Raw genomic sequence first — 144,179 nt, forward strand, 5'->3', positions numbered from 1 at the left:
AGGTACAATGGTGAACATAATAGCTGTAGGCTAGAATCTTTGGCTATGAGTAGAAAGCAAAAGGTGGCATCACCTGCTCCTATTGCCTATCTACTTATATGGCACTTTGGCATGAACTTGTATATGTAGTAATTATTTGTGTTATTGCTCATGATTTGTGATATATATTGCTCCTTGATTTGTGAAAAGCTAGTAACGTGTGTTGCAGTTAGACCATGTTCTGAATTGGCTGAATTCTGAGCATTGTAATGTATGTACCAACTCCTGAAAAATAAACCTGATGGGCACCCAAAGATTGTAGGTTCGGGTGCCGGTTTTTGCCCAAAAAGCATTGTGGGTTCAAGTTTGGCTCAGGCTACTGGGTTTTGTGGCAGATAAATTTTTCCTCCACCCGATCCTGACCTAGCCCATTGCCACCTCTAGTTAGAACCACATCAATGCTCTCTTCTTATTCCTATAATCCTCCAATGAACGATTTCATTGCGAGCCCTAATTTTAATAAATAAGACAGAAATTAGAATCTTTATGGGAAATTAGGATCTAAGAGTATAACTTTTAGTATCCTTTGGGAAATTAGGATCTGTCATGATCCACATAATCCTTTATGTCACATTGTTATATTTGGAGTATAAGGTTGTTCCATACAAATCTCATATACTCGTAATGTCCCAAATAACACTTTTTATGTGCATAAGCAATTGAATTGCTTATATAGACTGGCCACTACCCATGGTAATGTCGACGTCATAAACCCTTTGCCATCACTCATCATTATATCCAGTCCCTTAAATTTATCAACTTCTCAAATTCCTCTCTTATTCACGCCAACCATACGAGTGTATATAGCATAGATATATATGTGAATCAACTCAAATCACCTCATAATACATACTCAAAAGTACCTATTGTTAGTGTGAATCATGTAGAGTGGATGTGACAAATTTTCATTAAGTGGTTCTAGAATAAAAGTGCTAATATGGAAATCCTAAATCCCTTTGCTTTCCTTTGTTCACATAGCACTAAGATCATATAGGTCTACTTTTATAAGTTTGAACCTGGATATATAGAGTGTATGATCTAAATCATATTTAATGGTGAATTATGTCAAAGTATTTTAGGCATATCAATGTATTCCACGCAATTAACTAGCAAAAGATATTTGCTATTGACTGATTATGCTGTAAGCATACGGGCATCACAATTGTATCTAAAGCAATAAGAATTACCGAAAATAAATCATCTCGCATGAATAAACATTTGATAGACATGAATATATAAAGCATGCAAACGATAGATTGAAATCCCAAACTTTAATGAATTACACTTAATGTAAAACATAGTGTCTTTAAGGTCTAATTTAAACCACACGCTGATAAGAGGCATATACCGATGCCATGACCTTGACATTATCTAATATGACTTATATAGACCATTTCTTAGATTCAAAATTGAACCCTAGAATATCTTCCACATGCATATTATTTGGTTTCTAATTGAAGTATGATATATGAGTTTTAGACACTTCTTTCTCTAACCTTATAATATTTAGAGATGTACGTATCCATAAGATACATGATCATATACCCTCATACTATGAATCTTTCCTTTGAATTTGTACATAACAAGATGTTGAATATCTCTTGTAGTTCCTTTCATAGATCACGAGATGTCTCCATCCCTAAGAATCCTTGTCGGATATCATTAAAATGATTCCTTGAGTATTTCTTGGCCAATGATTTTTCTTGAGGGAGTCATCATTGTAGGGATGTAGGGTATGAGACAAACAACTTGTCACTAAGTGTATTTAAACATTGCTTTTCCATATACAAACACTACTATAGAAACCCTCATATATGCCACCCCATCATTATCAGATCATTAAAAACCAGCAATGATACAACTATCACTACCGGTTCATAAAAAAATTAGTATCATTGTCGATTTTAGAAAAGAACCAGTATTAGTGCTGGTTTTTAATACCAACCGGCAGTGATTCCTTGACCAGACCCGGAATTTCAATTCGATCAAATTTGAGCTCACTCTCACGTCTGCTTAGGCTCGGGTCAGCCAATATTTTCTAAGAGCCCCATCTCTGCTCCACCCCCTCCACTCTCTCTCTCCACCTTATCTCTTCCCATTCCCTCCCTCTCTCAGATTGGATTGAGATCTAATGTGGCTAGCCGCCACCGTCCTCTGCCTTCTCCTCATCTCTCTTCCTCATCCCTAGGCGAAGAGGGAGGAGATGAGGCGGAGATGGGGTTGGACGGACAGAATAGCTCGCTGTAATGCTCACCGACGTGCCGCTCAGTGAGATCCACTGACGTGTCGCTCGCCGGTGGGTTCCCTTCTGTAGTCCTCAATGTGGCCCTCCGCGAGCTCGCTCACCTCAGCGCGCTCCATGACAGGTCCGACCACGCCTTTGTCCTCTACGGCGCGCACCTCGGCCTCCAAGGCGCTGACCACCTGCATTGGCAGAGCTAGGAGGAGCACCGCACCGATGCCCTCAACCATGCCGACTTCCCTCATGGGTCACCAGACTGGGAAGCATGGATGTCGACGGCCTTGTAGCTCGCACCTCACACCACCGTCAGCGCCACCATGGCGCTCATCGCCCTGTGCCAGATAAGCTACGTGGTTGATAAGGAGTTTAGTGAGGTCTTAGAGGTCCTAAACCCCTAAGCACGTGGTCCGGCACCGCTTCCACTGTAGCACCGTGACTCCAACGCAGCACAGTAGCTCCTCGACTTCTCTGACGCCTGGGTAGGAGTCAGCGATGCCTCCGACGCGGAGCTCATCGCTGACCACATGCTCTGGGCAGCTCTAGAGCCCAGCAGCAGGGGCTAGAGCACGGGCACGGCGCCGGCTTCCTCTCCGGTGGAGACGACGCCCGATGGCAGTGGCGGCAGGAGCATCGTATTGGCTTAGAATTGAGCCAAATTGTTAGGAACCGTCCAAATAATATTCTAATTAATCACCAGGAGGATCATTATTCATAATCACAACCTCGATGATTAACCAGAATATCATCCTGGTAGTCCCAGCACGTGTTTTGTGCCTAAGATCGAAACACGTGCCTTCCAACGTTTAGCATCACAACATAGCTTAAGAAAGACCAGACAATTAAAGTTATATTACAAGTTCTTAAGCATGCAACCATTTCCAACAATTTACAGCAAAAGGTAATAACATCTGTGCAGCGGAAACATAAACCTATACAACAAAAGAGAGTGGAGCCACATGCCCTTAGGCTCTACCTCAAAAGCACGACCTCCGAGGATAGGATGCACTACTCTTGCCCGCCACCCTGATCGGCAGACACGAAGTAGCCAAACACCAGCTGAGTACGAAGGTACTCACAAGACTTAAACCATAGAGAGCACATATATATAGCTCGACTCCAAGGATTATGCATTGAGCCATTAGCAAGGAAAAACCACATGGTTAAGTTAAACATAAACGGTAAGCAACCTGGACACATATATGCGAGCAACTAACTTAACCAACAACAACATAACTCTACCCTGCCATAACCAACTGAACATAAATAACTGGAACCATTATGAACATACATGTAACAAAGACCAACTCAACCATCTGGAACCATAAGAACATATGAGTAACAAAGACCAACTCAACCATCTCCCACATATACAACCATCAACCACAAGCGAAAACTCTACGACTGATGCAGATGGACAGAAGCATGCTCATGACCGAGAGCGCGGTATTTTAAAATATTTTTACACCCTGCAGGGGGATATTCCTGGACCCACACGACACGAGGATCATACAGCTTGTGCCACCCGCTAAAGTGCACACAAGGGGGTACTTGTGTCAACCTTTCCCAATAAGCTCCAATCATTTGAAACATGCATCGCTCGGCGTGACGGTACTAGAACTACTCCCAGAGCAAACTAGTACCACTACAAGCCCGCCCGCTCATACCGTCGATGTTCAGGCCCCAAATGACCACAGCTACAAAGGTATTCGTCTCGCCTTACCATTAGATCAGCATGTGGTGAGTACGGTACGTGCTAAAGCCGACTACACCGACGATCGGTGCTTAAACAACGCAAGCGGTCTACGGAGTCCGGTTTCCTCTTCCGACCTACCTAGGGGAACCCCACATCCGGGCAGGATAAACACCTCCTAGCACCGCTCACGTCTCGTCTCATACTCACCACTCATACAACCATCATCAACCCATATCCAATATTGTGATCATTACAAAAGTAAATAACGTCTATGCTCGTGAACAATAAAACAATTCACCGCTCAACTTCTACCGAATGACCTATGCATTGGTACGTATTTCAATTTAACTTGTAATCTAGACACCACCAACATACTCAAGGCGACAAGAAAAAGAGGAACAACAATTCAAGGTAGAAGTAATACATTCAACATAGGATCTACCCATTTGTACCCGATCTTGACTTGACACATACAAACATACATAAGCATAGTTCATAAATTTTAAACTTCATTCAATTGAACAAATGTGCAATATGCTTAGTTGCTTGCCTTGCTGCTCAGGTGACCGCCTATAATTACCCACGTAACACTCGCAGAAATCCAGAAGATTAGAGTCATCTTCAACCACGATCGTATCATGCTCCGGCTCCTTGTTCACTAAAGAAAAGCGCATGCAATGATGAAAATGAGTGAAATGCAATAATGCATGCTACAATATGCATATGATGAATTTTCATAAAATATGCCATATAAAGCATAAAAACATTTTTCTTAGTTAGAACAAGTCATAAGAAGACTAGCAAAATTGGTTTCGCTAATTTTGAACTTGTAAGGAATTAATGGTGAATTAATGAAGCCTCAAACTAATTAATTAATCCTAGAAATTTAATTAACTATTTAATGGTTGAGGACATTTTTAATAATTTTCTCGGATGAAACCAACAAAATTGGTTCATAATTTTTGGAGCTCGGATGAATTAACTATGAATTTTACAAACTATCAGCATAAAAGGAAAAAGTCTGATGAACAGTAAATCCAGATTATCCAGGTTGGGCCGGACACTCCGGGTTCCGGAGTCTCCAGGTGAAACCGACGGGTGGGGTCCTCTGTCATCTTCGGTTGGGACCGCCCGGATCCTCTGGGTTGCGACTCGAATACTCCGGGTTAGGACAGCTGTTTTGAGGGCAAAAATTGGCCGGTTTGATTTGGGAGCCTCTCCAAGCCAAAGGAGAATATGTTTGGGAGAGTTTATAGAGTCTAAAACACCCTCATCAACCTAGCAACTCAACTCCTAACTCAATTTTATCAAAATTCCTCAAATTGCTCCAAAACCTCAAAAACTCAAGAACTCCACTCTAACTCGAAATCGACCAACTAAACTTGAATTCACGCCATGGGAAGCCTAAGAGACTTACCCAAGATGATTATGGAGTTGGGTGACCGTCGGGTGATGAAGGAAATAGAGGAAATCGCTCAGAAGACGAAAAAATCCGGTGTTCCTCACATTTCAACCCTAAACACCAAAAGACACCAAAATCGGCTTGAATCCTTCGAGAGAAGGAAAATAGATTGGATGGATGGAAAGCTTGCGAGCTAGTGATCGTGTGGATACCACATACTCACCTCGAATCTTCTCCTAGGAGGCGGATTTGAGGGAGAAGGAGAGGAGCTTGAGAGAGAGAGGAAGAGGGAGCTCCCCTATTGTGCTGCTTGGGTGGGGCACGGGAGGAGTGAGGAGGAGAGAGAGAGAGCAGGTGGGGACTACCTCAAGGGAGTGAGTGAGGGGTGGTTGGCCCACATGTGGGCCCCACGTGCTAGAGAAATGAGGTATTTTCAATGTGATTTCTATTCTTTCTCTCCCAAATTTCTTTCTGTTATCCAAATGATTTTAAATGAATTGTTTTATAGTTACAAAACAAAAGCACACAAAATTAAATATAATGCTTAAGAAGCATATTTATGCTTAATTATGTAATTACGGATTTTGGGACGTGACACAAATCATTTTTTATTTTCTGGAAGGGGCAACACTACCGGCTTGGGAACTGGCAGCGTAGTCCTCCAACTATCACTGCCAGTTACCCACTATCAGCTCCAAAACCGACAGTGAAGATGGTTTTGGTGCCAGCAGTGAAGCATATTTCTGTAGTAGTTAAAGTTGCTAATCTTTAGTGTATTAAAGTAAAGCATTGTATAAGTCTCAACTAACATGTAGTAACATTGGGCACCGAGGTGCCGTAGAGTCATATCATAGTGGTAAATTAGATAGTAACATGAATTTCTACTATTTGAATACGCATAGAAAATAAATATTATACTTGATACATAGAAAAAATGCATGTAATTGAAAACATACTTTCAAAATTAAAACATATTTAAACATGTGGATTACGGTGTGTTTAAATCCATAAAACATTAATATTGTAATTCCCAGGAGCTCATTTGCAATTTAACATCCAAAATGACCTTTTTCTTAATTTCCAAGCATTTATATGTAAATTTCCAAAAACTAGGGGCTTTATTGCAAATATGTCATCTGGATTGGACTCCTACCCCCATGTAGATCCTTATTGGGCTAACTAGACCCACTTCGGCCTAGCAAGGCCCATGTGGGGGCTAAAGCAAAGAATAGAGGAGTGGCCCACCATGGCCTGCCAGGGGGTGACTGACCCAACCTGCTAGGGTTTCCCAAACTCTAGTTGCTAGCTCGGTGACGGTGGCTTCAGGGCATAACGGTGTGCCCACCTGCATGTGCTTGGTAGGAGAAATCAGGGCTCACCAGGTAGGCAGAGCCTAACAGTGGCAACATCCAATCAGCACCCTCGGCTGCGCCTAATGGTGGAGGCACGAGGCACAAATCAGCACGCCCCGGCCTCGGCATTGCTTGGAGGCAGTCACGCGAGGCACAATGGGGCTAGACCAACCTCGGTCTCCTTCAGCGACAGAAATGGAGCGATGTCGGCGCAACCAAGATCGTCCATCTGATTGCCGCCAAGGTGGCTTAGGGATGGAGGTTCAGCGTGCTGGTGCTCGCATGCTCACATGTTCCACCATGGTGGGCACGGTGCGCGATGGTGCAGCGCTGCCTGCCCACCTATCAGCTGTCAATTCGTCCCGCCAAGGTGGGTGCGGCGTGCCAGCATGGTAGCCTGGCCCTGCACGTCGTGCCCTAGGGCACATGCGGCGATGGTGCTCGGCCCACCAACCCATTTATCTCACCGGAGGCGAGACTATGACGACGCAACACAATGGCCTCTATGTTGGGGAATAGGTAGATTACGATAGCACAAAACAAAATTTCTACTAATTTCAACCAAGAAACCATACAAGTAGGGGATCATGAATCGTTACGACTAGACAGATAGCATAGTGGAAGAAGAATTGGAGGAGACCAATCCAATGTCGTCCGTGTTGATGTAGAGTAAGTAGTTGAACTCGGCAGGGCGATCGTCTCTTCCATGCGATCTTCTTCTTAAGTCGATGTAGACGATCGACTTCCTAGTCGGGTGTATTCTAACTTCCATGTCGGGAGTGATCGTCTGACTTCCGAGTTTAACATGATCGGGAGTCCAATCAGATGTAGTTTTGAGTTCCAGCCACCAAGCTTCATATTATAGCAGTGTCTCTACGGTATCCACATGTCCTAGGGTGGAACACCGTGCGCTGATTTGCTAGCATCGTACGCGACTAGGGTTTTTAAGAGGTTAGGTAGAGAGGCGTGGCTAGGGTTTGGAGTGACTGAACCATGTTTGCCATCTCCAGCGCCTCCCCTTATATAGAGTTCACTAATGAGCTTCCATGTTGGTGGCATATTAAGACTCTAATCCCTCATGGATTACAATCCAATCAAACCCACTAACGGATCCAATTCGTATATGTTATTCCAACCTATTAAGTGTGTGACCCGTTAGGTTTATGTATAAACGACACAACTCTGAAACCCTTTTTCTGAACTGAAATCAACAGCAGTTCCTAACAGGGTGTATTGACTCCCAAGTATACATAAAGATTATATCTGCTGAACCTTGATATACATATGCACTGATCCTTTTGCCTCACGATATAAGTCAAGCTCAAGGTGAGACACATGCCATGCTTATGCCACCATTCACTCAATTTTGTAGTGGATTACTAGACTTATGATTAACTCTTTAATCATATTGGCATGATTATGTACTTTTTAATCTAACCACATTGAGAGATCTAGAGATATCTCTCCTGTTATATAGGAGGGGCAAATTATATCTTAATCGCTCACACTCTAAGATATGTTTATGGCAAACCCAAAATCTACCTTTATAATTACCCATTTACTGGGCAGCATTTGGCAGCTCCAAAGTGTACCATTACACATTATGGGAATCAATGTCGATATTAGGTCTAAGGATCCTACAGGTACATCATTTGAGATTACTACTGATGACATATCATATAACAATTCCAGCAGTATATCAAGGTGAGTTTATCCAATACTATGTTCTCTAATATGTGTCCATATTATTAATTTGATATCTCTATATCCATGATCCGTGAAACATGATCATCAATCAATGCATGTGCTAGTATATGAATCATTATTGTCCCATACAATAATATAAGACTAGGGATCATTTAGAATAACATCACAATAAAATAAAGAGCGTCACAAATAAGTCACATACTTGCTAATCAATGTAAATGATAATTATTCAAGTGCATGTGCTAGTATATGAATCATTATTGTCCCATACAATAATATAAGACTAGGGATCATTTAGAATAACATCACAATAAAACAAAGAGTGTCACAAATAAGTTACATACTTGCTAATCAATATAAATGATAATTATTCAAGGAACTGAATAACACATTATTCAAAAGTACATAAACATAGATATGATACAACCATCTCTATGATTACCTCTAGAGCATATCACCAACACTCTCCTCTCATGCCCGCATCCGTTTAGTTGGTCACAATGGCGGAATGAGGCCTTGCCCACCTAGAGGCATTAGCGGCAGCTAGACCCATTGGCATCGCTACCTATCCGAAGGTATGGTCAGTGGCGCGACCGACCGTCGATGTGCCTGGATTCAATCTAGGGCGTGATCGATGGTGGTTGACGATGATACCCCGTGTAGTTATGTCGGCTAGGGGATGGCACGGCGAGGCGGCACACGGCTCGCCATCTAACGCACCAAGGCGCAAAGGTCGGTGACTTGCCTGGTGGCATGCGCTCGCTACGCCAAGGTGCAGGGCGATGCCTCCAGCCAGTACCATGCAAGCCTCACCATGACGAGGTTGCGACTGGGTGTCCTTAGGATGTGGAACAATCGATGTCATTCGTCAGCCTAAAACTTTAATTAAAACAAAAATTAGTACATAGGAACGTAACTGATTAGTGAGCACTCTCATGCTGATAATGTGTTGTAATATTTACATTGCCTCACACTAATCAAACAAAAATTTAAAGAAACAATACACAAAAGACATAAGGCAATCCACTTTATTGATAATTGTATGTACAACTTGGAAACCGTTTCTCTCCTTATATGGAGGAATGGTAAATTATTTTTACATGGATTAGCAATATATAACTAAAGCTCCTACCACTAATGGGTCAGAAGACTCATGCCTCCTATATACTTAGTTCATTATTCACGCATGTAGCTCATTAGATAGCCTATATTATAGCACAATCAAACTTGGGATAGCTAGCTGACTCAAATCAATCTCGATAATCCTAGCGTTTTTGGAAGAAAAAAATTCTATGCAACGATGCTACAGATGCCTTCTCATGCAGTACTTCATAAATAGCTGTCATTTGTCCCCAACATGAATCTTAAAGCGGAGGATATGATGCAAATGAAAAATTATCATACATACTCATTATTTAATATATATGACTAATATTTAATGAATTTCATATACTATTTTGAGATCCACATTATAGACATGCAGTGACCATCCAAACGGTGTTGTCGGAGAAAGCATCTTCAACACCTTGCATAAAACAATTTTCCTTTTTAGGGGGGCCCTGTGACTTATGCATGCTATGAATCCGTCCAAGTCGGCCTGCGGGCAACGGACGCCACTGCAGGCGGCCAACGCGCGCGGGCCGCCTGCCGCGTCGTGTGTGCCGCCGTGGCACCCCATGCGCCGCGCGCGCGAAACCTTGGCCCCGGTCAGGTCACCATCTTGATCGATCGGTTCGTACGTTTACCATTTTTTTCTCGGCCGCCGCGTCGCGCCGCTTCCAGCGCCCCAACCAAGCGACGACCGGCCATGGTCACTGCATCAATCTAGGTCCTCGATCCTGCTGCTGTTCGCATCCCAAGCATTCACATGGCACATGTGCCGACGGTCTCCTGCTGATCTCCTCCACGCCATCACGATCACATCGATCCCGATAGCACTAAGACAGTTCGTACACAGTGGCCATGACACGCCGTGTATAGAAACCTCCTCATCACTGTCCTGGACGGGATCAAAGCAAGACCTTTTCTCTCGCGAGATTAATCAAACCGTGAAATGAATGCATGCAGCTCTCGTGCTGTAGATAGATTCGTTCGTTGCATCATTTCATAGCTAGATACAGTGAACAGAAGAAAATGTAGTGGACAATCTAGCTGAGCATGCATGAGTCAGACGGGACGATCCACGAGGAAGACAAAGGGCGGTCGAGGTGACGCGATGGGGAAGCCCAGATCAATTGCAACGTAATAAGAGCGAGAAATCTAGCAGCCTTCTGTGGACACCATTGCATGGAATTAGAACAAGACGGCCACTGGCGATTGATGTTGAATTGGTGATGGTGAGGCCATCCATCAGCTCCCGGTCGAGCAGACTCTCTAGAGTCCAGACGACGTACTCCAGACCACGCACTATTATTTGAGCCTTGATCACAAGATTTTGTGTTCTTTTTCCTCGATGAGTTGGCCCATGTACCTGGACCTGATATCACGCACCACGCCCTTTATTTGTTTCGGAAAATTACATGATGGTGAAGACAAGGACGAACCTGCCGGCCTATAGCAGCCGTTCCATAATACTCAGACTATAGGTCTGTTTGTTTGACCTTCTGTTTTTTAGTTTTTTTAAAAGTTATGCTTTTGGTTTGTCTGAAAAGGTGTTTTTGAAATAGACTGTTGGCTTCTACAATAAATTTTTGATTTTTCAGCACATAGTTTCTCAGAAAAGCATATTTCAGCGAGCTTCTCAGTTTTAGTTTATTTTTCTCAGAAGCAGGTTTCTAGCTTCTCCAGAAGCCACTTCTCCATAACCCCGTTTGTTCTGGTTTCTGTCTTCTGCCGGTAGCAGAAGCAGAAGCAGAAGCAGTAAACAAACAGGGCCTATGTGCATACTTTTACGCTTAAGTTTGACGAACTGTTGCAAGAAGGCGGTTGTTTAAGTAGGTCGGGATACACTAGTATATATTTAGAAAATCAAGTTGAAATGTAACTTGTTATGTGTATGGTAAGTCGTTGATAATGTTGGATTTAAGAAGATTTTGCTTAGCATGAGTTTGTTTGTGCGTGATCTTTTTTATAGCTAACAAAAGTTGAAAAATATTAGAGTTTGTATCGTTATCTCGGTGTAGGAAGCTTATACTCACCGGATAGTCTGTTGTGATGATTTTTATCTCACCGGATAGTTTGGTGTGTGGCAGATGTGAGTAACAGAGCTTTTCAGTGCAGAGACAGAAAAATTCATTCACTAGAAGGTTTGGTGTGGGTGAGGGTGAGCACCGGACTAATTTTTTTCAGAGAGGAATGCAAACGGGATCCAGTGGACTTGTACTCACTAGATGGTACGGTGTTGCACTGGTGTGAATGTTGAACCATCCGGTGTTTATATTTTTGTTACGTCTGATCTTTTTTAACTTGATTTTGATTTCTACTAACAGATGATGATGTTATATGGTTCTAGAGATGCATGTTTGCTGATCTTATGGTGTGCAGGTGATGGATGCAACTTGGCGGTCGATGGCGGGTGATCGGAGCTAAATTGAGTGCTTGGTGCCAGACGATCAAGGAGGCCGGACAGAGTTAAGGATGATCCTAGCGGTACACGTGGAGGTGAAGGAAGGCAAAAGATGAAAGTTGATGAAGGCGGCATGTTGGTAAAATCAAACGAAGGGGATGCCGGTGCAAGTGACAAGGCGGCTCGAGGGATCGGAAGCTGGAGAGACTTGCTGGTGGTCAAGTTCACAAGACGGGGGACACGCGCCATCATCAGAGCGTTTTCTTTAGGTGGAAGCAAGTGTCAGCTAGTCACGCTTTGAGAAGCATACTAGGGTTTTGTAGTTTGGTATCAAAACAGTAGGAGGACTGGAGGTCTATATGGCATCATCATGAAGCTTGCGTCAAGGCGAAGCCAAGTCTTGAAGGCGTCACGGTCATCCGATGGATGGAGAAAAAAATAGACCAAAAGTACCCTCAGTAGTAGGTAGAAGTGTACTACAAGAGTGAGGTATTTTGAGAACAACCAAGGAAATTTAGGGGTCAAGTTTTCTAGGCTATAAATAGAGATGTATGGCTGGTTGAGAAGTCTCCCACTTGAGCCATCCATATGATAGTCTTGTGCTAGGGTTTTAGAGGAGATGGAGAGAAGTGCTTAGCCTATGTAATATATGAGAGATTTAAGTGATAAATCTTTGCAATCCGCCTAAAATTGGGCTAACCACTTTGAGTAATGAAGTTTAAGTTTTTGCGTATACTTAAATTCTCCTCCTTCTAGTTTCCTTCTATTCGTTTCGTTGTAAATTTGCAAGTTCTTGGTATTTTGTTATTGATTTTCATTTTTCTTTTTAAGCTGAAATTTCAACATCTTAAAAAGTTGTTTTTTTTATACTAGAGGCATATAATTCACAATCACATAATATGTGATGGGGTTTTGAATTTTCTTGCCTATAGACCATTATCTTGGAGAGTTTACTTGCCTAGTGATCTCATCTCTATTTCGTTCATCTTCAAAGTAACGAGCTTTTAGGCACAAAGACATATGGAATAATTTTGAATGGAACATATGATTCATATTCCATCTGTGGAGTCATATTATCTTGGAACTTTCCATCTTGCTTTATCTCTCTGAGTATTTTGCGTCCGCTCAAGGTTTGAGGTGCGTTGGGTGATTAATAAATAGTAGAAGGTTATCTATTTCGCAAGAAATTATTGAGGCGCCGATTCACCCCCTCTAGTGGTCACTTTCGGTCCTACAATTGGTATTAGAGCCAGTTTTATCACTTGTTGATCTTAACCGGCTTTGTGATCCATAGGCGATATAGAGAGAAGTGAGAAGATTCTGTTGTTTAATGGCCATGATTTCTCATACTAGAATGTGTGCATGGAGGCTTATCTATTAAGCCAAGGAAGTGCAATTTGGGAGGTAGTTGATTCAACTACGAGATCCCTGATGCTCGCACGACTCAGAATCAAATCGAATCATATGAGACCAACAACAAGAGTACAAATATTTTATTCACAAGCCTAAGTTGGAATGAGTTTGACAGGGTTGAACACCTTCGTACTGCCCGGGAGATCTAGACTACTCTAAGTGTCTTTCATGAAGACACTAATCAGATTAAGGCCATACACTAAAGCACATACAACCAAGAATATAAAATATTTGTGCAATGTCATGGAGAGTCTTTGGATGCCGTGTTTGCTCGCATTGATGAAATTTTAGCAATCTTCGATCAACTGGTGTTTTGCCCTATTTTGACCACGAGAGAGCGATCAAACTTCTTTATGCTCTAGATCGTAGCATATAGGAAGTGAAGATCCGGAGCATTGAAGAGTCATCAAGTTACAACACGTTAATGTGTGATGAACTCTTCAGTAAGCTCAAGTCCACCGAGATAGCCAAGGTGGCTTGGACTGATCTCGAAAACCCCATGTCTTAGAACATGGCATTGGTTTTTGGACCTGGCGGTGGCAACCAGTCTGGAATTGGTGTTTCTTGTGCTAACACTTTATCTAGTAGTTTTGCTTTATCTTCCTTGATCTCTATCATAGAGGAGCAGGTGGATGTGCTTGATAATTAGGATCTTGCACTGATCGTGAAGAAATTCACCTGCTTCTACAACAACCACCGAGACCAGACAAGGGGTAGTTCTCGTGCCTATTTTGAGTGTGGTGACAGTACCCACTTCAAGGCAAGCTGCCCTAAACTCAAGAAGAAGTAAGACCATGACCACGACTACGACAAGAAGAAAAACAAGAAGCCCTTTTTCAAGAAGAACCGCGACAAATGGCCAAGGCGGCTTCTATGGCGTTCGTGGTGGCTCTTAGCGAGATCGACACCTCTTTAAGCGAGGAGTATAGCTCGGAGGAGAATGAATCACAAATTAAGAGGAAGAAGAAAGTCAAGGACCTCACAGGCCTCTAATTCATGGCCGGTGACAACAACGACATCGACTCCGAGCTTGATCCCTCTGATGTATTACCTTCCTATGACCAGCTTTCCATCCAAATCAATACCTTGAATGATATTCTTGTTAGCCAAGATTGGTTACTTAAAAAAGTTGTGAGTTAGTTGAAGGATCTAGGCCTAAGTATGAGTCTGTTTGTTCTGAGATTGTATTGCTTAGGTCTAGGCGTGATGATGAGGAGTGAGAGAGTTGTTTGGTGGTTATGACAGAGCTTGCCGAGCTTCAGGTTTTGCATACTCAAGTTGTCAGTCGACCTAAAACTACTGAGAAGAAGTCTTTCGAGAAGGAGTCTCTGTCCACTCTCTTAGGTGCTTGCAAGAATTGCCTTTTGCTTGCAAAGGATGTTGAACTGAAAGCCAAGCACATTAAGGAATTGGAATCTAGATTGGAGAGTGATGTGAGTTTTTCGAAGGATGTGTAGCCAAATTATTCCACATGAACTATGTTTCAGGACGAACTCAGCTAGGTTAGAGGGCAAGTTGAGAAGATTTTGGTAAAGAATGAGTATCTTTTTTCTCTAGTGGAGAAATACTCAGAGGGTAAAAGCAAAATGAACTTGATTTTGGCCAAGACCAAGATGTGTGCCGATAAGGCAGGTTTGGCTCTTGGGTTGGGTTTTGAGAGGGTGGCTTATAATGGGGAGAGTAAGACTGTGTTCACCACACCTATTACCTAAAAGCTGAGAAGTCCAAAATCAATACCACCCCACAAACCATCAAGAAACCCATTCCACAACCCACAAAGAAGGAGCCCACATTACAACCCAAGAAAGCTCCACATCCCAAGATGAGAGAGCTTGTGAGAGAGCCCCAAGTAACCGACAGTTGAGTTCTCGAGAGACGCTACCACTGCATCTACTGTCAGAGAGAGAGAGTCATTTGGTTGGGTTTTGCTTTCCCTATAGGAGAGATGAACGACGTGAGTTTGAGTGGAGCACTCAGGATATGTACCGCCCCTCTGTTGGTATACATGAGCTTTTTCCTCGCTTTCACTTACGAGTCCCTAGCGCTTTTCAGTCTCTTCCTACAGGTGTTGCCCAGCGTGGATTCTACCATGACACATACGATTTTGGTTCACGTGTAAGAGGCTCTGAGTCGTAGCACTTTTGCAGACCATGCTCTCCTCGATGTGGCACTCGTCCCTAGCATGCTAGTGCTAGGATTGATTTACACGCACCCGCTTTTACTACCTCAGAGCGGATGAACCAGTACTAGATTCCTAAAAAGTTTACGACTAACTCTAATACTGAGCCATCCACTTACTACTCTTCTCGCATGTAGATGGTAGACGAAGGTCTAGAGAACAAGTGGCTTATTGACTCCGGTTGTTTGAGCCATATGACTAGAGATGCATCATGGTTCTCCAGCCTCATCCCGACGAAGTGGCATGAGTACATCACTTTCGGGGTTGATCGAAAAGGAATGGTGAAAGCCAAAGGTGTGATAAGGGTGAATGAGAGTTTTACTCTTAAGGATGTGGTTTTGGTGGAGCATCTAGGATACAATCTTCTCTCTATATCTCAGTTGCTGGATGAGGATTTGAAAGTGCGTTTCAAATGTAATACTTCTCGAGTTCTCGATTCTTTTGGCGCTTTGATTTGCAAGATTTCCAAAGTTATGAGAGTTTTTGGAGCTAATTTTTCTGAGTCTCTTGTTTCTTCTCATTGTTTGATCGCTCAACCTTCTTTTGAACTTTGGATGTGGCATAGGAAACTAGGGCACATGAGTTTTGATTTGCTTATTTGTTTGAGTGCCCTAGGCTTGATCCGAGGATTGCCCAAGCTCAAGTTTGAGAAGAATCTTGTTTGTGCTCCCTGTCGGTATGGTAAGATGGTTGCTACCTCCCACTCACCAGTCAATGTGGTGATGACTGAACGACCAGGAGAATGTTTCCATATAGAAACTGTTGGTCCTTCCCGGGTTTGTTCAGCGGATGGAAAGTGATATGTACTTGTCATTGTTGATGATTTCTCTCCCTACTCTTGGGTCTACTTTCTTGTGAGTAAGGATGAAGTGTTCTCACACTTTCGGAGCTTGGTTTTTAGATTGTTCAAGGAACTTCCTGGTGCATTGAAAGCAATTCGTGGTGATAATGGCACTGAGTTCAAGAACTATCTCTTTGATACTTTCTATTTTGAGCATGACATTGAGCATCAATTTTTTGCCCCATGCGTTCCTCAGCAGAATAATATGCTTGAGAGAAAAAATTGCATTTTGGTGGAGATTTCTAGGACGATGGTCGATGAGCATAGGATTCCTAGGAAGTTTTGGGCTGAGGCCATTAGCACAGCATGCTACATCTCCAATCGGGTTTTCTTGCACTCGATTTTTAATTTGACTTTATATGAGTTACGTTTTGGGAGGCAGTCGAAGGTCTCACACTTGAGAGTCTTTTGTTGTAGTTGCTTCATCCTAAAGCGTGACAATCTTGAGAAGTTCGAGTCGTGTTCTTTCGATGGTATTTTATTAGGGTATTCTCTTTATGGTCATTCTTACAAGGTCTTTAATCTTGACACTAATACCATCATAAAGTCATGTGATGTGACCTTTGATTAATCAATCCCTTGTGCTAGTGCTTCCTTTGAGTGTGCAGGTGACCATGAGATTGGTGAAATCATCTTCTTGAATGGTGACCTTCCAGCTCTTGGGGATGATGAGGATGATCCGCTATGTCGGGGGTAAATCCCTAACAGTGATTCTGGGGTATGCTGGACAATGGGCGCGTGGATGGTGTTTCAGGAATCGGATGTGTGTATGTGTTCGAAGAACTAGGGGACACAAGGAGTTATACAGGTTTGAGCCTACTGGAGGATAATAGCCATACGTCTTGTGCGTGTTATGAAGGATCTCAGTTGAATTATAGATGATGTCTTAGCCGGCCTCTCCCTTCTTCCTCTTCGTCCCCTTATATATGGCAGGGAGGAGAAGAACTTACATGTGAGTCCAAACAGAAGACATCTGCTCATCCTAATATCTAACCCAAACCATAATTATAGATGACCAGGCATGCCCACTTACTCTGAGGGTCCCATGCAACTTGTGTCGTGTGCAGCCGTGATGGCCTACAAAGTTCCGCCCGCAACAATTAATTCCACGGGACGAGATAAGGTCCTTTTGCGCCAACTCCATCCACTTGCCTAGTGGGCTGTCGATGGTGTCCCATCCATCGTGTGCCACTGTGCCGGCTAGAAAAGTTCTATCCCACCGCATTTAATGCTATGGTACTAGACAATGCATTTCTCCGCCGACCCCATCCACTTGCCTGGTCGGGCTGCCAACAACATGTCATCCGTCGTGCGCCACCGTGCTGGTCAGCAAAATTCTATCCCACATTATTTAATGCTACAGGACGGGACAATGCCCAACTGCGCCGTCCATGACTTCGTCCACTGATGTAGGCACCTGGGGAAAGAAACACTTGAGTGGTTTATTAGAAAATGCGCTTTGGACATGTTGCGTCAAATCTGGCCCTGCGACCAATGGGGCTGGTCGCGGGTATATGCGATGGTGTAGGGAGATTGGTCATGCGGGTGTCATACTAGTCGCTATGGCCGCACCCTGGTCGTGCGATCTACCAGACCTTATGTAGTATGCTCCTCTAGTTGCTAGGTCCCATGCGAAGTCTGTTTAGCTAGGATACCCCTTTACTTAATACACTGACAGTAGCCCCCAAGCCTCCCCATGATCGTGGTCTGACCTGGTCATGCCACTTGGGTCCTGGGCAAACGTAGTTCGCCCAAGGAGTGGTTGTTTATTCCCGAGGTTTGACTCCGAACTTCATGTCATGTGGGGAGGCTTAAGTATCCTGAGAGAGAGAGAGAGAAAAGGGGGGAGCGAGAGGGAGACATTGATTGCCGCTGGACCCAAAGGATTCTTGGTTCTATCAGCGCGCCCCCTCAGGCCTCGAGTGTTTTGAACGCCGCATTGGTTAGGGTGCCATTGTGGCTTTTTAAAAAGCAAGAGTTTGATGGCCTTCTGATCCATTCCCTTGCCTTTCGTCTCTATCCCGTTTCACACTCCGCTATGAAGGGTAGGCGGGCCCTTGGTCATGGCCCACTCCCTTCATTCATCGCCAGAGGGGCCGATGATCTTGGATGACACGGTGGAGGTGGAGTCACCTCCGCCTCCGGATCCGCCTGCCGAGACGCTTCCGGAGGCGGCTTTCATTGCAGAAGCGCTCGCAAGGTTGGGTCCAGTGCTTGCAAGACTGGAGCCGGCGACCATAAGGATTCCACTCTTCCAAGGTAAGTCACCTTCTGTTGGCCCTTCTTGCTCTCCTGCCTGGGTGGATCCCTTGGCCGAGGTCATCAATATCTGATGACGAGGAGGGGATCGATTGAGACCTTCTGGAGAAGGAGATCAATGAAGAGGAAGAGTTGGAGATGAAGAAGAAGAGAGGCCTTCAGAGCGCACTGGGGTCAGTCATCAGCTCCAGCAAGGCCTTTGCCTCGGCCTCCCTTCCTGTTCCTTATGCAGGTCGTTGCTTCATCCCTAGAGCAGTGAGCTGTCATTCCAGGGAGGAGTATAAGAGGTTTCTTGACTCGTTCAGAGGTAGGTAGAGGCAAGAGTCTGGCGGACTCTTTCTGTCAACCTCGCATAAGTTACTTGAGACATGGATGATAGGGCAAGCATGTATCAGGATAGTTGGTCCGATCGGATGTAACTAATCAGCTTGTAACCCTTCTATTTTATGAATGGAAAATGTTGAGGTTCCATAACTCCCTTCTTTGGCCCATCCTGTTTGCTAGTCAGATTCTTGGGGCATAGAACAGATCATAGCTCAACCAGCCCGTCGGTTGCGACCAGTGCTCGGCCCGAGTGAGGGTGTGTTGCCTTGTTGTTCGGTGGATCCCGTAATGGTCGTCGAGTGTGGTCGCATGTTGTGGTCGGAGCATTAACCTATCGGGAGCTCGTTGCTGGTCAGGGAGTCCTGCAAAACAGAGAGTTTGGTTTCTTTTATTTTTTTTAAATCTTAGAACTTACAGGTTGTATTCCACGCTCGTCCGAAAGGCCCTGCAAAAAGGAAAAACTGGCCCGTTTTTTAGCGACCCTACAAATAGAACTTGCGCAACAGAGCAATGTTCTAGGAGTTGTGTAATTCTCGACCATCCTCCATGGCTAACCTAATCGCACCAGGTCGGGTGACATCGACCACCTTGTAGGACCCATCCCACTTGGGGGAGAGCTTGTTTCGATCTGCCCTATTCTGAATTTGCCTAAGGATGAGGTCACCTACAACAAGTGTTCGTTCTCGCACCTTCCGGTCGTGGTAGCATCTAAGGCTCTACTGATATCGGGCGGCTCGAATTAGAGCACGATCGCGGAACTCTTCGATCAGGTTTATGTCAAACTATCATCGCGCCACCTAGTTGTTGTCCAAGTAGTTGCTGATTCAAGGCGACTAGAGTGCGATTTCTGAGGAGAGCATGGCCTCCGTGCCAAAGATCAAGAAGAAAGGGGTTTCAGTTGTAGTCCGGTTGGGGGTCGTCCGCAGTGACCAGAGTACTGTGGGGAGTTCGTCCACCCAATGCCTTGAATAGCTTTTAAGCTGGTCAAAGACCCGGGTTTTGATCCCTTGTAGTACCATCTCGTTTGCCCTCCGTTGCTTTGGGGGTGAGCCACAGACGCATAGCAAACAATGGTCCCGATTTCATCTCAGTAGTCTTGGAAGGCACTACTGGTGAATTGAGTTCCGTTATCCGTAATTATGTGGTTTGGACTGCCAAACCGCACTACTATCTCTTGTATGAACTTAATCGCTGCTGTGACGGTGATCTTCTTGACGGGTTCGGCCTCGATCCACTTAGTGAATTTGTCGATGGCCATGAACAGGAATTCAAAACCGCCTAGGGCTTTGAGGAATGATCCCACGATATCGAGCTCCCAAATAGCGAAAGGCCAAGAGAGTGGTATGATTTGCAGAGACTAGGCTGATAGGTTGGTATTTCGGCCATGGTATTAACACGACTCGCACTGTTTCACCAGCTTGCAGGTATCCTGGAGAGTAGTGGGCCAATAAAATCCTTGCCGGAACGCTTTTCCGACCAGGGTGTGGTACGAAGCGTGGCTACCATATATGCCTCCATGGGTATCAGAGAGCACTGTGCTCTCCTCTTTCTGAGTGATACATTTTAGTAAAAGGCCATTGCTCCCTTGGCGGTAGAGGCGTCCCTCTACCAAGGAGTATCTGCAAGCTTGCTGCGAGACCTTTTCTGCTAACGCATGATCGTCAGGGGCTGCCCGATTCTGAAGGTAGTCCGATATCTGATCCATCTAGCTCGTATCCAAAACAAGCAGGGCGACCACATGATGTCCGCCCGAGGTCGATGGCACCAAGGGAGGCGTTGCCTCTAAATGTGTTGCCTCGGGTGTTTTGTTTTCGAGCAGAGCATCCACTTCACCTTGGCTTGTGACCATGGTGGATGGTCGTGAGAGTCTTTCTTCAAAGATTCCGACCATGACAGGTTGACAAGAAGAACTTGACGGGCCCGCTCATCGGCTCGGAAGTTGTCCTTGCGAGGGATGTGCTTGACCTCAAAGCCGATGAAGCGTCACTCTAGTCTCCTCACTTCAGCGAGGTATGCCGCCATCATCAGGTCAAAGTACTAAAACTCCTTTTGCACATGGTTCATGACTAGAAGCAAGTCTCCTATCGCTAACAGTCGTTTAATCCTAAGTGTGGAGGCTACTCACATTTCGGACAAGAGACCCTCATATTCAGCAGTGTTATTAGTTGTGGGAAAATATAATTGAACTACGTACCTGAGGATGTTGCCGGTGGGTGAGGTCAGAACCACTCCTGCCCCGCCTCCCTTTGGTGTGAATGACCCATCAAAGTGCATGGTTCAGTGCTCGTCTGTCTCTGGTCGCTCTACCTGCTCGGACTCGAAGGACGACCACTCGGCTACAAAATCGGCCAGCACCTAGGACTTGATAGAAGTTACCGAGGGGGGGCGAACTGGTGATCGAATCCCTTGAGCTCTACTGCCTATTTTTCTGCTCTTCCTGTCGCATCTCTATTGTGGAGAATTTCCCTAATTGGGAACGAGGAAATCACCTTGATTTTGTGAGCCTGAAAGTAGTGTCTGAGCTTGCGAGAGACTATTAGGCTGGCGTATAGCAGTTTCTGAGCCTGTGGGTACCAAGCCTTCATGTCATGTTGGACCTCACAGATGTAATACACTGGTCGTTGGAGGCCATCCCTTTCGATGACCAGGACAGCACTTGCGACCTATGGTGTTGAGGCAACATAGAGCAAGAGCTCCTTGTCGGGCCGAGGCGCGGTTAGTATGGGAGGGGAGGAGAGGTACCTTTTGAGCTCTTGGAAAGCTACTTCTACCTCTGGCGTCCACTAGAAGTGGTAGTTTCTCTTCAGGAGTTTGAAAAGCGGCAGTCCCTTTTCTCTTAGCCTTGAGATTAATCTGCTCAGAGCATCAATGCACCCTATTAGCCTCTGAACCTCTTTTAACCTGGTTGGGGATCGCATCTGGTTGATAGCCTTGATCTTGTTAGGGTTTGCTTCTATCCCCACTGGGATATGAGGAATCCGAGCAACTTCCCTGACGGTACCCCAAATGTATAATTCTCCGGGTTCAGTTTTATGTGGTACTTTCAGAGATTGTCAAATGTTTTTGCAGATCCGCGATCAGGTCTATCTTGGTATTGCTTTTGATGACCACATTGTCTATGTATGCCTCGATGTTTCTTCTAAGTTGTGGTCAGAGAACGAGTTGAATACATCGCTGGTAAGTGGCACCGTCGCTTTTTAAACCAAAAGGCATTTTTATATAGAAAAAGACCTCAAAGGGTGTAACAAAAGCTATTTTTCCTCATCTTCCTTATACATACCAATTTGATGGTACCCTGATCGTGCATCAAAGAAACATAACAGATCGCTACTGGTAGTTGAGTCAACCAGGTGATCCATTCGGGAAAGTGGAAGAGACCTCTGCTCATCCTAATATCTAACCCAAACCATCATTACAGAGGACCAGGCATGCCCACTTGCTCTGAGGGTCCCATGCAACTTGTGTCGTGTGCCGCTGTGATGGCCTGCAAAGTTCTGCCCCGCAGCAATTAATGCTACAGGACGTGATAAGGTTCTTTTGCGCCGACTCCATCCACTTGCCTAGTTGGGCTGTCGATGGTGTCCCATCCGTCACACGCCATTGCTGAAGCTGAATATGTAGCTATTGCTTATAGATTTTGTAGATGGTTGCTACCTTGAGAGATTTTGGGTTGGATTTCAACAGTGTGTCACTTTTGTGTGACAACACTAGTGCTATCAGCTTAGCCAATAACCTAGTTCAGCATTCAAGAACCAAAGACATAGATGTGATATTCCATTTTCTGAGAGACCACAATAAGAAGGGAGACATTGGGGTGAGCAATATTGATATCTAACACCAGCTAACCGACATATTTACCAAGCCTCTAGATGCAACTAGATTTGCCTATTTGAGAGGAGAGCTTGAAGTGTGCCATCCCTATGGCATTGTGTGAGTGGGAGTTGCTCTTGTAAATATTCTTTCTTACTTTTTAGCATTCGCATTATATCTCGTCATATAAGATAATCATAGTAATTGAGCTTTGACTTGTATGTTTTCAGCATTTTCTTGTGCTAGACTTAAATTTGGACTAAGTTGAGTAGTTGTGTGACGCAATCTTTTAATATTAGGCTCTTCTTGATGCTTTGACATAAAACATCTCGAGCAAGCTAGCTTTTTCTAAGATGGCAATTTTATGAATCATGTAGGCTATGAAATGCTACTAGCTTGATCACCATGTTTTTAATTGCTTAAGCTTAGTCAATACTTGTGTTAAGACTAGTTTGATGAATATCTTGCTCTAGGACTTCTTGGTTCAAGACAGTGGATTGCGGAATATTGCACTATATTTTCTGTTTTTGTTAAATGTTTAGAGCATGATAGAACCTTGAGGGAATATGTGTTCCTTATATCGCAAAGGTACTATTTAACTTGATCTTGTGACCATCTTGATAACTTGTGCAAATTGAATAATCATGAAAAATCAAGTCTCTTGTGCTAAAATGTGATCCAATACAGTTGTCTTGAAATCTTAAGGTGTTTGTCATACCCAGTCGCGCGACACTTTGCTTGGACAAGAGGCAACTTGATGATAAATGGAGAATGAGAGAAAGTGTCTAAATGTTATTTCTTTTTAATCACTTGATCAATCTAAGTCTTGGTTTCATATGTGAGCGTTTGCAAAGCCCTATATCCTGAACACTTGTTTGCCTAGTTTGAGGTTGAAATTGGATAGTAATGCTTGTATTGCCTCGGCACGAGTGGATTCTTATGTGTGGCCACTTTGAACATGATTTGGCTATATGAACTTCAATGTGCCAACTAATTATTCGTGTTTAGCTTGTAAAGCTTTATGTACTTGTGTCACTGTCTCTTTTTGAACCTCTATACGATTATGAGCTCCACCTTCTACTTTTCGCAGCCATTTGACATTTCTTACTCTTGCAAATGCTTTGTGGTATAATTGTAAAAGCTTATTAGGATTGCATATTCATGCATTGTATAGTCCTTTTGACCTTGATGTTTGCATTGCTAATGGGGGAGAAATCATGAAAGCAAGTCTCAAATGGGAGAAAAGGTGAATCAACAAAAATCTTGCATAATGAATGAAAAACTTGCTAATAAAACATGTGCATTCATCAAGGGGAGAATAGGGTGAGCATCTTTTGTTTTTTTTTTTGTGTGTTTTTATTTGCTTTTTGGCTAGTCTCCTTTTTCTCTTTAAGCTTTTACAATCTTCTAATCCCAAGTGATATGTTCTTGCTCTTTCCTGAGTTTTTGTCACTTGGATGTGCTTCTTGTGATTTTTTCAATCCAAAATCTTTGTGCTTTGAGGGTTGTCAATGCACTCATCAAGAGGGAGATTGAGAAACCAAGTTGAAATGTGCCTTGATTTGCGTATGATTAGTCATTGACAACGTTGGATTTGAGATGATTTTGGTGGGCATAAGTTTGTTTGTGCATGATCTTGATTATAGCTAACCAAAGTTGAAAAGAATTAGAATTTGTATCGTTGTTTTGGTGCAGGAAGCTTATACTCACCGGATCGTCCGGTGTGAGGATTTTTTACCTCACCGGATAGTCTGGTGTGTGGAAGATGTGAACACCGGAGCTTTTTAGTGTAGAGGCAGAGAAAGTTCATTCATCGGAAGGTCTTGTGTGGGTGAGAGTGAGTACCGGACTAATTTTCCAAAGAGGAATGCAAACCGGGTTCCAGTAGAGTTGTACTCACCGGATGATCCAGTGTTCCACTGGTGTGAGTGCCGGACCATCCGGTGTTCACATTTTTGTTACGTTTGATCTTATTCAACTTGATTTTGATTTGGACTAACATGTGATGATATTATATGGTTTTGGAGATGCATGTTTGCTGGTCTCATGGTGTGCAGGTGATAGATGCAACTTAGCGGTCGACGCGAGTGATCGAGGCTAAGCTAGGTGCTTGGTGCCAGATGATCTAGGAGGTCGGGAGGAATCAAGGATGATCCTAGTGGTACACGTGGAGGTCAAGCAAGGCAAGAGATGAATGTTGATGAAGGCGACTTGTTGATAAAGTTAAGCGAAGGAGATACCGGTGCAAGTGACAAGGTGGCCCGAGAGATCGGGAGCGTGAGAGACTTGCTAGCGGCCAAGTTCACAAGACGGAGGACACGTGTCATCATCGGAGCGCTTGCTTCAGGTGGAAGCAAGTCATGAATGCGTCATGATCATCCGATGGATGAAGAAGAAAATGGACCAAAATACCTCCGGTGGTAGATAGGAGTGTACTAAAAGAGAGGAATATTTTGGGAACAGCTAAGGAAACTTAAGGGTCAAGTTTTCTAGGCTATAAATAAAGGGATATGGCTGGTTGGGAAGCCTCTAACTTGAGTTATCTATATGAAAGTCTTGTGATAGGGTTTTAGAGGAGATGGAGAGGAGTGCTTAGCCTATGTAATAGGTGAGAGTTTTGAGAGATAAATCTTTGGAATCTGACTAAAATAGGGCTAACCTATTTGGGTAATGAAGTTTAAGTTTTTGTATATTCTTGAATTCTTTTTCTTCTAATTTTCTTCTATTGGTTACCTTGCAAGTTTGTAAGTTCTTGGTGTTTTGTTATTGATTTTTGTTTTTCTTTTTAGCTGAAATTTCAACACCTTGGGATGTTATTTTTTATGGCATATAATTCACATACATATGCATATGTGATGAGGTCTTAAATTCTGTTGCCTCTAGATCATCATCTTGAAGAGTTTACTTCCCCAATGATCTCATCTCTATTTCGTTCATCTTCGAAGTTACAAGCTTTTAAGTACAAAGATACATAGAATAATTTTGAATAAAATCTATGGTTCATATTGCATCTGTGCAGTCATATTACCTTGAACTTTATATATTACTTTGTTTCTCTAAGTATTTTGTTTCTACTCAAGGTTTGAGATGCGGTGGATGATTAAAAATAAGAAAAAAAACATCTATTTCACATAAAATTATTAAAACACCTATTTATCTCCTCTGATCTTCACTTTTAATCCTACAATACTCCAGGTGACATCACATCCTGATGATGATCTAGAATTAAAGAGCAACTTCGTTGATCATTCGGTGGGTAACAACAACATCCTATCTATATTGAATGGTAGGGACACAGTGATTTTAGTATATTTCATGCATCCAAGCAGATGGGATAGGACCGTTTAGCTTTTGGCGTGTCTCTAGAAGCAAATCTATGATATTTATTTGCTGTCGCAAGATGTTGATGGGCATGCAGATGGAGATGCAAACATGATCGAGAAGCTAGCAAGGGGAAGAGACGGAGATTGATCCGACCCCCTGCTCTACGCCATATATATAAGAAATTCAGGCCTGAAAATGAAATCTACCATTAGCTAGTAAAATTAACACTTGGCATCATCTGTAAACGTCTTCTGCATCAGTGTCAATGACCCCACTGAAGAGAGATAAACAACGAATTGAGGTCATCTGGCTTATCGTGGAAGAAGAAGAAGAGATCGGTTGTGTTTTTATTAACTGATGATGCGAGCTTGAGCGGATTCCACGGCAAGCATTGCTAACTAATATTGGGAGCTGTATCAGATTAGATTTTTTGTGCTGTCTGGATTCGCACTCACATCACGCACTGCATTATAAGCATACCTGGACAACTCGGCCTAACGGACTGACCCAACATGGGCCTGGTTAGCCACGGTTCAGTTAAGGTACAATCTGTTAAATTCAATTAACTAAATAGTTCATATCGTTTTAGACTGCATGTTAAAGACGTGATTCACGACACGGTCCGTGAGCGACTGTGCCATGTCGAGTGGCAGGGCAATCGGAGTAGTGGCGCGGTGGGTGTGTGGCAGGGTGATGGCGGCAGGGTGGACAACGGGCTGGACTGTACCGGTATAATCCGTCTACCGTGTACCGATCCATTAAACACAATCTATTTAGACAGCTTTAATTATAAATAAGTGTATATATATACACACATGGACAAATTAAACAGCTGTGCTCCCATCCAAAGTGCCAAGACTTTGCGGTTTTTGGCAGTATATTTCATGGTACCTGTGTGAAATGATCAAATGAGCGTCCTGAATTGTCCGTCGTAGGGAAGGGTTGTTTCATTGTTCTGAAGAGTTCCTCCGAACTGGCTCATGGATTTCAATTTCGTATCACTTTTTTTCACAGCAAAAATATTAAAATTTATGAAATTTTGATTATTTTCGTTATCTGCTCTCTGGGTTCCGTATATCAGTAAAATAAAATTTTAGAAATAGATATTTTGTTGCCCTCCGTAAAATTTCAAAATTTTAATCCCTGATCACGCTACATAGTTTAATTTGCAGGTCCAAGTATCAAGTGAAAAATAAACGTCAGATATTAGTAGTATATTTGTGCACAAGCCTATCTCTTTGTCTTTGTCTTTGTAGGAATCAAGATCAGCAGGGAGATCCGGAATAATATCAGGAACCTGTGTGTGTTGCTGCTTTAGAGGTCAGGCATCCGCCTTTTGATGACTTTTCCTTCAAATTTTTCTCCGTGCGGCGCATGCATTTGTAGTTTGTTCGATTCGGCGGTGGTGGGCCCTTGCGTTCGCTCGTGTACCTTTTTTTAGGGAAACGACCCCGAAGGGTCTAGGGTGCTCCATTGATTTCTGGAATAGGTAACAGAGTTTACAACCCCTTTTACAGAAACACCCTTGAAGAAAAAGAAAATTACAAATACACCCTTCGGAGTTCCAGGAACTGTTTCCATCGGAGAAAATTACAAATACACGAAAATTACAAACATCGCCATATGCCGCTTAAGGGTGGCGTAGACCCAAAGATCGCCAGACAGCCATCGATAACTTTGTGAAAGAGGATGCCTCCTCTAACTTGACAGTAGGAATAGCAAGAACGCTAAAAACGCCGCCCAATTTGAGAGCTTCCACTGAGGAGGTTGAGGTAACCTTAGCCGGAGAAGATCACAGTCGGCGAGCTCAACACGCCGCATATAAGTAGGAGTCAAGAACTCCAAATTAGTGTCTTTTACTTAGATTAAGGGCTGCAACCGAAAGATCCAAAAATAAGAGCATGAAGAAAAGGAGGAGAGGATCTTGCACGTTGGGGAGAAATCCGACGGCGGAATCAAAATGCATCTTGCCTACCTCCTATAGGGAAAGTATATACACTAATAATTAACGGTACCAAAGAACAGACAATAAGAAACTAAAATTATGGGAAAAAAAAAACTAAACCTAATCTACTGCTGCATAAGAGATGGATCTCTCACTCAAACGGACGCTGGCAAGAAGCCGGAGAAGGAGGGGAGAGGCTGAATCTGACCTTACAGGAGAGCTTTGGTGGAGAATACTCAAGGGGGGAGAAAGATGAACAGTAGATAGCTCAGCGTTTGGTTTCTTTTGTTGGACAACTCTTCTCCTCGTGTACCTTTCAGGATGCATGCCAGCATGTGCTTTAGTTTCGGTTTCTTTTCTTTTTATTTTCTTTCCTTTTAGGACTGAACTAGCTACTTTAACTGCTGATGAAATGCTTCTAGAAGCAAACTGAGTCAGACATCGATGGGTACGGACCTTTTGCACCGGCTCTGACGAGACGTGGACGGAATAGTAAATAAGCACAGTTACGTGCAAAGCAAGTGATGGAGTCGATCGGACCCGTCAGTCCAAGGACCTGTTTGTTGTTTGATTTGTTGAGGGTTTTTTAAAATATGATTTTAAAAGCTACTATTAAAAAGCTGTTTTAAAAAAATAGTTTTTAATTGCTATTTAATATAGATGAAATGTATAATATATATACAATACCATTTAAAATATCATCCTTTAAAAATAAAAAAAACTTTAAATCTGCTTCTAGTTTCTAATAGTAAAGACAAAATTTACTTCTCATAGAACATTTCTAGATGCTGATTGATTGTTCCCTATTCTTATTCTACTTTGGAGGGATAAGATCCAAATCATCGATAATATTATTTAATAGATTAGTCAAATTAATTCGGCAACCGCCGGGTTTCGATTGCGTGGAGTGTAGTGGAGGAGAGCACGAGCCATCTTCAGCGGGTCCGCGTGCCAAAGGAGGAAAAGTACCCAAAAGATCAAAGCAATCCTAGTCGATCGTAGGCTCGCAGCCTCGTTTACGCAACGGACGCTGATGCATCTGTCAGCTTATACAGTCTCTGCTTGCGACAGTCATACCACCACCATATTCGTAGGACAAAGTATTCAGGACTTAAGAACATTAGAGAACTCATCAAGATTTTTTTAAGATTAAATCTAGATAGAATTTAATTATAATTTTTTTGATTAATTAAAGCAAAAGATGATATAGCTTATATAAAATTTTATGTTACCTTCTTTACTATGCACAATTAATTACTAAATATCTTTATTTTAAATAAATATTTGTATAATCGATTTTACTTATCATCAACAATCTTATAAACCTAAGAATAGCATTTGCAACTACTTTTTGAGACAAGTTTACTTGTATCAGTTGTGTTATATTTGAGTACGCACAGTTCTTTTTTTACTAGAGGTACATATGAGTACATTGTATTGCTAATGACTGATCAAGCGTGTAGTTAGCCTCTGATGTCAATTCGGTCCGGAAGCTAATCAGACAGGGTATGGCAATCGGAAGTTAACAAATACGATTATTTCCCCTGCTGACCAAGCAGCCCCGGCCTCGCGGGGCCCGGAGGTCAGCCGGTGTCCCTATCGTAACCTTATCGATAGCGAAGACTTTCCTAACACAGGCCAGCGTCCGCCTCGGCACCGGCCCCACCACGTCGTCGAGCCGCGCCGCGCGGCATGGTCTGCCTGGTGTCCCTTTCAGCCTTTCTCAGATCCGGACACAGGTTTATCCGGCAGTAACAGAAAATTCGTGATTATCATAAAAATCATTTAAAATTTGGTAGAAATTTGTTTAAAATTTATTCGATCAAATTTGAAAATTAAAGAAGAATCGACTGAATCGACATTTGGTAACCGATCGAATTGCACCCATAACCGAGTGAATTCACCGATTTATCGACCGGTTTTTCTGTATTTTCCGGATTCACTGTATTTCTCACTAATTCGTTTGGTTTTTCTAATTTATAGAGCGGTTTTCTCGATATTAAGTGAAGTTAAAAAAACCTAATAAATATGTTGCAACTAGATTAATTCATAACTAACACATCACACTTCCAAAATTAGTGAAGACAATTTTATTAGTTTACTTATACTATGCTTTATGTAGAAAAATAATTATAGATATGATAAAGTTAATTACAGTGATGTTTCTTAACATGTTCACTTCATACTTGTAAACTTTGTAAAAATTATGAAAAAATTAATAAAACTCTAAATTAAGTAAAATCAATTTTAAAGATCTTCTTAAGATACACCCTACACATGAAAAATATGTGATTACATGTTAAGCTTTTCCTTAAAATAAGTTAATAAATAAGCTGCATGCTTCAACTTTTTTCTTTTTTTTTCAAACTTCCTCCCTATAAAATATGATGCAAATATATTATTTTTGAAAGAAAAAAATCTAGTGAAGATATTAGAATTGTCTCTAGTTTTTTAGATTTTATTTATTTTTGATTTTTTTAATTCTAATTCGAAAACCATTTGTATTATGAAATTGGTGCGGATCAGTAAACTCGATAACCACGATAATCGCCTGATAACCCTCGTATTTTCGAACCTTGATTCAGACATGATCCACAAGGATGACAAAAGGCCATCGAGGCGATGCGATGTGGAAGCCCAGTTCAATTGCACTGTAAGAGCGATAAATCTATCACTATAATTTATCACAATATTTTATTTTATTTTTCTTTTGAGTAAATTTCACAAAATTAATAATATTTTGACAAAATTATCGCAAACCTATAGATTTAAATAATAATTTTACAAAACTACAAATTTAATACTAATTTTATCGCAAAACTACATATCTTTGGTAAAATTATCGTAAAACTACGTATTTAAGCAATATTTTCATAAAACTACATATTTAGCACCGATTTTAATGCAAAACTACATATACTAGAGGAGTTATTCGTAGCCCCGTTACCATAACGATCGGGCCCCGCTTACAATCTCATAGCAGTTGCTAGCTCATGAAACGGAGAGTCCGGGAGCTCATGAAACTACAAATACTTTGAAAAAATTATCACAAATTATAAAATTAGAGATTTAAACAATAGTTTCACAAAACTATTGCTTAAATCTGTAGTTTTATGATAATTTTATTAAAAAATATGTAGTTATGCGAAATTTACTCTTTTATTTTTATGTCGCTGTGTTTACCTTATATCATGAACATGCACATGGCCATTGTTTCAGAAAATTACATATATACTCTGCTCTGTAAAAAAATGTTGTTTTGGATATTGACATAATTGCCTGTACACTATTTTGATCACTAATTATTGGTACAAATTGTATAAAAAAATATAGCAAAAGTATAATATTTTGAAACTATTTTTCAAAACAAATCTTTTTATACTATTTTTAAAAGTTCAATTAAAATATTCAAAAATATATTAAATGTCAAGGTTTAAATACGTTAACTGCAAGTAACTCAATAGTATCAGACCGGAAGAAGGATATCTATATGGCGAAGACAAGAACAAACCGGCTGGCCTATAGCAGCCGTTCCATAATGCAAAGACTTTTGGCATACTTTTACATTCAAGTTTGACGAACCATGCAAGAAGGCGGTTGTTTATGTACTCTACCTGACATCATATCACCAGTAAAAGAACAATTTCGGTGATGATTCCGTGGGTAACAACAACCTGTATATATTTTAATGGTAGAGACACCATTGTTTAATGCATCGGAGCAGATGAGAATGTTTAGCTTTTGGCATGTCTCTAGAAGCCAATCTATGCATTCCGCTTATATACTTATTTGCAGCCGCGAGATGTGGATGGGCATGAAGATGGAGTGGCAAACACATTCGAGAAACTAGGTACAGAGGGACCGGTGTTGAAAAAAAGAGGGAAGAGACGAAAAGTGATCCGTTTTGCTCTATACCATATGTATAATACTACGTGAAATATATATAATTCAGGCTTGAAAACGAAATCTACTGTTAGCTAGTAAAATTAACACTTGGCATCATCTTTAAATATCTTGTGCATCATTTTCAATGACGCCACTGAAGAAAGGGGTAAACGAATTGAGGCTATTTGGCTTATCGTGAGAGAAGAAGACGATGACGGTTATATTTTTAAGGCACAGAGATAGCTGCCTGCTGCGATTACTGTGGTGTGCATTGTACAACGAACGGATCAGATCGACCGCTGCAGATCATAATATATCACAAACGTCTGATATTAGTATTTGTACACAAGCCTAGTCTCTTCGCAGGAATCTTGATCAGCAGAGATGTGGAATGTCGGAAACATGCGGGTGTGTGCTGTGTGCATCAATCCGCCTTGTGATAGAGTAGCTTCGCATCTCGAAATTTTTCTGTTTCTTTTTCTCAGTGTGGATTCTCTGCGTGCGTAGCGCACATGAGATAGATTCTCTCTTCCATGACGAACACGAAGCAAAAGGCATGTTGCTGAACATATTGAGATTAGTAATGTCCCGAGTTAGAGCCAGCTTAGGCACTGTTTGAGTACGCGCATTTGGTTGTGTGGTGTGTAAGTGAGTCTTCGCGTTGTACGGGGCTTCTCAATAAAAAAAGAGAAAAGAGTCAGCCTTTCTGGTTGCAGTGGAGTGGCTCATTTGTTTGGTTCGTCCGTGGTCCGGGCCAGAGGTGAAGCGAACAAGCATGCCCGGAGGTCAGCCGGTGTCCCTGTCCTAACCTCATCGATCGCCAAAACTTTTCTAACACCGGCCGGCCAGCGTCCGCCCCCGGCACGTCATCCACTACTTAATTGGAGTAGAACGCAACACACAGTTCCTGGACAAAACTGAGTGGCACAGAAAGTCTAACGTTCATGTCACTGTTTCAGAAAATTGTATTGTTAAGATCTGTCATCTGTATATTTAGACAAAGACAAGCCGACGAACGCCAGTTCAAGATGCTAGGCTTGCTGCTTGGTTGTTCAAGAGTAACCGCACTAGCAGCCCATGTTCTTTGCTGCGTTTGTTTGCTTGCCGTCGAGAGCGAGCCATTTCGGCTCACCCAGCTAAGCAGCGGTTTCTTGCTGCAGCAGGGGAAACAATTTCGGCAAAAAAACAGTTATAAACTAGGTTTATCGGGTCTATCAACAGACCTTGTAGAAAAAATTTATCATGTTTATTAGTGTTTTATTTAAAATTTATTTAAATTTTATCCGGTATATCCGATAAATTATATTTACTAGTGAGAAATTTACTGGTAAAAAAGACCCGAGCTAGCTTGCTTGTCTCTGTAAGCTGATACTTTTTTCTACTATTTCCAAATAACTATCCTTAGGGTGTCTACCTGATCCTATAGGCTTGAGACCAAGTTCTATAAATTGTGGAACCCGCACCTAGTGAAAAAAATCATGGAGTCGCCTCTATACTTAAGAAATCCGTTCCTATAGAATAAAAAGATCGAGTCTTGTCACTTTGCCCTTAAGGAGCTCGTGCATGATGCCGTCACCTCCTCCTCATCGGGAGGGCCGTCCTCGCCTCCTCCTCCACTTTGGCAGGGAGGGCGCCACCGTCGAGCTGCCTCCGCTCGCTCCCATCCACACGGCTGGTGCTGCTGCCGGCCAGCAGAGTGCCAAGCCATCGCCGAGCCACCTTTGCCCATTACTATTGGCGCGATTGGTGTTGCTGCCACCTAGTAGAGCCCCGATCCAGTGGAGGGAGACCTCAATCCAATAGAGGGGAGCTCGATCTGGTAGATGGGGAGCTCGATATGGTGGACAGGGTGTGGGCATGAGGGATGGGTGGTGGGTGGCATGCAAGAGGTCATGACTCGTGAAAAAAGGAACGCTTCAGGCGTGTGCGTTGGGAGAGACGGTTGGTGTTTGAATATTTTTAATCATATTATTTTATTGGCAAATTACAAAAATAATAGTAAATTTAATTTTTTTGAAAAAAAATACCTATCGGCACTCCGAGTGCCGACTTCTTATGTGGCTGTGGGCCCTGGGACTTATCGACACACGAAGTGCTGATAAGTGGTGGGCCTAGTTAAAGGGGTGTCACGTATGCTGTTTGTGGTGTGAAGGGACTTGTCGACACTTCGTATGCCGATATGTGACGCGTCATTACTAGTTGGCCCCCGGAATGCCGACTGGTGCCACTTTAGGTCTATCAACACACATAGTGCTGATAGACCTATTTATATTCTCCGACCGTTGATTCCTCTATCACGCATGACCATTGCAACAGAGAGATGCGGCGGGCCGACGGGCGGTGGCAGGCCGACGAGTAGCGGCATACTGGAGGGTGACGGCAGACCGGTGAGTAGCGACAGGGTGGCAAGCGACGACAGCTACACCGGTGAGTTTTCTAGAAATAGTTAGAAAATAGGAATAGTTAGGAAATTTTGAAATTAGGAAAAACAGCATGATATAAAATTAGGAAATAGTTAGAAAAATATTAGGTGATTTAGAAAACATAATAAATGAGTTACAAATTAGGAATAGTTTAAAATATTAGAAAAACAGTAGAGAATAGTTAGAAATATTATTAGTACTTAGAAAATAATAGAAAAATATTTAGAAAATATTAGAGAAATATAGAATAAAGTAGATAATTTAGAAAAATAAGTATATGAATTAGAATAGAGTAGGTATGGTTTGGAAATTAGCTATAGACAGAAAATATAGTATAGTTAGTTATGAAATGTAAAATAGTTGAAAAGTTGAAATATTTTAGTAATTTAGAGTTGAAATATGTTATTTAATGTTCTTCAAAATTTTAATATTATTCTACGTAGAATAGAGAAGTTAGCATAGAGTATACATAGTTCGCACAATCTAGAATAGTTTGAAGTCGAATTGTTATGAATATGTAGTACAAATATTTCATAGTTATAGGATATTTAGAATGGAAATATAGTATAATTTTTTGGCAGCATTACATTTAGATTGATATAGTCAAAAGAAAGAGTATAGTAGTGATGATATTAGATGGTTATGTAGAATACAAGTGTTGAGGTTGAATAGATATTGCATTCGTTGATGTTGTTGTTGATTACAATTAATTAACTTGCTGACGTATAGTATGGTGGTTGAATTAGGGATGTCGATCGTATTGGGGCTCAAAGTTTTTTATGGCCCTAGATATATCATGTATTGTGACTGTGGGGTGGATTTGAGTAACTTTTAGTATGTGGACACATAATTGAGTAGTCCGGGAGAGATGCGGCAGGCCCATGTGTTAGGTTGGTTGTATACTCTGCTGCAAATTACATAGAAGAGAAGAGCGAGAAGAGCTAGTCCCACATAGTTCATATTGTTTGTGCCGGAGGTTATCGGACGTCGTCGAGCCTTCCACACACACCAGGCCTTCGCTGTGCTCTCAGGCTACGGTGCCACGCTTCTACACGAACCAGCGTTGACCAGCCACCATCGTCGTGGTACATGCTGACTCTTGGTTTTCGCTCTGGTGGTACATTTCTAAGTTTGTCACTCGCAATTTGATTGCCCGAGCTTTGCACCTTATAGTTTAATTAAAATGTGATGCACGATATTTTTGACATGGTGGAACCATGCAACAGTTTCAGGCTCCTTCAACACTACGTCCGGATCAACACACTCCCTCCCAAACGACTGGTTCACCATCATGCCCGACGAGAAGGGCCCGTCACAGACAGTGGAGGCACCTCTATCGATGCAACCATCACAGCCCAACCCTCCGCGCAAGCCCTTGACGTACTCCATGGACGATGTGCGACACAGAGCAGCTGGTCGGCGTAGGCAGGTGGGCGTGCCCAATAAGCGTGCCTGTGGCCATGACAACACCCCTTGATTACACCATTAGACAGTAACTTGACATATTTATGTTATTTCTATCATGTGATTGTCATGTCATGTAGGATGTTTATGTCGGTACTATGTTATAAAGCATGTCTTTATTACCTATGTTCTCGTTCGATCCCAAAGTATAGCATCATGCAATCGTATCCGCTTTATGCCTTTACAGAAGTAGCCTTTTGTGACGTATCTTTTTTAGATGTAGACTTTTCAGATGTAGACTTTTCAGAAGTAGACTTTTCAAATGTAGCCTTTTCAAAAGTAAGCTTTTCAGATGTTGGCTTTTCAGAAATAGACTTTTCATAATTAGGTTATTCAGACGTAACCTTGCTAGGAGTAGCCTTTTTTGACTCTGTTTTCAAGCAAAATCTTCATGGACTCAGTCCATAAATCAACACTAGTTTTCTGTACAAATAGCATCCTAGGAGCCAACTTGTCCCAACAAACCAAAGCCTTCTCCTCTAACAAAAATGGCCTCTGATCCTCCCCCGAAGAAGTCAATGCCAGATCTTTTTCCTGTTGGTGTCGAAGTTCTGCTGTGCTGGTGTGGAGACCTATGTAGGGTTCGAAAGTCCAACGACTTCTCGGACACCTATGACAGGAAGTTCATTATGTGCTCCAACTATGAGTACGACCCATCGCAGGGCAACATCTATGGCGGCTATCGTAGTCAGGTACTCACATATTACAGAAATAAAACACAACTATCTGTCGTTTACCATTTATGAAATTTTTCTTATTTCCTAGTCTCCGTTGCCACTATACGACTTCATATAGTGGATCGATAATGAGCAGAGTAAAGCAGATGTGTTCCTCTTGTACACACAACACCCGGCGGCATGGAGACGATTCCATGAAATGGAAGCCGGTGAGATGAGAGAGGCGACCCGTAAACGCCTACAGGAGGAAGAGCATAAGAGGAGAGAGGAGCAAAGCCGCCTCAAAGCGGAGGCGCGTGAGGCGGATAGGAGTGGAAGCACGAGAGGCTGCGATGAAGGGAAAGTACACACGCTGCATTCAATAGAGTGTCAACAGTAATCGGCTAGTTTCAATTCCCTAAGACATGTTAGATTTAGAATCGGTATATGTCTAGTTTACTTTCTAAATTGTACCATACATGCCAATATTGTCGTTACTTTATGTGTGTGTCTTATTTACATTCTTTAAGGCATGCTAGGTTTGTCGTCGATACATGCCTATGATAGAGTAAAAAATGTACCGAACATGCCACCATCACTGTTATAGTAGTGTATGGCCTTTGGTGGTTTCCGCACTTCAACATTTCAATAATACAAGCAATATTGTTTAGTTCCGACATATGTACACTGACTTTTGCTCTACATGTGCCTTGTTAAATGATATTTCCCAAATTAGTAAATAATATTACTAAAAAATCAAAAAATTACTGAAAGGACGCCTGTCGGTACTCAGTTTGCTGACAGCCATATAGGCATTCCAAGTACCGACAAGTCGGTCAGCTCTCCCCTTGGTCGACAGCTATATCGATGTCTAATCGAAGGCCTGTCAGCACGAAAAGTGCCGATAGGCCTTTTAGGCACCACATGCATGTTGACAGGACCCTGGACCCACTGCCACATAGGGTACCGGCACACACTACGTGGAAAAAGTCATTAGTGACGGGTCTCGTACCCGTCACTCTTATTGCATTACTAACGATAGGTCATTAGTGACGGGTGATGACCTGCCACTAATGAGGTCATCAGTGAAGGGTCATAATCGTAACTCGTCACTAATGTTCAGCCATTAGCGACGGGTTGTAACCATGACCTATCACTATTGACTGAACATTAGTGACGAGTTGTAATCTTGATTCGTCACTAATGATCGATGAATATTTTTTGTATTATTTAGACACAGAAAAAGTAAAAAAATATATTTTTCACCCGAGCCATCCCAACATAGTCCATCCCATATGCATCACAAGACACATTTTTTCACATCGTTTTCAAGTATGCATTCCATGGGAATCAAACCCACGACCTCCTCCTCACGTGTGTAGCCACCTTACCATCTCTGCTATCACGTGGTTGTGATAGAAACAAGATATTTTATCCTTTTAACCTTCTTTGCCGAAGGTCATTAGTGACATGTCATAACCATGACCTATCATGAATGACTAATTTTGCCAAATTTCATCGAGGGTTATAATTTGATAGGTGACCCGAAGTGCATTCGGTAAAACGGGTATAACTTTTGCATACGGACTCCGATTTTGATGTTTTTTTTTACTTTACAGACATCTAAGAAAAGTTACATCCATTTCTCCCCCACTTCGTCGGGTTTGGAGAATTTTTCGAGGCCAAAAACTACTTTGAAGATTGAGTTCTCACCCCTAGAAGCTTCTGCACTATTTTCGGAACACGCGTTTGTGTCCATAGCTGTCACACTTTACATCAAACTTAAGTAGAAATATACAATAGTTCCTATTCTAGTGTTGCTAAGTTAAAAAAAAGAGAAAAATAAAATAAAAATAAAAAAATATTTGTGAATACCGTCGTTAGTAACTGGAGTTGGTCATTAGTGATAGATTACAAGTTGACCCGTCACTAATGACTGGTATAGGACGACTTATCACTAATGAATGGATCATTAGTGTTGGATCAAGTTGTGACTTGTCACTAACGACTGGTCTAGGACGACCCGTCACTGATGACCTTATCATTAGTGACGGGTCACAACTTGACTCGTCACTAATGACCGATCTAGGACGACCTATCACTAATGACCTAGTCATTAGTGACGGGTCACAACTTGACCCGTCACTATTATCATCAGATGACCTAGTCATCAGTGACGGGTTACAACTTGACCTGTCACTATTATCATCACTGACGGGTCATATTACGATCCGTCACTAATGACCACTCATTAGTTACTGATCTATGTCTGGTCCCGATCAGAAGGGACATTAGTGACGCGTCCTTATTAGACCTGTCACTAATAGGACATTAGTGATGCGTGTTGAGCAGCCGTCACTAATATGGTGTCTTCTTTGCTGGTTTCTTACATAGTGACGTGGAGTGCCAATATATCCCTAGTCAACCCTCCGTATACCGACAGGTACGTATTCTTACAACTTTTTGAATTTGGCTATTATTTTTACAATTTCTTTAATAAAAAAATATTATTACAAAAATTAATTGATGTTCTGTGTTTTTTAATTAACACATGGGCTCACCTCTTAGATCCAGCCAGGTTCTAAACATTTGGTGAGTTTGAACAAGAAAACATTAGTACATGCAGAGCCTATCTTAGGACCAATCTCGGTTCCATACATTGGAGATGCCCTTAGTATGAGCAAAGCTAGAATAGCTCTTGCCTTAGATCCAAACACACCCCAAAATCAGCAATGTTCCTTGGTTCCGGGAAGGGAAATTTTTATGGATATGTGCGCATGTCTTATCATGACCGTTCCTCACAGTCGGGCTCGTGAAGCTGGGCCTGAGGTTGCGATGAAGGGAAGTTGTCACGGCTCAGAGTTTCTAGAACATGTAATTAAGTGCTAATGGGCATCATTAGCATCATTTGTTTTGTTTTGAGCAGTGTAGACATGCAATGTGAAATTTAACCGAATTTGGTTAAACCAGGGTTAACTGATGCGTTGTGAAGCATCTCCTAAAACTTCTATAGAACCTAGGGCTGGTGATAATTTTAGAAATTAGTAGATGCCAGGAGGAGAATATAAATGAATTTTTCCAAATTTTTGGGGATTGTTTTCAAGGCGTAAAAATCAGCACAAGTTTGAAAAGCTTGCCTATTTGGAGAATTTTCATTTAAAATTGGTGCAGGCTTTCTGAGTCAAACAAGTTCAAATGGGTTCCTTATGAGTTTTAGTTTCCAGCAAAATTTGTTTTGCAAATTTTGGACTTTGGGAAGGTGTTCAAATGGATGGCTAAAGTGGTGGAGATATTTTTGCCTGGCGGTTACTGTTCATGCGGGACCCACTCGTCATCCTCCCTCCTCACTCAGCCGCGCTGCTTCCAGAGCGCGGCGCCGGCTTTGTTGACTTCCGCGGCCGGCAAACCCAGCACGCCGTCGAGTCACCGGCCGAGCCTTCGAGTGGAAGCGTCGTCGGCCTTAACCCCCCCCCCCCTGGACGCTCTCTCGTGGTGTCTCTCTTCTCTCTTCCTCACTTGCTCTCCCTGTCGCCCAGCACACCTCAGAGCAGAGCCACGTTGCGCCGCGCCGCCGGCCAAATCCGACGCGCCGTCGACGGTTTCCATCGAGCCCGAGCCCCGTGGAGCCGCAGGGAGGAGCGCCCCGAGCTCCTCCGCCGTTTCCCCTCTTTCCCCGGCCGTTTCCTGCGCAGATTGGAGCCGCCCGCGTCTTCTTCCCCAACGGTGGCAACCGGGCTCCGCCGTCTCCCGTCGCCCCGCTGTTCTACAGCCTCACCGGCCTAACCCACTGCACGGTGAGCTTCCCCATGCTCCTGTACGCCTTATGCGCGCGCCGTCTTCTCTCTGCCCGGTCGCCGGCACGGTGTTCCGCGGTGGTTGAATCACCGCCGCCTCCCCACGCACGCCGCCGGTCGGGCCGCCATCGAGCTCGTCGGTCGGGAAGCGCGCCGTTAGGTCTACGCGCTCACGTAGAACGTGTAGGTGTGCTCGGCCGGGCTTGTTGTGCCGCCGCCGTGCTAGTCTTGCCCCTCGCCACCGCTCGCCGTGCTCCGGCCGTCGCCGGCGTAGACGTGTGCCCCCGCCGTAACCACGTGCTCGCGCTAGTGCCGTTTTCACCCTCGGCTGGGACATCCAGGCCGCCGTTCGCCGCCGGCGACGTCGCTCGAGTTGCCGGCGCGCTGTATACTGGGCGCGGGTCGATTTTGACTCGGCTCAAAATGCGCCGGCCCCACTGTCAGTCACAGCGGCTGGCCGAACCCGAGTGGAGAATGGTTTTGGATATTTTAGTATTCGGAAAAATAGGAAAATGCGAAATTGGGTATTTGTTGAACTAATAAATCGGTTGAAGCTTTGTAAAATGCATAAGAAATGGAATGTGGCTCCAAATATTGTAAAGCAAATTTTGTTAACTTTATATGCTCATGCTCTACTTGTTAAAATTGTTAGTGACCATGAAATATATTCTGGAATTTCTTTAGTTAATGTAATGTGCTTAAAGCCCCATTAATTCATAACTAAATATTGGTGACTCCAAAATGGATGAAATCAATTCTATAAATCTTGTTAGTTTATTCCCTGTTAATAAAAATATGTACCTTCATTTTTAGCGTAGTTAGCATTCTAGATTGATTTAAGCCTTAGTTATGCGTTAATTAATCCGAGGATAATTGAATGGTTAACCCTAATCTCAATTAGGAAATCGTTAGTGCGTTAAACTCGTACCGCGGCGTTTTACACTGTTATCACAGACTATGAAACGTCATTCTTTGCATAACATTTATTGCATTGCACGCGTTATTCTCTCAGGGAACTTCGACCCGGCAAACGAGGCGAACGAGGCTGTCCCCGGAGGTTCCCGCAGTGGTGATCGTGACTCGGGTAGCTGTGAGCAGCAGCAGCTAGGGCAGCAAGGCAAGCATCATTCATATTGCACCGTGTCTACTTGAAAATTTAATATGTTATCTACGCTTATGTATACATTGCATGTGTCGGGTACCGAGTTGGGTAGAACCTATGCCGATGCATTATCCTATTTCGGTCACGTGTCATGTGTTGTTCCTAGGAGCCTAGTGGTGTCGTCGAGGTCTAATTATAGTTCGCTATGCTTAGTGGTACTTAGGCTTTCCGGTAGAAGTCGACGACGGCGTCCACCGTTGTCGCGAGCCTAGGGCTTATTACTTGTTCACACTTATAGTTGTGTTGATGATGAGTCGGTTTGGTGAGTGGTGAGTTGAGACGAGGTGTGGGCGGTGTTAGGGGTGTCATCTGCTCACGAGGAGTCCTCAGGCAGTTCGGGAAGGGAACCCGGACACCGTAGACCGCTTGCACCGGTTAAGCACCGACCGTCGGTGTAGTCGGCTTTAGCACTTACCTTACTCACCACATGCTGATATAATGGTAGGCGAGCTGATTACCTTCGCAGACGTGGTCATGTGGGCCTCGTCATAGACGGTGTGAGTCCGGTTTGAGTCCGGGCTTTTAGCGGTGTTAGTTTGCTCGGGGAGTAGTTCTAATACCGCCGTGCCGAGCTATGGTTGATCCACATGGTTGGGGCTGGTTGGGAAAGGTTGTCACGGGTACCCTATTGTGTGCATCTTAGCGGGTGGCACAAGCCGTATGGTCCCTGTGTCGTGTGGGTCCAGGAGTATCCCCTGCAGGGTGTATAATCAGTTCGAACTGCCGCGCTCTCGGTCATGAGCATCGCTATCGCTTATCTCCACCGAGCGACCATGTTTTGGTCGTAGAGTTTCGATGTGGGTTGTGGCATGGTTGGTTTGGGTGGTTTGGTCGGTATGTGGTCGGTGGTTTGGTGGTAATGGTTTACCTTTATACACTTGTTGTTTTCATATCTGTTGTGGTCAGTTAGTTGGCAGAGTTTGAGTGGGTGGCCGGTTAAGTCAGTTGCTTACACCTAGAGTCTAGGTTGCTTACCGCTTAATGAACTTAAACATGTCTTAATCCTTGCTACAGCTTTAAATGCATGATCCTTGGAGTCGAGAATATATATACTCATACTGTGTAAGACTTGCTAGTACCTTCGTACTAAGGGGTGCTGCCCTTAAGTTGTTTTCAGGTTCTCAGGTTGGCGAGGAAGAGGCGGTGTTCGGCTACTTTGTGCCTGCCGATCAGGGTGGCGGGCAGGAGTAGCACCTTCTACTCCGAACTCCGGCGCTTTTGGTATGGAGCCTAAGGGCATGCGGCTCCATACTCTTTTGTTGTATAGGTTTTTCTTCCGCTGCATAGTTGTTGTTGTTCCTCTTTTGTTGTAAATTGTGGAAGCAGTTGCATGTTTAATAATTGTAATCCAGTTTAATTATTTGCTCTCTATTAAACTGTGTTGTGATATTTGAGTTGGAAGGCATGTGTTCCGATCCTGGGCACAAAACACGTGCCGAGACTACCGGAATGGTATTCTGGTTAATCGTCGAGGTTGTGATCATGAATAATGATCCTCCTGATGATTAGTTAGAATACTATTTGGACGGTTCCTCACAGAAGTACACACGCTGCACTCAATAGAGTGTTAGCAGTAATCGGCTAGTTTCAATTCCCTAAGGTCTAATTGGCTAGTTTCAATTTTCTAAGGTATGTTAGGTTTAGAATCAGTATATGTCTAGGTTACTTTCTAAATTGTAACGTACATGTCAATATCATCGTTACTTTTTGTTTGTGTCTTATTTAAATTCCTTAAGGCATGCTAGATTTTTCGGCGATACATACGTATAATGGAGTGAAAAATGTACCGAACATGCCACCATTACTGTTACAATCGTGTATGGCTTATGGTGATTCCCGCACTTCAATATTTCAATAATACAAGCGGTATTATTTAGTTCCAACATATGTACATTGACTTTTGCTTTACATGTGGCTTGTTAAATGATTATTTCCAAATTAATAAATAATATTACTAAAAAAAACTAAAATGACACTTGTCAGTACTCAGTTTGCCAACAGCCCTATCGGCATTCCACGTATCGGCAAGCCGATCGGCTCTCCCCTTAATTGACAGCCATATCAGTGTCCAACTGGAGGTCTGTCAGCATGTAGAGTGCCGATAGGTCTTTTTAACACCACATGCGTGCCGATCGGACCCTAGATCCACTGTCACGTAGGGTGTCGACACGCAGAGTACCGACAGGTACGTATTCTTACAATTTTTTTGAATTTAACTATTATTTTTACAATTTTTAATAAAATAATATTATTAAAAAATTCATTGATGTTATGTGTTTTTTAATTAACACATGGGCCCACCTCTTAGATCCAGCCATGTTCTAAACATTTGGTGAGTTTGAACAAGAAAACATCAGTACATGTAGGCCAACCTCGGTTCCATACATTGGAGACCCCAAAATCAGCAATGTTCCTTGCTTCCAGGAAGGGAAATTTTCACGCATACGTACGCATGTCTTTATCGCGACTGTTTAGTTGCATTTCCCTTTGCTCCCGCTGCAATAATCTACGACATGATTCACGTCACAGCCTTGAATTGTCGATTGAAAATCTGACTGACTAGATGAGGTCCCTTTGGCCGCCGGTCCGCGTCCCCTGCCAGGGGGTTGAACCGATCCTCAAAGCGCACATTGTCCGCCCAATTCAAGCATGCAAATGCAATGGACTTTTCTTCTGTGGCTGTGGCTGTGCCTGTGGATCTCATATAATGCACCGCACTACACGGCCAAACTAAGCGACTTGTCCGATGAGTGTGCCAAGACATTTGCCAGCTGCAGTGCCGGACTGCCGGTAACGTACGTTCCTCAGTTGCTGGATTTTGTTAAATATCACCCTTGCGTTCTGACATCAGTGGTTTTCCTTTCGCGTGATGATGATTCCATGCATGGCAGAAATTAAACTTTTTTTGTTTGTTTGTTTTTGTAGTGGGCTCTGGTTAGGCTGTTTGTTGTTCGTGCTCTCTCTCTATATATATTCAGCATGTCTTCTCTTTGTTGCAGCTATGGTGCTTTATTCCATAGTTGCTCCCTCTGACAGACGCCATGCATAGCGAAACTTTTTGCTTTTTTGGACCTTCTCAGTGGCGCATGCATAATTAGTTAATTGTATATACCCCTTTGTTGGCCCATCACTGGTGTGTTTGTTTGCACCTGTAGCAATCAGGATGCTGCGTTGAAATGCTTCTAGAAGCAGAGCTAGATCGACATGGATGGATGGACCTTCTGCACCAGCTCAGACGTGGACGGACGAGTCAAGATCGAAGCAGCTACTCAAGCGCGGGGCCGCCAATCCCTGATCGCTTTGGCGTCGAGGCGGCGGTGTCTTGATTGCTTGTTCGGAGGGGAGAGCGCAAGCCGTGGCATCTCCCGTGTGCACGCCTGTGCATGGCCGGGGGACGTACGGCGCCGTTCCCTCGCCGGCGTTGCCGCCGGCTCGTCAGTCCGAGCAGCTGGCTCTGCTTCCTATAAGAGCGTGTATAATGGTACGTTTAGAGTAGATGCTTATAGAAAAAATGAGATTTTTTTTTTCATAATTGCACTGGCGCAAGTATGGATTTTAATTTTGTTTTATTTTTTTTCATTGGTGAAAAGATTGTAGTTTGGGAAATATCTCTAAAATTTTGGTCATCTTTTATTCTTTGTTCTGTTAGTCACATATGTTGGTGAAACAAAATTTTAAAATTAAATATTTCATTCCTCTTTAAAATTCTCAAAATTTTACTAAAAATTCTACGAAATTTTACTCCCTAAACATATGTACTTAGTTAGAGGGTAGGATGCTTATATAAAAACCATTACTTATATTAGTGTTAATAAGATAGTTAACTATATTGAAGTATTTGTATTCTTTGTCTATAATAAAAACTATAATTTTTATATACATATTTAATAATTTTTTCTTTAAACATCTGGCTATAAGTACTTAGTATTTTTTTACCCTAATGCCGTCCCGTCCAAACACATTTTTAGTTCGTAAGGACCCCGCGAAGAGAATGATCATATCTACCGTTTCTTTCAAAAAAAAAAAAGAAAACGAAAAAAAGAAAGGCACAAGGCAGCAAGCAACTTTGCACGCGAAGGCACGGACCTATCGAACCCGTCCTGTTCGTCAGATGAGAAACTGACGGCTCAGATCGCTCTCTGCAGCAACAAGGGAAGACGTACGGGCCAGCAAGGAAGCCGGCCTAGTCGCGGGGCCCAGCCGTCAGTCGGCGACTCTTGTCACGGCGACTTCTCAACCGATGGCCTGCGGGGCCCCACGTCGTCACATTCATTCGCGCCGGACGCGCTTGCATGTGGTGTGGGGCCCGGCGTTGCTAGTAGGGAAGGGCAATAATCCGCAAACCGAAAAAAGAAAACCAATTCAAATAACTGATTTTTGTGGTTTTTTTGGGTTTACGATTTCATGTTCGATTTCTAAAAAACGATACTAACTGAAAATTAACGTAAACTGAACAAATAGTAAAATGGATTATTCAGTTTGGTTTCGGTTTTTTTTGGTTTTCAGATTATTCATCCATCGCTAGAGGCCGTTGACCTTTTAGCTTGATTCACAATGAAGCCATCAATCTATGGACGCCGTTGCGTCCTGTCGCGGCTTGCGCCGGACATCAAGGCAACATTTTCTTAATAAACAAAGAAAAAGTTATTACTGTCTCTGCGAGGATTATGCACCGGAGGCGCTCACAGAATATGAAGCCTAGCTGTTCCGATATTTTCTAAGCCCAAGCTGCTTTTGGTGAAAATAATAATTCTATAAGTTAGTGAAACATGCGTGTGGAACACATAGACAAGCTGGTTCCAAAGCGGTAACAGTAGCCGATGAAGTGATGTGTAAGTGGGTAACACGCAAACAATCTGCTTTATTTATTAATCCCATTGCTAGCTGTTCTGGAAGCCCGTTGCCCTTTCTTCAACCCGCGGATTCTGTATCCTCTCGCGATGCAACCAGACGGAGACGCACGTACGGATGGATCGCCCAAGATCCATGGCGACGTCAAGATCACTGTGACGCGACGAATCCGGTGGGCGCCGCCCGGCTGACCCGCACGTCGGTGCAATGAATGGCGCGCCATCGATTCCGCGCGCGCTTCTCTCAGTTACCAAGCGGTGGGAACATGGCCATCAATATCTCTCTCTAATAATATAATATTTCTTTTCAAGATACAAAGAAAATACATCATATAATTCACATACACATATGTGTATTCATATATTATAAGAAATTGAAAGGCTTGGGACTTTCAGTACATTATCTTGTACAGTATCATTGAACGTGCAAGTGTGTATTTTATCCTAACTTAACCCGAGGTAACTTAACCCGAGTTTAACCTGAGTATGATTAAGTATCTGCATCTAGCGAAGCTCGAACGCAGTGAACATCATCGCACACTAGATGACTTATCAAACAAGCTACGGCTCGCTCTATAATAATACAATGCTTACTCCAGTGATGGCATAGGCCGGCCGGGGCCGATCGAGTCGACATTGGCTCCAAGTTCTCCGGTGGAAGAATATTAGTGTACCCGCGGGCATGGCAACCAGAATCGAGAAACGAATAGCTTCGTTCTCGTACCCTCGATGGCCATGCCGAGCAAAGAAGATATGCTTCTGCTGGTAGGCCCTCTGGAATGATGATTGATTTTGAGAAGGAAGCGTCAATAGCATGAAATGAAACGCTGGCACGTACTAGATAGAACCCAAGGACAAAGGCTTCTAGAAGCACGCACTCCCATCATCCCTGATCTGATGGCGACCGTTCTCCCTCCACCTCACTACTCCCCCCACCCCACATGAGCCGTCTGCCTGTCCCCTCGACGTCCTCGTCCGAATCCCATCTCATCACCGACCGGCCCCCAATTCTCCGAACGCTGATCGCGAAATTAAACGGATAACGCTGCCTGCGAGATACTATCAGACTAACCTGTTTGGATAGGTTTAAAAACGGTTTCTTTTTAAAAGAATTAGAAGTTATATAAATGGTTGATTTTTAACCTCGATTTTTAATGCCTTTTGATTGATTGAGAAAGCGATTGTGCTTAAAATTAACTAAAATGTGAGAAGATGAATTTTTATAGTTTTTGTGTGCTATGAAGTTAAAAGTTTATTGTAAAAAGATAACAACTAAAATTTAACAGCCATAATCGCTTACTCAACTAGCCAGAATCTACGAAGCCACAGCCTATCCTAAAGGAGTCTAAGGGTCTGTTTGGTAGAGCTTTTCTGATTTAAATTATCTAGAGGAAGTGATTATACGAGGAAAATGATTATGTGATTGGAAGTGATTCTTTAGTGATTTTTTAGAGTGAGTGATTATCTGAAGAAAGTGATTATGTGGCTGAAAGTGATTCTCTAGGGTAAATTTTATAGAGAAAGTAATTCTGTGTGAGATGTGAATCAGAAAAAGTTAAAATTTTTAGCTCACAATAACTATTTTATTTTAAAAAATTATTCCTATAAATTCCACTTAAAGAGCCAAAAATTGAAAACTGTTGTTTAGCATAGTTTCTTTTAACTCAACTCTCGAAGTTGCTTTAAAAGCTCTACCAAACAGACCATAGGTACTTTATTTGCTATTAGGATATAAATTGGTGAAGCTAAGAGTACCCACCGACCTCTTTAGTTTAATTAATTACACTAGTTTTTTAAAAATTTACTCAATTTAAGAAAATACTATTATTGATTAAACTAAAAATTATCGGTGGGTATTTAGGTTCACGAATTTACTCTGTACTTGCTATTACACCTGGGTATAAGTCCTTGACTAAAAAAACAAAAAGAAGAGCTGGGTGGCCTCATTTTTCCATGGAAAAACCGGCGCCGATGTTCTCTCGTCTGAAGCTAGCCAAGAGAGCAGCCAGCAAGCTGGGAAAAGGAAAATGTGCGTCTAGTCAAACCAGGGATAAGGATTTACTACTGCTGCTAGTGTGCTATGCTGCCCAGTCAGTATCTTGGGGATAAGATTAGTGATGCTGATGAATCTCTCGCAGTCGCAGCACCTTAAAGTGGCGCCGATGTTCTCTTTTGTCTGGAGCTGGCTAGCCAAGAGAGCAGCCAGCAAGTTGGGCAAAGGAAGATGTGCGTCTTGTCAAACCAGGGATAAGATTAAGTGAACTACGCTGCTCAGTCAGTATCTTGGGGATAAGGTCAAGTGATGCTGATGAATCTCTCGCAGTTTCAGTACCTTAGCTTCGGGATCGATCATAGCACTGGGAGTTGTAAAGATGTTCTAAGGAGTGAATTAGTATATTTAAAAATCTAAATTAAATTAGTTTTAAAAACTTTACGAGATAAAACTATATCAATTTATATCTAAATATGCTATATGTTTATCTAGTGTCTCTACTCTATCGTTTAAGAGAATTGTTACCTACTCTAGCAAAGTAAATTGCAAGAATGTAAACGTAAAAACGTAAATAAGGTAGAAAGACAAAATCAACACAAAATTTTTTTATCACGTGTTATCGATGACATAAATACCACTTTAGTCCATGTTGAAGCTCCACCAAGAATATGCTCTCGGTCGGTATCTGATCATGACTTTTGACGCACCAAACCACCAAGACAAGATCTCAAACCGGATGAGCCGTCAAGCCACAAAGATAAGGCCTCACCACTAGCCTCTCTTCCGGTCACTTGCTACCGTGATCACTTCGGAGCTTGAGCTACCAAGCAAGGATCTTCGTGTCCCCGTACACGTATCTTGCCGCCGCTCCATACCAAATCAGAGGGTCAACAAGCTTGAGCAACTCCGGCTCAAGTTGCTGACGAGTCACTAAGACTTCAAAGCACCGGCGTACCACTTGGTATAAGTTAGGATCACTCTTTGATCCACTCTCTAGGCAGCAATCACCTAGCAACACACTCTGTAGGCTTATAAGCACTAAGACTCACTAATCTTATGCTTAATTATTTTGGATGACCAATTTAAACATTTTAGGGGCTTGGATGTCTTTTCAAGTATATATGAGTTTCTCTAGACAGCAACACCCTCAAATGACTAAGTGGAGATAATATTTATAGTCTTAAAATCGCGCACTAGCCATTAACCTAATGGCTCAAAAAAGCTGTTAACACTGAATTGTCCGGTGACAACAGTTGTACAATCACCGGATAATTCAGTGAGTATATCATCAGAAAACTAGCCGTTGGATTCCACTCAAAGTCATTTTGAACACCGGACACTCCGGTGTATAAATCATCTTCATCACCGGACTATACGGTGAGTACATTTGAATTATCCGAGCCTCTGCAGCCTCTATGTGTAAATTTCTCATGTGTAATCCTCCGGTGTACACATTACCTATCACCGGACTATCCAGTGAGGTATTCTTCGATCTTCAACTTTTAGAAACATTTATGTAGGAAATACTCCAGTGTGAAGTATCCGGTGTGTACAACACAGGCACCAAACCTTCCGGTGAGTTGATCTTCATTCTTTTGTGCTTGGATTTTTCTCTATAAAAATTAGTCTGGTGTGATCCTTCGGTGATCACCGGACCATCTAGTGAAGACATTTGCATTATCTCCTTTGTCAACAATACTCTGCTGCTTTTACCCATTTGACACTAGACCACCTGGTGAGGTAAAGCTGCCTCTGAACACAAAGCTCCAGTGCGTACAATTTTTCCAGCATTGAACCATTCGGTGAGTATATTTTTCCTGTGACTTCTTCAATTCAACCAAACTTTTTTCTCGGCTATGGTGGTTTCTTGATGTATCGCATCAATGAGACCTACTAACATATATTCTTGACAAACATGTTAGTCCCAATAACTATGTTATCATTAATCACTAAAAACACAATCATAGCCTAATAGGGTCATTTTCGCTACAATCTATCCCTTTTTTGTGATTGATGACAACACAATCAAAATAAATAGCAAATAATAAATAATGCCAATTGTAAAGAGCACAAAACCTTATTATATTGCTTAGATGCATGTTCTTACTACTTAGTCCCCTTTTATTGTGGCTCATCCTTTCTTCATTCCGTTATCTTCCTTGATCGACTTATGTAATACTTTCTATATTGCATGCTTTTGATACCAAATGCAGATGAGTATCTTTATCAACTTTGACATCTTGTTTGTTCTCCACAAGGCATGTCTCTTACTTTGGTCGTCAAACTTCTTTCCTTTTGTCAACAATCTCAAAAAGAGCTATAAACACATGTTGAGCTCGAGGAAGAGCGTTATAGCACATGAGAGAGATCTTCATAAATCATTATCCAATAAAATGATACCAATCGAAAAAATATACTAATTGTAAGAGTAGGAGACGTTGATATTAATTGAAAAGGACAAACAATGATCATAATTTATGAAACTCATATAATATGATTAAACTCTCTCTATATGTGTGCATATATATGATAAAAGAGAGACATATGCACAACTAGATAACTATGTCAAGATAGAAGTTTAAGTCATATTATGCATGAAGATATCTTAAATGAACAAATAAATTGACAATGAAACCAAATGAAGCCTTGAAGTATTGCATGCCTTCGAGGACTTGTTGATTACTCCATAAAACTATAACAGATACAACTTGCAACACATGGTAGTCTTAAGATTACAACCTATAGGATATTCTCTCCCTAAATGTGTGCATATAAATATTAAATACTTGTGAGAGATATGCACTTGTTATTTATAATAATAGAGAATTTATCCTATAGATTAAACTTGTGGCACATAAAAGATATCAATTATAAAACTAGTGCCATGACAAAAACCTATCACTAATAAGCCATGTAGATTGCTCATGGGTTAGAAAGAAACACAAGAAGCCTACCATAAGATAAACCTACACTAGGTATTGCAATAAATTCAAATATGCATATGTAATATTAGACAAGGCAATGGTTCAAAAAGCATGTACAAAAATCTAGCTACCATTACCTCATTACCTTTAGATAAGGATTTGGATATATGATGATCATGATATTCATCAATACGCCTTATCTTGTATACTTGGTTTCTTTGCTTAACCCTTCACTTCATCTTGTGAGCCAAGTCTCCAAATCCCTGAGCTGATCCGTGTGCTTCAAGTCTTCTTTGTAACCCAAACTGATCGGAGCCCTTTTAATATTGGTGATGACTTACTTAGGCACCCAAATAGGTTGGTTCCACCCCCGCTTCTTTCTCCTAATCTTGTGTGCAATCACCTTATCATCGTTCTTCTTCTTGAGCTTGTAGTTGTTGCTCTTGGTCTTGATCTTGCAGTTGGGTTTGGTGTAGATGTTGAAGGTCTTATTGGAGATGTCCGTCTTCTTCTTCTTCTTCTTGATCTCCTTCTTGACTTACTTGCATTGGAAGGACTTGTAGCCTTCTTGATGGCACTTGAAGTATATTACGGTGGATCTCTCCGCAAGCTTATTCACTATAGTAGCACGATTATCTTGAGGAGGTTGGACATGTTCTTTGCCCTTTGATCCTGCCAAGTCCTTCTTGAGCCCTTCCACTTCTTACTTGAACTCATCATTTTCTTGCTTGAGCTCATCATTTTCTTATGCAATGAGTTCATTAGATGGTTCTACAAGAATATTCTCAACACATATCTCATTGCAAAGGTATAAACTAGATAAATCAATTAAATCAACATAAGAAGTGCAAGTATCTACCTTATGATTGAAATTAAATTGAGAGATAGATTGCATCAAAGGAACCTTAGGTTGAGATTCGATACACTCAAATTTTTCCTTAAGCTCTTCATGCCCTTGTTTAACAATTTGAATTTACTCAACAATTATTTATCATTGAAAATAAATGTAGCATAAATGTTATTAAGTGTATTGAATTTCTTAATTTCTTTAGATTGTTTCTTTAAGGTCATTTGTTTCTTATTGATCAAATCAAGAAGTTCTTATTAAGAGAGGGAATCCTCATCAGATTCATCATCACTTACATCGCTTTCTATATATTTGATCTTAAGGTACTTGCGTGATGACGACTTGCGTGATGACGACCTTGAGAAAGAGCTTCTCTTTAAGGAGTGGGTGGTGAAGCTCTCATCACTTGAACTTGAATCTTCGTTACCGCTCACCCATGTTCCTATGCTTGCGAATGTTTTGGCTCTTCCTTTGTCTCCTTCTTGATCTTAGTCTTCTTCTCCTTCTTGATATGATCAATAGTTTTGACCCAGTCTTTCATGAAGATTCGATGATCAATCTTGGTATTGATCTTTTTGATGTTTTTCTCCACTTGATAGATGAACTTGGTGACTTCGGGATCCATCTCTTCATCGCTTGATGTGCTTTGGCCATCATCTTCATTGCTTTCTTCATCTTCATCTTCATATCCATCATCTGCGCTTGAGCTTGACTCTTGCTCTTGCCTCCTCATCTTTACCTTCATGTGTTCATGATCATCTCATCGGCGGTGATCTTGTTGAGCACTTATCTTGGAGTCATCTTCTTGATGTCGTTATTGTCGTAGATGATGGAGACTATCAACTTGTACTTCAGAAAAAGAGCTTGAAGTATCTTCTCACCACTTGATCATTATCATCAATTTGCGTCAAACATAACCTATTGATCTTATTGACAAGAATATTCAAATATGAATACATGTCATTTGCATTTTCATGGGATAGTTGTTTGATGTTATTAAGCTTAGTCACAAGCACATGATATTTCTTATTGCACACATCTTTTGTGCCTTCATTTATTTGAATGAGACCAGTTCAAATATCATGTGCACTGGTGAGAGAATAAACACGATTAAATGCATCAACATTTAAATACGATAAAATGATACTCTTCGCCAATGCATCTAATTGCCTCTCCTTGTTGGTGATGTGAGATCTCATCCATTCCTCGGTGACCCTCCAAACATCTAAGTCTCAGGCTTGCAAATAACAAGATATTAGAATTTTTCAACGTGAGAAATTTGTGCCATCAAAAAGTGGAGCACTATAGGAATCCATCCCTACCCCGGACATCACAACTCTCTATGCGGTGAAGCCTACGCCGATCACAATGAGATTAGGGCTCAAATGACACTTGAATTGGCTAAACCTTGTGAAAGAGTGTATGGCTCTAAAACCAATTGTAGAGCTGGTGATAGCTCTAACTCTGATACCACTTGTAAGGATATAATTTCAAAAACATGGTATCAATTGAAATGAAAATACACGGATCACAATTCCTATGGTTCTTGATGTATTATATCCATGAGACCTAGGGATGGCAGTTGGCTCTATCGGGTTGGGTCCCCGTGGGTTTCAGACCCGATGGGGCTGGGTTTGGGTGAAAAAACGGCTCCACGAGGTTATCGGGTTGGGCCCCCGATCCGAACTGGGTTTAGATCTAGGTCTAATTTTCCACCCGCCCATCCAAAACCCGAGCCATTTCACCCACTTGTCCATCATCCACTCGTTCCTCTCCCTCATCTCTCATTCTCCCACTCGGTCCTTCCATCTCTCACTCCCTCATCACTTCTCATTCCCCCAAGCCATGACCCCCACTCCCTGGTCATCCCTACCCTCTGGCCGCCAACGTCAGCGTGCCACCAATCGCTGGTGCCCACTCCTGCTCCCTCCCGTCTCATGCTCCCGCCCCTCCAGTCTCCACATCCCCGCCTTCCCCACCATCGCCCCCCTTCATAGACCCACACTGCTGCCTATCCCACCCTCCACCGATGCAAGCTTGACGAGCAGCATGCGAAATCCGTGAGCCCCGAGCATGGATCCGCCCCCTCCGAGCCATGAGGAGCTCAGGGGTAGGTCGCACGATGCTCCATCGACCAAATCCTGCCATATCCTGTCAGATTTCACACACTTAAGGGCTGGATCCGTCGGCATCAAGCTTGCGGGGTGGCGCGGGTCGGCGCACAGGATGGCTGCAGACCACTCAGTGCGATGGCTACAAAGTGCGTGGCTGTGGGCTGGTGGAACGGCGTGACGATGCATGGGCCCAGGGTGCGATGAGTGGCTACGGGTGCACGGGATGGGGCACGATGGAGCGTGGGCAGGTGTTGACGGCTTAGGGCAACAACAAGCGTAGAGGAGGGAGGAAGCTGAAGCATAGGGCATTGACAGTGAGTGGCGCACTGGAGGGCGGCGGCGGCCACGATGACATGTGCAGGTAAGATCATCTATATTCTTATGTGATAATGAAAACGAGCGGTGCTCCATGTTTGATGGAAGTTCTTGTTGATTGTGATCCCGAGCAAAGCTCGGTTTTGCTGCGAATTTGCGATTGATTTGCCGACATATGCATCGAGGCACTAGGATAGCTGAGGTGAGCATAAGTGAGTGTGGGCGTGCAGCACGCTGGGGATGGAGAGGTGGGCCGAGGTTTCTCGGGTCCCCGCTGGGGCCAGGGCGGGGCCGTTTTGCACCCGATATCTATTTCTTGGCTATGTCGGGTTTGCAAAATTGGGTTTCGGGTCGGGTGCGGGCAGGCCAAACCCAACAAGGGTAGACCCGTTGCTAACCTTAATGAGACCTACAAATATATATTCTTGACAAATATGTTAGTCCTAATAACTATATTGTTATTAATCACTAAAAACATATTATAACCTAATAGAACCATTTTCACTACAGGAGTAACTTTTCTTGGTCATTTTCCATATGCATCGATCCTATCGGTAAAATTGTTGAATCTGTGATCGAGGGTGCTGGGTCCAACAATAAGTGAGTAAGATAGCATTGGTAATATGATGGTTAATGGTATATTACACTGTGCACTTTTCTAGCTCAAGGCTAGTTCACTGATTTGTGATTACGCTGTGTGTGTGCGCTTTTTTGTCTAGACCCTATGGTTTGGAGACCAGCAAGTTGGGGAAGGGAGAAAGAAAAAGGAGGGAGGTGCTACCTTTCAATGATGTTCTATTCACTTGACCATTCTCATCCGCTGGATCCCATCACCATCCTACTAGGCTCATCTATTCTTCTTTCTCTAGCTTCTCGCTTCTTCTCCAGCGTGACATTAGGGCTCCCCATGAGCTCTTCTAAGTCTGACAACAAATGAGATCTCTAAAATCTCTTGCCTGAAGCACAACCCACTACATTATAATAGTTTATTAATGACAGGTAAATCCTCAGTAGAGACGGGTAAAATCACCGTCACTCCAAACACATCACTAATGTAAACATATTAGTGATGGGTCTGGACTCGTCACTAATGACATATATCAGTAACGGGTCAAGATCCAGACTCGTCACTAATGACTAATTCAGACCTGTCACTAATGACATATATTAGTGACAGGTCTAGATCCAAATCTGTCACTAATGAGTATACATCAGTGATGGGTCAGGTCTAGACCTGTCACTAATGTGTTTTTGTAAAACAAAAAAATATATAAAATAGGTTACAAACAAATATGAACGCTTATTAGTAATTACTAGCTCACAGGCAACAGAGCTGTCACACAATTGTTCCAATGCAATATAGGTTACATACCCACAAGAACTAATCCCTGATTACAGTGTTCTTCACTCAGAGGTTAATTTGTAGATTCACCACTTCATTCATGTGAGTGGTTAAAAAGAGGAGGCACCAAAACAGCCTACAGGTGTGCAGCAATTGGCTAGAGAAGCAAACTAAACCTTGAGAGGCACAATCTTCTTCTTGATATGCATCTCTTTCATCTCCTCTTGGCGAAGCTGATGATTTTCAAGTCGAGATCTACATGCCTAAAGCAGCAGGGGAATCAACGAGAAGAGCAGAGTGGCAGGCGACGTCTTCGCTAGTTCTGAATCACATTGCCGAGTTAAGGAATTCAAAAGTGTTTATGCTAGACAAATGAACATGTGAAATGCAATACAATTATTTCCAAAAGGGCTGAATAACATCCTTATTTCCCCCAAATGATCAAACTGATGAACCAAGAAACTAAATCCACATATTATTGACCCAGACACTAAAACGAAAAGCAATGAGATCAGGGTTCCTTCATATTACCAAGACTAAACAAAAATGAATATGATCAGGGTTCCTTTTATCTTTCACTTTTTTTTCTAACATATAAGTTAATTGTATACAGTATTGCATTGCATCTATATGGTTTAATAGATCAATGAAGGTAGCGGCAATAAATTAACGGTGCACTAATATGACCCATAGGCCTCAACTACAAATATCTCTCCTACTTAAAAACTAGTAACACATTCTCATCTTGATGAAATAAATCACAGGACAAACTGACATTTTCAGTTAAGGGGTGGATAATCTCAACTTGTTGTAAACTAAGAAACGATAAATATTTTCATGGAAAACAGAGGATAGTATTCTAGGATGAGTATAACATGAATTGAATATGTCATACAGCGAGGCCACTGAAAGCAAGGAAATGCTAATGACTTTTTTTTTACCATGAAACTAGAAACTGAAAAGAAAAGCAAACATTATTGGCCATTTAACTAACAAACTGTATACCATATGTTGTTTTCCTAGCAACAATCATCCAAACAAATATGTGTCTGCGAGCACATGTCCAAATTCTCCTAGAAAATACACAGAACATCACGATCAATAAGTACCTTCTAGTAGCTGTAAAAATTTCATTTCAATCACCACATGCTATAACAAGCTGGCAACTTCCAAACTGGAATCAATATGCAAAGAACAAAGATAATGTTAATTAGAGCTCTATTGCTTGGCACTGTTTGAATGAGGGAGATTGCTCTAGAAATTTATGAAATTTGGTTCACATTTGAACTAAACCCAAGGGATTTGTATCCAAATACTTCTAGGTTCTGCAATCATCTTGATTGTTTCTTGTTCTGAAACATGTAAAACTACAGACCCGATGTTTCATGGGGGAGGATGCATCATTTTCAAATTGCTAGCCCACTCACTTCAGTACAATACAAGTCAACCAGATCAATTGACAAAGAGACCCAGTGCAGCTGAATTTAATATTTTCTGATTACCAATCTATAGTCTGAAGAAAAAGGTCCAGGCTGTGGTACTTTTCTAGCTCAATTGATTCCCAGATCTCAGTGCACTACATTGCCAGCCTTTTGATCCAAATCAGTGAAAACAAAAGAAAAAAGGGGTTAGGGGTAGGGGTGATAGATTGGACGATTGGAGGTGTCAAATTGACACACATACTGTAAGATCCCAGTTACTGGGACCTCATGTGCCTCCAGTATCAGTCCCTGAATGCATAAGCCACAACCTTGCCATCTTGCATCAGTACACAGTCTAAACCTTGGCGTGAGGCATCACAATAAACCACGAAATCATTCTGGATATCTGGCAACTTCAACACTGGGGTTGTAGTCAGTCTCTTCTTGAGCTCTTGAAAACTCTTTTCACATGCTTCATCCTACTCAAACTTGGCATCTTTCTAGAGAAGCTTGGTCATTGGCTTAGCTATCTTCGAGAATCATTCAATAAACTTGCGGTAATAACCCGCCAATCCAAGGAAGATTCTGATTTCTGAGACATTAATTGGTCGAATCCAGCCCATTACTGCCTCAACTTTGGAAGGGTCCATCGATACTCCTTCTGCTATGAGGACATGTCCAAGGAACACCACTTCTGGAAGCTAAAACTCACACTTGCTAAATTTGGCATAAAGCTGGTGTGCTCTTAGCCTTTCCATAACCACTCTCAGATGTTGTTCGTGCTCTTCTGCACTCCTTGTATAGACCAGAATATCATCAATGAACACTACCACAAAATTATCCAATTCATCCATGAACACCTTATTCATCAGATTCATGAAGTATGTCGGGGTATTCGTCAGTCCAAATGACATGACTGTGAACTCATACAACCCATACCTTGTTACAAAGGCAGTTTTCTGGATGTCACTTTTTCTAATCTTTAACTGGTAGTATCCAAATCTCAAATCTATCTTAGAGAAGTACTTGGCTCATCTTAACTAATCAAATAGATCATCAATCCGGGATAGTGGGTACTTGTTCTTGATGGTCATCTCATTCAAGGAGCGGTAATCAACGGACATCCTTTAACTCCCATCTTTATTCTCTACAAATAGAACTGGAGATGCCCAAAGTGAAGAACTAGGTCTAATGAAACCACAGACTTGCAATTCTCTAATCTGCTCCTTTAACAACTCTAGTTTATTGACTACCATCCTATAAGATCTCTTGGCAATTTGGGCTGTTCTGGGTAAGAGATCAATAATGAACTCTATGTCACGGTCCGGTGGCATACTAAGTAATTCCTTTGAAAATACATCTGTGTATTCACATATCACTGGCACATCTTCTATTGACTTGACAGACAAGTTGCAAGCCCTTGGGTCATACTTGGGTCCTTTAGGCTCAAACTCTACCTTGATCCCTTTGTGATTAACCAGGGTAACTCTTCTACTAGCACAAGTTATATTACCTTTGTGTTTGGTTAACCAATCCATTCCCAGGATAACATCTATTCCATTTGAGTTTACAATTACTAGGTTTGCTAGGAATTCTACCCCACTTAAACAGAGTTTAACCCGGGGGCATCCTAGACGACATAGGATATTTCCCGCAGGGGATCGAACTAGCTTAGGGTTCTTAAGCATCACAGTTGACAACTTATGAAGTGCATCAAACTTTGAAGAAACAAATGAATGCGAAGCTCCAGAGTCAAACAAAACTGTTGTAAGGGTTGAGTTGACGGGGAACTCACCTAGTACGACATCCGGTGCCTCCTGGGCTTCCTAAGCGTTAATGTGGTTGACGCGGCCTCGTCCAAAGTTCCGTGCTTGTCCGGCTGATTGATTTCTTCCTCGTCCTGCTCCTCCTGCTGGGGCTGAACGAGCTGGGGCGTTGTTCTTATTAGTATTTGGGCAATCCTTCTTGTAGTGGCCTGGCTGATGGCAAATGATGCATGCTCTCTACGCAACTGCTGGAGTTTGGGCACTGCTCTGCTGAGACTGTCCCATGTTGGAACTGCAAGTAGTAGATGCTGCTGTGCGAGATGCGGATCCCAGAGTCTGGTACTGCATGGTTTGTTGCTGCCGATACTGAATTCTCTACTTTCGGTTGTAGCTAGTCGCTTGGGAATTACTGCTCTGTTGCTTCCGATCAGCAAACTTTATCTTCCTTTCTGCCTCTATGGGTGCACGGGCCTCTTCTAGTAGAAGGGTCTTGTTCATCATAGTATTAAAGTCGGGGTAGATCACATGCACTAGCTAAACATACAGGCTGCGCTGCAGTCCCTTCTTGAAGCGATCCTGCTTTTTCTTATCCATTGCTATCTCCTCTGGCGCATAGCAGGAAAGGCGGATGAACTTTTGAATGTACTAGTTCACTGTCATTGATTCTTGCTTTAGGTCACGAAACTCATCGGCCTTCATCTCCATGATCCTTGCCGGTACATGGTACTTCCGAAATTCTTTGCGGAACTCTTCCCAAGAGATGGCATCGACATCCACTGAGGCTTTGTAGTAGTTTTCCCACCATTTCGCTACTGATCCGGTTAGTTGATGGGTGGCAAGGTTCACCCTTTCCTGGCCATCACAATTAATGACCTTGAGCTTCGTGGTAATTGCCATGTGCCAGTCATCAGCTTCTAAGGGGTTGTCGGTACTGTCGAAGGTTGGGGGTCTAGTCCTCATAAACTCTGCCATCTTGTTCTGAGGTCCATAACCTCTATTATTGTTTCCTGCTTGAGCTATGGCCTCCAGTAGGCGGGTTTGAGTAGTCATCACGGCCACTAGATCATTCTCTGGTGGTGAGGGTAGTGGTGTTCTTTGTCTGCTATGGTGGCTTTGATGGACTTCTTGGCTAGGCTGAGAGTCGACGACCCTGCCACTTCCTTGTCGTTAATTATCTTAATTAATCATAAAAAGTTTTAATTTGAAGTGAATTTTGTAATTAATCAACATGCTTAACTCGGGATGTTACACATACCTGGATGTTCATGACCTTCTTGTTGGCCTAGAGCTAACTCCCTGCAAAGAATTGCAAGAAAAGAGGCTTGAATTGAATTAGATCAGGATTCCATCTAGGGAATCAAATCAGGATCCGACAAGAACCAGGCCTAGTGAAATCGTCCGTCAAGATGGAGTAAAGTAATCAAGGACGCTAACCTTAGGAGTTCTTCTCTAGGTTCCTCTCCCTGGTTGTCTTGGACTTCACTGCCCGCCGCTCCTTTCGAGGCCAAGCAAGGTCGCGCATCGATGCCGCTTCTCTTGTGGACGGGCTCCTCAGCTCGCTGTGCGCTCCTCCTACGGCCAGGTATGGTCACACCCCCGCTCGTTACTCCTTTTGTAGCGGATTGGCTGCCGAAATACGATCACGCCACATGTGCGGAAGAAGGGAGGCCTACGGCGTGCGCTGGGAAGCTAGCGAGGCGCGGGGAGGTGGCGACAGGAGACCAGTGGGGATGGGCAGAGAGCGGTAGGAGGTGCGGCGTCAACGGTGGGGACATAGCGATTAGGGTAAACCGTCACGCTGACCCACCTTTTATGTCGGATACCCGCCCTTTTCCCCATTTGGGCAGAAAGGACACCTGGCTATTGCGTTTGCTTTGGTCCTCCTGTATTCAACAGGTATTTTCAGAGCTCGTTATTGATGAGTGGTCTCTCTTTAACCCGTTATCAATGACTATATCATTAGTGACGGGTTGTGAAATGACCTGCCACTGTTATCATTAGTGATTTTCTCATCAATAATCTATCATTAGTGATGGTTTTGAGACTGATCTCAGCTTGGTATCACATTAGTGACATGTACTGAACAACCGTTACTAATGTGATATATTTTTTGTTAGTTTCTTACGCAGTGACCATCACCTCCAAACTCGCCGGCGATTTCAAATCCGTCGTCGACTATAAGCAATTGAAATTTCAGTCACTGAAAATTTAGGAGGTATAAAATAAAGAAGAAAAGACGTTTTGCTATCTAGCTAGTCTAAACGAGGGATAAGGATTAACTTACTGGTAGTGTCTGGTGCTTGTCTGGATCCAGAATTATTCGTTTCTATCTTTCTTAGGGATAAGATCAAATGAATGATGCCGATGAATCATGTCTTGCCGTGCCTTTGGGACCAATCAATAAAACACTTGTTCCTTGAGGTTTTCAGATGATGTTGGGATGATGAGGAAATCGTCTAATCGATCCGTGGTCAATTACACACATTTCTAGCTCAAGGCCGCTTCATACTTTCATACACCCATCAAAAACTAATCACAAAAAAATGGACTTGAAGATACTAGACCAACATCTGATATAAAAAGTGATGCACAAGATACTTAAATATCTTAACATCACTCTCGTTATCCTATCCATACTTTGTCATGGTCCAAGTTCTGGGTGCAGTGATACACTCATATATTACGGCACAGCGCAGCACAGGGAAAGTCTCTCTTTTGGCCGTGAACAATTCCACAGACACCCATGGTTTGCAGCAAAAGCCACACACACAGTTACAGGTCAGTGTCACCTTTTGTAGCATCGATTAATCCATTATCATCAAAGGGCAATATCAAGTTTTACAGCTCCGATCCTTCTGTGTCACCTTGTCCTGATCAGATACAGAAAATATCAGATATACTATAATGCAGTCCACTACAAGTTTTGCTTTGTGGTCTTGTCAGAATGCAAGCTTTCCCATGATGAGCAGCATGTAAATAGCACGCCTCCTAATGATTAGTCTTGAAAATAAGATTGATGTCTCAGTCGAGAAGAATAGAAGGTTATGAGGGCTTCCTTTGTCTAGAAGAGAGAGGCCGGCCTAGCGGAGAAGACGCCTGCATGAGCAGAACGATGAGGCGGCGAGGGCATATAAATAGAGCTCTTTTACGGTGGTCCATACTACCTAGAGGTAAGAGGTAGTATAAATCTAATCCGACGATCTATATAATTGGATATTTTGGTAATTGTGGCAATTTTGTTAAAATTAACTACCATGCTTTTGCTAATAGAAAAATTGACGCCGCAAACGTCGGATCGCTAACCCTAGCCGATGGGTAGCAAATGAACTCTCATGCCGAAGACATATTAAAATGTTAAAATAATAATAAAATATTACTCTATTTAGAGACATATAACTGCAGTTAATTAGTTTCATGCAACGTATTTTTCTTCCCAAAATAACCCTAATACTACTATACTACTCACATATACTACCTATACTACTAGTAGAAAATGAGTAGTATTCTGACTAATCTGGATCGTTGGACTCTAAAAATAGATGGCTCATATTAATTTTGGACCACCGTAAAATTTCTCTATAAATAAACGTGAGGCTTAGCAAAACAGCAGCTTCGTAAGATCCGAGAGGATTATACATGTGAGTTGGAGGTCAACGATGCCAGCTGCTCTTTGTTTTTCATGATACTAGTATGCATGAGTTGCACGCGGCGCCGGAGGCGATGGTGATATCTTCCGCTGTGAGAATCCAGCGTTTTCTTTTCTTACAAAAAAATGGAAATTTCGAAGCATGCATGCGTGTGGAACACGTGGACAAGCTGGCTGCTACACTCTTATATACAAGCTGGTTCCAGAACGGTAACAGTAGCCGAAATGTGGTGCAAGTGTGTAAAGAATGACACACAAACAATCTGCTTTCTCTCATGAGTACCAGCTTGATCCATAGTTTCTAGAAGCCCGTAGCCCTTTTTTCAAATCTAGATCAGTCTGTTGCGGATCCAGCTAGGCACCCTTTTTCTAGTGGAGCTTGGCGGTAACCAGAAGCCCTAGTTTATTCGATCAACTGATGGCCTCCGAAACAATCAGGTAGCTACGCATAATTGATTGATTGTGACGTTAATCGATTGCGTAATTGTTAACTAGGGCTCAGCCGCGGATTATTCTGTATCCAACCCTGCAAGCAACCAGCAAACTAAGGCCTGTTTAGTTAGGGATTTTTTTTTCTATTTCTCACAAGTTAGAAATCTAACCAAACAGGTTATTGAGTAGGTGGTTTTTGAGAAACTGAAAAACTAGTTTTTAAGAAAATAAATTAAAAGTTGAGAAGCTGATTGAAACGAGTTTTTCTGACTTTTAACGTGTTAGAAAGTAAAAAATTTATTAAAAAACTAATAGTAAAAAGATATCAACCATCAACCAAAAACCAACTTTTCAACCAAAAACTAAAAACCTCAATCCAACTAAACACAACTTAAACCCCTCTCTTCTCGCGATGCAACCAAACGGAGGCGCACGTACGGATCATTCCATGCGTGATCCATGGCAGCGTCAAGATCACCGTGCAGTGGCGCGGCGACAACCAGCCAAATCCGGTGGCCACCGCCCGGCTGGCCCGCACGTCGCGTACGTCGGTGCAATGAACGAACGGCGCGATCGACTCCACATTGTTCACGCCAGTCACGCGGTATGAATAGATATCTCGCCTTTATTTTCTCTCTATCTGTGTATAATACTTCGGCGGTGGATTCAAGGCTATCAACAATTTGAGAGCTCTTCATCTTCCTCATGCTCCTCTTTCTCTTCTTTTTTATTTTCTTCTTCCTCTTCTATACCCTTAAGCTCTCTCCATAACCCTGGGTGGATCCGCTTCTGAATACTCTGTAGTAGAATAATTACTCCAGATCAAGAAGTTTTTTCTCCAGTGGAGGAACATTTGTGTATACAGACAGGTACATGACGATGGCTCATCTGCTTGGAGTAGAAAAAGAAGCAGTATATCCATCACTCGTACCCTTGATGGTGCATGCATGCTGAGCAAAGAAGATACACTTACAGTGCTTCTGCTGGTGGGCCCTCAGGATTCAGGAATGAATGATTCTGAGAACGAAGGAAGCGCCGACAGCATGAAACGGCACGTAGATCATGGAACAACCCGAAGACTACAAAAGCTTCTAGAAGTACGCACGCGCGCACACGTGACCTGATCTGATCTGATCTGACCTGACCTGACCTGACGATGATCACGCCCTTGGCATGAAGCACGAAACCCTCCAAAGAAGCAATCGAAATTGGCTAGCTAGCGAGCTGAGGTGCATGCATCAGTGTCACCGGCAGGGGCGGATCCACATGGGGGCTGAGTGGTTCAAGTCCCTCACCTACTGGCTAGATCGCCATTGGGTTGAGAAGGAGGAGGAAGAAGAAGGAAGATAAAGAGAGAGGAGGTAGAAGGGGAGAAGAAAGAAGAGAAGAGGTCACTACATTGCACCTCGGCGTCCGCCACAGGTCACCGCGCTTGCTGGCCAAGTGAGACCAGAACACCGCCACTGTTGCTTCGGATCCACGGCCATGGAATGGAATCGAGTCCCATCCCCTCCCCTCCCTCCCGAACAGCTCGCTAGATGGATGATGGCGACCCTTGTCCCTCCACCTCACTCACCCTCAGATGAGTTGTCTGTCTGTCCCCAAATTCTCCAAACGCCGATCGCGAAATTAAACGGATAACGCTGCGAGACACTTTCAGGCTACTTCAATTCCTGCGCATCATCTGTCGAGGCCTCTTTGTCATGGACTTATTACACCTGGATCGATAAAAGTCCTCGACCAAAAAAAAAAAGAAAAATTAAAGAAGATCTGGAAAAACTGGTGCCGATGTTCTCTTTTGTCTGTAGCTGGCTAGCCAAGAGAGCAGCCAGCAAGTTCGGCAAAGGAAGATGTGCGTCTAGTCAAACCAGGGATAAGGATTTACTACTGCTGCTAGTGTGCTTTGCTATGCTGCCCAGTTAGTATCTTGGGGATAAGATCAAGTGATGCTGAGATCATCTGCAAACGTTTTCTGTCAGAGTTAGAATCTATTTACGGAGAGATTTTTGTTTTTTTAACGTTTCAATATTTTCTCTTTACGGTTTCGTTATGAAGGACGATTCAGTCTACACTGTTTTTATAAACCGAACGATTACCGATCAAACTTAAATTTAAAATTCAAAAAATTCAAAATTTGATAAAATTCAACTTGTTTCTATCGAATTCAACCAAATTACTGTACGATTACCACGGTAACCATGGTTACCACCGAGGACTGGTAACCGTTTGCAAAATAGTAACTAAAACCCTAACCAGTAGTTTCTTGTGCTTTTGTCTGCTGGATCCATGATCCATGGTGACAACATGTGCTTAATTATTCGTTTCTTTTTTTCTTAGGGATAAGATCAAATGAATGATGCTGACGAATCATGTATTGCCGTGCCTTGGGGACCAATTCATTAAGCACTTCTTCCTTGAGGTTTTTCAGATGATGTATGGGATGAGGAAATCGCCGAGCCCGTGGTCAATTACCACATTTCTACCTCAAGGCTGCTTTATAGTTCATACTTTCATACACCCATCAAAACTAATCTCGAAAAGTGGAATGGTAAGATAGGGCAACGTCTGATATCACAAGTAATGCACAATATACTTAGAATATCTTAACATCACTCTCGTTACCCTATCCAGAATTTGTCATGGTCTGTGTTCTGGGTGCAGTGATATCACGGCACAGGGAAACAGTCTTAAGTCTCTTTTGGCCGTTAACAATTGAACAGACACACAGTTACAGGTCAGTGTCACCTTTGTAGCATCAAAGGCCAAGATCAAGTTTTAGAGCTCCCTCTCTCTGTCGCCTTGCGCTGATCAGATACAAATATCAGATATATACTATATAGTTCAGTCCACTACAAGTTTGCTATTTTGTTTAGGATGCAACCTTTTCCACGAAGAACAAAACTACATAAAATTTCTACTATATAAAACACAGGTTGATTCATATGCCACGTTTCTCCTACTGCACTCCCATCTAATAAAACCTTCTAAATTTTAAATAATTTATCTATTTTTATTTTTCGCTTTATTTCTCTAGCATCTCCGTCTCTTACCATCAACAGATATGATCCGTTTTACTAATAAAAATAAAAATAAAGAAAAAAATTATGAGAAAAATTAACAAATAATCTCTTTTAGTTTTTCGGATCCTATATGAAATCAAACTACATTATTGTTCCTGACGTATTTGTTCGACCGTTCTATCGATGCATCCTTATCTTTATATCTAAATTTATAATTAATATTACTGTGTTCAATATTTATATTTTCGTTATAATGCACGGTATTTACATAATTATAAATAAACCTTAAAAAAACAGTAGATTCCCGGGCTTCATTACTACTCCCTCCGATTGTAAATATAGGTTGTTTTAGACTTATACACAAGGATTAAGAAAGTAGATCAAATGACCTTGTTATCTCTTATTTATTCTGTATTGAAAAAGATAACTCATTCATTTATAAGAGTGATAGTATTTATTAAATAAGTGTAAGAATGAAAAAAAAGAAAAAAATACATAGAAGTTTAAAAATAACTTATATTTAGAGAATAGTTAAAGAGGCTAAAACGATCTATATTTATAATCAGAGATTGTATATAGCAATTTAGCTTAGCTGTGAACATAGGTACAATATTGAGTGCCACGTAGCACGGTCAGGCTTCTATTTAACCCCTGTCCCCCCGGAATGCGAGAGTCCATCCCATCCTTCCCAGAAGATAAGCTCAGCTCACAGGAAGGATTCAAGAAACATGAGGAGCCCTAGGGGCGGTGCCGAGGAGCACATCGACCTCATCCCGGGCATCCCAGACGACGTCGCCGTCGACTGCCTGGCGCGAGTCCCGCACGCCTCCCATCGCGCGCTGCGCCGGGTCTGCCGCGGCTGGCTGAGCGCCGCCGCGGCGCCGGCCTTCGCGTCTGCGCGCGCCGCCGCGGGGGCCAACGAGGACCTGGTCTTCCTGCTGCAGTTCGGCAACCCGTCGGCCAATGACGGGCCGAAAGATGGAGACGCGCCGGCGAACACGCCGGCGTACGGCGTGGCGGTGTACAACGTGACCACGGGGGAGTGGCGCCGGGAGAGCGGCGCGCCACCGGTACCGGTGTTCGCGCAGTGCGCGGCGGTGGGGAGCCGGCTGGCGGTGCTCGGCGGGTGGGACCCGCAGACCTTCGAGCCCGTGGCGGACGTGCACGTGCTGGACGCCGCCACGGGGGAGTGGCGGCGCGCCGCGCCGATGGGGTCGGCGCGGTCCTTCTTCGCGTGCGCCGAGGCCGGGGGCAAGATCTACGTGGCGGGCGGCCACGACAAGCACAAGAACGCCCTCAAGACGGCGGAGGCGTACGACGCCGGCGCCGACGCGTGGGACCCGCTCCCGGACATGTCGGAGGAGCGCGATGAGTGCGACGGCATGGCCACCGTCGCGGGCGACCGGTTCCTGGCCGTGAGCGGGTACCGCACGGCGCGGCAGGGCGGGTTCGAGCGCGACGCCGAGTGGTTCGATCCGGCGGCCCGCGCGTGGCGCCGCCTCGAGCGCGTCCGCGCGCCCCCCTCGGCTGCGCACGTCGTAGTGCGCGGCCGCGTCTGGTGCATCGACGGCGCTGTGATGGAGTGGATGGGGACCCGCCGCGGGTGGCGCGAGGTTGGGCCCTACCCGCCGGGGCTCAAGGCCGGCACGGCGCGCGCCGTCTGCGTCGCCGGCGGCGAGAAAGTGGTGGTCACCGGTGCCCTCGATGGCGAGGGCGGCGGCGGGCGCCACGCGCTGTGGGTGTTCGATGTCAAGACCAAGAACTGGACCGTGGTGAAGCCCCCGCCGGAGTTCGCCGGCTTCGTGTTCTCCGTCGCCTCCGTCCGCATCTGATCTGAACCTCTCCCGTTCCCATCCCCGACCAAGGCTACTTACTACTAGTACGTATGTACGCACACCGTTTCCGCCATTTCTGGATCTGAGATCTGAGGCCTGAGATCTCCTCGCCTGAGATCTACGCATCATGGATCTATGCATCTACTACTAGAATGCCCTGCCATCAAAGGAGTCGAGGAAATCTGCGAGATCTGAGATCCATGGAGCCATGGGTGTAAAAAAAAGTTTCCTCCTTCGTTGCTTTTGGGAGTGTTGAGATGAGATGATTGTGGTGTTTTTGTCCCGAGCTGAAGGACACTGTTCTTCTTCTATGCATCTACTACTAGAATGCCCTGCCATCAAAGGAGTCGAGGAAATCTGCGAGATCTGAGATCCATGGAGCCATGGGTGTAAAAAAAGTTTCTTCCTTCGTTGCTTTTGGGAGTGTTGAGATGAGATGATTGTGGTGTTTTTGTCCCGAGGTGAAGGACACTGTTCTTCTTGTGCTGCATTGGATGCTTCTAGCTACGTAATAATAATCATTGTACATACTATTGTTGGATCCAAAACTGGCATCTTCTGATACACATCCACTCCACTCTGATCCAAATCTGCCGCGCATTAGATCTCATGTAGCTTTTTCGGACGCTAAGAACCATTAAAGCATATACTCTGAACAACTGCCGCCGTTGGACAAGATGGAATTTTGCCAAGCATCTTGCACACAGTACCTCTCCCCCATTTCCTTTCGTTGTTTTATTTTCTTTAAAGAAAACAATGGGTGATCCTGCTTGCAATCCCGCTGGCGTCCATCTCAAAACAGAGGGCTGACAATCCCGGAGATTTTTTTAAGTTGCAAGGTGAGAGAAGCTCGAGCCATCGCACGCCTCCATCAATCACTACCTGTTGGGGTGAAGGAAAGGCCAAGAAGCGAAGCATCCGCACTCGCAAAAGATAAGGTCGCCAGCGGTTTCGGCGTCCATTCAGCTTTGGCCGAACTCGTCGTCGTCCATCTTCTTCCGCTCCACCGCCCGTCCGTCCGTCCGTCCGTCCACAGAATAGCAGTAGTGGCTGTACCTGCTGACGGTCGGGAGGGGGAGCCAGCCGTGCTTGAGCCAGAAGAAATCTCAGGGGAACAGACACCAAGACATGATTGCTGATGGTTTGTTGAACCACTGCTGCTGATCTCGCTGTCCACATAATATGCTAGTACTAGTATGTTACTGGCATTCTTGTAAGATGAAACTTAAGCCATGAATTGCTGTTGTACAAAGCCTGGTTCATGGTGTTCTTGGTCTGACTTCTGTTCTCCTTTCTTCTGTACGGATTACGGCCTACCGAAATTTCCAGACTCTCTGGTTCAGAAGAGTGTTGACATCTCGGTCCAAAATTTACTCTTATCCTGTGAAGTCTTCCATCCATTCAAGATCCGACATGTCCCTTCCAGTTCTTGGGTCATAGCAAAACGGAAAGGCAAGGAGGAAGATAAGGACGGCAGGCATCCACTCATCCATCCATGGCGTCCGCGTTTCGCCAAGCGATGATGCCGACGAGCTGAGACAGCTTTTTTTCCCGCCGTTGTTCTGGAGGCTGTTTTCTTCATTGAAAGCTCCGGCGAGCGAACTCCTCCTACATTCCACTCGTCGGTTAGCATTCATTCGTTCATTAATGTTTGGACAATTGGATTGGTTCATGCGTTCGGAGAGGCTCAACAACTTGCCCGTGTATCATCAGCTCCGGGGCCTGGGGACGATTTCCCACCTCCCCGAGTAGGGCTTTGTTTGGCCATCGGGAGTGAAATTCCGGTTTTCGACAGACGACAATATCCTGCCTTTACTACTAGAAGAGGTGAAATTTTGTCCGTTAACCGATTTCACCGTGCAATCGTGTAAAATCTAGTTATTAGATCATCTTCAACGATTTTTTTTCAATGCTTAGAATCTATTCACAACGAGATTTTTGTTCTTTTCAACGTTCCAACGGTTTTCCTTCACGGTTCCATTCGGGATGAGATTCTCAAGATCATTCCTTTCAGAATATGATTCTTCTTTTTTCCATTTACGATTCCTCTCAAAAGAAAGCTGTTGAAGATAAGAGAAAATAAAGAAAATAAGAATAGGGAAGGAAACAAAATGAAGAGAATATGATTGAAGATGGTGTTAGCCACCGGATCCACATCCATCATTCCGATATCAGATGACCTTCCCACTGTATACTCTTTACAGATAGCTCCTGTGTAGATGCAATACGTCGCGACTTCATCCTTCTCCTTCACGCCCGTAGCCGCACTCCGACCAGCCGTGGAGTCCCCGACGATCCGTTCTGATCGGCGATTTTCTTCCCATTCTGGTCAGCCGATGGGGAAGTACCTCATGTCTGCATTTGGATGAGTAAAAGGGGAAAAATCCATATCAACTCAACTCTGTTAAATACTCAAAAGAAATAAATAATATAAAAGGCTCGATCCCATGACGACCGTGTAGCTTCCCTCATATTGATTAAGATAATTAGGGATGGAAAAAAACAAGCCAAAAAAGAAAAGGGCAAACTGATGCAAATTTGTGCACGAGATAGAGGAAGCATGGAGGTGGTCAGCTAGGCGGCCTTAGTGGCGGACACGTGGCAATTGGTGGTGGCAGAAGTCGCTAGTCAGAGGGCTACGGCAATATCCACGTTGAATGCTATCAAGGTATTATCTATTGGAAGGACGATAATGGTCACACGACACCATAAAACCCATTGAAAAGCTGTCTCCTTCCAATGGGCAACAACTTTTCAGTATAAATGACCGTGTTGGCCTCCCCACGCTCCATGGTGCTCATTTGAAACTGAGGACACCGACGCAAGAGAGAGAGAGGAGTGGAGGCGAGGGAGAGGAGAGCGGCAAAGCCCTGTTGGAATCCATTCATGCTAGACGTAAATATCGTAACTTTAGTATTTTTTTTTCAAATCAATGAAGTTAGCTATCAGATCTAGTTTCGGACATAGTTTAGGTATTAGATATAGGATTTAGTGATATTAGAGCAATGTTAGTAGATCTAATTTAGGGATAGTTATATTGTTATTAGATCTAGGTTTTTAGAGCAATATAGAGTAACTGTTAGATCTAGGTTTTTTAGATAATTATACTGTTATTAGATCTAGGTTTCTAGAGCAACATAGAGTAACATTAGATATTTGTTTTATTATATTCTGTTGTTATAGATCTAGCACATATAATTATTTTAAGTCAAAATAATTATATAGTTTTTTTTTCAATCGTGGACAAGTATGTCAGATTAGTCATATTTCAATATTTTGTATGAAGAAGGGATGATTGTTTATGTTCTGTCCAGGGTAGATCTGTCGGGGTTTTACATAATGGACAAGGGTATATAGACCAATGAAAAAAAGATTTTTATGGCATTGTACGACTGATTAATGTGGAGTTTCAGACTAGATCCCGAACAACATGAGCTGACCATTAGTGTTGAAGTAAACCATGAAAGTGAAGGTGTTTACTGGGATCTATTCTAAATAACTAGTACCTCAGGTTAGAGAGGGTACCTAGAGCATGCAACTAAGAGAGGTTGACTACCTATATTGCTTGTTCAATGAAGGTACAATGAGTAAGTTAGGGAGTTGTAGGCTAGAGTTACTATGGAGGAGGATGTCAAAATGGTGGTACACGAGGTGCAAGACTGGAATGTTGGGTAGTTCTCGACCGATCTGATGGAACCAACAGGTGAGGCTGACGAGAGGGAACTCATCCCTGGTTTAATTGAACAGATGGAGCGGGTGGATCAGGAATACGAGGAAGCTCCTGAAGATGGCATCTCAGACGATGAGGATGGTGTTTATGTCCTTGTGGACTGGAACAATTCTGATTTTGCAAACCTAGTAGTGAATGAAGGTTAACATGTGCTGTGGGAGTATAGTCAGAACGAGGTGTGTATTGGGGCTAAATACCATGGCATCCCTCCTGTCTAGGATAATGTGGTTCAATGTGCAATATCTCTTTAGAGGTAGTACACTGTTGTAAGTCTATCAGGAAGGAGTATGACTAGAAGTGCGTGAATGAGGATTGGCAGGTGCACTACTTCAAGGGAAAGTGGGTTGGATATTGAGAGTGCTCGATAGTGGTGGACCACACTTGTCAGTTGGACGAACTGGAGAAGCACCATAGGAACCTATAATCAAGTTTTGTTGCTAATGTCATGTACGTTCAGATTGTGAATAACCTAAACTTTGAACCTAGATCCATAATTAGGGCAGTTAGGAGGAGTATCGGTACACCATTAGCTACGGTTTGGGGAGCAAAGAAAAGGCAATTAAGATGAAGTTCAGGACATATGAAGCATCATATGTGAGAAACCAAGTGAAGAAGTGCCTTAGTTTGCATGTGATGAGGCATTCATAACAGTTGAAGAGTTTTGTTACTCGGTGTTCATCTTTTCTTGTTTCTTTGCTAGTTGTGATTTTTCGAGTGCTAAGACACATGAATTGATCTTAAATAGAACCTATGGTTCAAATACCATCTATAGAGTCGTGTTGTCTCGATTTTCTTTTGTTAAAACTTCCCTCAATTTTTTGCTTCCGCTTGAGTTTTGAGGTACGTTGGGTGATCCAAATAGGAGAAGGCCATCGATTTCATAAGAAATTTGTTGAGACACCTATTCATCCCCCTTTAGTCACCAATCTCGTTCCTACAATTGGTATCAGAGCCGGTTTGGTCACTTGTTGACCTTAACTGGCTTTGTGATCCGTAGGTGATATGGAAAGAAGTGGAAAGATTCCGCTGTTTGATGGCCGTGATTTTTCATACTAAAAGGTGCACATGGAGTCTTATCTTTTAAGCTAAGGAAGTGTAATATGGGAAGTAATTGATTCCAACTACGAGATCATTGCTGCTCGCACGACTCAAGTTCAAAGCGAATAGTATGAGGCCAGAAATATTTTCTTCACTAGCCCGAGTCGGAATAAGTTTGACAGGGTTCAACACCTCCGTACTGCCCAGGAGATTTGGAATACTCTAAGTGTCTTTCATGAAGGCACTCATAAGATTAGGACCAGACACCAAAGCACATACAACCAAGAATACCAAATGTTTGTGCAAGGCCTCGTAAAGTCTTTGGATGCGTTGTTTGCTCGCTTTGATGGGATTGTTAGCAATTGTCACACCTGTTTTCTACCTTCCATCTGATCTCTCTCTGTGTTCTCTCTTTGTCTCATGGGTCCCACCTGTTAGCTCCTTCCCTCTCCTCCCGAATCCTCTCTCCATCTTCATAGCCTACCCATTTGAAATCCGTTGATTTCACGCTCGAGTAAAGGAAGGAGGCCACATTCATTTGGTAACTGAAGTTCGCGTTGAAGACCACCATCAAGATGAGATCAATCGCGAAGGAAAGTGAACGAGGTGTATGGAAACCGAACCCAAATTTCCGTCGCTGCCATCAATCCCCGCTGTCTAGCCCGATTCACCCTCCTCCCTCTTTAAAACCTCGATTCACTCCTCAACCAAGCTTCTTTGCACTCCAACGCACCCAAGCCCTCAAACCTCATCGACTTTTCTCCACTCGTGAGCTCCTGCGCCTTCACCGAAGCTTCACCGCATCACACCGTCGTCACCGGGCCTCTCCAAGCCTCCCAGGCGCCGTCCGAGTGCATGTTGGTGTTCTCCGTCCACACGTCGTCATCTGCGACCGTTCGCCGTCGAGTTCCAACCAGCACACCGAGCTTCCATCGTCACCGAACGTACGCCATTGAAGCCTGCCATGGCCGAGCTGCTCCGGTCTTCCCCGACATGCCGCGACCCGTCAAACGAGCTCAACGTCGCCTTCCGGTCGTGCTCCGCCATTCACCATCGTCTCCCGACCACCGCAGCTTCATCTCTGTCTGTCTCTGGCCGTTCTCTCGCCGCACCCGCTCGTCGCCGTCGACTTCCCACGCCGGAGCTGAGGTAGGGCGCTCCCCCACTGTCCGATCTTAGATGTATGGCATAGATTAGATGGTAGATACCCCTTCGTGTTAGATGATGTCGGCTGTCCAATTGAAATCATGCGCATAGGATTTAATTAGTTTCGTGTCGAGTCAGCATAGCCTGGTCAACAGCCACGTGTGCACTTATGTTCGACGTGGCGAGTCCGGTCAGCACTTCTGAGTCGAGTCAGTAGCCCGATCAGCAATGACGTCAGCGATTGCGCAGTAAATCTGAGTTTCCTTTAGAAGAATAATTCTCGATAATTCAAATATTCCGAAAATAGGTTTTCTTTATTAGAAAAATTTCAGAAAATAGAAAATGCTTTATATAATTGTTTTAATATGTTTTTAATAGGTCTTCAATTCTGTTTTATTTCAAAAAAATACTTTTAAGGTTAGAATAAATATTTTTGTTTTGGAAAATAGTTTGGAAAATATATATTAATTCTGATAATGTTTAAAAATGAATTCTTTGATAAAATAAATGTTTTTAATTTGTTTTGATGCATATAAAAATTATTTATATTTCCAAAAATGCAAATAAATTTCATAAAATTGCTTTAATTAGTTCTATGCTATAAAATAATCCTACAAAATTTTAAATAAATATTTTAGGCTTTTTAAAAATTAGGTTTAATTCCAGAAAATAGTTTTTGTTTTTTTAGTCGCTTAGAAATTCATTTAGCTGTAGTTTTCGCTTCGTTGCTTCGATTTTGGCGGTTCTTGCACCCAAATCTTCCTGAAATCGTGCTCTAGCTTATTCTATTGTTTGTTTTATGTGTTTGCTTTCCTTAGTGTTTGTTCTTAGTGGTGCGTGTTTGCTTGCTTGTAGAGGAGTTTGTTTCGGAGGCGTTCGAGAGTATCCAGGATCAAGACTTTGAGAATTTCGAGCAACTCAACGGAGAAGGCAAGTGTCCTTGAACATGTTGCACCTACTTTTGAAAAATATTTGTTTTATAATTTGCGTGCTTGTCAAATATGTGTTATCCTATGGTTAGGGTTTACCAGTTTTCCACAACCTTCCTTGTAGCTGGAGTGTGGTTGTCATGTTCTGGGTAGAAAATGCTTAGCTGTGCTTACTCTTGGGTCGCATAGGAAAATATGTTTTGGTTAATAATGATGAACTTTGGTAAAATGCTTAGACCTGGAAAGTAGGGTTTGGGCAAGTTGGCATGTTGGTTGGCCTGTGGACGTGTTCCAGGCAAAATTGTTAGCTTTCGGATAATTGGTTATTACCCTATTGTTGGGTTGATGGTGGTCTTTCCCAAACCATGTTAAGGACCGATTTGTGGAGCGACCACTCATGAAAATAGTACAACCACAAGCCTGGTATGGGACGGACCTAGCCGAGTAATTCGCTATCCTCTCAGCATGGTGAAGATCATTTGGTGGTACGGGGATGGAAGGGTGTAATTCCTGGAACCGCAAGGTGCAAGAAGGGGCTTCTGGGGTGGAGAGTGTACTCCACTTATGTATGGCGGTGAAACCTCAGAGGATCAACACGTGCTGAGAGAGGCGTTGGAAAGTCTTTGCAGTGGAATCCTGGCCGAACACCTCGGAAGTGTGTAAGTGTTTGATCGACATAGGCAAAAAGGAGGACACATCTTGTGGGTAAAGTGTACGATCTCTGCAAAGTGAAAATTGATATATCAACCGTGCTCACGGTCATGAGCGACATGGACTCCTCACATGATTAGTTGGGTGGTTCTCGAGTTGGTTTTGGGTTGGATCTGGTGGATCACAGTGCTAGGAACTGTGATTCCAGTTAGCTTTATTTAGAGGTGGTTGGAACCTTGGTTGTGGAGCAAGGTAGTCAAAACCTTGGCTCTTGTCTTAAAAAATCATTCACATAGAAATAGGTTGCTTTATAATTGTTTTACTACTAAATAGCGTTTATGCAAATAAACCCTTGAGTTAAGCCTATCTTGACTTTTGGCCCACATGTCATATTTTTCCCACACTTGCTGAGTATTCCATATACTCATGCTTGCTCTCTTCCCCATAATCTTGTTGCTGCTCAGAACGTGAAGACTACGAGGACTTCCTAGAAGATGGCGCTGAGTTCTAGGCAGACGACTTTTCGGTCGATTGCCTGTGGAGTTAGGCACTGTGCTAAGTTTATTTTTACTGCTTTGTAATCTTCTTTTAGACCCTTGGGTCATTGATGTAAAGTAACAATGTAATAATGGATATTGTGTCTGCTACTCACTTATGATGTCACTACGTGTATGTAACTTGATCCTGGCATACATGTAGTTTACATTCAGTTTGGTCTTAAAAACGGGTGTGACAGCAATCTTCGATCAACTGGTGTTTTGCCCTATTCTGACCACGATAGAGCGATTAACCTTCTCTATGCTCTTGACCGTAGTATATGGGAAATGAAGATCTCGAGCATTGAAGAGTGTCCTAGTTATGACACATTGACTTGTGATGAGCTCTTTAGCAAGCTCAAATACACCGAGATAGCCAAGGCAGCTCGGATCGGTCTCAAAAATCCCCTATCTCAGAACATAGCGTTGGTTTCCAGATCTGGTGGTGGCAATCAGTCCGTAGCTAGCTTTTCTTGTGCTAATACTTTATCGAGTGGATTTGCTTTGTCTTCCTTGATTTCTGTCACAGAGGAGTAGGTAAACGCGTTGGATGATGAGGTCCTTGCACTGGTCATGAAGAAGTTCACGCGCTTCTACAACAATCATCGAGACCAGAGGAGGGGTGGTTCTCGTGCCTGCTTTGAGTGTGGTGACACTACCCACTTCAAGGCGGACTTCTCCAAGCTCAAGAAGAGGGAGGACGACGACCACGACTACAACAAGCACAAGAAGAAGAACAAGAAACCCTTCTTCAAGAGGAACCATGACAAGATGGCCAACAAGGCAGTCAAGACAGCTTCTAGGGCGTTCGTGGTGTCTCTCAGTGACATCGACACTTCTTCAAATGACACGAAGAGCTCGAAGGAGGATGAACCGTAAGCAAAGAACAAGAAGAAGGCCAAGGACTTCACTTGTCTCTGCATCATGGCGGACGACAACAACGACAATAGCAACCTCGAACCGCATCCTTCCGAGGTATTGCCGTCCTATGACTAGCTTTCCATCCAAGTTGATACCTTGAGTGATCCTCTTGTTAGCCAGGATAGGTTACTTAAGAAAGTTGTGTGTGAGTTGAAGGATCTTAGGCCTAAGTATGAGTCTATGTCTACTAAAATTGCATTGCTTAGGTCTAGGCCTAATGTTGAGGAGTGTGAGAGTTGATTGATTGTCATGGCTGAACTAACCATGCTTTGTAATATGCATGCTCAAGTCACCAGTCGGCTTGAGAGTGCCGAGAAGAAGCTTCTTGAGGAGGAGTCTAGGTCTACTCTCTTAGATGCTTGTAAGAATTGCCTTTTGCTTGCAAAGGATGTTGAACTAAAAGACAAGTGCTTGAAGGAGATGGAGTCTAGATTGGAGAGCGTTGGGAGTTCTAAGGATGTGTAGCCAAATTATTCCATCTGCACCATCTTTTTAGACAAACTCAGCTTGGTTAGAGGGCAAGTTCAAAAGATTTTGACTGAGAATGAGTACCTCATTCCTCTGGTGGAGGAGTGCTTACAGGGCAAAGGGAAAATGAATTTGATCTTGGCTAAGACCAAGATATGTGCTAACATGACGGGTTTGGCTCTTGGGTTGGGTTTTGAGATGGTGGCTTAAAGTGGAAGAGTAAGACTGTGTTCACTACACCTACTACCCTAGAAGCTGAGAATTCCAAAATCAATGTCATACCACAATCCATCAAGAAATATATTCCTCAACCCACAAAGAAGAAACCCACACCATAACCTAAGAGATCTCCACAGACTAAGATGAGAGAGCCTATGAGAGAACCCCGAGTGACCGGCAGACAAGTTCCCGAGAGACGCTACCACTGCACCTACTGCTAGAGAGAGGATCACTTGGTTGGGTTTTACTTTCGCTGTAGGAGAGATGAGCGGCGTGAGAGGGAGTGGAGCACTCGGGACATGTACCGCCCCTCTGTTGGTGTACATGAGCATTTTCCTCGCTTCCACTCACGAGTTCCTAGCGCTTCTCAGTCTCTTCCTAAAGGTGTTGCCAGACGTGGATTTTGCCATGACTCATAGTTTTGGTCCACGTGTAAGAGGCTTTGAGTCTCAGCGCTTTAGCGAACCACATTTTCCTCATCGTGGTACTCGTCCTTAGCGTACTAGAACTATTTTATCTGCACCTACTTTTACCACTTTAGGGCGGATGATCCAATACTGGATTCCCAAGAGGTTTTTGACTAATCCCATTACTGAGCTATCCACTTATTATTCTTCTCATATGTAGGTGGCAAGCGGAGTCCTTGAGAACAAGTGGCTCTTTGACTTCGATTGTTCGCACCATAGGACTGGAGATTCATCATGGTTATCTAGCCTCACCCCCGTGAAGCGATATGAGTATATCACATTCGGGGATGATCGAAAAGAAAGGGTGAAAGCCAAAGGTATGGTAAGGGTGAATGAGAGTTTCATTCTTAAAGATGTAGCTTTGGTGGAGCATATGGGATACAACCTTCTCTCTGTATCTCAGTTGTTAGATGAGGACTTGGAAGTGCTTGCAACTTCTCGAGTTTTCTATTCTTCTGGTGCTTTGATTTGCAAGATTTCTCGAGTTGGGAGAATTTTTGTAGCTGATTTTTCTAAGTCTCTTGGTTCTTTTTGTTGCTTGATTGCTCAACTTTCTTCCAAGCTTTGGATGTGGCATAGGAGACTATGGCATATGAGCTTTAATTTTCTTACTCGTTTTAGTGCACTAGGCTTGATCCGAGGATTGCCCTAGCTCAATTTTGAGAAGAATCTTGTTTGTGCTCCTTGTCAGCATGGCAAGATAGTTGCTGCCGCCCACCTACTAGTCAATCTAGTGATGACTAAATGACCAGAGGAAGTTCTCTATATGGACACTGTTGGTCCTTCTCGAGTTCGTTCGACGGGCAGAAAGTGGTATGTTCTTGTCATTGTTGATGACTTCTCTCGCTACTCTTGAGTCTTCTTTCTTGTGAGCAAGTATGAAGTATTCTCACACTTTTGGAGCTTAGCTTTGAGGTTGTTCAAGGAACTCCCTGTTGCATTGAAAGAAATTTGTAGTGATAATGGTACCAAGTTCAAAAACTATCTCTTTAATGCTTTCTATCTTTTATCATAGCATTGAGCATCAATTTTCTACCACACGCGTTCCTCAGCAGAATGGCGTGGTTGAGAGGAAGAATCACACTTTGATGGAGATGGCTAGGACGATGCTCGATGAGCATAGGACTCCTAGGAGGTTTTGAGCTAAGGCCATTAGCACAGTATGCTACATCTTCAATCGGATTTTCTTGCGCTTGATCTTGAATTTGACTTCTTATGAGTTGCGCTTTGTGAGGAAGCCGAAGGTTTCACATTTGAGAGTTTTCGGTTGTCGTTATTTCATCCTAAAGCGTGGCAACCTTGACAAGTTTGAGTCACGTTCTTTCGATGGCATTTTCCTGGGGTTTTCTCTTTATGGTAATTCTTATAGGATCTTTAATCTTGACACTAACACCATCATAGAGTCCTGTGATGTGACCTTTGATGAATCAACCCCCAACGCTAGTTCTATCTTTGAGTATGCAGATGATCAGGATATGAGTGAGTGCATCTCTGTAGATGACAACTTTTCAGCTCTCGGTGAGGACGAGGATGATTCACTACTTCCCTCGATCACAGCTGCTTCTGAGCTGGCACTTGCTTCTACTACTCTAGCAAAGGGTTCTATAGCGTCTACTTCCACTTCAGCTGCTCTCGAGGCTACACCAGCATAGGTTGAAGGGGAGTTCACCTCTAGGCGTGAGGCCCCTCAACACATTCAGCGGTGACACACTCCACACATGATGATCGGAGATCCTGATGAGAGGGTAACGAGGTCCAAGACCGCTTTTTATGCTCATTTTACTGATCCTGCATTCGTTGCTTCTTTTGAGCCCCATGATGTTAGACATGATTTATCTAATTCGAGTTGGGTCAATGTCATGCATGAAGAGCTTGAAAATTTTGAGAGAAACCAAGCTTGTGTCCTTGTAGAGCCACCCCCTATTGTGCACACTATAGGCACAAATGGGTTTTCAAAAACAAACAGGGGGAGGATGGGTCTGTAGTGAGAAATAAGGCTAGACTAGTGGTTGAAGGTTTTACTCATGTTGAGGGGATAGACTTTGGAGAGACCTTTGCACCCGTAGTTAGGCTAGAAGCTATTAGGATCCTTCTTGCATTCGCGACATCCAAGGGTTTTAATTTGTATCAAATGAATGTCAAGAGTGCTTTTCTAAATAGTTTCATTTAGGAAGAGGTCTATGTTAGGCAACCCCTAGGCTTTGAGCACCACAAATACCCAAATGGAGTTTACAAGCTTAGAAAGACTTTGTATGGGTTTAAACAGGCACATAAAGCTTGGTATGATAGGCTTAGGTCTTTCTTGCTAGAGCATGGATATGTGATGGGGTTAGCTAATAAAACTTTGTTCACTCTCAGGCATGACAATGATTTCTTACTTATTTATATATATATGGATGATATCATTTTTGGTGGCTCTTCTCATGCAGTTGTTGCAAAGTTTGCAGAAACTATGAGCAGAAAGTTTGAGATGTCGATGATGGGTGAGCTTAACTTTTTTCTTGGGCTGCAAATCAAGCAATGCAATTAAGGTATATTTTTCCACCAGACTAAGTACATCAAAGATTTACTGAAGAAGTTCGACATGAGTGGTCTGAAGCCCCTGTCAACACCGATGGCTACCTCGACCGTGCTTGATCCAAATGAAGATAGAGAGGAGGTGGACCAATGGGAGTATAGGAGCATGATCGGCTCTCTCTTCTACTTAACGATGACAAGACCCAATATCGACTTCGTCGTCTGCTTATGTGCTTGCTTCCAGGCTTCACCATGGATGTCTCACCGCCAAGCGATGAAACGCATTCAGAGTTAGCTCAAGCACACTCTCGAGTATGGGCTTTGGTTTTCTGCTTCCTCTTCGCTTTCTCTTCGAGGTTTCTCGGATGCAGATTTTGTTGGTTGTAGAATTGACAGAAAAAGTACATTTGGTGCTTATCACTTCTTGGGTACTTCTCTTGTGTGTTAGTCTTCTCGCAAACAATCTAGCGTTGTGTAGTCTACTGCTGAAGCTGAATATGTAGCTACTACTAGCTGTTGCTCACAGATTTTGTGGATGGTTGCTACTTTAAGAGATTTTTGGTTAAATTTTAAGAGTGTGCCACTTTTGTGTGACAACACTAGTGCCATAAGCTTAGCCAACAACCCAGTTCAACACTCCAAAACCAAATACATAGATATGAGATTCCACTTTCTAAGAGACCACAATAAGAAGGGAGATATTGAGTTGAGCTATATAGATACCCAACACCAGCTAGCTGATATATTCACCAAGCCTCTAGATGCTACAAAATTTTCCTATTTGAGATGAGAGCTTGGTGTGTACCATCCCTATGGTATTATGTGAGAGAGAGTTGTCCTTTGTATATACTCTATTTTACTTTTGTTGTATTTGTATTATATTTTATTATGTAAGATAATCATAGTAGTTGAGCTTTGACTTGTATGTCTTTAGCATTTTTGATTGCTAGACTTGAATTTGGACTAAGTTGAGTAATTGTGTAGAGCAATCTTTTAATCTTAGGCTCTTCTTGATGCTTTGACATGATACATTTCAAGCAAGTTAGGTTTCCTTAAGATTAAATTTAGCAATTTTATGAATCATGTAGACTATGAAATACTACATTCTTTATCACCATATTCATAATTGCTTTGTCTTAGTCAATACTTGTGTTAAGGCTAGCTTGATAGATATCTTGCTCTAGGCTTCTTGATTCAAGATTGTGGATTGGGAAACATTGCACTATATTTTCTATCTTTGTCAAATATCTAGCTCATGATAGAACCTTAGGGGAACATGTGTTCCTTGTGTCGCAAAGGCACTACTTAATTTGATCATGTGAAAACTTGTTTCGCTGTGAAAATGTGAATATTTTGGTGAATTCAAGTATCTTGTGCTCAAATATGATCCAATACGGTTGTCTTGAAGTCTCAAGGTGTTTGCTGTACCCGGTCGCGCGACACTTTGTTTGGATAAGAGTCAAATTGAGGATAAATAAAATGAAAGAAATGTGCATAAATGATCAATTTTTTGTTTTAATCACTTGATTTAACTAAGTCTTAGTTTCATATGTGAGCGTTTGCAAAGCCTACTGTCATGAATACTTATTTGCCTAGTTTGAGATTGATGTTGGCTACTTCTTAATGCTTATATTTCCTCGGCACGAGTGGATGCTTATGTGGTAGTCACCTTGCACATGATTTGGCTATGTGAAATTAAATGCACTAACCAACTCTTTAGGTTTAGCTTGTCAAGCTTCATGTTCTTGTATCACTGTCTCTTTTTGAGCCTCTGTGCAATTGTGAGCTGCATCCTCTTCTTTCTGGAGCCCTTTTGACATTTCTAGCACTTACAAATGCTTTGTGATATCTTGTGAAAGCTCACTAGGATTGCATGTTCATACATTGCATAATGTTTTGTCTTTAATGTTTGCATTACCAAAGGGGGGAGCATATGCACAAAGGAGGAGAAATGAGAAAATTTGCAATAAATCTCAAAGAAAACTGAAAATGTGCATTCATCAATGGGGAGCATTTGTTTTTATGCTTTTGAGCTTTTTTTTTTTGATCTTTTGAGGTTTTGGCTTGTCTTGCCTATCTTCGGCCTTTTGCAATCTGTCTTATGCTAAGTGATTTGTGTTTACTCTTTCTCAAGTTTTTGGTCATTTAGATGTGCTTCACTTCTTATATTCCAAATCTTTGTGATTTGAGGGTTATCAATGCACTCATCAAGGGGGAGATTGAGAAACCAAGTGGAGAACTGCCTTGGTTTGCATGCGATGAGGCATTGACAACAGTTGATGTGTCTAGAACTTGGTTAGCATGTGTTGTGGATGCTTGTTCTTGTTCATATCTAACTCGAGTTGGTGGTATTTGAATTGGTGAATTCTTCTCTGTATGTAGAAAAATTACACACACCGGAAGTTCTAGTGTGAGCATCGGATGTTCCGGTGTTCACCAGAAGTTTCGATATGGGCAGTGTGTACTCATCGGACTATTTCTTGGAGAGTGAATTTTTTCATGCGAACTTGGAGATTAATGCACCAGAAGATCTGGTAAATGTGGTGACTACACCGGAGGGTATCACCAGAGTATTTTCAGTGCTGAACTAGAAATGAAAGCAAACACCGGATGCTCCGGTGATGAACTTTGAGAGCGCCAGAGTATTTTCTACAGATAGGAGATTTTTGGCACCAAGTTTGATTATGTACGCCGGATAGTCCGGTGCTGAGATTGTGAACACCGGAGAATGCACTGGACCTTTTATTGCAGAGAGGTTGCAGAAGGGTGGTTCGGTGGATTGGCACACACCAAATTATTCGGTGATGGATATGAGATCACCGGAAGTTTTTCTCGAATAGATAGTGTTACACTCACCGGATGGTCCGATGTTCAGGAGCAGAACACACCGGAACATCCGGTGTTCACGTTTTCTGCAAGATGTGTTCTGAGCTGAAGTTTTTGATTTTGTGCTAACCTGAAGATATTTTAGAGTGTGGAGAAATGTGTTTGCTTGTTTCAAGGTGTGTAGGTGATGGATGCAACTTGACGGTCGACAGCAGGTGATTGGGGCTAAGCGGGTGCTTGGTGCCAGACGATCAAAGAGGGCCGGGCGGAGTCAAGTGTGATCCTAGCTGTACGCATGAAGGTTAAGCAAAGTATGAAATAGAGGATGAAGATGGCAAATTGACAAAGTCAAGCGAAGGGGATGCCGGTGCAATTATCAAGGCAGCCCGAGGGATCGGGAGCGGAAGAGACTTGCCGGTGGTCAAGATTGTAAGAAGCAGGACACACGTCATTATCGGAGCACTTGCTTTAGGAGGAAGCAAGTGACGGCTAGTCACGTTTTGAGAAGCGTGCTACGGTTTAGCCTTAAAACCGTAGGAAAACTGGAGGAGTATGTGGCACCATCGTGAAGCTTGTATCGAGGTGAAGCTAAGTCGTAAATGCGTCACGACCGTCCGATGAATGGAGAAGAAAATAGACTAAAATACTTTTGGTGGTAGGTAGAAGTATACTACAAGAGAGGGATATTTTGAGAAAAAGCTAAGAAATTTGTGTCAAGTTTTCTAGGCATATAAATAGATGTAGTCCTAGGCGTTTGGGTATACCCGAAAATTCGGTCCGGCTATTTCGAGTTTTTTGAATTTCCTTCTGAAACTAGTACCCGAAATATGGTTCAAAAATTTGGTCACCGAAAATTTGGGTACCCGAAATTTCGGTTCGGGTACCCAAAATACCCGATCATGATAGCAACAAGCACATACAATCAACAGCATTTCAGCAACATTCCAGCACTTAAAACATATGATTTCAGCACTTACAACACATTATTTCAGCAGTATTTCAGCATATTTCAACACACAAATACACCAGACAAGATTAAAGAACAGAATGACACCATAAGTGCATAACATTTTAGTGTTTTAGTCTAACAAAGTCACATATCACAATAACAAAAATGATAGTCACATATTACACTTCAAGTTCAAGAAATCGAGGGTGTAAGCTTGCTGGACTTGTTTGCTTATGACTCTGATTGTGACGTGTAAGTGGAAGTGGAACCATCAACCTTGCTCTTACCTTTCCCATTGTCACCATATTCTTCAATCAACTCTGAAATGGAACCATTGCAAGGGAAAAAAAAATAATAAACATAAACAATTTCTTCAAGTGAGAAATAAAGTCATAAAGTACATGGAACCCCAAATTGTTTACCATTTTCTAGTTCGGCTAATTGCTTCATGTTCTCCTGGATATTGATGGGAGTGGTCTGTCGTAGCCAGTCTTGTGTACAAACAAGTGCTTGCAACATGAATGGAGTAAGTGAAGTCCTGAAGTCATCAAGGATTCGACCACTTGTGCTAAATGCTGACTCTGAAGCGACCGCCGATATAGGAATTGCTAGCACATCTTGGGTCAAGTGTGCCAAAATTGGCAACCTTGATGAATTTGCCTTCCATCATGTTAGAATGTCAATTTTTTTGTCATGGTCTTCAGTATCTTCAGCAAGGTACTTGTCAAGTTTAGATTTGGTATTGCCACTTCTACCACTAGTCAACCTCAACCTTTTTGCAATTAGGGACTTCATCATACCTCCTTGGGCTTCCTTTGGTTGTTGGGAGTCACTGACTTGTGTTGTTGCATCTGGTGGAGCATATAGGTTCCTGTATTGATCAAACAACTCATGAACACATGATTTAACAGCAACCCAAACTTTCTGTCCAATTTCGTCACCGAACATCTCCTTAATAGCTAACTTAGTATACTCAGATAGCTTATATCTTTGATCAAGAGTTGCACCAACAAAAATCAGCAAGTTCATATTCTCCTTCTGCTTTCCCTTCCCCTTCTCCTTCTAATTCACATCCCTTTCATTCCAATTTCCCCAATATTTATCATATTTATCTTTCATCCTCTTGCCCATTTATGCTTGCAAAAAATCAGCACTACTCATCCAATTGTTAATCAAGATATGGACTTCACCAATCTCAAAAAATAAGTTGTGAATTATGATATGCAGAGCACCGGAAACATGGAGGGTGAGATCATGAAAATGACCAAAGAATTCTACCATCTTCTTTGCATTCTCCCAATCACTTTCATCTAGATGCCCAAAGCCTTTGTTCTCTTCATCCAAATCAATTGCATAGTACGGATCTTCATCCAAATACCTTGCGAACACCTTCTCATAAGTGATGGCAGCTTTCAATATAAGATATGTTGAGTTCCACCTAGTGCATATGTCTAGGTTCAAGAATGCCTTGCTGTCCACCTTCTCTTCCTCAGCAAACTCCTTGAATTAGACCAACCGAGATGCTCCATTCTTGATGTATCTAATAGCACCACAGACACGCTTCACCAAAGTGTCCACTTCTTTAAGACCATCTTGAACAATCAGATTGACAATGTGTGCATCACATCTCATATGAAGAAACTTGCCTCCAAGTATGATAGTCTTTGCATTATTCAATTTCTTCTTCAGGTAAGTTAAACCACTATCATTAGAGCTAGCATTATCAACTGTGATTGTCATAACCTTATCTAACTCCCATTCCACCAAGCATCTATGCAATTTACTCCCAATGTCATCTCCCTTATGGCCCTTTACCTAGAAGAAGCTAATGACCTTCTTGTGAAGCTGCCAATCATTGTCAATGAAATATGCCATCACTATCATGTATCCATCTTGTTGTTGAGAAGTCCAACAATCAGTGGTTAGGCAAACTCTTTCACAATTCTGTTTGAAAAATTGCTTCAGCTTTGCTTTTTCTTGAAAATAAGAGCTAACAATGTCCCTGGTGCATATTCTTCGAGATGGTGAATTGAAATGTGGGCAAGCTACAGACATAAACTTTTTAAATCCTGCCTTCTCACCAAATACAAAAGGAAGTTCATCTTCTATGACCATTTCAGCAAAAGCCTTCCTAAGCGCCTCAGGATCAAACTTCCATGTGCTAACACCTTGTCCATGAGTTGCTTGCAAAGTACCTTGCTTCGGATCCTTGTTGAACTTATGGGGGTTACGCTTGCAAGTATTAAAGTGCCTGCGCATTAAGGATGTACCATTGGTGGTTGTATCAACTGCTATTTGGCGCTGGCAATACTTGCACTTTCCCTTCTTCACTACACCATTGTCATCCTTTATCTTGATGAAATGTTCCCACATTTCTAATCGGGAAGCCATCGGTTTCCTTGCATTTTTCTCATTGCCACCTTCACCCTCCTTCTCTTCTCCTTCACTAATTTGAACCACCTCATTCTCACTGTTCTTTTCTGCACCATCTTCAGTCCCACCATCTCCTACTGCAATACCAACATCAGGATCAGAGGACATCTACAAAATAAAATGAATAAGAACATCAATTATGGATCCTATATAGAACTATTGAACTACAAATTAAAATGAGCTACTGAACAACTACTACTATTGCCTATTGGTCTACTGAACAACTACAACTATTACTACTATTGCGTCGTTGGGTGGACGAGAGGCAGTGTGTCGTTGAGACTCGGGAAGACGGGAGCGCATCGCCGGGCGAAGGTGGGCAGGTGGCGCCTAGGGTTCCAGTACGGGCATGGCGGCGAGAGGCTATGTCGTTAGGCTGCCGGCCGAGCAGGTGCGACCGTGCGAGGTGCTAGCGTGGAGTCTGGTAGTGGACTGGTGGTGGGTGTGGGCCTATGGGGCGCAGTAGGGACTGTGCAACAGTGCAAGTGCAATTGGGCCTGGGCCAAAAGCACAAAAGGCTGGGTATTTTGGGTACCTGAGGAACCTGACCGAAGCAACATAAAAAATTTCGGTCATTTGGGCCCCATACCCGAAATAGTACCCGAAATTTCAGTCATCGGGTATTTTGGTCTCAGTCTTGGGTATTCTGGGTTGGGTTATCAGTCTCGGTTTTTTTGCCGAGACCTAAATAGAGGGGTAGGGCTATGGGAGAGGTTGAACTAGCCATTTGAGCCTTTTGTGCCACCCATATGAGAGTATTGTGCTAGGGTTCTAGTGGAGAGAAGGATTAGTGTTTAGCCTACGTAGTAGGTGAGAGTTTTAAGAGGAAAATCTTTGTAATCCATCTAAAATGGGGTTGACATCTTTGAGTAATGAAGTTTATTTTGTTTCATATGCTTGAATTGTTCTCCTTCTAGTTTCCCTCTCTTGGTTCTCGTGCTTTGTGTGCAAGTTTTTCCTTTTTGGTTTTTATTTTTGTTTTGGTTTTTGGGCTAAAATTTCAGCACCTTGTAAGATCATTCTTTTTGTTGCTAGTGGCATAAAATTCGCATACACATGCTTATGTGATGGAGTATTGAATTTCCTTACCTCTAGACAATCAACTTGGAGAATTTCGTTGCTCGGTATTCATCTTTTCTTATTTTTTTGCTAGTTGTGATCTTTTGAGTGCTAAGACACATAGATTGATCTTAAATGGAACCTATGGTTCATATGCCATCCGTAGAGTCGTATTGCCTCAATTTTCTCTTGTTAAAACTTCTATCAATTTTTGCTTCCGCTTGAGTTTTGATATGCGTTGGGTGATCCAAATAGGACAAGGCCATCGATTTCGCAAGAAATTTGTTGAGACGCCTATTCACCTCCTCTAGTCGTCAATCTTGTTCCTACAATATGATAATCTCCCACGGTTGCTTGACACCATTGCTAAGAGGAACCTTTGTACTTAAATTGACACTGTGCACTACCCGTCTGTGATGGAACATGGTATGTTAGTCTTGCATTGCACATGCTTTGCATTCAGAGCATGTAGTTGAGCTTTCTAGCATTATTGCCATATCCTTTGCATCGACGGAATTTTTCTTACCGGCAAGTATAAGGTTCAGATACTCACTGTAATGGGGATTGATGGAAACAACCAAGTATTATCAGTGGCGATCGCCTTTGTTGAGAGTGTGAATGCAGACAACTGGTATTGAATCCTAGAGCATGTCAGGATTTTTGTTGTGGGGGATTGGCCAGATGTTTGTCTTATACATGACCATCATGCAAGGATTCTGAAGGCAATCATCGAGCTGCTGAATAGTTCAGTTGAGCTTCAAGTCAGACCCATCTAGCAAGATTTAAAAAGCCAGTGGTGCATAAGGCATTTGGGTGCTAACTTTTTTAGGCAATTTAGAAGCAAGAACCTGATGAACCTTTTAAGAGGTTGTGCAGTCAGAATCAATAGTGGAAGTTCAACTACCTGTGGAAAAGACTAGATGATCTAACCATGAAACAAACAAAAGAGCATGCATAGAGGCCTTTGAGGAGGCAAGAGGACCTCCCCGTTGCTCTTGATAGGATCCTACTAGATCCTCCAAGATTGAGGAGGATCGGGTCATATGTTAAGACGTTTTTTGAGTGGATTGAGAATGATCCAAAGGAGGTGTATGACACTAACGGGGAAATGTATGGAATTATGACGACAAACTTAGCATAGGTTTATAACTGGATCATGCGTGGTGTGAGGGGACTGCCTCTAGTTGGAATTGTGAAATTCATTCTGCAAGGGATGTGCAAATGCTTCATGGACTGGTTTGCAATAGTGTCAGGAGCAATGATTGACATTCTCTTGATATATAGGTCCAAGTTGACTCAATACATGATTCATGCGACAAACAAGGCACAAATGCACCGGGTTAAGCCCATAGGGAATGCACATCATCGATATAAAATTATATGTAGGGACAAACGTTAGAGGGTGGCAATCATGAAAGAGTTATTTAGAATTGTGTTCTTAAGAGTGAAGACTGTAGTTGTATCTATTACAAGCTGAAGCTGCTACGCAAGCTGTGCTCCTATGTGATTGCTGTTTGTGCTAAGACTTCGTTGATATCTCGGAGGTATGTCTCTAAGTATTTCTTGAAGGAAGCAATCTTGGAGACGTGTAACCATGAGCTATATGGATTTGGGATAGTGGGTACATTCACAACATTGTGACACAAGACTCTAAGCAATTGTCCTATCCAAATAAAAAAAATAGATGATAGAGGAAGATAAATAACAAACTCGGTTTTCTATTTACTTAATGTCACCTTACAATTATTTCTAATTTAAACTTTGTTGATTCAAGCAATGGATCGACGTGATGAGACCATTGTTCAATATGAGATGGATCAAAGAAATCGAAACAAAATGGGAGTACAAGATTAGGATGGAGGAAGCATACCAGATGTAGGAGGCATGTCGGAAGCGGCAATAGGAATGTCAATGGTGAGAACAGAAATGCAAGCGGTAGCCTAAGGATCTTCAAAGGCGGGAGGAGGACATTTTAAGGAGGCAGGAGGTTGAACTTCAGAGGCATGATGAACTACTTGAGAGGCATCAAGTTCTCTTGTGTCGCCAAGAAGAAGAGAAGCGCAATGCGACACGTGATAGAGAGAGAAATATCACCGCTCCATACAATAGAATTCATGTTTTATACCTAGCATCGTAATATTTGAAACCATGTATGACAATTTATGTGTTATTCATAGACATTTACCTTTATGAATAAAATATCGGCTTCTACTCTTCTCTTCATATAACTTAAATTTCTCGAAGTAATTCGATTACTGAAATTATGCAATCTTCGTAGTTCATAAATGTAGGCCAATACTTGTCACCCGTTCAATAGACGATGCATACATATCACCCTTTCATTATGGTACTTGTACGAGCGATATGTACTTGTACCTATTCAGGTTGGTAAGCCACGTAAACCTGTTGCTCGTTGGACGGACGATAGGATTATAGATTTGTAATTTTTCAAAATGGATACATATATTTGCAAAACTCGGTTTCAAAAAATATAGGAATAAAAAAAATTCGGGCGTTGAAGGTGCGCGAGGTGATGCATCGTTACAGTTCCCTGTCTCCCGTGGACACGCTATTTCCCCCTCTCCAAATGGACATGTGGGGTAGGTCGGGGAAATCTCACTCCATTCCTACTGATCCCGGCCCATCCAAAAAAAAAAAGCCTTCTAATCTCAATCAACTAGGTGAGGGAAAATGGCCCAAAATCGGCAGCCTATGCGTGTGAGTGTCAATCCCACGCCCAGAGGATTTTTTATTTTAAAAAATTGCAGCAATATACGCTCATTTTGGAAATTTGTAAAAATAGGCGCTATCCACTCACTGGACAATTTATTTAAAAATAAAAAAATACCACATTCCAATGTATTCACCTTCAAAACACTATCTAAATAGTCATGACAAATTCTTAAAAAACTTTACAGTGTAAAGGATGTTATAATCTTGCATTCCACAAAATTACTCAAACAATAACTTTTACAATAAGAAACGAAAAGACAAATTTTAGCGTGCTGAAATTTATCTTTTTTTTCTCATCTTAAATGCCATATTTTGACTGAAATTTTATGGAGAGATAGATGGTAGCATGCCATGCACTACCACATTTGTTTATAATTTTTTATGACAATTTAGATAGTGTTTTGAAGGTTGATAACATCGGAATACATCATTTCTATGATTTTTAAATAAATTGTCCAATAAAAAGGGCCGTTTTTTCAGGTCGCATGGAGAAATGGAGAGAAATGCCTATTTTTACAAAAAAATTAAATAGAAGCATATTTATACAATCTTTGAAATAAAAAAAATAAAAATATAAAACTCCCCAAACAGGTATGCAGTATGCACACGACTTGCGATTGGGGGAATCCAAGAAGTCGTATTGGGTTTACTGAAGCCGGCGGACCAAGACATCATCGTGAAAGCGGCGGATAAAATTTTCCCTGAAAAAAAATTGCTCAGAAAAATTAAGCTGGACAATTTGGTTGTTAAAGAGTTCCAGGATATTGTGCCCATGAACTTTCGTGTGAAAGCTGGTCTGTCCCAGTTCGCTTACTGTTTTCTGTACCGATATCAAATCTGAACCTGTGAGATTTCTTAATAAAGCCGGGCATGCAATAGCCTTCTATTTTTTTTTGTCATAATATTTGAAACAGCTAGATGATACTTTGACATCCTTGCTTGCATGATACAGTAGTCGTGGGTTGTTGTTATTCTTTAACGTCATCACTTTATACAACAGTTTGGATTCACTTGTCTGAATCCAAATGGAGCAACATCGTCAACTGCACGCTCCAAGACAACAAAAAGATGATGCGCAGCGGCGTCCAAACGGAGCCGGCGACGCATGTCGTCTTTCATACTGCCGGACTGATTATATTTCCCAATACGTACGTACCATTCTATCATTGAAGATAAAAGCATTATTAACCAGACCCTAACAAACCTGTAAATCAGACCCTGATCCTTCTCATCTTCGCGGGTAAAAATCTTTGTTTGTAACTTCGTATGCATGGCAACACTCTAGAGTTTTAACTCTAGATGTAAGACTTCGATTTATAGGAGCACAAATACGCTCCTTGTGGAGAAATTGATCACAATTGTGATCCAATACTAGTCCTTTGGCTGCATGTTAGTCGCATATCCAGTGGTGTTTATTTTCAGTTCAATCTGTACCTTTCGATTCTTTGCACCGGTGCAATGTATAGATTTTAAATTAAACACCTGGGAAACATTTCTTGGAGCGCAAAAATTTCATATGAAACAACTCCATTACCTTAGGTTCATGGAAATTCCGTCGTTACGGATGGAAATTTGTCATGATCACACTGTAAGACTTGTACAGTCCTTCCAACAGTAAATTAAGGAACATCTCCTGGTACATAACTTACCGTGTTATCCACTTGCGGCCTCAGTATTTTTATCTTCATGTACAGACTATATATGTGGAAACAAAGGTCATGAAGCCACTCCAAGAAAACATGGGAAGTGGCAACCACTCGTGGAAAATATTTACTTCACAGGACGGCAGCCCAACGTAAATTCCAGACTAATCTAGCTAGCAGCTAAATCAGTTATCAAATAAACAACATTTTATGGACAGCAAGAGAGACAATTCCTGTAATCAGATAGCTATATATAAATATACAGATGTGACATACTTGAACATTCATTCATCTAGTTAAGTGTGTGAGTCACCTTGATAGGTATCCATTTCCATGCCGATACTACGTAGCTAAGATCTAAGCAAGTTAAGCCTGCACATACATACCAACCAAGCTATACAAGTTGGATATGGAAAAGGGGCAGGAGATAGCAGCATCTGCCGCTGAGAAAGGTCCAGAGCAGCACGCCATTGACGTCGGCCGTGGCGAGAATAGCGAAGGCAATGGCGAGGACGTCGAGGCGGTTGGGAAGGAGAGGGTAGCAGTGGCTGAGGAGGTGCAGAAGAAGAGCAGGAGAGTGGCAGCTCTTGATGCCTTCCGAGGGCTGACCATTGTGGTACATACAGGCATCAGTCCATATTTCCTTTTTGCACTTGTGATCGATCTGAAAATTTTGATTTCCTTTAGTCGCAGCAGCAGCATTTGTAATTGCCAAAGCTTTTTTAGGTTCCTGAAAATGATTCAAGAAAGCTAATAATCATTCTATAAAATGTTCACATATATCGACATATAAATTGTTGAGTTCCCTGCATGCAGCTTATGATACTGGTGGACGATGCCGGTGGGGCTTATGAGCGGATTGACCATTCACCGTGGAACGGGTGCACTTTGGCAGACTTCGTCATGCCGTTCTTCCTCTTCATCGTCGGTGTTGCCATCGCCTTTGCATTGAAGGTGAGTAAGCGCGCACACACTTGCATCCACACTTCCATAATGTAGAGAGGTTCTTGCACCGGTCGATTATTTTGTCACAAATCGATTAAGTTGCCAGTGAAAAATAATATGCATCTATACTCTGTACCTCTTACTGTCTCTACAAGTTGCAACTGAATGTATCATGCTAGCAGAGAGAAACTGATCATCAGGTGAGCATGATTGCAGAGAGTTCAGAAAATTGGCGCCGCTGTGAAGAAGATTGTCCTCAGAACACTGAAAATGCTCTTCTGGGGTCTGCTTCTCCAAGGTAATTCTTTCACCAACATGATTTTGTTATAGTTTTTATTCCAATCCGTTTCTTGGTTGAAACAATTTGTTACTGTCGGTTCTGACGACATGTATAAAGGAGGATATTCTCACGCTCCGGATGACCTCTCTTACGGAGTGGACATGAAGCAGATCAGATGGTGTGGCATCCTACAGGTTCACTACATCCAACAATAAGAAAAAAAATTGCCACCTCCTTTTCATCTATCTAGGTAATAACTTAGAATTATTTTCTTTGCTTCACATTGGCTCATTAGAGAATAGCGTTGGTGTACTTCATGGTTGCTCTGATAGAGGCATTCACCAGAAAGGTACGGCCTACCACGGTGCGGTCTGGTCCTTATGCTATTTTCGACGCGTACCGGTGGCAATGGTACACAGACCTTATCCTCATGGCTTACACTGTGATTCCACACATCTTTTCATCTTTTCTTAATTCTGAAAATGATGAACATATCTGGCCATTTCTGAATACCAACAGGTTAGGTGGTCTCATCGCGTTTGTCATATACATGGTCACAACATTCTCACTATATGTCCCGGATTGGAGCTTTGTTTACCAAAACGATGGCGATGTTAATGACGGCAAGCAATTTACGGTATCGGGAACTTGCCCGGGCATACCATCATCACTGTAGTTTTTGTATTTGATACAGTATTTGCTTGTTCCTGCAGGTACAATGTGGTGTGAGGAGCCACCTGGACCAGGCTTGCAATGCAGTTGGATATGTTGATAGGCAGGTTTGGGGGATTAATCATCTCTATATGCAACCGGTTTGGATCCGATCAAAGGTAGAATTGAAATCTTAGTATTTTTCATTTTTTTTTGAAGATCTGTACTTGTCACTAGGAATGAGCTACTTTGTTTAATCTCAATGCATTAACTAATCTATAGGAAATGTCCGTTCAAAAAAAAAAAAATCTATAGGAAATTTCATATGGCTAGAATATTTAGTCTGACAGTTTTGTGCACTTTGATTACACTATCAGGATTGCACTTTTAGCTCACCGAACACAGGTCCTCTGCGAACAGATGCACCAGCATGGTGCCTTGCACCTTTCGAACCAGAAGGCTTGTTAAGGTTGGAACCTGAAAAGATGAACTGACTGAAGCTGAATTTATTTTAGATGCTTGTTGGTAGTCAAGAGTTCAAGTATCTGACAATGCTATTGTTTTTCAGTTCAATATCATCGATTCTATCAGGGACAATCGGAATTCATTATGGCCATGTTCTAATCCATTTCAAGGTTATTGTCCAAAACTGGCTTTTACCAGTGAGTTTTTAAGAGGTGCACCATGGTCAACAAAGTTTCTGATTTTCAGACTCACAAGGAGAGACTGAAACACTGGCTTCTGTTGGGCTTTTCGCTCCTTGTGCTCGGCATTCTCTTACACTTCACAAAGGGTAATATCCATAAATCTATTTCAGAGACTTGAACTCATAGATAGAAACCTTGGACTCAGAATTTCGCATACATCTATGCTCTTTCAGCCATTCCAATCAACAAGCAACTCTACAGCTTCAGCTATGTCTGCTTCACTGCTGGCGCGGCAGGAATCATTCTTTCAGCTTTCTACATACTGGTATGGTTCATCATCTGTACCTAATTTGGACATGAAACTTCTGCACTTTCATGATCTGTTTTGCGAAAAATAAAATGTTACCTCCATTCCTTTTTTGATCGGTAGATTGATATCTGGGGCCTAAGGACACCATTCTTGTTCCTGGAGTGGATTGGTATGAATGCCATGCTTGTGTTTGTCCTAGGAGCACAGGGAATACTGGCTGCATTTGTGAATGGATGGTACTATGAGTCACCAGATGATACTCTTGTAAGTAATGGGTGAAACTCAATTTGGCATAAGAACATGGACATATTTGGAGCTCTTTTTGTATGAGCTTGATTTGTTTGTTTTTGTTTCTATTTTTGCAGGTGCACTGGATCGTGAAGCATGTGTTTGTCAATGTCTGGCATTCTCAAAGGCTGGGAACTCTGCTGTATGTACTATTTGGAGAGATTGTGTTCTGGGGTGTTGCGGCTGGTATCTTGCACAAATTAGGGATTTATTGGAAATTATGAGGGTTTTTAGATGATAAATTTTGAACAATCTAGGAGAAGCAATATATGTTGTTTCTCCAGCAGTAAATCTGCTTGCCAACTTCAGTGTAAAATTATTTTGTATGATTGATGCGTAAGTAATATAAATGTTTCAAGCTTCTTGTGTATTCTCAGGCGGCACTTACGTCTTCAGAAAGAAATTAGCACTGGGCCATAGGCTCATAATAGTCCCTCTACCAGTACAGTACTTTCTCGCTGTATGCCTATATACTGATAGTAGTTTCTGGACCAAAAAGAAAAACAAAATCGAAAGTTCAGATCGGAGAATATGCCAAACAAAATTGAAAGTATATATGTGAGTGTGTGTGTCTACATATATAAGTATCTCAAACTCATTGAAATTCAAACCCTGTATTAGCATATTGGTTTCTTAGAGTTCTCGGTTCTTTATGTGTTGATTTGAATTTAATTCAAGCAAACCCTTAGTCCAAATCTAAATCAAATTCAAATCTATCCCAAATTCAAAGCTCAAATTAAATTTCAATTCTGTTATCCAAATCACTAATTTCAAATCTGTATTCATATTCCAAAATCCAATTCAAAAATTAAATCCCAAATCAACTCCCAAAACCTTATTTTCTCTGGGGCTGAATCCCTTCTCTCACCGAGCTGGCCTAGCCCACCTATCCCTCTATCTTTTCTCTTTCATTTTCTTTTCTTCAGCCGGCTCTGCATCACTCGCTCGCAGCCCATCTGCGCGCATCATCCCGACGCACTGCTGGCCCAGCCCTCCTCCCCACTTTCCCTTTCTTTCTCACCGACTTGTCTTCCTAACCTCAAGGGCTCAAAGGCTCACCCCAAGAAACCCAAGTGTCTCCTTCAGCTCTAAAATTGGAGCCCCACTCCTCCCTTTCTCTTTCCCTCCCCCCCCCCCCCAACACCAACCGCCTAGTTTAACCCAAGCACCTCTCTTCCACTTCCTCGCCGTAGAGAACCGTCATGTCCACAGTCTTCACCTAAAGCAGTAGAAGGAAGAAGAAGAAGACACTAGAGAAGTCGGCGGTTGTGCCCTTGTGCCCCTTCCTAAAGCCTAGGAGCAATCGTGAAACTTTGAAGCCAGAGCTCAAGAAGGAGTTGCCACAACCACAACTCGGATTTCTCTACGCCAGCCTCCTCCTCCTCCCCTTCTAGACCTTGGTAAGGCTTTTTCCGTCCCCCTTCCACCATTCTAGAGTGGTAACTAGCTCTTCTCTGTTTTCCCATCAAGCTCGTGCTCGGTGCTGTCACCACCTCTTCTCTGTTGCAGGCCATTGGTAGTGCCGCTCTAGCATGGCCAAACCCATAGGAACCCTCAGTGAGTCCATAGCCACCTACAGTAGCAAGAAACCCCTAAAAAGACTCCCCCGCACTTCCCCCCTTTGCCAACCTCCGTCCGACCTCTGACGGCTATCTCAAGATCCCCGAAAACAAATTCCCCTCATCGCATAGATCCCCAGCATATAGACCATGATGAAGCCCGACACCGGAAGCCATCGCCGGTGAGGATTTCTGGTGAGCCTCTTCGCTGCACCGCTGTGAGTGCATTGCTTTGGTCTCGAAAATTGTCTCCAGTTGCATGTTCACCACGTGCTTGCCATAGGTCCCTCTCACTTGGCCCGGCCTAGATATAACTCGGCCCATGTGTCATCCAGTGGGACCTACATGTCAGTCAACATGGTGGTTGGTTTACATTGACCATTGACCAGGTCCCACCTGTTAGGTTGACGTCGTAATTCTTTTTTAATTCTCTGAATTAATTTAAACCCGAGGAATATTCTTGGAATATTTCTCTGTTCTTTTTCCTTAAGTAATTTCTAATTGATATTCTAAAGTTCGTAACTTATCTATTTTAACTCTGATATCAACGATTCTTAAACCTAAATTCATCTATAATCTTGACCTATCTCCCTGTCCTACTTTGATAGTTGTTAAGGTCTATTTGGCATTCCATTTGGTTCTTCCCTGGTGTAGGTCCACTTATTGTCACAATTACGCTTTGCAGAAGATGGAGAGTTTGTAGAGGAATCTAAGGACCCAGACTATGAGGAACTACAGGAGGACTTTGAAGAAGACAAATCCTCTTTCCTTGACCATGTTTGACCTATTTCATAATCTAAAACATTGAACTTAAAACTGGTATATCATCCCATGTTTATATATTAGCTTTAATTCAAGCATTTGCAATAGTTATGACCTATTTGTTATGCCAAAACCTTACTTGATACCATGATTCCACGATAACCTTAGTTACCTTTGTCATTAACTATATTAGTGTCTTGTGATGCCTAGGCAACTAGTATGCTTAGGATGGATATCTGTCTTTTTAGGCATGAGCTAGGGCCGTCCATGGCCCTTGAAGGCATTAAATAGATATGATGCCAACCCCTGGTCCTTCTGATGTGATAGCAATCCAATTAATCAAACAGTTGATGGGTTGTTTCTCCTCAAAAGTATCTTTCTTCAACACCAAGGAACCCCCAAAACCACACTGCATGAAAAAAGCTCATGGGCGATGGGTAATAACCCTCATGGGTGACGGGTCCCACACCTGTCACTTCGAACGTGTCACTGATGACTAGCCATTAATGACGGGTAAGGACCCATCACCAATGATGTCATCGATGATGGGTCATACCGTTACCCGTCACCTATGAGCGTCTTCCATGTGCTGGGGTGACAGACATAAGTGACAGGTGATGTATTCACCCGTTACTTATGTCCTAACATAAGTGACAGGTAACCTCTTAACCCATCACTTATGTTTATCATCCATGTGCCAGGAGGAATATATAAATGACGGGTAACCAGGTTACCCATCACTTATGTCTATGTTACCCTATGGGAATATCCTATTTTCATGTTGCATCTTGGAGCGTAGCTAGGATTTAGCATCCGTCTTCTTCTTGAAAACAACAGCAACACACACAAATCTATATCGACAAATACGCATATAAGAACTCGCTTCATCACATAATCGCAAAGGTTATAAAGTTCCAATCAATTCATTACAGAATCACAACTCATATTACATATATAAGACCTCATAACCTAGGGATTCTATAGTGGAACTCGCTGTGTGGGCTTATGGCTTCAGCCACCAAGAACTCTGCGATCCGTCGTTGAATCTCCGGAAGTGCATCGTCGTTGAAAAAAAGAGCATCGAATTCCTAAACAATTTGACGTGTAACCAATGTCATGTTATCATGGAATTAAACTAATTACTGAAATTAGTTACGAATAATCTCGTATTGAACTTACATCGAAGGATTTGATATCCTTCATATGGAGCGTGAGGAGCATTTTTCACACAACATAGAATCCACAGGTGTTGCCTGGTGGTTGTTGGTGGCACAGCTAGAAAGAAAAATTAGTGTTAGATAAAAAAGAAAAAAGCAGCAGCAGAGAGCATTTAGTGTTAGGACTGGTAATTGGTCTGGTAATTCTCCTGTAGCTGCCCAAGTAAGTTTGTCATTGTTTGGTAATTCTCTATGCTTAGCCTCCTCAGTTGATAATGGACACCCTTTGCCAAATTTGGTGTTAGGACTGGCTGGTCCTGTGATCCTCTCTCAGGCTGATAGTCCAGAATCTGAAGCTTTCATGCCTTTGGAAATTCAACCCCAGGAACTATTAGATGTCAATGTCCTATCTTAAATATCCAAGCTCAAGGCCCTCTTCCAGTCCAAGAACTGATGCAAGAAAACCCTGGGGACATATTATGAACTTATCCCTATTGATGATGTGATCATGTAGGCAAATGAGGCCCTGATAAATGAAGGCCACTTTCAAGTTGGGTTTATGATGCATAGAGATAAGCAGATTGCTGATCCTATTTTTGAGACATTCTACCCTCAAGGTTGCTGTTCTGCAACTCCCAAGATTTATGATGAAGTCTACCACCTGTGGGCAAATTTTTTCAATCCCGAGGGGAGGTCTGAAGAAACAGTTTGTATCCCTATTTCTTAAGTTGCTTTCTTTACTAAGATGATTATGTCTCAATATCATTTCGTTTGGGCCTCTAAGTTCCTGAGCTCAAAGGCTTGGAACATTATTTTTGCTGGTTCAAGTGTATCTTCCATGAATTTCCTCCTTCCTCTGAAGTGTCATGAGGAAAACCCAATATCCTGTATTCATGATCTTTCAGAGGCACAACACAAAGAAGATGAACCTTTGGAATGGCAATCTCAGCCTCTTTCCACCCCCATGCAGTGGCCAAAGAAGTCTAAAGGAGGTCTAAACTCCCCTCCCTTGGTAGAGCTGAGGTTAGCTTGAGAAATAAAGAATAACTTGGGGGTTTCAAGGCCAGCACTTGTAGGGACAAGAACTGCTTGTTCAGCCAAACCACACACTCTGTTTGCTTAGAGTGATTAAAAGTTTAGGCCAATCTTTTTGCCAAATGCAGCCTGATTCTTTGAGTGACTCTAATTTGGTGGAAAGAGGATTTTCAAAGAGAGTTGTGGGCCCTGGGTTGGCCCAAAAAGAAGTGAAGTCAGCTCATCCCAAATCTCTAGAAAAGCCCAAGCAAGATGAGAAGCCCAAGAAGAAAGCCAGAAAGTAGACCCAGTTGGTATTACATTTTCAACTTTTGGTGGCTGGCCTCTTTTATCAGGCATAATCATTTTATTCCCATTTTAGTTGGAAAAATGTATAATGTCATTTGGCTTACTTGGAAGTACTCCTCTATCTCTTTTGATTCTAGGCACTCATTTTGTTCCCATTCCAGAAAGTAAACCCAGTTGGTATTACATTTTCAACTTTTGGTGGCTAGCCTCTTTTCTTAGGCATAATCATTTTGTTCCCATTTTAGTTGGAAAAATGATAATGTCATTTGGCTTACTTGGAAGTACTCATCTATCTCTTTTGATTCTGGGCACTCTTGTAATAACAAAATTATTTGTATTAATTCCCCTAGCTTGGCTTGTTGGTGCCTTCTCCTCTTTCCCCTTACACTTAGAGTTTGGGTTGATTCATGTCTTATGTATTCTCATCATAACTCCCATTTTAGGGAATAGAAAATCCTTTGCTGGAATATCAGAGGTCTGAATGCTGATAGAAAATTGTATATTATTAGAAGCAAAATTTCAAAATCTGGATGTGATATTATCTGTCTTCAAGAAACCAAACATGCCTATTTTGACTTAAACTACATCGGAATTTTTTGTCCTTCCCAATTTGATTCCTTTGAATTTCTTTCCTCAAATGGTGCTTTTGGGGGACTACTTATCGCTTGGAAGAGTCAGAAATTCTCTAGCCACCTGTCTCTCACAAATGATTTTCCCATCTCTATGGAGTTCATCTCAACGTTAACCGGTGATAGTTGGATGCTCACTAATGTTCATGGGCCTTGTACTGCAGATAGAAAGCGAGAGTTTCTAGACTGGTTCAGAGAAATTGAGTTGCCTGAGGATTCTAACTAGATGATTGTTGGTGATTTCAATATTCTCTGCTCTCCTTCTAATAGAAACAAGCCTAGTGCCGACATCACTAAAATTTTATTATTTAATGAGGCTATTAGTCACTTAGGTCTTGTAGAAATACCTCTGAAAGGTTGATCCTTCACTTGGTCAAATAAGCAGCAAAATCCCCTTCTTGAGAGACTTAACTAGTGTTTTACCTCTCAAATGTGGACTGATAACTTTCTTGGTACTTTGGCTTTCCCTCTCTCAAGAGATACCTCTGATAATGTTCCTTGCTATATTTCAGTCACAACCTCTATCCCAAAAGCAAAGGTTTTTTGCTTTGAGAATTACTAGATGGAGCTTGAGGGCTTCTCTCAAATAGTTCAGCATGCTTGGTCAATCCCAACTAACACAACTAACAAAGCTAAGAATATTGTGGCAAAGTTCAAAAATCTTATGAGAGTTCTTCGTGCCTGACAAGCCAACTTTCTTAGTTTATCCAAGGTCATTTCAAATACTAAACTTGTTATCATGTTCCTAGACAACATTGAGGAAGCTAGAGATCTTAGTCTTGAAGAATGGAATTTTAGAGTTCTACTCCAGAACCACCTTGAGCACCTACTTCACAACCAAAAAACTTATTGGAAGCAAAGGAGAACTATTAAGTGGGAAAAATTGGGAGATGAGAGAACTCATTTTTTTCATGCCAATGCCACCTTGAGACTCAGGTAGAACTTTATTATGTCAATCCAGAATCATTCTGGCCAATTCCTCTCTTCTCATGAAGAAAAAGCCTCTCTCATTTGGAACGCCTTCAAGCAAAGGCTTGGTTCTTCTAGCTTTCATCATATGTACTTTCATCTTGACCTTCTTATTAATCATGTCCCTAATCTTGATTGGATTCACTCAAATTTCACTAAACAAGAGGTTGACAGAATTATAATCTGATTGAAACCTTTCAAGTCTCCCCGGCCAGATGGTTTCAACTCTGACTTTCTTAAAAAATGTTGGCAGATCATTTCTCAAGACTTTTATGATCTTTGCCAAGATTTTCGGGAAGGAAATGTTTGTACCCAAAGCATAAAAAATGTTGGTAACAATGATCTCATTTATTATTCATATTTTACAAAAATAATTAAAACTAATCTTTATTGTTTTCTATTAATTGTACAGGTCATAGTGAATTCTATCATTGAAGAAATTGGTGGTGATGTCTTCTATTTGTTAGTTGATGAATCTGCTGATATTTCCGATAAAGAACAAATGGTTGTGGTTTTGAGGTACGTCGACAAGTGCAGAATACTAAAAGAAAGACTTATTGGCATTGTTCATGTGAAAGAAACTTCTGCTTCATGTCTCAAATTTGGAATTGATTATTTATTTACTAAATATGGCTTGAGCTTGAAACAAATAAGAAGCCAAGGGTATGATGGAGCAAGCAACATGAGAGGTGAGTTCAATGGTTTGAGAGCTTTAATCATGAGAGAAAATAACTCAGCATATTATATCCATTGCTTTGCTCATCAACTTCAACTAGTCATAGTTGCAGTAGCTAAAAAGAATGATGATATTAGTGACTTCTTTGATATGATATCACTTCTTCTTAATGTTGTTGGAGCATCTTGCAAACGGAAAGATATGATACGAGAAAGTCAACAAGAGAGGGTAAAGAAAGGCATTGGTAGTGGACAAATTTATAGTGGAACAGGTTTAAATCAAGAGCAATCGCTTCAAAGAGCTGGAGACACTCGGTGGTGTTCTCACTATAAAACTCTCAAGAGTATTAATAGTTTGTTTCCTATTGTTATTGAAGTGCTCCAATATGTTGAAACAGATGGTCCAAATGATGGAAAGAGACGGCAAGCCCATGGTCTCCTAGATTACCTCAAGGATTTTGGTTTTGCTTTTCATTTGCACTTGATGTTGCTAATATTGGGCCATGCAAATGCTCTCTCACTTTGTTTACAAAGGAAAGATCAAGATATACTAGAGGCTATGTCAGAGGTAAAGTCAACTAAGCAGAAACTTCAATAAATTAGAGATGATGGTTGGGAGTCTTATTGGAGGGTGTATACTCTTTTTGCGAAGAGCATGATATCCCAAAGTTGGATATGGGAGAACAATATATTGACCGTCATAAGCCAAGGCAAAAAACAAATCAGACTAATTATCAACATTATAGATGGGATTGCTTGAACCGTGTTATTGATTTGCAACTTAATGAATTCAACGATCGTTTCACTGAAGCAACTTCTAATTTGCTTACACATATGGTAGCTTTCAGTCCCAAGGATTATTTTAGTGCTTTCAAATTCGAGAGCTTGATGGAATTGGCTAAATGTTATCCAGATGATTTTAGTGAAGTTCAATTGAAGGATCTTGCTCACGAGCTTCATATTTATATTGACAATGTACAAGCAGATGAAAGATTTGCAAAATTGAATACTATTACTGAACTGGCTAAGTTGATGGTTGATACAAATAAACATCTTGCCTTTCCATTGGTTTATCAACTTCTGAAGCTTGTACTTGTTTTGCCGGTTGCCATTGCATCAGTAGAAAGGTGTTTCTCAGCCATGAAAATTGTGAAGACTATACTACGGAATCATATTGGTGACCAATTTATGAATGATGCTATTATTTGCTTTGTGGAGCCGGCCCTTCTTGCAAGTATTCCAAATAACATCGTGATCGATCTCTTTCAGAAGCTCAAAGATCGTAAAGAACGATTATGAGGTAGCACACTAGTAAGTAGAACATTTTTAAAGTTTGATGTTGCTGTATGTTTTTGTTAGTCCTACATATCAACTATAAAATATTGTGTTGACCATTATTTTCAATTTACTTCAAATTTTCTCTTATCTATGCATAGTGACCCCATCAACCTATTTTTCTAGATCCGCCCCTGGGTGTTCCAAGCAAGGTTTTTCATTGTCGTAGAGGTGTGAGACAAGGACACCCTCTATCCCCTTTACCTTTTGCTTTAGAAGCTGACCTCTTCAGTCCATTATTAACAAGGCAAAAGAGTTGGGATTGTTGTTTTTGCCTATTTTAGGAGCTGACAATAATTTTCCTATAATCCAGTATGCCGATGACACTATGATCATTCTTGAAGCTTTTCCTAGACAATATTTTGTGCATAAAGCCCTCTTGAATACCTTTGCAGATTCAACAGGCTTAAGAGTTAATTATAATAATTCTTACATGTATTTCATCAATGTCCCAGACTCTAAGGTGTATCTTCTACCATAAACTTTCAATTATCAAATTGGATCTATGCCTTTTACTTATCTTGGGCTACCGTTGGGTCTCAATAAACCAAAAGTGAAGGACTACTTCCCCCTGGTTCAGAGATTGGAATGTATACTCTCCCATTGTTCTATGTTCCTCACCCAAGGTTGGAAGCTTGAAATGGTTAATTCTTGCCTGTCTTTCCTCCCTACTTTTTACACGTGCTCCCTCAAGCTACTTGCCACTGGAATCAGTCAACTTGATAAATACAAACATCATTACCTTTGGAGAGGGCTGATTTGAATGCCAAAAAACCTCCTATGGCTACCTAGAAAAAAAGTCTGTCGACCTAAGAATGATGGGGGTCTTGGGGTAATTCAACTCAGAGTTCATAATGATTTCCTCCTTCTCAAGCATCTGGACAAGTTCTTCAACAAACATCCAATCCCTTGGGTTAACCTCTTATGGGAGAAATACTATGTTTTTTATCAGTTCCCAGGTATGAGATTGAAAGGTTGGTGGCGTAGTATTCTTAAACTTATGGATACTTTCAAAGGAATTGCAAGAGCAATACATGGTAATGGAAATTCTATTCATTTCTGGCATGACGAAGTTGTAGTCCAAAGTTCTCCAGAGCTATGCTCTTTTTCTAAGACTCAAACTCATACCCACTAGGCTCTTCCATTCGTTTGCCAAGTTTTGCGCGCATAGAAATCACATTAACTCCCTGTCCATGGTGACAGACCCTGTTTCCTCCCATGATGCCATGGAGGATATGTTATTTTTCCACTTTAACTCCATCCTCAGAGTTGCTCCTGCACGAGATTTCACCATTGATCTGCAGTAGGTTGGAATCTCTAGCCTCGACCGGAGCACACTAGATGTGCCTTTCAACAGTGATGAAATTTTGGCGGCCATAAGGAGCTTGCCGCTTAATAAAGCCCCTGGATCTGACGGATTTACAACTGATTTCTATCGGGCGACTTGGCCTGTGATCAAGGAGGATTTGACACTGGCTATCTTCTCCTTCGCCATCGGTGATCGTAGGTCCTTATCTCTTCTAAATAGTGCTCTCATCACCTTGTTGCCAAAGAAGGAAGGAGCCTCCACGGCATCGGATTTCTGACCGATTAGCCTCATTCACAGTGTAGGCTAACTTGTCACCAAGATTATGGCTCTTAGGCTTGCTCCTCAGCTTGATTCAACGATCTCTGATAACCAAAGCGTTTTGATCGCTGGTCGTTCCATACATGACCATCTCAAGTTGGTGCACTCCACCGCGAGGTTGCTCAAGAAGGCTAAGCGACCAAAGCTCTTGCTTAAGTTGGACATCTCAAAGGCATTCAACTCTGTCAACTAGTCCTTCTTGTTGGAGGTCTTGAGGGCTTATGGGTTCCTCCCCCGATGGTGCAGTTGGATCGAAGCGATCTTGGACCCTTCTACAACCCAAATCCTCCTCAATTCTTTTCCCAGGCCTTCTTTTTCCCATGCCAGAGGACCGAGGCAAGGAGATTCTCTCTCCCCCTTCCTGTTCATCTTGGTCATGGACATTTTAGATCTATTGTTGACCTTGGTTGGTGAGACAGGCATGATTGACTCTACTGGACACGGTTCAATTCTACACGATTGCTCTCTTTGCATAGACGACACAGTGGTGTTCTTATTGCCAACCCAGCAGGACATCCAGGCTCACTTAGCCATTCTTAATTTTTTGGGGTGTTGTTTGGCCTTACGACAAACTTGGACAAAAGTGCTGCCAATCTGATCTGTTGTGCTGAGATAGACATAAACATTATCAACGAGAACCTCCTAGGCGGTTGCTCTTCCTTCCTCATTAAATACCTGGGTATTCTCCTCTTGACTAGCCGTCTCTTCAAACCTCATATGCAACATTTGGTGAACCGTGTTGCCACCAAATTGCCATCCTAGCAGGCCAAGCTCATTTGCATGTCAGGTAAGGAAACTTTTGTAAGGTCTGTGCTCTCATAAACACCTTTGTACACCATCATCTCCATTGTGGTACTGCCTTGGGTCATAAAGGAAATCGACAAGATTAGGAAGGCCTTCTTGTGGGTGGACAACAAAGCTACGACAGGTGGTCGATGCTCCCTCTCCTGGCTTAGAGTCTGCCGACCCTTGGAGTATGGCGGCCTTGGCATCCAAGATTTGTGTTTGGCCGGGTTTGCTCTCTGCCTTAGATGGTTGTTGTGGTAGCGGAGTGGCTCTTCCAAACCATGGGTAAATCTTCCTTTACATCATGACAAAGATGTGGTTGCTTTTTTCAACGCCTCAACCAAATTTGAAGTTAGAAATGGCAGCTTCACCTTCTTTTGGACTGACTCTTGTCTACGATTGTGTTATCAAAGCTGTTGCTCTTGATTTGTTTAGATGTGTGCCTTCCAAAACCTAGAAGAAAATAACGGCAAGTGAGGCATTGCAAGATCACAAGTGGATCAGAGATGTCACCGATCCTCTAAGCTTACCAGTGATAGCACAATATGTATGGCTCCGGGGAACTCGAATCCATCAGCTTGACCTCAGCCAATGACCGATTGATTTGGAAATGGACAAGAACTGGCCAATACTCAGCTAAATCGGCGTACCTAGCCATGTTTCAAGGTGCCATCCGTTTCAAGGGTGCTAGTTTAATTTGGAATACTTGGGCTCCCTAGAAAGTTAAGTTCTTTGGCTGGCTGGGGTTACATGGCCAGCTTTGGACGACGGTGAGGTGATGACGTTTTGGACTTCAATCCGACAACTCCTGCACACATTGCTCTCAACTCGCTAAAACTACTGATCATTTGCTACTCCTCTGTACGTTGGCGCGAGAGACCTGGTGGCGTATTCTTGGGATTCAAATTCCTGTGACAGTGTACCCCTCATCGACTAGTTGCTTGAACTACGATGACGAGTCGCTAAAGAGCTATGCAACGGTTTGGACTCGCTCATCCTCCTCACCTGCTGGCGAATTTGGCTTTCACACAATGACATAATCTTCAACAATCACCGAATCTCTTCAGATCACCTGGTGTCTCTCATCAATGACAACATCGTCTGCTGGCGAGAGGCCAGAGCAAAGAATTTGATTGCCATCATGGAGCGGCTGAGATGCTTCGGCACAGTTGTCTGAACATTTATGCCGGCTCTATGCCTAGTTGCCTCCTTTGCTTGTAATCTCTTAAGGAAATGAATGCTGGAGTAGGTCACCCATGTGACCCTGTGAGGGTCGTTGTATCAATTTCCGTAACTTTACTACTTCTTAATACAAAGATGCATAACTCTCCTGTGTATTTGAGAAAAAAAAACTCATACCCTGCCTTCTGCTTGGAGAGAGCATCAACCTTGGGTGCTTTTCAACTTGCCATTATCCACTCAAGCTTTCTCTCAATTTCAGATCCTTCAATACAGATTGCAAAGCTTAGCCCTCTCCGATGATCCTGACTGTTGGACCTACTTATGGGGCACTTCTTCTTTCTCCTCAAAGAAAGCTTATAAAGTTCTAATTGGTCACTTTCGAACTCACCCTAGTTATAGATGGCTTTGGAGCTCTTCATGTCAGAAGAAACATAAAGTTTTCTTTTGGTTACTTTTAAAGGATAGATTGAACACCATAAATTTACTGATGAAGAAAAAATATGATCCTAGATGACTATACCTGTGAATTATGCATTCTTCAGCAAGAAGAAACTTGTCGCCATCTTTTCCTGCAATGTAATTTTGCAAGGTCCTGCTGGGAGCTTATTGGTGTTTCAATTCCACAACACTTTGATTCACACCGCATTTGGTGACTCTTAAGACAACAACTAAATATCCCGTTCTTCATGGAGATCATAATCCTAATGAGTTGGAGCATTTGGACCGTGAGAAATGATTGACTCTTCAAAAACTTAGACCCCTTGCTTTATGTTGCAAAACAAGATTTACTTCTGAGTTCACCCTGATGGTGCACATAGCGAAGAAGAGTTATTTCCCGGACATTTTAGCATGGCTAGATTCAAGTTTATAATCTCTTAGCTTTATTTTATTTTCTTTCCTCCTAATCTCTCCCCTTGTACTTTTTTGGCCCCCTTTTTAATATATAATCTGTAGCGACAGTTTTCCTAAAAAAAAAAAGTTCCTCTTGGAGGGAACAGAGACAGTAAGCAAATTAAAGCAACGGCCAAGTAGACCATGGACCAAATGGACAGAAGGGAATTAAAAAAAAAAAACTTATCATCAGCTTCTGCAGGTTCAGTCAGTCTACCAAGTGGTATCTTAGCTTCCTTATCCTCTAATATCTTTTGTTGGCAATAGGAACAGATGCATGTATTGTAGTATTTAATACAAACAATTTTTACATTTTAAGTAAACCTACTGTCAGTAGATCATGACTAATCTTAGAAGTCAAAGCAAAAATTAAAGATCTTTCCGCATGCTGACTAAATGTAAACTAAGTCATTTTTGTATATCTGCAATGCATCAAGTTGCACGTACACGGCACAAAATTGGGCTGACATTGCATCATGCTTAGTTTCCTCAACTTTGTGATTCATACTGCACTACCAGTAATGGATCTAGCAATAAGGACTTAAGATGCCACTGATCATCTTCTTCGTTTCTTAGTAATGAGATACAGTTGGCCGGGCAATGACCATGATGATCACCAGCTTCTGGTCAACCAAGATGGAGCATCCACATGGATCGGAGAAGATGATCACCAGCTATGCATCCATAACCAGAGGTCAACCTGCATGGCTATCAACAAAAACGAAGTGGCCGCAACACGCTGGATTATATTGGCCATCTTGCCACCCACTAATTCGTCAAGTCAACGCCTCAATGCATGGTAATGGAGATGGATTTTGCTAGCCAGCTTACACCGCACGCGCCCGGCCGATTTGTTCGTGGTAGAAGACGGAGAGGCGTTGATAACCAACCGATGAAGAAACGAAACTTTAGGTCATGAATATACATAGCGTACAACATGCACATCGATCGCCATATTCTTCAGCATTCAGAGCAGACATCCCAAGTCCAAGGGGACAGGTTCACTGTAATTCCAAGCAAGGTCATCGTCCTCTCTGACCTACCAGCTGTACATGTATGTACCAAGGACAGCAAGCAACAATGGCTTAAATTTCTTCTCCGGTCACTTGAAAAAGCAGCTCTAAGTTAGCAAGACTTTCAACTTTTTCCACAACAACAGCATCCTGCTACTACAGTGTTTTTCAACTTTTTCCACAACATCAGCATCCTGCTACTACAGTGTTTTGAATATAGTGGCCCCGTAGTCCAACTAAAGCTACGCTATGGATCGGACGCAATTCATGGTGCTCACATAGCCAGTGACCTAGAAACCACTAGGATGATGTTGGTCAAGTCGGTTTAACTAACCTGTCTGTGGCGAGGAGCAAGTTTATACTCCCTCAGTCACAAATAGTTGACGTTTTACGTAATATCCTGTCAAAATTTGACTATCAATAACCCTTCTAATATTTAGTTTGGAAATATAAAAATCACGTATGTTAGATTTTTCTTAAAAAATACTTTGGTAATCTTATAAATTTATTTGATTACAAGAATATATTATAATAAAAAATAGTGGCCAAAGATATATATTAAAGATCATGTCATATCTAAAATGCCGAGTATTTTTTACTAGAGAGAGTGCAGTCATACTCATGTCGACTTTATTTTTACACTGCTAAGAATAACATTCACCTTTTCCCCTCCAAATTAAAGCACACCAATTAATTGCATGTGGTCCTTACTGCTACCTCTTAAGTACCTTGTACATTACGATCAAATCTAGAACAAAAAGGTCCTAATGGTACTGTCCCTTCTGACGTGGCATGATTACTACTTCCTTGGAGCCTGGTTGTCACACATGTATGTGCAATGAGAAGCTATTATGCTCTAAACCCCACAGAAAGAAGGACAAGCGTCCCAAAAACCATCATTTAACCCCTTTCTTGTCACCACTTTTTTTATCTTATTATCTATAATTAATTTGATCACCTAATTAAATCTCAATTCTTTGCTTTGCCAACATGCCATGTTCAGAAACCCCAGCTGCAGCTCCTTTTGCTTCATCGATCCCTTCATGATCACCAAAGGAAAAGAGACATTTTCTTTAGCATTAGCACTACGGTTACAGCACTCAACCACTAAAACCTACAAACAAAGGTTGCTTAAACACTGCATATGGAGTAGATAAATTCTTATTGTTTCACATGTAACAATAACTCTTCAAGCAACCACTACATGATCCCATTTCCTATATAGCAAAAAAATGGGGGAAATTTCAGTATTTACCACCCACTTCGCATGACACGGTGAAAATAACGTCACTCGTTAGGAAGCGATTAAATTTCTGCTACTGTGTGTCTAGTTGTGCCACCTTTTCCTCATAAAAAAAATCATGTGCCACTCTCCTTTTCCCTTCTTCTTCCCCGCCCTTTTTTCTTATTCACTTATAAAAACTAACACCTTCAATTAAGGTATTGTGTGATTTTACCCGTATTATGATTCGCTAAAGACCGTTATGCGTATAAACAGAATTTCCCTTCCCTTCATCACTGACTGACATACAGTCATAATATATATGACAAAACAAAACAAAAAACAACCCACAGGTCCATGTGATTCTTTTACAGAAAATTGGTAAGCATGGCAGTACCCTGCCATTCTCCATGGTGGTGTGTGCACGAGGGCATGCAGGCTCTGCTTCACTCCACCACCTCACCGCCCTCTCTGTCACTGCCAATCTCCATGCGCCCCAATCACTGCATCTGGCTCCACCTCCATTTCATCCCCTTCTCCTCTCCTCTCGAAACCCAGCTCTCAAGTCTCCATTTCTATAAAGGCTACACCTGCTCCATCCATTTCCAATATACCTTACACCTATAAAGCTCCATTTCATTCATTCCTGAAGTCTCGTCTCATCTCATCTCATCACATTCAGCCATCGGCGTATCATCACAAGCACAAGCAGAAGCCGGCGGCTTTCACAGCCCTGAGAGCAGAGCCAGCATGAGCAGTGGTGGCTCTCTGACCTCCCCTTCTTCAGCAGCCTGCTCCAGATCATGGTAACCTATCAACTTTTCTTTTCTTTTCTAATCAAAATACATACATAAGTCTATTTGGTTTTATCATTGCCTGAATAAAGTATGATCAATCATCTGGCAAGATAGCTAGGAGAAAGAAATCGATAGTTAATTACAGTGTTCAGAAGCTCAATTAGTCTCATGATGATGTTTGCATTGATCAGTTGCTGTGTGTTTCATACATATGAAAGGTCTATAAGTGAGGATTCGCTGAGGAGGTACGTGAGCTACGCGAGCGAGAGCTGCATCCAGGAGCTGCTGGCCGCGTCGGACTCCGGCCGGGGCGGCGACGACGACGACGACGGGTGGAAAGTGCTGGCGTACCGGAACGGGGTGGAGATATCGAGGCGGCGGACGAGGCCGGCGCACGTGTTCCGCAGCCGGTGGCTGCTTCACGCCGTCTCGCCGGAGCAGTTCATGGCCGTCGCCAACGCTGTCGACGCCGCCAAGGTACGTACGCCCATGAAGTTAAATATTAAAGGATTTAATTCGAAGTGATCTATGTTTCTTTTTGCAATCAAAAGTGACCTATGTTAACTTCAAGTACCATAGCCGATTTGTTTTCACCAATTAAAACCTCCTTTCGTTTAATGTTAATTATATTTAAGCTTTGAGCCGAAAAGTTATAACAACAGAGAAGACTGTATGCATCATATGATGTAAAAGATCAGAATATTTTTTCTATTATTAAAAAACAAATTAATTTGCCCAATAATCTAAATAGGAGCAAGTGGCGCACTAAAAAATAGAAAAAGCGGGGCGCTCAAAATAAAAATGCGAGGGTATTTTTGTGGTAAAAGCAAAGGTGACAGTGAACAAGTAAATTAATGGCTCGTGATTCGCGAACCCACCAGACCGTGCTGAAGCTCTGCGATGCACGTGATTCTTAAAGCTTTTTTTTTTTTAGTGAAGGTAGCTAGCACCGTCCATCCACCATGACCAGAATTACTACTATTTTGTTGCAATGACACAGTTTGAAGTGTTCCTCAGTCGGAGTAAGTATTTTTTTTTCTTACCACATATATATGAAACCGATTGTCACGTGTCAACAAAACAGCTAGGTAAAACCGCTCACACTCACATAACAAATTTCGTGCCGAGTTGTCGCCACGCTGGGCACATTTAGTTGCATATGACATGTTTGACATCTCTGACACCTGTCCCTTGGTGTCCCAAAACAGTACCACATCTAATTGTATGATGCGCGCGGTGAAATCCATTTAGTTGAGGAATATTTGATATTTCTAATATGATTTTTTATCTAAAAGGACGTTGCCAACTAACAACTAAATCTAAAAATAAAAATAAATAAGCATCTTTAAAAAGCCACCGTAATACCAAACAAAACCTAAGTCAAGCAGGAGCAATAGAGCATTAATTCAACTCGATCAGAACAGCAGCAGCACACATGGATGAAGCATGGGAGCGAGGAAGTCAGGCATGGGCTTGTGAGCCCACAAGTACGTACATGCCAAATCATTTGGCGCATCGCATTGAGAGCAGAGGCCGGTATGTATGATATACGAGGATTGCATTCTTTAAATAATATTGTTTCATTAGAGAATTGCAAAAATATAATTTAAAATGGAAAAATTGCAGATATAGATACCAATCGGATTAACAAGAAACCTGTCGGCATACTAATTGCCTATATCTGAAATTTCTAGCAACTTTTGGGCATTTAACGGATGCAAAGGAAAAAATGTTCAAATTATAAAGTTGTAGAATCGCCGATAGGTATAATTTTCATAAAAAGATCATTCCCATCCGATATCATATTAAAAAATATGATTTTTTTATATTATCTACGGGATACAAGATATATCGACAATTGGTATGATGATAGGTCCCTGGGGAATAACTTGTCGGTACACCGAATGCCAATAGGTTATCCGATTGTCGATAAGGGATTAGTCGATAATTGGAGTGCCAACTGCATTACCACAAAAGGGTCATAAGTTGCCTCAGCAGATTTAATCGTGAAATCTTAAGAATCAATAATGATAGTTAATATCATTACCGGTTCATAGTTAGAACCTGTAGTGATAAGTCACTATCGGTTCGTATTACGAACTGATAATGATAATAACTATCACTGCGGTTCAAAAGCTCACTGACATAATAAATACGCACCGACAGTGATATTCCTTATCTCCGTCGGCTCATATTCCAAATCAACAGTGATAAAGATTATCATTGGCGGTTCATATGCTCATTGATCAAGTAATAATCAAGCAAATACAAATCAGAAGTATTAATTTTATCACTGTTGGTTCATATTCCAAACCGATAATGATAATTATTTTATAATCTCAAGCCTGTTTCCCTCAACCATGCCAAATATCACTTCGCTCTCAACATTCAGAAGCTGCTCCCGTGGAGTAGTGGTTGTCGAAGTGGTGCGATAGACACCGTCGCCACTACGGTCACATCTACCCCCGTGCCTGGCTTCCACATTCTCCAAGTTCATCACCATCTCCTGAGTCTAAGCCACCTCGTGATCGCCATCTACTAAGCCTAGAACCGCTCCTGAGGGGTAGTGATGATCGAAGTGGTGCGATGGCCACCGTTGTCACTGCTGCTGCTTCTACTCCTTGAGCTTGGCTTCCACGTCCTCCATGCTTGTCGCCATCTTACTGACCTTGTCATATCCCGTCCCAAGCCCATCTCTCGAGCTCGTCTCCCTATCTCCCCAACTAAACCAGTGGTAAGTTAAGTAAATAGATTATGGCAATAGGCATATCTAAATGAGTGACAGGAAATACATTTACTTCAAGATGACTATTTTTGTCATTCATTTAAATATACTATTGTCACTCGGATAGCACAAGATACACAACGGATAGCACAAGATGGTTGTACCAAGAGCTTTTCGACTTTCCCAAGCCAAAGAGCTCCTGGTACAATAGCTTTGCAATATCCATTCCTATTTGTTTTAGTTTGATATGGAAAATACTCTACTGTGAATGTTTTGATATGAGGTCTTAGTCTAAGTTTGAGATTAAACTTAAGCAGATTCTCATACCGAAGAGTTCACGGTAGAGTATTTTTCATATGTGAATATATTATCACTGCCGGTTCTCAGCTTGAACCGGTAGTGATAGTTAGATTGTCACTACTGATTCTCAACTTGAATCGGTAGTGATCTTATTATCACTGCTAATCATAAGCCAGTATGATAATTTATAATTATCACTGCCACTATTTTACTGTCAGTTTCTAAACCAACAGGGATAGCGTGTTCTATAGTAGTGTTGTCACATATATCTACAATTTTCCTATTTTGAATTATATATTTATAATTTTTTAATAAAATAATATTATTTAAAAATTTCCGAGGATGGTACCAATAAGCTAGTTGCTATCTATTACTTCATTCTTCTCAAAATAGATAATGTTTTAGTATCTTTTACAATATTCAAAATATATGATATTTTATAATTTTAAGGTAACTTTAGTTCCTATTTTCTAATCTTAGCTCTCCATTAAGTAAATTACTTTCCAATGCAAGTCTAATTTCGTATATAATAAATGATATTAAAAAGGGTAATATAGCCATTTTATTTTTCACCTTAATACTTATGCTCAACTCTAAAATATCATCTATTTTGAGACAGAGAATATTTTTTACATGTCATATATGTAGATAGTGCAATAGCCAACTTTTCCAATGGTTAGCCTTAACGCAATAAATTTTTAATTAGTTCACCTACCTATGTTCTTTCTTAACCGATCAACATATAACTTTTGTCTTGTTTGTAATGCCTCATATGTTATTAGTTTATCTACATATTAAAAGCTAGCTTTTCTCTCTCTTCTTTGCATCTTTTCTCTACTAGATAAAAATCTGATATATATAACTTTATAGCTAACTAATATTTATTGTTGGACACGCTTTTAAGTGCATGCGCGCTAATTAATTTCGGTTAGATCAGCCATGCACGTGAGCGCACGTTGCGCCACGAGCAAGCATGCATGCGCGCCAAACCTAGCGTAGTTAAACTTAAACACCGTGTTACATTGTGGAGCAACGTAGTGTCCTGTGAAAGAAAATAATACTGCACGAATAGCTGGAAACTAATTCCTCGTTTCGGAATCACGTTGAACTTGACATTTGGCAGGACTACTAGAAGAAAACAATAGTGTACGTGTGTAAGAAAATGAGTGCACTAGCTTGGACTCAAAAGTTGTGCACAGAGTGGGTGGTCTTGTTGGCCGCTGCAGTTTGCAGGCACGTACCGCCCATGCTGGGATGGTCCCGACTAGGGATTGGAAACGGATCGGATACGCATGGAATCGAATTCGGATAGTACGATTTATCATATTTTAATCCGAATATGAATACGGATCCGGATATCTTCGAATACGAATACGAATCGGATAGTTCGAATACGAATCCGCATTCGGATATCTACTCGATCTTCGAAATTCAAGTTGGAAATTTAAATTTTTGAAAAAATTTGATTGAAATTTGATAAAATTCGAATGAAATTTGTTCTACTTTGATTGGGCCGGAATTTTACAAATTTTGTTCAAAATTCATGTTGAAAATTTAAATTTTTGATCAAATTTAACTGAAATTTGATGAAATTTGACTGAAATTGTTCCAATTTGATTGGGTTGGAATTTCGTTCATATCTGAAATTTCTAAAACTTTAGCAAAATTTAGTTCCCTGGTTGGCGGATACGGATACGAATCGGATATATCTCGAATTCGGATATCCACATTTGAATCCGAATCTCGAAAACGAATTCGGATATATCTATTTTAGTATCCATTTCAGAAACGAATACGAATACGGATATCCATATTCGCATTTTAACGGATACGGAATCGGATAATTCGGATTTCCTGCCATCCATTTCCACCCCTAGTCCCGACCTGGCAGTTCAAGCTCTTACCTCTTTGAGGGAACTGCAGGCACGTACCGACCATGCTGGGATGGTCCCGACCTGGCAGTTCAAGCTCTTACCACTTTGAGGGCGGCAGCCAATCTATGCTCTGTTGTATTATTAGTCGTTCAGCTAAGCTATCTAGGTACTCCTTCCATCATAAAATATAAGGCTCGGTTTAATGCGGTGCGGTCTCTAAAACCGAGCTTTGACCATTAGTATTTTTTATACTGTATTGTTTATAGCGATAAAAAAATATAATCATGCTAAAGTACTACTGACACCATTTTATGTAAAATCTACGTACTACTAAATTAATTGTTAGTTAAAGCTTATGAAGTTTGAATCTCAAGATGGGTGTGCCCCTAATAAAAACAAATGGAAGACCATTTATAGTGCGTAGGAAGTGTCTATTTACGAAAGAATATAGTTTTGATTTGGTGGTTAGTGGAGTGATTTACCTCCGAAAGATTAGCTAGATATCGAATCTTGAATTTGATCATTGTGTATCTTACTAATGATGATTTTTTAGTTGTAGGAGACATATATATACCCGTCGACAGCGAGACGACTATGGTCATCTTGCTAATCTCTAAACTTTATATTCTCAATTTTCGGTAGACATTGCATAAGTACACGTATGGTGATTTGAGTATATGTGGATCTAGTCAAATGAAAACAAATAAAGTGACTACCTAAGTGACAAATCATGGCAGCTAGATAGGTTAGGAATGCTAGGCAATAATTGGGCCTATATGGGCCGTGAGCTCGTGGCCCAATTAGGCTCACAAGCTCAGCCCAATATATTTTTTCTTCGTATGGTCGAGTAAACTGTTCTCTTTTTATGTTGAAGTAATATTTTCTATTTTAGTAAATTTTGAACTGTTCACCTTAAGATTCCTGCATGTCATTGGAATATCGTAGAAACTTTACTGCAAATAGTCTGATTTTCGTAGCAATCGTCAGAAATGGGACCTTCGTTTTTCATCCGTTCCCCATGCAGAGTTGTTATATTAATACTTGAAATAGCTAGTTAGCAACCTTAATTTGCACTCAAATAGTATAACAGTAGTAACATGTAATGTGCTTATTGATTTTTGAACGAGTGCAGCAATGGGAGTCAGACCATCTGGTGGAGGCTTCGTACATCAAGGAGCTGGGCGACGAACTGAGCATCATCCACCTCAAGTTCGGCGACGCCTCCACCAGGCGCCCCGCCCGGCGCCGCCACCTCGTCGTCTACGAGCGCCGCCAGGCCATGGATGACGGCACGCTCGTCGTCGCCGTGGCGTCGCTGCCCAAGGAGATCGCCGCGGGGCTACTGCCACTGGCGGGCAAGGGCCGCGGCGGCAGCAGCTCCGTGGGCCGGGGCCTTCTGCTGCAGTCCGGCTGGGTCGTCGAGAAGCTGGACGACGACGGCAACTCGTGCGTCGTGACGTACGTTGTGCAGCTGGACCCGGCTGCCGGGTGGCTGCCACGGTGCCTCGTCAGCCGGCTCAACAGCAAGCTGGTCATGATCATCGACAAGCTCAGGAGGATGGCGCAGGCCACCGTGCCTGCCGCCGCCGGTTGCAACGCCGCCGACGATGTGTGATGACGATCGATCGAGAGCAGCATCAGTTGCATGCGTAGTTTTTACCTAAGTAAATACTATGGTTTTGTAGAAACGGAGTGCATGTTGAGATGTCCGGACGTATCACAGACGAGGGATGCCGCGCATCTATATAGTACTATCGATCATACTATGTGAGTGAGATTGTGAGAATATGATATGTTTGTGTGTGTGATTGTACGTACGAACGTACTCTGCCTTTGCAAACGGCTGCCCGCAGCATTGTAACTGCGAACGGCTGTTCGATGGTCTACGATATATAGAGAGAAAAGTAGCAACAATTGTCAATCTTTTTGTAGAGGTCGTATGATAAGCAGGGTGCAAATGGGTCCAATATTTTTCCGACCGTTCAAAGGGGTTCGGATACCATTTCGGAACAAAAAATAGGATATTCAAGAATTTTTCCGAATATCAGAGTTGGATAGTTGTATTAGATATCGGATTCGAATATAGATATATGAGAATAAATTCGGATATATCTGAAGAAGAGCATGTGTTCTAAAGCTTATAAACTTTTTTATATGGAGTCGTATGGAGATAGTTCTTATATAAATTTTAGTTCTCAACGAGATCTACAACTTTAAAATTGAGAACTTTTCATTTGAAGCCGTTAATGTGTTCAAATAATTAAAAGAAGCTTTAGTTAGCATATTAGACACTCGTAACTTCTCTGGTTTCACTTCAACATGACTCCTTCCATAGGAGTATATTGCTAATTTATATGTTGAACCGTTAATATAATTGAGTTTTGGACAAATGGAATGGTCGAAAGATCATAATATATGCGATGTATATAGTTATTGCTTTTACTTAATATTCGAAGAAATATTCATGACCAACACTGTCTACATCCAACTCATCACCTATTCAATCTGTATTTGTGATCGATACTATATGCATTCGTATCTGTATCCAACACTATCTGTGTCTAACTCCACTTTGAGAAAAAAAATCAGATAGGCTATAGTTTGAGTATCAGTGTTGGCTTTGTATCGGTGTCGATTTTTTGTTATGAGCCGGCACTGATGGCTCCTCCCCTATACAGAATCTAGCCGTTGCCGATAACAGGACAAATAATGTCACATACAACAAGATAAAATTCATTACTAATCTCACACACATATACAATTCATTCACACATCTCATCTCATTCATGCATACATAACCATGTTCTTTCATATGACATTCACTAAAGTTCATAACTAAGACAAGTTTGCAACAAAAGGTAAGAAGTGATATCATTCAAGTTCTTTTATTAACCGAAGACCCTGAACTACGTTTTTTTTCCTTGAGAAGAATTTGGTAACAAACTCCATGTGCTAGGTGAAGGGACGGTGTCCGAACAGCTCCATTTAAAAACATGGTACTTGCTGGACTCTGGAATGACTTCTTCATTGATGAACCATAATAGTTGTTCCTAAAGTGTAATGATTCTCCGCGTCATGAAGATACCTATTTCTAGCTTGAGTTCCTACAATTACCAGAATTAAAGAAATCAATCTATTTGAACACAAGTAGGAACTGAAAATTAATCATCAGAATGTATACCACTTACCTTAACATTGGTAATGCTACTATAATTGTTTTCAGTGAATTCATACATGAAGTCACATATATAGTAGTCACATAAATTGTTGCCCTGAGTCTGAAACCTACAAGGAATGTTGGTTACGACTTTCCATTCCTTTCGGTATGGAAAGTGACATTCATTTCTCTTGACGTAGCACATGTACACCTTGTACGTGTGTGATTATTGACTATAACTAGACTTAGATTCAATCAATTCAAACTTTACTAAAGCATAAATGAAATGATTAATTTACTTTTGTAGCAAGTCTATGATGGATTGAAATTCATCTACTGTATTTATTCTCGTGTCGAGGACAACGATACTGCTAAGATCCGTTTGGATGACAAAGAGTGACCAGTGAAAACTGCACATATGTCACCATAGATAATTAGTACTAAGTCCTAACATCGTGATGCTCAAAAAGAGTAGAACAAACATGGAGGAAAACACATACTCAAAGTTGTAAGGTAAAAATATGTATCTCTTTAATTGGTACGTAAGAATAGAATCAAGTGCATAGTCCTCGGCTACTTATGGTTGGGTGGCAACCATTGTTTGGTTTATTTTCATTGGGTCGAGGGATCCTACTTCAGTGATCCCCTTTTGACTGTATGTATGTATCTCCATTCTATATACACAAGATGTTAAGACATTCGGTCTAATGGTACAAGAATATATACTTTGAATTATACATATTAGAAACTTACAGAGTCCATAAACTTATGAGCTGAACACCAAGGGCATCTTGATGGTACAATTGATACATTTCATCGAATAAAATCTAGACTTTGCTGTCGCCATGGAGGAAATCACTATAATTGTACTTGAACGCGAATATTTCTCTACCAGCCTTTGACTATTTCATGTACCAGGCATGAAATCTCCACATTTGGGTTGTTAACTCCGACAGGGATTCTACCAGCGGTTCGCCAAGCTTAAATTTCCATCTAGTTTTTGCTTTTTCAACATTGGACTTGTTATCAAGTGCTTCTTTTTATGATTCCAGCATCATGAAGAAAGTTTCTTTCTAATTCTTCCTATTGTTCTAGCACACTTGGTTTTCTTACCTTCTCACATGATGCCACCCTCAACTATTTTTTACCCATGATGTACGCGTAGTTAGATTTTGGCGGTGGGTCCATAGGTCTGGACAAATTTTGGAGGAACTTGGCGGTTATTGCTAGATCGATAGCACTCTTCTTAGGCTTAGTACTTTTGAGGTGTGCAGTGATGATAGAGGAGGTGGAGATCTTTTGGATGGGTTCGATGACTCTAAACTAGACCCAGACTCATTTGTGTCTTCGTCAAACACTGTGTTGTGCTTGTGCCATAGGACGTAATAGCCTATGTTTTTTGAGAGACTCATTTCCCCTGCCTCTCCAGGGTAATCCAGCTTATTTTTATGGTACACATGTATTACACTGTCCACGTGTACCCTGGTGTATCCTTGTGATATCAGACGACCGTTGAAGAGAGTCCCTTCCACCCATTGCTCAACTAGCCCCTTGGCCACTATGGTGGGAATATGTCACATCCCAAGGTGTTAATTATGTAATTAAGTATACATAATCATCATAGCATTATATTTTACGTGTATAATTATTATTTTCAACGTTCAATCGGATTTCAAAGTTTTTACGTTTGGTACCTTTATGCATTTTTCCCACCTAAATGTGAGTATATTTGTGAGTAAAAATGGTTTAGAGATCTTTAGGAAAACCCCCAAAATTTTTGAGAAGAAGAATAATAGAAAAAGGAAAAATAGACCATTCCCGCGGTCTGACCAGGAGCTCTCACGATCCAACTGCCAAGGTGCAGAGTGCTCACTTAAGGAATTGGCCAACTCTCTCAATCTCTCTCTCAGTTCTCACTCTCAGTCACACTCTTCACTTAACCCTAGAGAGAGGAGAGATCCACCTCGACATGTTTGACGGCTGGAGATCGATGGGGAGAACTTCCCCGAGCTCATCCCCTTCCTCCTCTTTGTTGTAGACGTTTCTACGCGGATTCATCCACCCAATCCCATACACTACTTTGGGAGCCCGATATCCATACCGAAGCTTCCCCTCCAATAGAAAGCATCCCTACGCTAAGGTGAGACATTTCCTACCATTTTCCCATCGTTCCCGAGCCCTAATCGGTCCTCATTCCATTTAGACTCAAGCTCCACCCTAGCCTAGATCCCATCCATGGAGCTTTCCAAGTTTGGCTCGAGGAATGTTGTCCAAACCACCCTAGAAGCACTCCACTAGTCTCCTACCTAGAGTGCTTTGGTACCCTTCATTGTCGAAGGCATCACCGGAGCCTTCGCCGACAACCTCGCCAAGGTCCTATCGGCAGGGACTCACAATTTGATAGCTGCTCAGGCCGGTGTGACCGCCGATTGTAGGTCAAAATCTCATTCAAACATTGTAGTTAGGAGTCAGACCACCACTAGGGATGGACTGACCTTCAGACCACGCAGTTTGACCGCCAGAACACAAAAATCTCTACACGTCGATGGTCTGACCGCCAGCTGCTCAAAGCCTTTTAAACTTAGGACATCTTATCCGAGGTTCAAACCTTTTCCAACCCTAGTCATTTGTTGTCCTTTTGCAAATGTTTTTGAAACACGACGCTTTATTATTATTCAAGCAAACATCATATGCACACTTTTTTGTTATTTATTTGTTTATGCAATGCATTCTTTGTTTAGTTAGAGAGTGGTGCACTGACTATCCAAGTGATTGAAGGCAGACAGGTGCCGAAGCAGTAAGACAAGCATCTAAGCATATTTCACCTTATAATTTGGATCATGTGGAGTTTAAACTAACAAGTTATTGCTTATGTAAGTTATGCATGTTAGCGTTCCAATGTTGGGTTATATGGGTAGAACCTATATTGCTGCATTATTTCTAGCTTGAACTTGTTGATGATCCTTATCCTTGTAACCTGGGTAGAATATTGATGATGTCTAACTTAAAAGGTTGACTGAAATGCTTAGCAATACATATGTCATTGGTAGAAGTCGAGTAGCGGTTGAACCATTTTTCGCAAGCTTAGGGCTTATTTTAAATAATTATGATATTGGGAAGTATGATTTGTGAGAATGATGTGAGATGTGGGCAGTGCTAGGGGTAGGTCGGGAGAGGAACCCGGATGCCATAGACCGCTTGCATTATTTAAGAATCGATTGTTGTTGCAGTTGGCTCTAGCACTTTTTGTACTAACCACATATCTGACAATGGGAAGGATTAGCCGAATACCTCGTGCAGTTGTGACTCTTTGGCTTGCACGTCTTGGGTGTCATGGGTATAATAGGCTTGTAGGGATATCTAGTTTGCTGTGGGAGTAGTTCTAGATGACCCCCGCACCTAGAGGCACCTGCTTAAATGGTTGGGGCTTACTTAGGAAAGGTTGACACGAGTACCCCCTTTTGTGAGCTTGTGTGGTAACACAAGCCACATGGTACTCGAGTCATGTGGGTAAAGATGTACCCTCTACAGGTTATAAGAACAATTCGAATTGCTACTCTCTCTTTCATGAGCATGTTTCTATCCATTTGCAGCAGTCGTAGAGTACCGATGTGGGATGATGGTATGGTATGTTAGGAAATAGTTGGTGATGGCTATTGATGAGATAAGATGGTTTTGTTACATATATGTTTGGATTATGGATCTCAGGATAGAATAGTATATGTGGTGAAGTGTAGATGCTCACACTTTTTTGTCAAAATTGCTTTTTCATATGAATTTACTTAACCTTGTGGCTGATTTCTTGCTAACTCATCTAAATGCGTAATCCTTGGAGTCGAGCTATTATATATACCCATTATGGATTAAATCTTGCGAGTACCTTCGTACTCATGCTGCTTTTGCAAGTGCTAGAGGTGAGGAGGAGCTAGTGTTTGGTTACTTCACGTCCGTCAATGTAGGTGACAGGCAGGAGTAGTGCAAACTACTTGAGTGATGAGGTTTTGGGGTCGTTCCTTAGGGAAATGGCTTAACCCATCTTTTGTTGCTCATAGATTTTGTTTTGCACTTTGTAGTATCTTTAGGTGGCTAGGAGGTGAGACGGTTCTTTTATACTCATAGTGTTTGTACATTACAAATTGTTGTAAATGATAACCCTTTAAAGACTTGTAATATAATTCCATTACTCGCTCTTTATTAAGGTTTACTCTGATGACATATGTTGTAAATGTGTGTGTTTCGATCTTGGGTATAAAACACATACCAAAACTATCAGGATGGTATTCTGATTAATCATTATGGTCGTGATTATGTAAATGATTTACTCAATAATTAATTAGAATACTATTTAGACGGTTCCTCATAGCATGGTATTAGAGCTTGGTTTAATGAAGTAGCCAAAAATACTTAGGATGTGGGTTAATAAAAATGTGCCAACATCACTAAACCAACCCACCAAAGTTTATCTTTAGATCCTATGTGTTTGCTCTACTTTATTCCTCACCTTGTCTTAGATTTTGTCATACATCTTCTTGTTGGTAACATGTTTAATCTTGATTCCTGACTCATCTCCTTCTTAATGGGTTAAGGATGATCACCTTTGGCCGAGTGGTCCTAAGATTATAAAGATAAGAGAAGTGAATAGGGCATACCCTCTTTTTCGTTAGCTTTTGAACTATTAATTAGCTATACTATGCCCCCAAGTGTAATATATTTGTGACCTTATCTAGATGACGATCGTGGTTGTCGTGTCGGATCGCTTTCATAGTTGAAAGGTTTAGTTTTGGGGGAATTGCGGTGGAAAGGCTACTGCTGGTGCCAGACCTTCCAGCGGTTTGACCACTAGGTAGCGGTCTAACCGCCGGTGCCAGCAGTCTAACTACTAGCTTGCGGTCTGACTACTAACACTTGTGCAGAACACTTTGAGAACTATGAGCTAGGCTGCATATTTGCTGTCCTTCTACTACACCTTTGATCATACATTCTCCCTATTATGTGATGCTCTAGTGTGCATCACTTGCTCCGATCCGATCGATGCCATTTCTATCAAGTTGGAGTTTAACTTTTGCCTCCTTTTCATTTTGCCGTTACTAATAGGATGAGGACCCACCAAAATCTTAGAGATCTTCTTGTGGGTTCTAATGAGAACAATCCAATACTGCCTCCACGACTGAGCATGGCAATTGTCTTAATCCAAATTGAGCAAAAACGTCAAGCTCAGATGGCTCTCTTCGAAGCTCTCATGGGCAACATGGCCCCTCACAGAGTAGGTGGGTTTGGATGCTGTGATGACTTTGCTGACTTGCTTCGGACTCAGCCGTCCACCTTCATGTGTGTTGAAGATCCTCTCGATTCAGATCATTGGCTTTGGACGATTGATCAGAAGCTTAGACTTTTCAGGTGCGAGGACCATGAGAAGGCTCTATTTGCCGCCCATCAGCTTCAGGGTGCTGCTGGCACGTGGTGGTCCAACTATCTGGCCATGCACGCTGACAACCACCATGTGTCTTGGGTCGAGTTTCACAAAACCTTTTGTGACTATCATGTCCCTAAGGGAATAATGGAAATCAATAGGCAGGAATTCCTGGACCTCCAGCAGAGAGGCATATCTGTTATGGAGTACTTGGATGTGTTCAACCTCTTTGCACAATATGTGCCAGAAGAGGTTAACACCGACATGAAGAAGCAATATCATTTTGTGAATGACCTCTCCTCCAAGATACAAGACCTACTATCAGCTCATGAGTTCGCCGACTTTAACAAGTTGGTGAGTACCTCCCTCACAGTTGTGTTCAAGATGAAGAACCACCAGGAGGAGAATAAGTGCAAGAGGGTCCCGTCACCTTCCATGGGTAGGAGCTTTCAGTGCCCAAGGATGGAGAGTCAACCTCTTATATCTCACATGCTGACTTCGACTGCTCCACGACCAATGTGGGTAGTGCGACATCCGTCCTCCTCTTCGCAAGGACAACATCCAAGACCCGTAGGATCTCAAGGGAGTGTGACTGGTGGCCTCGGAGTCCCATGCTATAACTGAGGGCGTGTTAGACACTTCACACGGGATTGCCATTTCCTGAAGTTGGAAGTTATGGTGACTACTCCAAGGCCGCCACTATCAGTGCAACCCCCTCAACAAGCCTCCTAGACTGCATAAGTTCTCAAGCGCGGTCATGTCAACTACACCACCGCTGAAGAAGCTCAAGAGGGTGCTGTCGGTGTATCAGGAACCGAGGGTCCCTGAGTCCCGAGAACAGGCCGGCCGTCCGCCACGTGTCACCATCCCACGAGGTCCTCCCTGCAGGATGAGGAAAATCTAAGTTCCGGGAGAAGGTGCTCGAGGCCACAGCCTCTGGTTCCCGAGCACCCAAGCTCCCCGATGACCCGCAGAGTCCAAGTACCGGGAAGAAAGTGCTCGGGGAGGTGCCCGCTCACCCCTGAGTACCATAGTCCCCCAATGGGCCGAACAGCCAAGTGCTCGGGAGAGAGTGCTCGGGGCTGCACGTGGCAGCCCCCAAGCACTCGGTTCCCTGAAGGTTCTACAGAAGAGCTCGGGAGAGAGTGCTCGGGGCTGCACGTGGCAGCCCCCGAGCACTTGGTTCCCCGAAGGTTCTACAGAAGGGCTCGGGAGAGAGTGCTCGGGGCTGCACGTGGCAGCCCCCGAGCACTCGGTTCCCCAAAGGTTCTGTAGAAGTGCTCGGGAGAGAGTGCTCGGGGCTGCACATGGCAGCGCCCGAGCACCCGGTTCCCCGAAGGTTCGCGCAAGATCACCTGACGCCACGACGACCCGGAAGGACCCGTCGGCGAGGTGTCAACCAGTCAAAGGTCCAAAGCCGCATTTAATGGGCATGCGCGGCCTGACATCCTGACATTCCTAACTGCCCACGCTGCAGTGTCAGTCCCTGCCATGCTTTGGCAGAGGGGCGTGGATCCATTAATTGCGCGGGTCCCATCCCGTATCATCCGGGGTATCTCGGGATAACGTTGCCAGGATCAAAACGTTCCGCCCGCCACCCTGCCCTGGCAGAAGAACAAGACAGGGTGGGCGCGCCGGGTGCCTCTGTGGCCGCCCGGTGGGCCCTCTCAACGGCGCCAGGACGTCCACAGTGACAGGTGATCGGATGCGCGCTACGTTTTTCCACCGCCCCTGTCGCTTCGCCCGGAGGGAATGATGACGCCTTTCTCCGTGGCGTCTTGGAACTTACGCCGCCTCTTTCCCATTTGGGGTAAGTCGTGGTCGGCGAGTGTATAAAAGGAAAGGATCAACCTGGATCAACGAGGATCAAGCTATCTCTCCAAAAAGGAAGCAATCTCCCCAAAAGCATCCGAAGAACACCACAAGCAAGCTCGAGTAGAGCTAGAGCAAGGGAGCCTCAAGCTCTCTGTTGGACAACACACCCTTGTAACCAGATACATCCTTGAAGGATTCCCTTCGAGGAAGGATATTGCATCCACACAGGAGTAGGGTATTACGCCCCCGTGCGGCCCGAACCTGTCTAAACTCTGGTGCATTTATTTCTCTTTGCACTAGGTCGATCATCCCCCACCACCGGACGTTGCATTTATTTCCACTTCCATTTATTTCTCCGACGAACTCGTTCAGGATCATCCCCCCGGCTGAATCTTTAAAAAGGGGTCTCTCGGGATCCCTGCGACAGGAGTTCATCCTCCGACAGCTGGCGCGCTAGGTAGGGGGGAATATCCCTGAATTTGTTTGTTTGCTTTCTTCCACAGGAAAAGATGGCCGGTGGGCATCGTCTCCAGCGTTCCGGCTCCACTTCCAGTGACGGAGTGCTGCCCGACGCCCAAGAGGCCCTAGTCGCTGCTGCGTTCCGGCAGCAGCCACTATCCACGCGCGCGGTTTTTCCCTCCCAAGGGGACCAAGGTGCTGGGCCCAGCAGGGCCTCCGCCGCTGATGCACTCTCCGACCCCCAGCAGGAGGTCGAGACCCCGGCCGCCAGGTCCGCCTCTGGACAGCGCCGGGTGCCGCTTCGGCGCAGACTCGCCTTTAGCGAGGCCAGCCCAGGGAGCGCGCTGCTTGCAGCGTATGCTCTCCTCAGGCACCCGCCCGTCCAGGCCACGCCGAACACTCCGGAAGGCCGGTGGATCCAAGATGTCGTCGCCTTGGTCGGCACTGCTCTCCGCCAGGTGCTGGCCGGGAGTCCTCGCACCACCACCCAGCGTGGCGCCGCCAGAACCGGCTCCTCAACGGGCAACGTCGGCACGGGCCGGGGTGCCTCCAGGCGGAGTGCCGCCGCCCTGGCCGTGTCCGAAGCCCGGGACCTCCGCTTGCGTCTTAACGAGTGGAGGGGCCACGAGGACGCCCATGTCACTCTCGAGCGCCAGCGGAAAACCCGGCAGGAGGCCGAGGCAGAGGACCAGGCTTCCTCTTTCCCGGCCCACGATCACCGGGAATCCCCAGCTCGCCGGCATTCGCCGCCCAGGGCACCCGCCCGCGCCGCGGGGTACGGCACCGGTTGCCGTGCTTTTACCGCTAAGCTCCGTCGGGTCAAGTGGCCCTCCAAGTTCCACCCCGAGCTGCTGGAGAAGTACGACGGGTCCATCGACCCCGTCGAGTTCCTCCAGATCTATACTACGGCCGTTCAAGCGGCCGGAGGCAGCGAAAAGGTGATGGCAAATTATTTTCATGTTGCCTTGAGGGGCTCTGCCCGTTCCTGGCTTATGAACTTACCACCGGGGTCTATTAGCTCCTGGGATGACCTCTGCCACCAGTTTGTGGCCAACTTTCAAGGCACATTCACGCGCCCCGGCTTGGAGTGCGACCTCCACGCCGTCAAGCAACAGGAGGGGGAGACGCTGTGACGCTTTATACAGCGTTTCAGCCAGGTCCGCAACACCATCCCGCGGGTGGCCCCCCATGCTGTTATCGTCGCTTTCCGGCATGGCGTCCGCGACGAGCGGATGCTCGAAAAGCTAGGTACGCACGAGATCGAGACCACTGCGGAGCTCTTCGCACTGGCCGATAAGTGCGCCAAGGCTGCGGAGGCCAGGGCGTGGCATGCTCCCCGCCCCGCCACCGACCAGCCAAGTTCTTCCTGCTCCGACAAATGGGAAAAGAAGAAGAGAAGGAAGTGCGAGGCCGCTCCTATTGAGCCGGCCCAGGGCCCCGCCCATAGGCCGGCCTAAGAGCCAGACCGCCGGCAAGAGCGCCGGGCGTGCGCCGACAGATGGCCCACACCCGCAAGAACCCCTGCCAGGGCCCCTCCTCGGGCCCCCGTGCCCACAAGGGCCCCTGCACCAGCTAGAGCACCGGCTCCCGCAAGAGCCCCGGCCCCCGGCCGGGCTCCTGCTCCAGCGAGGGTCCCCGCTCCCGCGGGGCTCGAGCCAGGCAAATGGTGCCCCATACACCAGACTAGATGGCACGACCTCACGGAGTGTCGTACGGTCAAAGGACTCGTTGAGCAGCGCCAGAGGGAGCGCGACGAGTCCCGCGGGGGAGGCGATGCTGAGGTCGCCCCCGACAACACCGAGCTCGGTTTCCAGGAGCCCAAGCATGCCGTCGCCTTCATCGACGGAGGCGCCTACACACCTTCCTCGCGCCGTGGCATCAAGGTCATGCGATGCGAGGTGTGCTCGGCAACCCCGAGCGAGGAGGCCGCTAGGCCCCTAAGGTGGTCGGACGCCCCGATCACGTTCAGCATGGCCGATCACCCCGCGAGTACTGCAGCCGTGGGGCGACTACCCCTGGTGGTGTCCCCCACTGTCTGCAATGTTAAAGTCGACAGAGTGCTGATCGACGGTGGTGCAGGCCTCAACCTCCTCTCCAAGGAGGCTTTTGAGAAGCTGCAGGTGTCCTCCAGGCGCCTAAGGCCGTCGCTCCCCTTCTGCGGAGTGACCCCCGGGCACTCCCTGCCCCTCGGGCAGGTCGAGCTGCCCGTAACCTTCGGGAGTCGGGACAACTTCCGCACGGAATGCGTCCTCTTCGACGTTGCGGAGCTCCCCCTCCCCTACAACGTCATCCTCGGGCGTCCGACGCTTGCCAAGTTCATGATGGCCGTGCACTACGCATATCTCACAGTGAAGATGCCGGGCCCCGCGGGCCCCATCTCCGTGATCGCCGACTCCGGTGGCGCCGTCTCCTGCGCTGAGCAGTCATACATGGCTCTGGTTTCAGCACAGGCCGAGGTCGAAGGCTGTACAGGGGGCCCGGGACCTTCTTCATCCAAACCCCGACTCGCCGCCGACGCTTCTGTTCCGACGAAGGAGGTTGTGGTGGGCGAAGGCGCTACTCAGGTCGTCCGGATCGGCGGTGACCTGGGCAGCAAATAGGAAAGCGTGCTCGTCGCCTTCCTCCGGGCTAACGCAGACGTGTTTGCCTGGCAACCATCCGACATGCCCGGGATCCCTAGGGAGGTGATCGAGCATCACTTGGCGGTGCGCCCGGACGCCCGCCCGGTGAAGCAGAAGGTCCGGCGGTAGGCGCCTGAGCGCCAGGAGTTTATCCGAGAGCAGGTCAGCAAGCTCCTCGATGCCAGATTTATTCGAGAAGTCCTCCACCCCGACTGGCTGGCAAACCCAGTCATCGTCCCGAAGGCCAACGGCAAGCTCCGCATGTGCGTGGACTACACCAACTTAAATAAGGCTTGCCCTAAAGATCCCTTCCCCTTACCTCGCATTGATCAAATTGTAGATGCAACTGCGGGATGCGATCTTTTATGCTTTTTAGATGCAAACTCTGGATATCACCAGATTCGCATGGCCGTAGGGGACGAGGAAAAAACTGCTTTTACCACTCCGGTGGGGACTTATTGCTATATGTCAATGCCTTTTGGCCTGCGAAACGCTGGATCCTCTTTCCAGCGCGCTATTCGTATTACCCTTGATTCACAGGTTGGCCGCAACGTTGAGGCTTACATCGACGATCTCGTGGTCAAAACCCGAGACCGCGCCACCCTACTCGAGGACCTTGCCGAGACTTTCAACAGTCTCCGCACTACCCGCCTCAAGCTCAACCCCGAGAAGTGTGTCTTCGGGGTGCCGGCAGGCAAGCTCCTCGGTTTCTTGGTTTCTGGCCGAGAAATCGAGGCCAATCCAGAGAAGATTCGGGCCATCGAGCAGATGCAACCCCCGGCTCGACTCAAAGAGGTCCAGCGTCTCGCCGGCTGCATGGCGGCCCTCGGGCGCTTCATCTCCAAGCTCGGGGAGCGAGGGCTCCCCCTCTTCAAGCTTCTGAAGAAGACCGGTCATTTCGACTGGACGCCGAAGGCCGAGCAGGCCTTCCGTGATCTGAAGAAGTACCTCACCTCGCCACCCGTGCTAGTGGCTCCCTCCGAAGGTGAGCCCCTACTGCTCTACGTTTCGGCCACTCCTCAGGTCGTGAGCATGGTGCTGGTGGTGGAGCGTGACGAGTACGTGGGGCCAGGTGCTGGGTCCCAGCTCCCAGTGGCCCCCGAGCACTCATCCGTCCTCGCGGCTCCCCCTGAGCGAGGGGTCGAGCCCGAGCACACTGCTCCTCCCGATCAGGGAGTCGAGCTCGAGTATCCGGCCAGCCCCGACCATGCCGCCGAGCCTGGGGGCTGCAGCACCCGCCCCGGGTAAAGCCGCCGTCCGGGCCCGCTGGGTACAGCGATCGGTGTACTTCGTCAGTGAACTCCTCCGGGAAGCCAAGACAAGATATCCCCCGGCTCAGAAGCTACTCTACACCATGCTCGTCGCTTCCTGGAAGCTGCGCTACTACTTCGAGGCGCACAAGGTCTCAGTGGTTACCACATATCCACTGGGACCCATTCTTCGGAACCGGGAAGGCACCGGGCGTGTTGTCAAGTGGGCAGTTGTCATGGCCCAGAATTTCCAAAACATATAATTAAGTGCTAATGGACGTCATTAGCATCATTTGTTTGGTTTTGAGCAATTTTAGGCATGCAATTTTTAATTAAATAAATTGTAAAAATCAATATTAGTTGATGCGTTGTTAAGCAACTCACCATATTTCTATACAACATAGGGTTGGAAACAATTTTGGAAATTAGTAGGTGCCTGAAGGAGAATATAAATGAATTTTCCCAAATTTTTGGGAATTATTTTAAAGGCATAAAAATTAACACAAGTTAGAAAAGCTTGCCTCTTTGGAGAATTTTCATTTGAATTTGGTGCAAGCTTTTTGGGTCAAACAAGGTAAAATGGATTGTTCATGATTTATAGAAGCCAACAAAATTTGTCCCACAATTTTTAGACCACAGTAAGGCCTCCACCTTGATAACCAAAGTAGTGAAGATATTTTTGCCTGGCGGTCACTGTTCATCGGCCCCACCTGTCATCCCCTTCGCTCAGGCAGCCTCTGCTTCCCCTTCTCCCGCTCTCACAGAGCAAGGCGGCGCCGCAAATCTTGACTTCGGTGGCCAGTTCCACGTTGCCGGCCAAAAGATCGGCCCAGGCCTTATCTCCTCCTTCGCCTCTGCCTTATATCTCTCTCTCCCTCGCTTGCTCTTCCTGTCGCCCAGAGCACCACAGCGCCGAGCTGCATTGCGCCGCGCCGCTGGCCAAGCCGACGCGCCACCGGCAAGCTCCCTCGAGCCCGAGCCCAGTAGAGCCGCAGGGAAGAGCGCCCCGAGCTCCTCCGCCGTGTCCCCTCCTTCCCCGGCTGTTTCCCGCAAGGATTGGAGCCATCCACGCCTTCTTCCCCAACGGCGGCAGCCGAACTCCGCCGCCCTTCGTCGACCCGCCGTGCCCTCGCTTCTCCGGCCCAACCTGCTGCACGGTGAGCTTCCCCATGCTCCTGTACACCTTTTGCGCACGGCGTTTTTCCTCCGTCCCGTCACCGGCGCGTGTGTCCACGATGGCCGAGCCGCCGCCGCCTCCCCGCGCGTGCCGCCAGCCGTGCCGCCGTCGAGCTCGTCGGCCGGCGAGCACGCCGTTAGGTCCACATGCTCGCGTGGAACGTGTTGGTGCATTCGGCCAGGCGTGTTACGCCGCCGTTCGTCGTCGGCGAGTCAAGACCGAGCCGCCGTCGTATAGTTTCCGCCGTCCGCCGCCGCTAGCCATTCTCCGGCCGTCGACAGTGACGACGTGTGCCTCAAATGGATCCCCGCGCACATGCTGGAGCCGCAGCTGCCGTTGCCAGCCGCTTGGACTGCGCCGCTCGCCGCCGGCGGGCTCAAGCCGAGCCCCGGCCAGCCGTGTTGCGCTCTGTTCTGGCGCGAGTCAATTTTGACTCGGGTCAAGATGTGCCGGCCCCGCCGGTCAGTGGCTTGGGCTAGGCCGGTGTCGGTAGAAAAAGGCGTGGGCCCATTTGAATATTAGAGAAAATCGAAAATGCGAATTAGAATATTTGTTCAATGTTAAATCGGCTGAAAACTTGAAAAATGCATAGGAAATTGTGTAGAGCTCCAAAATTCCTAAAACCAATTTTGTTGGTTTTGTTGTATCATGATCTGTCCATTAAAAATGCTAGTGGCCATGAAATGTGTGCTGTGAATTATTGAGTTAATGGTTTATGTCTAGGCTTTGATAATTCATACTTAAAGTTTGGTATTTCCAAAATTGATGAATCTAATTTTGTTGGCCTTGTATTGTCATACTCTACACATGAAAAATACTAGGTATTGTGAAAGGTATAATTACTTTTATTCAATTAATGAGTGTGTTTAATCTTCAATAATTCATAAACAATTTTTGATGAGTCCAAAATTGGCAAACCAAATTCTGTTAATCTTGTTAAATTATGCCATGTTTATTAATAATACTAGGGTTTATGAAATGCTTACTGAGGATTAATAAGTTGTTAAAATGGTTTCAATCTTTAAACATTTCATAATTGGTTAGTCCATAAATTGAGTTGTGTAAATCCTGTTAGTGGGTTCCTTGTTTACTCAAAAGAGTTGCCCTCTTGTTAAGTATTGTTAACTTTCTTTTGGATTTAACCTTAGAGTAAGCTTAATCAATCTAGGAAGTTGTCAAATGTTAAACAATAATTCAGATAAGGAAATCCCTAAGGCTTTTAACTCATGGCATAAGTGCATTGCATCTCCACTGCTGTCTTGCAGTAGAGCATCTTTCATTGCATGTCATTCATATTCATTACATTGCACGCGTGATTCTTTTAGGGAACTTCGAACCGGCGAACGAGGCGAACGAGGCTGTCCCCGGAGGTTCCCGCAGTGGTGATCTTGACTCGGGTAACTGTGAGCAGCAGCTAGGGCAGCAAGGCAAGCATCTATCATACTGCACCGTATCTACTTGAAAATTTAATATGTTATCTACGCTTAAGTATATATTGCATGTGTCGGGTTCCGAGTTGGGTAGAACCTATGCCTATGCATTCTTCCATTTCGGTCACGTGTCATGTGTTATTCCATTGGAGCCTAGTGGTGTCATCGCGGTCTAATTTTAGTTCGCTATGCTTAGTGGTACTTAGGCTTTCCGGTAGAAGTCGACGACGGCGTCCACCGTTGTCGCGAGCCTAGGGCTTTTTACCTGTTCACATTTGTGGTTATGTTGATGATGTGTCGGTTGTTGAGTGGTGAGTTGAGACGAGGTGTGGGCGGTGTTAGGGGTGTCATCTGCTCACGAGGAGTCCTCAGGCAGTTCGGGAAGGGAACCCGGACACCGTAGACCGCTTGCACCGGTTAAGCACCGATCATCGGTGTAGTCGGCTTTAGCACTTACCTTACTCACCACATGCTGATATAATGGTAGGCGAGCCGATTACCTTCGCAGACGTGGTCATGTGGGCCTCGTCATAGACGGTGTGAGTCCGGTTTGAGTCCAGGCTTTTAGCGGTATTAGTTTGCTCGAGGAGTAGTTCTAATACCGCCTCGCCGAGCTATGGTTGATCCACATGGTTGGGCCTGGTTGGGAAAGGTTGTCACGGGTACCCCCTTGTGCGCATCTTAGCGGGTGGCACAAGCCGTATGGTCCCTGTGTCGTGTGGGTCCAGGAGTATCCCCCTGCAGGGTGTATAATCAGTTCGAACTGCCGCGCTCTCGGTCATGAGCATCGCTATCGCTTATCTCCACCGAGCGACCATATTTTGGTCGTAGAGTTTCGATATGGGTTGTGGCATGGTTGGATTGGGGTGGTTTGGTCGGTATGTGGTCGGTGGTTTGGTGGTAATGGTTTACTTTTATACACTTGTTTACATATCTGTTGTGGTCAGTTGGTTGGCAGAGTTTGAGTCGGTGGTTGGTTAAGTCAGTTGCTTACACCTAGAGTCTAGGTTGCTTACCGCTTAATGAACTTAAACATGTCTTAATCCTTGCTACAGCTTTAAATGCATGATCCTTGGAGTCGAGAATATAGATATACTCATACTGTGTAAGACTTGCTAGTACCTTCGTACTAAGGGGTGCTGCCCTTAAGTTGTTTTCAGGTTCACAGGTCGGCGAGGAAGAGGCAGTTTTCGGCTACTTTTTGCCTGCCATGGCCTTCATACCATCCCCCTGTCATGGCCTTTCGCGGTCTGGGGGTTGGACATTCTGGGTCCATTCCCCCGAGTAATCGGGGGCTATGCATACTTATATGTCGCCATCGACAAGTTCACCAAGTGGCCGGAGGCGGTCCCAGTCATCAAAGTGACCAAAAACACGGCGCTCCAGTTTATCCGCGGCATCACCAGTCGCTTTGGCATCCCGAACCGGATCATCACCGACAACGGCACCCAGTTTACAAGTGCCCTGTTCGGGGACTATTGCAAAGACCTCGGCATCAAGCTCTGCTTCGCCTCCGTCGCTCATCCTCGGAGTAACGGGCAAGTCGAGCGCGCCAACGCGGAGATACTAAAGGGCCTCAAAACCTGGACCTATAACGTGCTCGCAAAGCACGGGAAGGGATGGGTGGACGAGCTGCCCGCCGTGCTATGGGCTAATCGGACCACGCCAAGCCACGCCACCGGGGAGACTCCGTTCTTCCTCGTCTACGGCGCTGAGGCGGTTCTCCCCTCCGAGCTCACTCTAGGCTCCCCTCGGGTGCATGCATATTCTAAGGGTGAGCAGGATCAGCAAAGGCGCGACGATGTTGACTATCTGGAAGAGCGTCGGCGGCGTGCCGCCGTCCAGGCGGCTCGGTACCAGCAGAGTCTGCGGCGATATCATCTGCGCCATGTCCGGGCCCGATCTCTCGAGGTGGGGGACCTAGTTCTCCGACGCGTCCAGTCGCGCGAAGGAAAGAATAAGCTGTCCCCTATGTGGGAAGGTCCCTTCACCGTGATCGGGGTCCCGCGAGAAGGTTCTTTCAGGTTGGCGGCAGAGGATGGGCAGCCGCTCCCGAACCCGTGGAACATTGAGCACCTGCGTAGGTTCTACTCGTAGACGGCCATGCTCGCGGCTCAAGTCAACCAGGCCGGGGGCTTTCCCCGCCCAAGTTAACCGGGGGCTACCACCCATTGGGTAAGTCACCGTCGCCCAACCTTGTAAAAATTTGTAAATTCAATATCTCAATATGCAGTCGCTATGTCAAATTCGTTTTTCTGGATTTCGTATGATTAATCTGTCTGGTGAGATGCTCGATTGTGCGAGAAAAAGTTCGCTCTCTCATTTTCCCTGTTGATAAAAGAATCCCAATCGGTATGCTTACGGGCAGTTGTCACTAACTTACGTCCGGCATGGTAGGCTGTGGTGTTCGGTGTCGTGGCAGGCTCCCGGGCACTACCGAGTTCCGGGGCACTCTGGGTAATCCTATCACTCGAGCTGCTCGAGTAGTCCGGAGCTCAGGCCCCCGGGACGGGCTGTCGGTGCTCGGTCTGGTCTGTCATACCCGGGCGCCACCGAACCATAGGACCTCTGGGTTATGCCTCTGTCTGCTCTCGATTCGCCAATTTGGGTATTCAAGAGGTCTCGGGTCGAAAACAAGAGCAGTCTATAACAAGTACCGCACTGACAGAGCGCACTAGGCAAAGAAATTCCCTATTCTCTCTTAAGTCACAGGCCGACAATCAAGAGCAGCTCGACCGTGAGGGCTTCGATGCCCCGGTCGCTGGCCGACCCCAAGGGTCCTTGGGTGGTCCTACCACTTAGGCATGAGTGGTCGAGATCACCCGACCCCGGGAGCCTCATGTGCCCCTGGACGCTCGGGCACTCCGGTTGAAGGAACCAACTCCCCGAGCACCTCGAGCTCGGAAGCACACGCCCCTCCTGGATCGGTTGGCCGGTAGGCCGACAGCTGTCCGGTGAGTGGTTAAATTCGGACAAATTTGCGTTCAATAATTTTATGTTCCCGAGTCATCCTCGGGGGCCCTCACATGTTAATCTGCTTGGCGAGAAGATCTCCTCGCGCACAAAACCCTACCGTGTGTCTACTTTTTCCTGGAACGACAGAGCGGTTTGTAGAAAGGTGTACCGCGCGTACGGTAATGTCCGACCGAAGCCCTTCGTGGTGGTCGTGGTGTTCGGTCCGCTTTTAAAGACCCCGAGCACTACCAAGTCCTTGGGTGCCCTGGGTAATCCTATCTTTCGAGCTGCTCGAGTAGTCCGGAGCCTAGGACTCAGGGGCGGGCTGTCAGTACTCGGACCGGTCCATCTTAAGCCCGGGCACCACTGGACTACAGGGACTCTTGGTCACATTTCCGCCCGCACGCGTCTCCCGTCTACTGACTGAGTGGTCACGAGGTGAAAAAGTATTCACCGGTCACGGCGTGTTCCATGGTGGATCGATCCATCTCCCGAGCAAGGAACTTCGTGTCTTTGTCTTTTGACTTAGACGATGCGGACTCGCGAGGGCTCGAGGGATGAACGCGCCAAGGGCAACGATCGGGACAGCTTTGTTCTCTGGGATGGAAAGGTCAGGAACGGTCCGACTGAGTACTCCCTGGGGCTTCAAGGCAAAACATCGGAAGGAACACTAAGTACTCAAGAACACTGGAGTTGCGAGCCCAAAGAAAAGCTGCCATTATATTCACAAGGCAAATACAAGCATTTCTGAGGGATCACTCCCATACTTACATCTATCCAAGACAACAACAAAAGAAAAAGAAACGACTACAAAAGCCTAGTCGGCAGCGGAGGCGGTGTCCGAGTCATCTGGGTCATCCTCGGGGGCTGGCGGCGGTGACACTTCCCGCCTAAAACCGGCCGCCACTTCGGCAGCAGTACTCCGAACCGCTTCCCGGGCAGCCTCTCCCTCGGCTTCAACCACTCCTTCCCGCGCCGGCTCCAGCGGGAAGTTCGGGTCTCTACTTCGGTAGCAGGCCAGGACGTGCTCGGCCACCGCGTGGGCCAAGCCGCGTCCCTCCTGGGCGGCGAGTTCCTGGACGGCCCAGGGCAGGGCCTCGAGGCACTTGCAGACCTGCTGAAGCCCTAGGACTTGTCGTGCGGGGCCGTCACTCTTCTGGTCTTCGACGAGCCGTCCGAGACCGCCCTTCTCCACGGCCCGCCGCATCCGCCGGAGTATGTCCTCCAACATTTGCTGCAGGTTGACCCGCGAGACGAACGCGGTCTCGCCCTTCTCCTTCGCAGCCCGCAGCTGCGCCTCAAGTCCCTGGTCCCCGGCCGGGCCAGAAGAACCGCCGTCGGTTGCGGAGCTGGCAGCTTGCTTCGTCTGCGCCACCAGCTCGGACAAGGCGCGCTCACGGGCGGTTAGCCCCGCCTCGTGTTTCGCGTTCTCCTCCTCCCTGGTGGCGGTAGCCTCCCCCTCTCGACGGGTCAGCTCCCCCTCCCGACAGGTCAGCTCCTCCTCCCGACGGGTCAGCTCCCCCTCCCGACGGGCTAGCACGTCGTCTTGGTGGGCCAACGAGTCCTCCCGGGCACCTAGATCCGCCGCCGTGATCTCATTGTCCACCTCCCAAAGGGAGATGTCCTCCTCCCAACGGGAGATATCTTCTCTGATCTTTCGGAGGTCATTTTCCCAGCGTTGGAGGTTGGCGCGCGTCTGTTCGGCCTTGCCCTCCCGACGAGTTAGCTCGACCCGCAGCTCCTCCGCCGCCTTCTCGCGGACTGCGACTGCTGCCTCCTTCTCCTGCGCCTGCCCCATCCTGGCAAGGGCCTCGGCAGCCTGCTGCCTCGACGCCTCAGCCAGGCAGGCGGCGTCTTCTCGCTCCCGCACGGCTTCCGCCCGCGCGGCCTTCAAAATCTCTTGTTCCCGCGTGACCTCCGCGCGGGTATCTTCCAGGAGTTTTTTGCTCCCGCGCGGTCGCCGCGCGGGCCTCCTCCTGGGAGCTTGCGAGCTGTGCCCTCTCCAAAGTCAGCTGGGCGCGCTCAGCTTCGAGCTGCTCCTCCTTCGCGTCCACTGCCGCGCCCAGTCGCCCGACCGCCACCTGGACGCCTTCGATCGCGGCCCGGAAGGGGTCGGCGGGCTGGCCGGGCGCCGGGGGGGCATCGGCCACCCCGCAGATCGCCTCCGGGGGGTCCGAGGTCTCCATAGGATACCACACCACCATCTGCCCCGGGCTCTGCCTGCCCGGGGTAGGTTCCACCGGTGTCGAAGACTCGGGCGGCGGCCGCATTCCCGCCTTGGCCGCCGTGTCCGCGGGCCCCGACAAGGCCGCTGTCTCCACCACCATCGGCCCCGGGCTCTGCCTGCCCAGGGTAGGTTCCACCGGTGTCGAAGACTCGGGCGGTGGCCGCATTCCCCCCTCGGCCGCCGTGTCCGCCGGCCCCGGCAAGGCCGCTGTCTCCACCATCATCCGCCCCGGGCTCTGCATGCCCGGGGTAGGTTCCACCGGCACCGAGGGCTCGGGCGACTATTCCGTCCTCCTCTTGGCCGCCGCTTCCGCCGTCCTATCCGTGGCCGCCACGGCTGTTGGCGCCCCCGCCGTCGCTGCGTCCGCCTGCGTCGACGCGGCCGGTGGGCTTGGCTCTGGCCTCGGCGCCCGCGCCCCTTCAGTCGCGGTGGCGCCCGCGGTCGGCCTACGGGAGATAGACGAAGATTAAAATCGAAGCTCAGTTCGGGCAAGGAGCGCCCAAGAAAGAGCGAAGAAGGAAACTTACCCGGTCGTCGTCCCCCGATACTGCCATTTGGCCGCCGGGAGCCTGAAGTCCGAGTCCGGCGGCGCCGGCCCGGAGTCCTCCCGTTGCCTCTTCCGCTGGGGGCTCGACGGGGCCGCCCCGCGGCTCTCGGGCGCCGGGCCAGGCCCCATCCGCACGAGTCGCGGCTCCAGGACCGGGAATGCCGCCGCTGCCATCGGCGACGGCGGGGAGTCCGGCATCGAGATGAAGACTCGGGGGCGCTTCCCCCGATCCCCCGGTGCCACCACCACTGCAGTGTCGGTGGTGCCCTCCTCTCTGGTGCGGCGGCTGCTGCCCGCAGCGGCCCCGTCGCCAGCCCGCGCTGAGCTGTTCGTAGCCTCCTCGCAGAGCAGCTCGTCCAACCCAGGGAGCTCGGAGGCCTCGGGGCTCCGGCTCCTCGGCCGGTCCACGAGCCCCTGGGCATCAAACTCCGGCAGTAGCGCCATGATCGCCACCCGATCGGGATTGGCGCAGAGCGCCATCTCCGGCCACGGGAGTTCCGCCCAGCTCATGTCGTCCACTCCGGTGATCACTCGGGTCATGCCCCTCAGCTCCGCCGGGCCCAGGTCCCAGCTTGCGCCGATTTGGGTCCGAGTGATGTCCTCAGGCCCGGTGTAGAACCAGCACAGCCGGGCCAGCTCCCGCAGGGGCGCCAGGCGACGGCGCAGGAAGTCCACCACCACCATGACCGAGGTCAGCCCGGAGTCGCGCAGGAGCTGGATGCGCTCAAACACCGGCTCCAACCTCGCGTCCTCTGGCGGCGGCACCTCTCACGTCGACCTCTGAGGTTCCGCCGCCGCTTCTGGTAGATCAAGACGCTCATGGGGGTCGACGTCGACGAAGAACCAATCCCGTCTTCATTCCTCCCACTTGCTGCGCAGTACCTGGGGGATGTAGTGCTCCCCCACCCCCAGGCCGTCTCGTAGCCGAAGGCTGCAGCACCCCGCAACATCCGCCGTGGAGTGCCCTCTCTTCTTCCCCGCCGGCCGCAAGACGAAGAAGTGTCGAAGAAGCGTCACCGAAGGTGCCACCCCCACGAACATCTCGCAGAGGTGTGCGAAGACCGCCAACACCACGACGGAGTTGGGGCTCAGGTGCACCAGCTGGATGCCGTAGGTCTCAAGAACCTGGAGGAAGAAGGTAGAGAACGGCGGCACCAACCCCGCCGCCACGAAAGAGGTGAAGAGAACAATCCGCCCGGGAACGGTTGTCGCCGGCGTCAAGCTTGCCGGCATCACCACCACGGCTCCCTCTTGCCCCTCGGGCACCAACAACTTCATAATCTTGGCCGTCGCCTCTTCGTTCCTCAGACGAGACTCCGGCAGAATGCTGTCCGGAGCCTTGTCGCGACGGCCTCCTCTGACTCTCGGCATCTCGGCAGGAGTGAAGGTGCTTTGGTGGTGGAGAGAGAGAAGGAGAAGCGCTCCGGTCGCCTGAAAGTTTTCTAAGGGCTTCGGAGCACGGAGGAGGAAAGAGCAAGAGTGCAGGAAGGCGTAAAGAGGGGGACGGATCGATCCCCTCCCCCTTTTATATCTCAAGTTCAAATGTTGCTGCCCAACGGTTCGCTCGGCGAAACGCCCCCTAGATCGATGCAACCGCCAGGCGAATCTCCCGCCAATCGTGCGGCGTCAGCGGCTGCCAGGCGTATTTTCCTCGATCTGCACGGCGGCCGCGCGTGCCGCCCGTACGGTCGTCATACCCTTCGGGAGTTGTATGGACACGCGTCTACTCGTCTCCCCGCTGGGTCGTACCCAAGGCCCGGGTCTAAAAAGGCCACCTCTCGAAAGCCTGCCATGTGGCGTCCACACCAGCCTCGGCCTCGACCGCGACGAAGGGCCTATCTGCAGTCTCCGTGCCATCACCTACCAATGGGCCTGGGGGCTACTGTCGGTGTATCAGGAACCGGGGGTCCCTGAGTCCCGAGAACAGGCCGGCCGTCCGCCACGTGTCACCATCCCGCGAGGTCCTCCCTGCAGGATGAGGAAAATCTAAGTTCCGGGAGAAGGTGCTCGGGGCCACAGCCTCTGGTTTCCGAGCACCCCAGCTCCCCGATGACCCGCAGAGTCCAAGTACCGGGAAGAAAGTGCTCGTGGAGGTGCCCGCTCGCCCCCGAGTACCATAGTCCCCCGATGGGCCGAACAGCCAAGTGCTCGGGAGAGAGTGCTCGGGGCTGCACGTGGCAGCCCCCAAGCACTCGGTTCCCCGAAGGTTCTACAGAAGAGCTCGGGAGAGAGTGCTCGGGGCTACACGTGGCAGCCCCCAAGCACTCGGTTCCCCGAAGGTTCTACAGAAGGGCTCGGGAGAGAGTGCTCGGGGCTGCATGTGGCAGCCCCCGAGCACTCGGTTCCCCAAAGGTTCTGCAGAAGTGCTCAGGAGAGAGTGCTCGGGGCTGCACGTGGCAGCCCCCGAGCACCCGGTTCCCCGAAGGTTCGCGCAAGATCACCCGACGCCCCGACGACCCGGAAGGACCCGTCGGCGAGGTGTCAACCAGTCAAAGGTCCGAAGCCGCATTTAATGGGCATGTGCGGCCTAACATCCTGACATTCCTAACTGCCCACGCCGCAGTGTCAGTCCCTGCCATGCTTTGGCAGAGGGGCATGGGTCCATTAATTGCGCGGGTCCCATCCCGTATCATCCGGGGTATCTCGGGATAACGTTGCCATGATCAACGTTCCGCCCGCCACCCTGCCCTGGCAGAAGAACAAGACAGGGTGGGCGTGCCGGGTGCCTCTGTGGCCGCCTGGTGGGCCCTCTCAACGGTGCCAGGACGTCCACAGTGACGGGTGATCGGATGCGCGCTACGTTTTTCCACCGCCCCTGTCGCTTCGCCCGGAGGGAATGATGACGCCTTTCTCCGTGGCGTCTTGGAACTTGCACCCCCTCTTTCCCATTTGGGGTAAGTCATGGTCGGCGAGTGTATAAAAGGAAAGGATCAACTTGGATCAACGAGGATCAAGCTATCTCTCCAAAAAGGAAGCAATCTCCCCAAAAGCATCCGAAGAACACCACAAGCAAGCTCGAGTAGAGCTAGAGCAAGGGAGCCTCAAGCTCTCTGTTGGACAACACACCCTTGTAACCAGATACATCCTTGAAGGATTCCCTTCGAGGAAGGATATTGCATCCACACAGGAGTAGGGTATTACGCCCCCGTGCGGCCCAAACCTGTCTAAACTCCGGTGCATTTATTTCTCTTTGCACTAGGTCGATCATCCCCCACCACCGGCCGTTGCATTTATTTCCACTTCCATTTATTTCTCCGACGAACTCGTTCAGGATCATCCCCCCGGCTGAATCTTTAAAAAGGGGTCTCTCGGGATCCCTGCGACAGGAGTTCATCCTCCGACAGGTGCCAATGTATTAATGGGTACGTTTCTTATGAATTCTAGTTCTATCATTGTTCCTGCTGTTGTTGTTTTCCATTCCGAAGCTTCTCACTCTTTCATAATGAGGAGTTATACTCAGCGTCACAAGCTGAAGATTAGCACTGCCCATGCACCCTATCTTATAAAGGCACGTGGGGCCAACATTCTTACCGATCAATATGTGTCCTAGGCATCGATTATTATCAATGAGGTATCTTTTTTGGCATATCTGCTGGTAATTGATGCCAAATGGATAGATGTCATTTTGGGAATGAATTGGCTTACCAAGAATAAGGCCGTCATTGATTTTGCTCAGAGGACTATCACACTTGATGATCTATCTAGCATCCAAGTCCATCTAAAACTTAAGGAAGTTGATCCTTGTCTTTATGATCTAAAGTTTGTCCCCACCACGAATCTCCTGAATATTCCTGTTGTGTGTGAGTTTCCCGATATCTTTCCAGAAGAATAGCCGGGAATGCCACCCAACCGAGAAGTGGAATTCTCTATTGAGCTTTTTCTTAGAAAGACCCTGATTTCAAAGAGGTCTTACCAGATGCCTCCTAATGAGTTGGCGGAGATGAAGAAACAAATTCAGGAGTTGCTCTCAAAGGGTTTCATTAGCCCAAGCTCCTCACCTTGGGGATGCTCGACGCTCTTTGTGAAGAAGAAGGACCAAACTCTTTGGATGTGTATTGATTACCGTCCGTTGAATGAGGTCACTGTCAAGAACAAGTATCCGCTTCCTCGGATTGATATTTTGTTTGATCAATTGATCGGTGCCCGAGTTTTCTCAAAGATTGATTTGAGATTGGGCTACCACCAAATAAAGATCCGATCGGAGGACATTCCAAAGACGACTTTCTCTACTTGTTATGGGATTTACGAGTATACTGTTATGTCTTTAGGCCTGACCAATGCACCGACTTTCTTCATGTATTTGATGAACATAGTCTTCATGGAATAACTCAACAAGTTTGTCGTGGTTTTCATCGATGATATTCTCATATACTCCAAGACTGAAGAAGAACATTATGAGCACCTTCGAGTTGTTCTTAGCGGACTTCGAGATCACCATCTCCATGCCAAGTTTAGTAAGTGCGAGCTTTTCTGGATCATATCCTATCCGAGAATGGTGTTGTTGTTTACCTGAGCAAAGTACGAGAGGTTCTCAACTGGGTTCAATGCAAGTGTCACCGATATCAGGAGTTCTCTCAGACTTGCGGGTTACTACCGCCGGTTCATCAAAAACTTCTCCAAGATCTCCAAGCCCATGACATAGCTTTTGAAGTAGGGAAGTGTATTTGAGTGGTCAAATGAATGTGATTCAGCTTTCCAAACCTTGAAGAACCTGCTCACGACAGCTCCTGTTCTTACTCAACCTAAAGTGGACAAGGGTTTTGACGTCTATTGCGATGCTTCCCGCATAGGCCTCGGATGTGTCCTCATTCAAGAAGGCCAAGTTGTTGCCTACACTTCATGCCAATTGAAGCACCATGAAGAGAACTATCTAACTCATGACTTATAGCTTGCGGTAGTTGTGCACGCTCTTAAGATTTGGCATCAGTATCTGCTGGGAAATCTTTGTCATATCTATACGGATCACAAGAGTCTCAAATATATCATCACTCAAGT

The 144,179-nt window shown here is 44.2% G+C and overlaps 3 protein-coding genes, 2 long non-coding RNA genes and 1 pseudogene across 5 annotated transcripts; 5 read left to right on the forward strand and 1 right to left on the reverse strand.

The window, feature by feature from the left end:
* The first annotated feature begins 44,085 nt into the window (after positions 1-44,085).
* Positions 44,086-45,055, forward strand: LOC133886190 (uncharacterized). The gene is made up of 2 exons (XR_009903365.1): positions 44,086-44,214; positions 44,575-45,055. It is a non-coding gene; the product is annotated as an uncharacterized LOC133886190 (long non-coding RNA).
* An 18,293-nt stretch (positions 45,056-63,348) lies between these two features.
* Positions 63,349-64,739, reverse strand: LOC133886132 (uncharacterized). Its single transcript, XR_009903349.1, has 2 exons — positions 64,043-64,739; positions 63,349-63,957 (listed from the first exon to the last, which is right to left on the reverse strand). It is a non-coding gene; the product is annotated as an uncharacterized LOC133886132 (long non-coding RNA).
* Positions 64,740-66,752: 2,013 nt separating this feature from the next.
* Positions 66,753-68,457, forward strand: LOC133886672 (F-box/kelch-repeat protein At2g44130-like). Its single transcript, XM_062326448.1, has one exon. It carries the CDS (start codon positions 66,818-66,820, stop codon positions 67,919-67,921), a length of 1,104 nt encoding a protein of 367 aa, XP_062182432.1. The 5' UTR covers positions 66,753-66,817; the 3' UTR covers positions 67,922-68,457.
* Positions 68,458-92,598: 24,141 nt separating this feature from the next.
* Positions 92,599-95,567, forward strand: LOC133887334 (uncharacterized). The gene is made up of 13 exons (XM_062327262.1): positions 92,599-92,805; positions 93,006-93,143; positions 93,351-93,432; positions 93,532-93,608; positions 93,710-93,825; positions 93,934-94,051; positions 94,128-94,244; positions 94,443-94,534; positions 94,634-94,700; positions 94,777-94,858; positions 94,946-95,037; positions 95,143-95,286; positions 95,388-95,567. Exons 1-13 carry the CDS (start codon positions 92,599-92,601, stop codon positions 95,532-95,534), a joined length of 1,479 nt encoding a protein of 492 aa, XP_062183246.1. The 3' UTR covers positions 95,535-95,567.
* A 2,497-nt stretch (positions 95,568-98,064) lies between these two features.
* Positions 98,065-103,683, forward strand: LOC133886307 (uncharacterized; annotated as a pseudogene).
* A 7,207-nt stretch (positions 103,684-110,890) lies between these two features.
* On the forward strand, positions 110,891-118,015 carry LOC133887105 (uncharacterized). The gene is made up of 3 exons (XM_062327023.1): positions 110,891-111,246; positions 111,456-111,714; positions 117,269-118,015. Exons 1-3 carry the CDS (start codon positions 111,191-111,193, stop codon positions 117,749-117,751), a joined length of 798 nt encoding a protein of 265 aa, XP_062183007.1. The 5' UTR covers positions 110,891-111,190; the 3' UTR covers positions 117,752-118,015.
* Positions 118,016-144,179: the final 26,164 nt, after the last annotated feature.

This window comes from Phragmites australis, chromosome 12 (assembly GCF_958298935.1).
Source record: "Phragmites australis chromosome 12, lpPhrAust1.1, whole genome shotgun sequence".
Classification (NCBI taxonomy): domain Eukaryota; kingdom Viridiplantae; phylum Streptophyta; class Magnoliopsida; order Poales; family Poaceae; genus Phragmites; species Phragmites australis.

Bases quoted from the DNA above. Each gene is read 5' to 3' on its own strand.
- LOC133886672 (XM_062326448.1), top strand. From the start codon at position 66,818: ATGAGGAGCCCTAGGGGCGGTGCCGAGGAGCACATCGACCTCATCCCG.
- LOC133887105 (XM_062327023.1), top strand. From the start codon at position 111,191: ATGAGCAGTGGTGGCTCTCTGACCTCCCCTTCTTCAGCAGCCTGCTCC. The intron at 111,247-111,455 runs GTAACCTATCAA...TACATATGAAAG, and splicing joins GCAGCCTGCTCCAGATCATG to GTCTATAAGTGAGGATTCGC. The intron at 111,715-117,268 runs GTACGTACGCCC...GAACGAGTGCAG, and splicing joins ACGCTGTCGACGCCGCCAAG to CAATGGGAGTCAGACCATCT.
- LOC133887334 (XM_062327262.1), top strand. From the start codon at position 92,599: ATGGAAAAGGGGCAGGAGATAGCAGCATCTGCCGCTGAGAAAGGTCCA. The intron at 93,609-93,709 runs GTTCACTACATC...TTGGCTCATTAG, and splicing joins GATGGTGTGGCATCCTACAG to AGAATAGCGTTGGTGTACTT. The intron at 94,701-94,776 runs GTTATTGTCCAA...TCTGATTTTCAG, and splicing joins ATGTTCTAATCCATTTCAAG to ACTCACAAGGAGAGACTGAA.